Source organism: Lagopus muta, chromosome 2 (genome assembly GCF_023343835.1).
Source record: "Lagopus muta isolate bLagMut1 chromosome 2, bLagMut1 primary, whole genome shotgun sequence".
In the NCBI taxonomy this organism is placed as follows: domain Eukaryota; kingdom Metazoa; phylum Chordata; class Aves; order Galliformes; family Phasianidae; genus Lagopus; species Lagopus muta.
This window is the reverse complement of record NC_064434.1, coordinates 13,537,679-13,664,118: the sequence shown is the minus strand read 5'-3', so window position 1 is coordinate 13,664,118 and position 126,440 is coordinate 13,537,679. Positions and strand designations below refer to the sequence as shown.

The 126,440-nt window shown below is 40.1% G+C and overlaps 1 protein-coding gene across 3 annotated transcripts; it reads left to right on the top strand.

The window, feature by feature from the left end:
• Positions 1-6,665: 6,665 nt before the first annotated feature.
• On the top strand, positions 6,666-81,739 carry LPIN1 (lipin 1). 3 transcript variants are annotated; one of them, XM_048934729.1, is made up of 22 exons: positions 6,666-6,836; positions 26,324-26,380; positions 44,456-44,656; positions 45,975-46,070; positions 46,842-47,176; positions 47,562-47,681; positions 48,602-48,709; positions 53,551-53,677; positions 55,358-55,667; positions 56,656-56,749; positions 57,983-58,170; positions 59,248-59,341; positions 60,585-60,654; positions 63,472-63,564; positions 64,849-64,925; positions 67,000-67,144; positions 68,642-68,790; positions 70,032-70,118; positions 72,397-72,549; positions 74,207-74,321; positions 77,223-77,326; positions 78,142-81,739. In XM_048934729.1, exons 1-22 carry the CDS (start codon positions 6,756-6,758, stop codon positions 78,299-78,301), a joined length of 2,964 nt encoding a protein of 987 aa, XP_048790686.1. In that variant the 5' UTR covers positions 6,666-6,755; the 3' UTR covers positions 78,302-81,739. The 3 variants fall into 3 exon arrangements, with proteins under 3 accessions (XP_048790686.1, XP_048790683.1, XP_048790685.1); XM_048934726.1 differs by lacking the exons at positions 6,666-6,836; positions 26,324-26,380 and adding an exon at positions 37,167-37,349 and having other exon boundaries at positions 78,142-81,737; XM_048934728.1 differs by lacking the exons at positions 6,666-6,836; positions 26,324-26,380; positions 48,602-48,709 and adding an exon at positions 37,171-37,349 and having other exon boundaries at positions 78,142-81,729.
• The last annotated feature ends 44,701 nt before the right edge of the window (positions 81,740-126,440 follow it).

Genomic DNA, 126,440 nt, shown 5'->3' with positions numbered 1-126,440 from the left:
AAGAGAAACAGAGAGAAATAGCCAGAAATTAGAGGAGCTAGCATGATTCACAGTAAGTTTCAAGAACACCACACTGGTGAGAATATCAGTGTGCCTTTCTTACCAGTCCAGCCTCATGCATGTCCCCATAAAGTTATTGACTAGTGTGTACAATGCTTCTGTAGATAGATATCACTGTGATAAAATACAGATCCATTAATGTGGCTGTCAAGGTTCCTCAAACCTTTACAGCACTGCAAAAGTTGCTTGATTGTGCTTACGCTCTGTCTTCATGGAATTATCCAGCATTTACCCTCTGCCTTGTCCCATGCTATTCTACTTGTGTTCATTTCTACTGGCACTGGGTAAAACCTTTTGAAATGATCACAGGTTCAAAGATTTTCATTAAATATCTGCAAGATAAAAAATGCATTTAAACTTCTAGTTTGGACAGGTAGGTTTTTAGGTTTTGGTTTTGGTTTTGTTTGTTTGAAACAATTCCCTGTTAAAGTGGTTGCTGGCATTTTGGCATTCTAGGTTCTGTACTCTCATTTGAACAGACCATTTCATGTCACTGGAGATGTCTGACATCATTTATTAAGGTTACTTGTTAAGATTTAAGGTGCTGACATAAAGAAGCAGAAACATTATGAAAATGCAAAACATTGTAACTGTGTGTTTATTTAAAGGTTTTCTGTGTGGAAAAGATAGCTCTTTTTCAACTAGAACATTATTACATTTTTGAAATTTCAGCAACAAACAGCCTACTTAAAATATTCAGTAACCCAAATTCTTTCATGTACAGTCAAGTGAACGGGGAAAAGCTTAAAAGTAATTCCAGAAAGGCATGTTTACTTTATTGCTGCTGTGGCATTCTTCATGCAAAACTGTTCTTATCTGTGAAATGAAAACATCGCTAAATCTGATGGGAATCAAAAAATCACATCCTTTCTTGACATTCTCCTTTGGCTCAAAGTTACTTGCTCACTGTACCCTTTATACAGGATAGGATTCTCAGGACCAGGCCTCACCAGACGTGTTTCTGTTGTGTGACCAAGCACAGTCATTCTCCACCAAAGAGTACATATATAAACAGTCACATATATAGTGAAACTGGCTTGAACTGCCCATTTTCTGATGAGGCACATCCTGCTGTAAGAACAGATATGCACTCCTTGCGTGACCAAAATGCAGTTGCTTCCCATATAGGGAAGCTAGGCACACAATATGGCAAAAAAACACAGCATTTTCTTAATGTGGTCTGAGTAGTGGTGGTGGGTGAGGCAGGGAGTACAGCTCTCCAGAGCTCCATCCAAAAGTTTCTTCATTCTTGGTATAGTTTACCTGCTAAACTCCCTCCAGCTGTCAGCTATCAAGCATAGAGACAAGGTAGGATTTTGTGTCCAACCTGGACTCTGAGGTGACACAGTAATGCAGATAAACAATCAAGACAAATAAAATGCCATCTGATTGAGTGGGACTGGTATCTCTTGCCATACACACAGTAGCAACTTCTTTTTGCTGTGTTTTTTTTACCATGGGGTTGAGGACCCAGGTCCCAGCTCCATTCTTGTCTTACCTTTGTGAGAGGGAATTATTTGCTTTCCATCACGTTTGCCTTTGTGAGAAAAATTGGCCCATACTCATTAAGCAAACAAATCATTTATTCTTTCTGACTTGGCAAGAAGATAGAGCTCTCCATCACACGGATTGATGTGATAATGTTGTAGGAAACAAAAGGCAAAAGGGAACTGACAGCATGCTTTTACTGACTTTTATCCAGCCTCTAACTTCTTCTCAAGTGCCTCCCATGCTTGCTGTCTTAGTCAGCCACTATTATCACAGACAGTATTGTAATCATGTTCTGTACTGCGTGTCAGAGGGCGAAGCATTTTGTGATTCAGCTTTGCAACAGACAGTATCCAAATATAGAGAAGGTTACTGGGAAGGTGACATTATATTCCTTCTGACCATCCTCTCTCCGCTATCAAAGCATACTTCACAAGCACTTGAGCACTGATGTCTGGTATTTGAATACCATGGGCATTATAGATGACACGAACGCTACAGGATGTAAGGGATTTCAGCATTCTTCCCTTAATAAGCACCTCCTGTTGTGATGGGGAATGTACAGTCCTCAGCTCCCACGCTGCATCTCACAGCAGCTGCTAAATATATCAAAGGCAGATCTGTGATACTCTGTGGTGATGTGTGTCAGTCACACATAGCGAAAGAAATACAAGAGAAACAGACTCAATGTGTAAGGCTCGGGGTCACAGAGGTTCACAAGGTGGAGAAGTGGGGCTTAAAGCAGAGACAGAAGAACCTTGGTGTCTGCCCCTCAGCAGTCTGCCTTGGTAGTTCATCAGCTTCCACTGGAATAATGTTATTTGTTCCTTTTTGCTATCTCTTTAAGGATCCAGCTCTTCAGTGAAAAGGAAAATTGATTCCGCACGTTCTCTGCCTGTTGACTGCCTTCCACCCTTTATCCCTGCTCCAATTTTCACCTAAAAAATCAACAACAGTTCTGGTCAGTGCTTTTATAACATTTCCAGTCCTGCCTTGGCAGCTCCAGAGGCAGTCACGGATTGTTGTAGAGGACACAGCTCAGGGAGTTCTGAGGCATAGCCCAGCTGCTGGCATTGCTCAGTGTGTACATGCTATTCAATAAAAGAGAGAGAGGACATCAAAGATAACAGTGAGAATTCTGCTCAGTAAGAAAAAGAGCTTTGAAATTGCCTGCTATGGTTTTAAGAAAGGCTTAATAAAGTTGCCTGGGGAGGTGGTGGATTTACCATCCCTGGAGCTGTTCAGGAACCACGGAGATGTGGCACTGAGGGATGTGGTCAGTCGGCACAGTGGGGATGGGTTGGTGGCTGGATTTGATGACCTTAGTGATCTTTTCCAACCTTAATGACTCTACGACTCTATGATCTGTACGTAAATGTGGTTTTGTTTAAATCCTCGAAAAACCTGACATATTTGTTTTGCATTTTCTTAGTTATATAAGCAGAAGGACATGTCCTTCTACTTGTTGCATCACTGATGTGTTGACTGAACACTTAAACTCTGAACATATTAAGGAGGATTGTTTTGGCAAAGTGCATTCTGATGTGTTATAGAAAAACTTTAGCAGCATTGTTAACAACAGCTTAACAATTTCCTTTTTCTTTTAGAAATAACAGGGCTGATATGAAAGTGAGTTTGGACTTGTTGCTGCCTGTAGGGAGCCAGAAGGGACTTAGTAACTGTTTTGAGAGCAGGGTATTGCAGTAGCCACAGGATTCTGTACCACACTTAAGCAGCAGGTCATTTTGCAATTGCACAGAATCTGGGTTTGGTGATGATGTCATTTCTTTCCCTTTGAATTTTATTTTCACAAATGCCCATAGTCTATCAGATGTAAATCTCAGATCTGTCCTACACAAACTGGCATCTGTGCTGGGACACATCAGCAGCCTTGTGTGCCACTCTCAAGTGGGGAACACTGGGCTGTATTTGGGCCAAACACGCAGCATCTTACATCTTACCTGTGTCACGTGTCTTTCATTATTTGTTCTCCTTGGCACCTATATAATTAAAAAATTCCAAGCTCCATTGCTATGTATTGCTCAATCTCCTTTTCTCTCCCTTGCAAAAGCTCCTCCTACCATTCTTCCAGAGGACGTTTTCATTTTGTGGGGTCTGCTGACCTTATATAAACCTCCTGACATCCCTATTTGGAGAGAGGTGCTGGATCTGGTGGATCATGGTTCTGCAGAGGAGTGCACAGGACTGCAGCAGGGCTTCTTGGTGTGGTGCAACATGGTCCTGGGGCTCCTTTCCTGTGTGCGCCTAGAGGCACAAAGCAGAGGGCTTTATTCATCTCTATTTCAAGGGCTTATTAATTGTCCTTGGTGTTTAGGAGATAAAACAGAGAAAGTAGTGAAAAGCAGTTCCCTATGCTTTGTTCTCAGCAACTCCAGCACTGTGAAAAGGCTGCAGAAAGTTAGACTGTTCTAGGAAAGTGATCCTAGTGATCCTGCCCCAGAACAGCAGAGCTGTGGCTGTATTTAAAAACATCTTAAATTAATCTTAATGAAAAACTATCTTGTTAAAAATAAGAAGGCATTATCTTATCAGTTCAGAAAATAAAGCTCACACCAAGGCTTCCATGAGATAATATTACCATTTTAAATATTCTGGGATGATTACAAATGTTTTTTTGTTTTTTTTTTTTCCCCTTCTCATGACAGAGCACTTACAGATGCTATTTATAAAACGAAATTGGCTCCTGTTTACCCTGTGTCCTCATGTAATGAAATCATCAGGCAATATTTAAAATTGTCACAAGATTTTTGTATGCGTTGCATGATTATCCAATGAAGCTTTTTGCTACAGGATCTCCCAGAGGCAATGAGCTGAGTAGGAATCCAAAAGTGACTGTGAACTTTATGTGAACCTGAGTCTGAGAATATCTTCTGTGATTTTTGGGGCAGTCCCAGTGGGTCTCTGATGAGAAATGCTAACGTGGGAAAGAGCAGCAAAGTAGCAAAGTCGTGGAGAAATGGGAAGGCACTGAGAGGAAAAGGGCTGGCACCTGAGGCTGTAGGAAGGAGACTTTCAGGAGGCAAAGAGGAATTGGCCTGGCTGGGAGCACAGAAGTAGAGGCAGTGGAAATGAAAACCTTAGGGAAAGGATGGGAATCACTGTTCTAATGTATGAAAGTTAGGGGGAAAATCCTTTTCCATGTGGTTGTTCTTCCGTTTCTGGATTTCTCGATCAGAAACATCTGGTACTGGTCACCCTTGGATGCAGGACACCAGACAATCAGGAGCATCCCTCTAGGAGCAGCAGTCACCTGGTTCATGTGCTGCACAGTAGAAATGCTTGTAGCTGTCAGGACTTCCTGGGGAAAGAAAGTTCCCAGAGCTGCTCAGTGCTCAAGATGACAAAGGCTCCAGATGTGCAGTGTGCTGGGAAAGATGTCCAGCCACTTCTTGAAGGATTTTATAAATAATATTACTATTTATTATAATTATATATATTATATAGTATTATAACTGTGATTGAAACAGTTTCTGATAGACTGTTATCACAGTTTGAAAGTAAATTTAACAGAAGAGTTGGGTGGTACAGTGGAAAATTACTCTGGCAAACAGTGATTCCCACCTTTCAAATGCAGTGAATAAACATTTCAGCAGGGGCAGGAATGCCACTGAAATGCTCTAGGTGTGGCATTTCCCTGCTAAGCAGCATTCAGGAGAATTGTATTGAATTTCCTTCCCCAAATCTGTTCCAGAAAGAAAATGTGATGTGCCAGATACCTAATAAATGGGTTACTGTGCTGACAGTCTTACCATTTGCTCTTCAACAGAAGCAAGTAATTTGAGCATCCTGGTAACTTAAGTGCTGTTCTCTTATCTCTGCAAAATGTTGGCCTGCCGTATTAAAGTGACCTGACTATTTGGCCACCTTAGATTCAAAGTTTCTGATGTGTTTGTCTAAGTAGGCATTAATTTATCTGAAAATTAACTCTTCTCCTGTCTTCCAGGTGAATGCCCCATGAATGTCCATGAATGTGCCATTTATGGTGGACAGAGACCATATGCTGGCTACAGGCTGCTCCTGTGCTCAATACTACATTTCCAAAGTTTTCTTTTTTCATTGCTTATTGTTTTACCTACATAGTGAATCTACATATAGCTCAAGGTGAAATATCAAACGCAGCTGGGTGCACTTGTTGATTTGATGATCATTATCAACTCAAAGATAATGCTGGGTCTCTCCTGCAGTAGCTTACTACAAATAGCACACTTCATTCTTGAGCACAGAGGAAAGATTGAGAAGCATTTGCCTGAAGTCAGGGGTTTTTAATAATTTTATTTCACCAGCAAATGCGAGTGGATGCATCACTAGAAGAGGAATTAATAAAATCAAAGCCAAAGGTTATGAATTTGAAAGCGTAACAGAGCCGTGAATTACTGGTCAGCTCAACAGCAAAGCCTCTCTGTGTCTCATCTGGGATTCCATTCAGATCAGCTGCCAGAGGTGATTTTAGGACGCTGAGTTCTGTAGTTCTCTTATAGACAAGGGCGTCCCACCTCAGGTATCTGGGCTCATTTGTCTGAAGTTACATAGGACAACACTTATAATAATTGTCTTTGCACTTTGGCACATATCTGAAAGGAAATGTAAGACCAAAAGAAATAAATGGAAAAGAAAGTGTCCTCTTTCAAGTTCTTTATTGCACAGAAGGAGGAATCTGTGCTGCCTGCGCAGTTACGGTCTGTAACAACTGCACAACTATGCAGAAAGGCAGAATGAGATTTTGACATTAAGAACCTGCCTTGAAAACAAAATGAAACCATTAAAATCCATTCTAAATATGATTAGTGATGGTAATAAAACGTTGGCAGGGTGAGAATTCCTTATATTCTGTTCACAGATTGTAACACTCAGCAGGTTGTCTGAGCATAAAATCTCATACAGACGTACAATGGATACTGACTGTTTGGAAGTTAATTGGTTTGCCAAGCTCTAATTTTTCACTGAACCTTATGGCTTAATTAGGATACTTGAGGAGTCAGTTGCAAGGAAAATGTGCTCTGGTTTACGGAGCTCATGTTTCTTTCTCTGACTGTGCTTCCAAGAACTTCAGCAGGTAAAATTAGCAAGCAAACGCGATCACTGGGAAATTATATTCTCTGGAGCTTTGTTGTCAACAGCTAAAACCTGAAGGCAGCATTTTTGTATATGGCCGAAGCCAAGGCTAGTTTTAGTATCCTGTGCAAAGAATGGGGGAAAACGATCACCTCAAGATGTCGTCTGAGGACGAAGAACAGCCTGAGAGCCCTCCTGGCTCCCCTTGGTCTTGGGTAAGATCTTATGCCTTAAGGTTGCATAAATAACAGTTTAAAGCTGTAGGAAAAAGTAAGAGACTGTGCTGTATGAGCCTGGGTAGAACTGAATAAAACCAGCTTTCTTAATCTCCTAGCAAAGTATGCTTATGCTTCTGTTTCAGCTTTACCTGTAGATGTTTTGAAAACATTTGAATGGTGAAAACCTATTGCTTCTGTTGTGTATGTCAGGTGCTGCAAGAAAACCTGACTGATTCTGTACCATTTGCTTTGCTGTCTTACTGGCTCCGTAAAGCAGCACTGTGGAAATGTACCATTTGGTGTGATGGAGGGAAGTGATTTAAACAGTAGCATAAACCTTTGCTCTAAACATGTGTTAAGAAGAGGGTCAGTGAGACTTTTATTACAGACACAGAAATGCATTGCTGTCATTTTTTTCAGTAAGACAGAAACTGCCTTAATACAAAATATGGTGCACCAGTGCTCCACTAAGCATTGTCCTGTGGTTTAAGGTTCTGGCTTGATGCCTATTGATACCAGAGAGGCTGTGGTAAGGCTTTCTGATGGGAAGGTAAGGGATGTGTTCATCCTGATAGAACTTCAGATCAAAACAGGAACAGTTCTACTGAGTGGTTCAGGAATTCTGCGGGTTTCAGAAAAAGAGGGTTATGCAAGCAAGGCTTTCAATTACTTTTTAGAAAGCATATTTGCTAGGATTGTGATTAAAAAATAAATAGATCTTGACATTAGTATTTATGTTTTCATTTCATGATCTTAAATTTCATTATCTTTTTATAAACATACGCACGTATGATTTTTGTGGAAACATCAGCGTTTGAAATGCTTTCTGATCGTTGGTGGTGAGGCACAAGAGGCACAGTGTCTGTAAGCACTGAACTGACATTTCATGCAGGTGCTTGAGGAGTTATCAAAGAAAATTATTTTTGAAGGTAAAAAGCATAGAGTAAACTGTTTTAGCTGACGATAGGACTGTGGATTTAAAATTGGTTCATCTTTGGAGGAACATGCAGGGAGGATAAAAAAGAATATCAGTTGTTCTCGCTATCAATCCACAAGTTGCTGACGAATAACAGGATTAGTGTGTAGGTGAATATCTATTTTTGAGGTGTAGGAAAACAATTTATAGATGTTGACTTCTTAATTAAATTAAGGCTCTATTTTCAGTTAAGATCCCATGCAGACTGATCAGAATGGAGTTTGGGTGTGGATAGAGATGTGCTGAACAACTAGCAGATGGTTAGAGCTCTAAAGAACTTCTACACTGGTGGTACGGTAGTAAAGGTTGAACCTTCCTGCCATTATCCCATGACATGTTGCTGTGACAGATGACATCAGAGGGGCACTCTGACACAATGGAGTCTGACATGGAAGTGCTTATGTAGCAAAGGTGTGTCACTGAATGCCTCTGTGAGGAAAAGATGGCACCCACTGACATTCATCAACACTTGCTGAATGTAGATGGAGACCAAACAGTGGATGTGAGCAAGTGAGGGGCATTTCAGCAGTAGTAGCAGTGATAGAGGGTCACCTCCACTGGTGCAGACCATTCTGAGTGCAGCACGCAGGCTCTTGTTCATTGCTTGTGAAATGAATGGTGGTGACTGTTGAAAAATGGTGTTTTGTAGCTGAGAATGTGTTCTATCAGTGCTGCTACGCTCACTGCATCTGTAGTTTCCATGGAAATGAATAAGATGCATTACTTTCAGAGTGACTTACATTTATTCAATAAAAACTAACTCTGACTATGGCTAAAAAGCTTCAGCAGATTTCTGGCTATGAGCTTTTATTAAAAATTAAGATGTTCTGAAAAACCAAAGCAAAGCAAAGCAAAAATAAAATGAAAAAGAGAAAACAAAAAAGCCAAGACTGTGGTGTATACGTATGTACTTTAGTTTAAATTTCCCTCTGGGAATTTCCTTCACTTATAAGTCTCCCCAGTTCTGAAGAAAAACCATGGATTCCACTGAGCCATGGAACATTCTATTCTGTAACAAATGTGGAAGTTTCATTACAAATTAAATAAGCAGTGTTATTTAGCATATAAAACATATCGTATTTTAATAGAAATAGATATTCTAAATATATTTGAAAGTGTTGGTGTTGGCCTCTAGGTTTCTGCTAAGAACTTCAGAGAAGCCCATTTCTCTCCATAGATTTACTGAAGTGCTTCTGTGTGTCTGCAAATCATGCAGTAAATAAAAAATTCCCTTAGGATGATGAGGGAAGACTTGATTTGAGATTTTTAAAAGCTCATAATGAGGAGTTGTTCAAATAAAAGATTCCATAGGTATGCAAGGATAAGCATTTGAGTCCTTAGGTTAAACTTTGAAATTTAATGTGCAATTAAAAAGATTGCATGCTTCCAGAAGCAAAAGTACTCTTTTATAAGCATCTAGGCTTCAAAACTCCTTATTTACCACAGCATTTCAAGAGGATCACATAAGTATGATTACACAAGGACATTTTATTTCCATAAAGATACTGAATGAGATTATATACTTCTCCCCCTTTCATCAGATGAATAAAGGAAAATTAGGGAGGGAAGAGTTCGGTTGGATGTCAGGGGGAAGTTCTTTACAGAGAGAGTGGTGAGGTGCTGGAACAGGCTGCCCAGAGAGGTTGTGGTTGCCTCAAACCCTGGAGGTGTTCAAGGCCAGGTTGGATGGGGCCCTGGGCAGCCTGGTCTAGTATTGAATGTGGAGGTTGGTGGCCTGCATGCAGCAGGGGGGTTGGAGATTTATGATCCTTGAGGTCCCTTCCAACCCTGGCCATTCTGTGATTCTGTGAAAAAATGCATAACATGAACTTCAGACAAAGAAATTACACATCACTGAGAGAAGCCAATACATCATGGTGAGGATGGTGTAGCTATGATTCGGACTTGAAAAAGATACTTAGGAAGGCAGTTTTGTGGCAATTATATAATAGATTAGGCAGAAGGAAAAGTTTTACCTTAAAAACCTGCGCAACCAGTTCAATTTCTTTTCCTTCTTTTTTTAACCACCCACTGGCAGTGTGTCAGCAGATGAAGTTTTGATAAAAACTGTGACTAACCTGTGTGGCTGGAAATAGGACTGTTAGGAATGGAGGATGCTGCCGGAGCAGTGCGACCTGCAGCCCATATTGCAGCTGGCTGACACTGGTTGTGTTACACTTGCGTATCTGCCTTTCTAGACCTCATGTGAAGGTAAGATGATTATAAATTCTCTACAGTGTCATAGTCGATCACCACAAATTTGTATTTACAATGCAAAGATGGATTCACTTTGCTCATTCTTGCACCAGGTCTACACTGAGGAAAGGGATGAGCTGATGGGGGCTGCCATCATGGGCACACAGAGGCTGAGAGCAGATTCCCCAGAATGGGAATGCTCTGGCAGTCAAAGGTGTCCCTCAAAGGCTCTTGCCCAGGAAGCCTTCTGAGGTGGCATTGCAAGGCTGGGTGGTGACACCGAACCTAATTCCTGTGGCTTTTGCCTACAACACCAAAATGTCAGCAGGCCATACATCACCACAGGGTGCTGGGGTCATGATGGGTGTGTGCCAGCCACACAAACCTGACTGCCCATTTTGTGACCAGGAAGCACACGTGAGGGGCTGTGGCAGGAGCTAGGAGAAGGCCTTTTATTCCCCTTGATTGATTTGTTTGGATTCAATTTTTTCATGCTCTCATCAGTTCACCTGGGGGTTGTTTACTTTGTTTTGAAGGCTGTGCTTGAAATCCCCGTGCTTTGGGTTGGACAGTTGTCTTGTTAAGTGGGGGAGGTCACGAGGCTGCTCTGGGGATCCTTGGGTGTAGGGTCACCTGCTTTCCAGGGAGAGCCCACAGCGAGGTTTTGTACCTGCTAACAAATGATAGTGTGGTTTATGCAGATTTAATTACAGAAATATCTAGGAGCACTACCTTATCTGGTACTCAGCCCACCTTCATTATCTGAAACTTTAGAGCAGGGCTGAGCCTGCTAAACTACAGAGGACACAAAGATCTATGCAAATTCCTGCACGAAAATTCCCATGTAGCCTTGGGCAAACATCAGGTTTTATTTTCCATAATTGCCACTTGTTACAGAGAGCTCTGCTCTGAGATCCCAGCTGAAGACCTTCATGCTTTGAGGAACTTTTTGCTAACAAAGTACTGCCTTTTCTTCATAGCACACTGCTGGAGGTCAGCAATCACTCTGTATCTGGGGATCATGTCTCATAGAGCCTGCCCTGTCTTAATATAGACTTGCAAGTTCACAAGGACCAAAGGATGTGAGCTGGTAGGCAAACAGTATAGAAGCTACCAGCTGCCTTGCCTTCCACTCCTTCCTGTCGCCTACACTGCCACGAGGCTTCTTTTTAGCAGGATGAGTAAGCTTTAATAACAACAATTGTTTCCATAAATGCAGAGAGTGTTAATCTCCCTGTTGCCAGTGTTCCTTGTAGTGATCACTGACAGGTGATTCACTTGCAACTGGATGCTGCACCATTTCAAAGTACAAATTTCAGGAGCCGTGTTCAAATGACTGAACAAAACCTACAGCAAGCTGTCGGCTGCATTTGCAAAACACTTCTAAAAGTGTTTTGGCTCTAAAAGAGGCTGCCTCAGCATTCAGTGAGCACAGACCAGGAAAATAATCTCAGAATGTTCACGGCAAAATGGTTCAGGAAATGCAAAACTGGCTTTTACCTTGCTCAAAATGATATCTGTGTGTGTGTGAGTATGGAAATGGGAGCAAATGGTCTTGTGGATGCCATCACCTTTACAGTGCTGAAATAATTAAGAAACTGTAAATGGAGCAAAGATTGCGTGGCTTCCTTATGTGTGTGCATTCTCTTAATATGAGGAATTTCAGAAGCAGGTGGGGGCTTCCTGTGACGCCCAGTTCGAACCTGCACAGTCAGGGAAATATCCACTGCCTGGTTGTTTTTGGGGATGGCTGAAGGGTGTAGACACTCATAAAGTTTGATGATTTGCTTTATAAAATGGAGATACTGAAAGTTTTCTGTGCACCGTGTCCTTTGGGGGCGCTGAAACTCCCTCTCACGCAGGACACTTGTTAACATGCCAGTGGCTTTTGTTTAGGTTTTAGCACCTGAAGTTAAACATGAAGCAAGTCAAAAATTTTGAAATCATGTGTTTTTCATGAGGCCTTCAGGGAGGTGAGGTCTCAGTAGCTATGAGGGATCCGGTGGCACTGTCAGAGCACTCAGGAAATGAAGTCAAGATCATATTTTCCCCTCAGAAACACTGCTTCTGAGCTCTCAAAATCTTCAACATGTGGCAAGCTGTGATTTTTATCTTTACAGCTTCCTAGGAAGTCCATCATACAAACTGCAGACCACACCACAGTAGATCGATCACTTGTTGAACAGAACGGGTCTATAATACAGGCACTCTTACCAGGCAATAGAGGAATGCCCTTTCATAGTAAATCCTTCCTTCTGAAAGGCCAAGAAGAAAACTGATGGATGGATTTATTTAGTTCCTGTATTTTCTCGCCTTCTCTTCCTTTATTCTCCCTTCTGTCTTCTGAATTTCATGAGAGCCTCAGATCTTGGAGCAATGCTGATTTTACAGTCATTACTTAAATGTACTACCTGAATGTACTACTGCAACATATGAGAAATTTTTCTTTTGCCCAACAAACAAGGGGAACACAAGGGGCAATGGAAGCATATTGCTACTTCTATTTGCTTCATTTCTTCAGTGGCAGACATCCTAAACTCGGAGCCTTTCAGCTAAATGAAAGATGTGCATGTTATTTGATTCATGAATCAGGTGAATAGTTTAAAATTTTTCTTCATAAATATTGATCCACTTTCAAACAGTAACCTGTCTTCACAGCCACAAAGAAAACATGTTCTTTTTTTTCATTCTAACCCAATCCTTCCGTTGTTTTAAATTCATTTATTTAATAACATCATTGTCTTCCAGGTCTAAATAGACACAGTGCAAAACTCTATAATGTAGATTTAAAAAAAATTTTTTTAATCTTTTTTTGAATGGCTGTTTCACCATGGCTGACTGCAGCGATTTGCTAGTATCCTCTGAAGCCCTGCTGAGCCACTGAATATCATAAAACAAAATAGATATTTTCAATGAATTATTATGAACAAGTTTGCAAACTCCAGCTGTAGGAGTTGGACAGACTGTGTTGCTGCCTGAAACCTTGACAGCTGAGGATTTCTAAAACAAAAGTGACCTCCAGTGGTCACAGACATTAGTCATGGCTGAGGCCTTCTGTTTCCCTTGTTAGAAAAGAAGCAATGGGATAATTCTCAATCTGTGCCTTTTCTAGCATTGCCTCCTATGCCATCATCATTGATTAAACTGTTCCTTATTTCCAGTTGCTCTGTGTACATATGGGCTCGCTAACCAGAATGAAAGTTTTTCATTACTTTACCTTTTCATCAGCGTTGTATACCTCAGGAATGGTTTTTTTTTTTGGTTGTTTTTGTGTTATGCTTGGGTTTATCTCCCCCATAATCTTTGCTCAGCTTCTGTGTGTAGTACAGCTTTGGTGCTAATATCCCCACATAGAGTGGAGTAGAGTTTTGAGTAAACAAATAATTTGAGAATATAATGTCAAACATCTCAGGGTTCATTTTCAGGTATTATGCTAGCAATTAGGAGTTCTGCAAAGCTTTGCTAATAAAATCACTAACTTTCCTTTAAAATCTGAAAATCTGATACATTTCTCTGTGGACTCATCTTTTCTTTGGTGTTTGAAGGCAGAGAGATATAAGGCAGAGGTGTAAGTTGGGGCTTTGTTGGATGTCACAGAATCAAGAATCATAAGGGTTGGAAGGGACCTTTGGCAATCATCCAGTCCATGGGTATCCAATTTTTTGGTTTACATGGGCTGCTCTGAATGAAGAGGAATTGTCTTGGTTGACATTATACATAGGTCACTAAGAAAGTAATGCTTGGGTTGGACATGCCTCATCTAGTCCAACCTCCCTGACAAATCAGCTTCCTAAGGTAGGTTACACAGAAAAGCATCTCAGCAAACACCTCTGAGAAATCTGTAGAGATCAAGGATCATCTTTCAGCATACATACGTGAGCACCTTCCACCCCCCAGTTTTTGCTTAGAGGTTTTTGCAAGACATCTGATGGGGAGCTTTCATGCAGAGGAATGCTCAAGAAATGCAGTAGAAATGCACTACTAAAATTATTCGTGTGAAGAACTTGAAGAAGAGTTTTCCCACTGGTATTTAATTATTCTGCATCTTTACATCCTCAGACTGATTTCACTGGCCACGCCCCAACATTTTTGGCAGGTCAGTGAAAATGCAAGTCATTGCAATTTGAACTGATTTAAAGAAATACAGACGTGACCTTTGATAAAAATGTTTGGATGTTCATAAATCCCTTCCGTTGGAAATTTTATTTTGTATATGCAACAAAGGCAATGACTTCAGTGTAAGCCAATTAAGATTTCTGCCTAAGATTGAGAAACAAAGGGCAGCTCTTGGCCTAAACCCTGTGAGGCTGGCCCAACACAGGGTGACAAAGCAACTTTCCCCAGTGCTGCTGGTTCAGCAAACCACTGCAACTTTCTCAGTTACTCCATCTGCTAAAAGGGGATTATGCTAATAACATCTTTTGTAACATGCTTTGAGATTCATGGAGGCAGTTCTTTATGTAACAGAGGGATTGAATAAACAGATTGTGAATATACTAATGCTTTTATTTTCTTCCTATGTAAAAAGCTACATGACAGATGAGAGTTAAAAGGATGGAAGAAGGAGGTTTGCTTATTTTTGTTTTATTCCTCCCTTCTGCTTCCTTCTAGCAGCTTCATTATATTTGTAAAGTAGGAGTCAGTGAAGATGTTCACATCTCTGCAGCGACAAATTTGGATATAAACTGTGTCATAAAGCTTAAGTTTTGCTCAGAATTAATATTCTTTCTGTCTCTTCCCCCTTTCCATTCCAAGGTGATACTTGTGCACAGCCAGGCCTTGATGGTACAGAAGAGAATGTGAACTTTCCTGAGACACTTTTTTTATGTAACAAGCTCACTGATCTCTATCTTCTTCCTCCTCCTTATGAGCACTGCACAAATCTCAGCAGATTAGAATGATACAGAAATCTGTGTTATTCCTGAGGATCTCTGCAGCACTGACAATGAATAGCAGCAAGGAAATGGGATCTTCTCTTGGCCTAACACCACAACAACAAACAAAAAGGTGGTTTATTAATAGGTGTCTGGCAGACTATCTAATCCCAACACTTAATGACTGAAAAAACAAGATGGAGGCAAGTGTCTAATTTCTTGCTGGCAGTTTGTGCCTAATGGGTGACAGGTTAGTGCTGTCAGAGAAGCAACAGCCAAGTTTCTGACTCAGTTTTCTCAGCAGTAAGGGCATCAGGGTAAGAGGGGGAGGTTTCTGTGCCAGATGTAAAAAGTTACAAAAGAAGTGTTAACCCAGCACTAAGTTACCTTTTATACAGCCAGGCACTTTCCTTCTGAAGAAGGTGTATGTAACAGCTGGGCTGCATCCAGCCCAACAAAGCTCTCCCTCAGCCTTTGGCAGAAGCCGCCAGGGAAGAGGGCTGCCAAAGGCCAGAGCCACAAGCCTCCAGCCCTTCCTCACGTGGTGGCTGGGGCTCTGCTTCCCTGTGACCTTGCCTCTCACCTTCCCATGGACTCATTTCAACTGCACCCATGTCAGAGGGAGGCAGAGGCTGCTGCATGGCTTTTGACTACATTTGGGCTCAGTGGAAATAGAGCAGTGCTCCCCCTGAAGGGTTCATGTTCAAGATAAAGCCTTTGGAATAAATCAGTCCTTGAAAATACCTCTACTTCTCCACTGCCTATGGAGAACACTGTCAGCTAGCTCTCTTAGACTTTGGCCAAGGTTAGGGAAGGTGCTGATAGATGGGAATCTGCATTACATTGCCATGCTGGAGCGGTTCCTCACTTTCATTTCTCACTGTCAGCAGCCATTGAAGGACTGACCAGACTTTTGAATCATGATATCACAGAATCATAGAATCATTAAGATTGGAAAAGATCACTAGGATCATCTAATCGAACTTTGGACCCATCACCATGACCACAAAACCATGTTCCTAAGTTGAATACTACTTCAGGAAATCCTCCCTCTTCTGTGATTAAGGAGGACTGCACAAAAGAGAGATTCTGGCACAAGCTTTTTGTTTTGTCCTTTTACAATGTGTAACAAAATGGACCACAATGAAGCTGCTGAGCTCTGGTGAAACAAGCAAGCAATAGTAAAAAAAAGTGAGTCTTAGTGCATGTTCTCCTCCTCTGTAAACCCTGGGAGAGTTTTGACTGCTGTAGTGATTTTCAGCATGCATTTATGTCTGTTTTTCATTCTTCCATTATCCATGAGAGTTTGCTGAAGAAAAGCTGATTTCATTTCATGGCGCTGCAGCCCCTGCTGGAAGCAGTGTGCTTTAAGCACACTGTACAAAGGAAAATGTGTCATATGGGAAAAAACTGCAAAAAATGGTACAGGAGAAAGAACAGCAAGCTGCTATGGAAAGTGCCTTCCTATGACAGGCCAGAGGACTATTTACATGACATTTTAGGGTAGGCCAGGTGGATCATGCTGTAACAAAGCTATGTCTTCCTGTTGATTAGAAAAAGAATCCTGACATAACCGTCTTCATTATGAATGTCCAAGGTAAGTGGGCAGCCCTAGGTTCTGATCTCCCTGAAGAAAGGTGGCCCTGAAGTCAGGGGAAACCATTCTCTATCCTGAAAGACAGAAATGCACACCCAGGCTGAGTCCTTACGTTAAACATCTTTACACTTCTACTGTGGGAACTCTCTTAATCAAGTAAAGTTTTATTTAAACACTAAGAAACCATGAATGAAAACTCTGACCGGAGTGAAACAGTCTCTGAAAAGATGTAGACCTGTGTTGTCACCTGAAGCAGAATTCAAGTAACTGGATCTGTGTGCTTGCTCTTTGCAGAAGTCCCTTCACACAGGAATAATTAAAAATTCCATGAAGGACATCATGTAATAAATAAAAATAAAGAAAATACCCTAGACCCTGCTCCAGTGAACAGATTATCTCTTGTTTTCATTCTGTCACCTCCTGCTCACTTCCTGATCTGTGAAGTTAATTACAAAAATGGATCCTGCTAGCCTTAAGTATTACATCCTTGATCATGTAACTGGATATTGGAAGAGGTTTACAGCACAGATCTCATAGAATCATAGAATCATAGAATGGCCTGGGTTGAAAAGGACCATAATGATCACCTAGTTTCAACTCCCCTGCCAACCACTAGACCAGGCTGCCCAGAGCTACATCTCACCATGTAATTCTTAAACTGTAAATCCAGAAAAGAGAGAGCCTCAGATCATTCCTGAGGGCAGGTTCTTATTGCTGGTTTAGTCCTGCATGTCTTCACTACCACCACAGCGGCAATAGCAGCTCCACTAGTGTAGAAGAGATGATTGTAAAGAACACTGGAAGATATTGCTTTATCCCAGGGTCAGCCAGCCCCACATGGAGCATATGCTGGCAATGTAAACTGTATGCTGTGCAGCAAGGGCATCTGTGAAGCTTCACTCATAGCCTGAAGAAAAGTGATATCACTTGTAATAACAAAGGAGTGCTAGATGTCAGGCTGCTTTAAGCAAAATTCTGAGGAAAACAGGAGGAGAGGCAAAAGGAAACTGTAATGATACAATTCGGTTTCATGTTGGAATAATTTCAAAGCCAACACAATTATTTAAATGTTAAGTAAAGCTCATTAAGCTGAAAGGACTGTTAATGTGATTTAAAATATTTCTAAAGATTCTTAAAGCTTTATATATAAACAAGTATTAAACTTGCAGCACGGAAGTAAAACAGTTCTGCCCTGCTGCATTCTGCGATGTTCCTGCCCAAGAACATGAGTCAAAAGCTTCCTCTTGTTCTGCACACGCTGTTTTTCTACTACTCAGCAATTCTGATTGGCTTTTACGATCCCCTCCTTCTTCCTAGAAATAGTCCTGAACAGCATGTAGTGTTAGTGAGAAAAACAAATCTCATATAACAAAAAGCACACTTAGGCTCTCCTCCTCCCTGTTTTCTGACTCCTGGACAAAATCCAGTAGGGAACAGCTTCCAAAGTCTATTTCTGAACTTGTATTTACTTTTATGTGTACGTAGTCTTTACTACATATGAACCCTATGTTGTGATGCAAGGAACTGGGAACCTTCGTTAACCATGAGAAATACAGCTTCATGACAGGAGGCTGGGGTTAGCTGGGTTGCTCACAAAGCACAGAAGGCCTGTGACAGTGCTAGCCACAATGGAGGTGTCCAAACTTTGTGGCTCACTAAGAGATCATAGAATCATAGAAACATAGAATGGCTTGGGTTGAAAAGGACCACAATGATCATCCAGTTTCAACCCTCCTGCTATGTGCAGGATCACTAACCACCAGACCAGGCTGCCCAGAGCCACATCCAGCCTGGCCTTGCATGCCTCCAAGGATGGGGTATCCACAAGCTCCTTGGGCAACCTGTTCCAGTGCGTCACCACCCTCTGTGATATAGATATAGAATAATTGTTTTTCTTCTGCTATTGTTTCCACTCCAGAAAACTGACCTTGGGACAAAAGTCCCATCATCTCTGTACTACGAAGATACCACATTCTACAAAATGACCTAAGCTTACTCCCTAAAATGTGGCTTTTAAAAACTGAAGGTTACATATAAGACAATTACATATTTTTACAGCACTTAGCAATGTGCGTGTGAGGCTGTATGATTTGACTGCATGAAAGGTTGAAAGAATCATGACAAAGCTATCTATTCTTTTTGTTTTGCCAGGTGGACAATCAGATGAACTTTAATTCACTTGCAATTTAATACAGGCTTATTATCACTTTTTCATGAAGCCTTATCTTGAAACTTGATGGACACATTACTTCTTTGGTACACTTGCTGACTATGGGCTGTAACTTAGTATTTAGATATAATCTCTGGACTCTACGCCACAAACCAAAGTTTGTGGCAAAATTTAATCATCTTCGAATACTCAGCATTCTGATAGGAGGCTTGCTTCAAAGGGTTGGGGAAGCACCACCTGCAGTCTAGAATAACTGTGGTACCGTGTGGAAACCTTTGCCTATGAGCAGGCAAAGTGAGGCAGAATGTGCAGCAAGCCCAGCTGATTTGCAAGGTGTGACCTGATTTGCAAGGACCCAGGTGTGACCATTATGTTTGACTTGCTGCCACTTTTGTACCACACTACAGAAGAAGCTGCATTAATTAAAGGGTTCAGTTCACCACATGTAACGCTCATATGGCTTTTTAGTATGCAGCACTCAGTTTTGTCTGCCATCTTCCTGATCTCAGCCACAGTGTTAAACCTCATGCCCAGATTTACATGAAGAATAAATGGGATCAGAGAAACACTCACTTTCTTACAGCCTTTCTGAAATCCACCCCGCCTCCCCCTCAAACTTTGATAAGTTGTATGCGAACTATGGCAAAATTTACTAGCAAGAGAAAACACTGACAGACTGTGCCTGTGTTACCTGAGCAGCACATAGCAGTACTTCACTTCCAACAATTTTTATGGCTTACTTTTGGATGCTGTGGAACCTGGGGATTCAGCATGTGTCACAAACCCAGTTTCTCAAGCCTGTAAACAAGACTTATCTGGTTTGAGCTCTGCTGTTGTACCTGTTTGACCAGAATATGCCTGATCTAAGCCAATAGCTTCCTAATAGCTCCTTCCTTTTGTCTTTCTGAGGGTCCTGTGTACATGACTGAACTCCTATCTGGTGTAACAGCATGAAAGTGAATAGGGAAGACATACAGTCTGTTCTCTATTTATTGTGTTCATGGGTGTAAATCTCACTTTCTGCTGATTTTCAGATCCAGCTCTGAACCCCTTGACCTCATATTTAACAGGAAGTGCCTGGACAACCCAAAGTTCGCTACCAGGCTGAGACCAAAATGCAAGGACACACATGGAGCAAATAGCAGCACCAGGCAACTTCTCAATTTGCCAGATTTTTGCCCCTCACTGAGGATAAGGCAGTCATGCTCCACTCCTCACTGTAACCTTCCTCTGGTGAAAGGTGTTTGTGGGATTTCTGGGTGGTTTGGTGGTAAGCTGCCATTTCCAGGCATGACCACAGAGCTGCCCTGGGCACAAGAAGGCAAGGAGGCCATAGGCCCTGGAAAGGTAGTGAGGGTGTGATGATCAGGTGATGTGGAAACATCACCTCATGAAACACCTTTTGGTAGCCTGGGGTAGTGCCTAAAAGGAACACAGCCAGGTGCAGCATTAACTGCAGTGATTAGAATGTCTGTTAAAAGCAAGCAGAAGGCGTGACAGTGGGGCCACTTTGCCAGCCAATGGAGGCAGCATTCAGATGTGCTCCTTCAGCAGAATTGCGTGGTGAAGATGAGGAAATGGATTCAGTCAGTCTTCAGTAGATGCATCATAAGCTTTCAGATAAACAACTTCTCGTTTTATCTGCAGGTGACTAACATGAGATTAAAAACGGGAGGAAGCTCAGGCAAAAGAATTAAGTTAAAGCTAAAGCTGGATATTCATACAGAACAAGTGCGTTTCTAACACTGGCCCTGTGATCTCATGCTTTAACCCTGTGCTGGGATGAATTTAGTGAAGTGTCTGGCAAAATAATTTACTTGCTGTGTAGCATTCCTCCTCCAGTCCTTATTTCTACCTTTACCTCAAAGTCACTCTCAAATGTGATTAGAAAACTGCTGTGCCTGGCCTGGGCTCTGCTGCAGGTCAGAGCAATCTAATTGTCCTTTACTCCCACAGCAAGAAGACTGGAGCTCTAGGACAAAAATGCAAAACATTTTTTAGCTTAGAGACTGGACTACTACAAACATTCAGCGTAGTCTAAATTTTAAAGTGGTTTAGGAACATGAGATAGAGCAAAATGTAGCTATCGGTACTTTCAGCGGTAACGGGGGCAAGGGGGACACAGCCAGAGCTGCCCTGGCCACCGTGCTGTTCTGTCGGGGCTAGACAAGTAAGGGTGTTCCAAATCATTTGGGATCTTCCTGCCCATGGTTACAACCATGGCTATAATTCATTGTGACCTTGCAGCTACTGAAATGTTTGTGGATAATGGCTCTTTTTGCTGGGGACAGATGTTGAAGGTCAAGTGAGGCAAGAGAGCAGAAAGAGTTTCTTGTTGGGCCTCCTCAACTTCACACAATGCAGCCTGACTATGATTTTCACATTACAAAGGACATAAATGGTGCTTTAGTCCCACATGTGACCTCCTACAGACCAGCAGCTGCATTTTGTAGGCTTTTTGTACAAATATAGATAGTAATGCTTTGACTCTAGTGAACTAAGTTCAGACCTTTTAGCTAGGAACTCATGCAGGTTCTGACAGAGCTCTCTTTAAGTTATGTTTCTGACATAGTTTCTGAGAATATTAACCCATTCTTTGAATCACTTATTGATGACCTAATCTTCACCTGACTCTAGCCACACCTCTCCAGGAAAGCTTAATCTTGTCTGTCAAATTTGACTATTCCAGATACTATAAAATGGTTTTATTTCCATACCAGGAAATCATCATTTAGAAAGGAATTTGGTCATGCACTCAATCTATGATTGTCATCTTATCTTATAAGAGGTCATTCCTTCTTTGCTGTTGAAAAGAGACTCTGTAGTGGAGATAACATCACCTCATCTAAGAAACTAGCTCTGTTTATGTGGGAAAGAATAGATCCGCTGCTCAGAGCTATGCACCCACACTAGAGAAAATGTAAGTCACCTCTGGGCATCAGAGGTGGGTCTTATAATCATTTTTTTAAAATCAGATGCCCTTCAGGGGAAGAAATAGGTTGTTTCTCTCTGGTACCAGCAGGAAGGAAAAGAAGACACACTCTGTGCACTTAACTACATTAGGAGGCATTATTACCATAAGAACCAGATTTAAATGAGGTGAGTAATTCACAAATGAGTAACTTTGTTTACAACATCTGCTGCAATCAGCGTGATGAGTTAATCAGTGGTCAGGTGATGTCATGCAACCGAGTTGGAAGTTTGAGACAGAAGAACCTTGCAGATCACCTGTCCTGTTCCTGGGTTGTTCTGTCTTTGTTCCCTGCAGTTTGTGCCTGCTCTATTTTCTCAGTCAGATTCAAAGCATCTCATGTGACAGGGTTTCATTACCAGTTTCTGAATTTTTCCACTGTGAGATTTCATTATTAGGAAAGAGCTCCTGAAAATGCAGCCTCATCCTGCTGTCTCATTTTATCACACAACAACAGAATACAAGGCTGGAAGATACTTAGTGATCATCTGGTTCATTTCTATGCCTAAAGGCAAATTCAACAAGAATTACAACATTTCTGACAAATGTGTGTTTACCCTGCTCTGAAAGATCTTAGCCTCTTCCTGTAATCCATTCCAGAGCTTGCCTACCCCAATATTATAATTTTCCTAATGGCTAAATGCTTCCTGTTGCATTCTGTCCCCTCGTCTCCCTATCTCTTCCAAGGAGACAAGGATTGCAGTTATGACATTTTCATTTTCCTTGTAATTTTTTACACATGCTAGTGATGGGATGAAATACAGACTAATTTTTCTCCTGCGAATGTCATGTCATAACATGTTATCTCTAAATCTTCTCGTCTTCTATGAGCTGTAAGAATTTTTCATCCCCTGATTCTTAAACGTATCATATTTAGCTGGGAAAAGTACACCTTGGCTTTATGCTTCCAGATGGGCAAGACAGGGTTATAAAGTCTCTACTTAAAAAAAAAAAAAAAAAAAAAAAAAAAAAAAAAAAAGCAGCAGATTTGGCTTTGCACCACAAGTTACAGTTTTGTCTTGAATATTAAGTACTTTTCCCTAACAGCTGAGGATGACATTATTCCTGTTCAACAGCAGGAGAACTGACCAACAGTGCTTGTGATATACACATAGACCTACAAGAAAGCTCAGGTAGCTCTGAGACCTGAGACCTTGGCTATATGGCTGCAAGTCAGCTAAGCAGTGCTAGGGTTTTGATGCTTCGTGGCATGATGTAGTCACTTCCATATTATTTCAGACCCCCAATATTGGCTGGCCCCTTTCCAATGGCCTGTTGGAAATGCCTTGTGCTCATAGTTGAGGCTGGGCTGGGGCTACAGGCATGCCAGGTACTGGTCTGGTCTACCAGCGTCAGGGCAGAGATGAAGCTGTTCCAGCAACTCCACCTGCCTCCTGCCTCTGTTTAGTTTTCTGCTACAGGAATAGTCTTGTGTCCTATTTCACTGGCTTAAGCACAAGGTCGTCATCTCTCTGCGTTAGCTTTGTTCCCTGAGGTCAGCAGATGCTAGCATAGCTGAAGGAGGGATTTAATGCACTGTGTATCTGCATTAAAACAATTTTAAATCATGTCAGTTTGCATTTCCAAGCCTATTATATAGGAAATGCAGATAGTTGATTTGTAACAGTCAACTTGAAAAAGATGACACACTAAACATTGAACAAAAATCATTCAATTAAAAACTACTTTTTTCCCATTGATTACAGGACTAAATGAAAGCTGCTTAGGGTTGTTTTTCAAATGCAAGCAAGAACAGATACTAGGCAACTCTAAAGATCAAATACTTAACTACAACATTAACTGTTCTTCTAAACAGCTGGCAGGGATCCTGGAGAGTCCCGTGGTTGTTACACCAGCGCACAAAGAATGTTTCACAGGACTGTCTCTGATCAACGTTTTTCAGAGGGACTGAATGAGAAGGCAGCAACACTATTGTACAATTACTGACTTGTTGCAACACACTGTTGACTTCTCTGCTAATGAAATGTACTGTTTTCTTATGGCAGTTCCTAGTATTGAGTTCTTGAGATTTATTTCTTTAATCTTGGACGTGGTTTATGGGGAACTTTGTTATTAGTAAAGACAAAGTCAGCAGGAAAGGAAAAGTAGGAGAGAAGGAGGCAACGAAACAAAGAAGAGAAAGAAAAGGAAAAATCAGAAGTCAGTCTACTTTCATGAAAATAGCTCTACCTATCTGAGCTATTTTATATCTGTGTGATCTGCACATTAGACAGCAAAAGTTGGGGGAAATGGAAGAAGGAATGAATTAGTACAGAAAACCCTTCAGAGCTGATCCTTCCCATCTCCAAAGCAGATCTCCTGGACCCAGCAGTGTGCAGAAGTAGCAGACTGCTACCCCAAGGGGTTCTGCATTTCCCAGGTGATTTCCTGTGGGAAATCCTGAGGCTGCAGCCAAATTGTAGGGCAGGCATTTTCTGGGGAGTGGCACTAGTTGTAAATCCCCAGACACTGCATCTATCTACAGCTCTTTGAAAGGGTAGATAATAGCAGGACAAGGGGAAATGGTTTTAAGTTGACTGAGGGAAGATTTACGTTGGATGTCAGGGCAAAGTTCTTTACAGAGAGAGTGGTGAGGTGCTGGAACAGGCTGCCCAGAGAGGTTGTGGATGCCCCGTGCCTGGAGGTGTTCAAGGCCAGGTTGCATGGGACCCTGGGCAGCCTGGTCTAGCATTAGATAGGAGGTTGGTGGCCCTGCTGCAGGGGGGTTGGACCTTGCTGATCCTTGATGTCCCTTCCAATCCAAGCCGTTCCATGGTTCTATGATATGATTCTATGATCTGGAAAATCTGGGTTTAGTTCTAACATGGACAGGACAGAGATGGAGCTGATACCTCTCTCTGGGAGGTGGAATTGCTCCTAGAATTCAAGAAGTTACAAAAACAAAAGACATACAGGAACTAAAGACTCATAGGTCAGTCTCAGTAAAATAGAATGGAACATTGCCTAGGAAAATACAGGGCACATATAACATACGAATTTTATAAGCAGTAGATATACAAGCATCAAACACATAAACACTTAGTGTGAATTTGATCTGCTATTTCATGTTCCATATACTTTGTGTTAACACTGAGCAGTTAACTGCTGTGTTATCTTCAAGCCACCACCTTGTTATTAAAGCAACAAGATGCATCTTGAACCCAAAGAGGCATGTGCAATTGGAAAATGTTACTATATTAAATTCTACCTTTGAATACAACAGGCACCTGCATTTCAATTAATAATTTAGCTTGTGAAAATGTTTCTGTTCATTTCCTAATTGGTGCAACAATATCATCATTTTTATTCTACTTCTGAAAATAGTCTGGTTAAAATAATGGCAGATGGAAAGAGATCTGTTTCTAATTCTGTTGCTAGACTTCCTTTGTAACCCAAAATAAGTCATTTATTCAGGGTGTATCTCAGTTTCTTCATTTGGAAAATGGAATTAATAATACTTCCTGGCACATAAGGTTGTTTAAGAACTTGGTACATTGTGTTTGAATAGCATGGTGCAATCCTTAATGGAAGGTGCAAGCTATTATCATTCAAGTAGACACCAGAGACCAGTGGTGATCCTCAGAGATCGGTGTTGGGACCGGTATTATTTAACATCTTTGTAAGAGACAGTGGGATTTAGTACACCCTCAGCATCTTTGCAGATGACACCAAGCTGAGTGGTACACATCAGAGGGAAGGGACGCTATCCAGAGGGACCTAGACAGGCCTGAGAGGTGGGCTCATGTCAACCTTGTGAAGTTCAACAAGGCCAGGTGCAAGGTCCTGCACCTGGCTTGGAGCAATCCCAAGCACAAATACAGGCTGGCTGGAGAACAGCTTGAGAGCAGCCTTGAGGAGAAGGATTTGGCAATGTAGATTGATTAAAGACCTAACATGAGCCAGCAATGTGCTCTTGCAGCCCATTAGGCCAACTATATCCTGGGTTGCATGAAATGTGACCAGCAAGTTAAGGGAGGTGATCCTGCCCCTCTACTCTGGTTTTGTGAGACCCCACTTGGGGTACTGTGTCCAGTTCTGGAGCACTCACAAGAAGGACATGGAGTTGTTGGAGTGCGTCCAGCAGAGGGCCATGAAGATGGTCAGAGGGCTGGAGTGCCTCCCCTACAAGGACAAGCTGAGAGAACTGGGACTTTTCAGCCTGGAGAAGAAAAGGCTCTGGCTCCTTATAGAGGAGGAAGTTTTTCACTCAGAGGAACAAGCTGCTCAAGGAGGTTGTGGATGCCCCATCCCTGGATGCATTCAAGGATGTAGGTCTGAGCAGCCAGATCTAGTGGTTGGCGACCCTGCCCATAGCAGGGGGGTTGAAACTAGATGATCTTTGAGGTCCTTTTCAACGTAGGCCATTCTATGATTCTATGATTCCATGATAAGATTAAATCCTACTGAAAACAAACAAACAAACAAATTAAAAAAAAGCAGAAAGCAACAACAACAGTAATAGAAAAAAAATACAAAAGTTGAGATTGTAGAAAAAGAGAGAATTGAGAACATCTCTTTGTACACTAAAAAGTGAGGATTACACAAGGGCAATGTGTTTCGCAAAGGAATTGCAGAAGAGATATGCATTACAGCAGCCGTGTTTGAAGTACAGTAATTGAGGCCTGGGTACATTAAATTCTGTGCATATACATATAATTCTGTGCATTAACTGTATTGTTCATCATTATTCTTTCTTTCAGATTCTATTGATGAAAGATCCTGGTTGGATTCGAAACGTCTGGACTCGCAATCTAAATGTAAGGAATACTGTTCTCTCTGATTTTCACCTCTAGTGCCTTACAGCAGGCCTAGCTTGAAGCCAGGCAGGTCCTCAGGAAAATGGGACAGGGAGGAATTAATGCTTGGCCACCTTCCAGTACCCAGCAGAGCATGTCCCAGTGTCATCCTTCAGACACAGTTACCATATGTACCATATGCACCTTGGGGTACTATTATTGCTGTGAAACTGTGGCTCTCACATGGGATGGTACTGGCAGGATAAAAAGATGGAAACGACAAAAGAAAAGAAAGAATAAGAAAAGGAAAAAAAAAAAAAAAAAAAGGAAATTTGGCACTTTGCCTGGGCAAACAGAACTTTGCCTGGGGAACAGAATAAGAAAAGCTGTGTCACATGTTATGAGAGACACATCCAAACAGAATTCACCCAGATTATTATAATCACCCAGGCCCTGCTGCTGCCCTCCTGGAAGGCACATCTGTGAGGCAGTGATCTTGGGACACAGCCACACATTGGACAAAAGGACCTCTGAGGAGCTTGTTGCTTCTGAGAGGAAAAAAAGCCTCTTCCCACCTCAGATAGAGAGCTGCCATCACTGAGTGATTTGTGAAGAGAGAAAAGGAAGCAGAGCCAGGAAAGAACCTGCTGACCTCCTGTGTGGCTCTGGAGCTACCCCTCAGCAGTGACCTACTTGTACAGTGATCGTGGGGCAGAATAGTTAGAGGCTGATGTGTTGAAAACATGTGGGACCACAGCATTTTTACCTAGCACAAAGCAGTGCTACTCAAACACATCTGTTTCACTGAATGATTGGAGTCACTGCAGATTTCTGTGTGGTTTCACAGATGTATTAGCCTGGGTGGAGTGTCATCTAGCATAGCTATATTGCTATCTCATGTGGATCCTGCTCAGGTGCTTTCATGCTGCCTGTATTAGCGCAGCATAGGAGATATGCTATGATTTATGGAGGAACCTTCCTGATGTAGGAGTCTTTGGGTGACTCACGTGTAGCTCCTATACCGGGTAGAGCCTGCCAACTTTTCAGTTTGTGTCTGACAGATGAAGGTTAAGATTTCCATGGAGCTATGCCAACACAAATTAAGGATTTAATCCATACAATGAATTTGATATTAGCAATGTCACATAAACTAGATGGGAAGTCTGAAATGAGGGTGAGGTTGGCTGCTGTTTGCCTGGGTTAGGTTTGGGTGTCAGTTTCAGCTGCTGAGCTGCACAGACAGAAAGATTCATGGGAATTCACAACGCAAAGAAAACAAAGAGGGAAGGAGCCCCAGTTAGCAAAAGGAAGCACAAAATCCAAAAATAAAGGCAATGTGTCATGTGAACTTGTATAAAAGCTTGAAAGAAATGAAGATAGTGCCTTCTTGTAGTAAGATTATACTTCAAGAAGTATCATTTTTTACTCAGTCCAGAGCAGAGGAGGCTGAGGGGAGGCCCCATAGTAGCCTCCATGGCCTCACAGGGAGCACTGAGCTCTGCTCTCCGTGACAGCAAAAGGGCCTGAGGGAATGGAATGGAGCTGTGTCTGAGGAGAGGTAGGTGGGGGTCAGGGACAGGCTGTGCACCAGAGGGCAGTGGGCATGGAACAGGCTGCCCAGGGCGGTGGGCACAGTCCTGAGTGCTGGAGTTCAAGGAGCGTTTGGACACTGCTCTCAGACACAGCATTTGGATTTTGGATGGTCCTGTGTGGAGCTGGAGGTTGGACTCTACGATCCTGTGAATCCCTTCCAACTCAGGATACTCTGTGGTTTTATGTTGTGTTTGGGAAAAAATTTGAATTCATTTTTATAGCTCATTAGTATGCACTTTTCCCTAGACTACCCATAATGTAGCATGGAAATATCAAAAGAAGATGGGGAAACAGTTCTGTAGATGTGCAATATTTAATACATGCTACAGGGAGGGAAAGTCAAGTGAATCAGTGAACCACCAGAATTTAGAATATAGAAAGGATATTGCAGACAAGAGATACGTTTGCACTAAACTGTCTGTGAGCAATTCTGCAGCCTAAGGTATGAAACAGAAAGTGACAAAAAGACATCAAACAGAATCTGCCACAGGAAACAGAATTAGAGAGGCTAAATTACATCTGATGAGGACAAGATAGGTGATCAACAAGCATGATCCCATCGCATGCAAACAACATGCAAAACATACAGCATGACTGAGCTGGGCTGTCACCGATGGCTTCAGGGGAGGGGCATCTGATAGCAGCGGGATGACTACACAGGCAGGCTTTTTTGTTTGTGCCCAAATTGCAGGGTGTGGGTGGTCATGGGGAAAAACAGGGTGTCTGAGGAGGCCACATCAGAAGCAGGCAATGTACCTTGATGTGACTCTGAGCTACCTGTGGGTATGACTTTTTTTTTTAAATTCTGTTAAATAGAATTATTTTCTGTATTTTCTGACCGGGCTTTTTCTGACCAGGCTTCTTGCACTGCTGCAGAGCTTCATGCAAAACACCATCTGCTTGCCTAGATTAGCTTTTTTATAAAAAAAAAAAACAAAACAAAACAATTCACCTGTTACAATGAGCAGGACCCTCTGCTTGTTTAAATCTACAGAGGTCACCGGTTTGAACAGGATTATACTGCTTTGTGTGAACTGAGTGCTGGGCCTGAGTTCTCTTTGTGCATGATCTGCTGAGCACAATGCTGCTAACTTGCAAATAATAGTAAAATGAGCTTGTCTTGCTTTTGTAGGCAGAAGCTGCTAGGTTTGAGACCATTCATGGTCTGTAGATTTGTCTGCAGGCAATAAACTGTAGGGTAAGCTGTAACAAGGGTAGCAAGTCCAGGGCAAAGTCTCTGACATTCTCAGTTTGCATAACAGAATATGTAAAGCATACAGGCTGCCAGGACAAAGGTTTTCTATTCCAGAATGTGCTAGACCTAATGAAATGGATTTAACTAATTGAATTAAATGATTTTAACACTGAATTAAATGATTCCCATGGACTTATGCAAAATGCTTGTATGTAGGAAACACAAGTTTACGACAAGTTTATGGAGCAGGGAGAAATAATTTTCACAATGTGCTAATTCCTGAATACAGCTATTTTATTAAAAAAACAAAAAACAAAAAACAAAAAACTGAAATATATATATACATTTTAAGAAAAGTTCATGTTTGTAAGTGCCAGTGCTTGTAAGCTTTTTTCATATTGTGAGCAGAAAAACATGGAGATGGAGATGACCTTCACTACCTTTTATGTAAGGGTAGGCTCTAGAGAGTGGTAGTAGGGAAGAGAGTTGATTAGGGTTTCTTTTCCACTATTTTAATACTTGACCAGCTAAAATTGTTTTAGGTTTCTCAGTTCAATGTTGAATTAGATTTCCTTACAAGGGATTTTTGCCTCCTGAGAGTCATTCAAATGCATCACACTTTTTGGCCAGATTATATATCCATAATGACCTCAGGTGTTCCACTTGCAAAAATCTTGCGTGTTTTATATATAGATTCATTTATGTGTCAAAGTCTTTGTTTAAATGTTAATATTTAGATAGTGAAATTTCCCAATAGGGTAAAATTTCAGTTTTTGTTCAGTTTTCAGTAAAGCAGAAAAATCAGGAAAACACTTTAAGTATGCAGGTTGCAGTTTCTGTATTCAACACTTCCCTTTCCAAATTCAAATTGGTTGATGTATTGTTTGTCACATCAAACCTAAGTTTAGTTTTCCAAATTTTTCTTTTATACTGATAGAAATTAAGTTCTGCTTAATTACAGTTCTAATATAACATTAATTAGCACGTTTGGGGATTGCTTTGCCACAACACCTTTGGAGAGACTACATTTGTTTTGACATCAAGATATTTGAAGGGAAGCATTTACTACTGAGTTATCATGGACTCTTCTCCCATTCATAGATATTTGAACATGAAACTGGAATAAAATACTTTCATGATTTTGCAAAGCTAATCGTATATACTAACTGTTTAAGTACTCCAGATGCAGAAATCATAAGTGAATTCTATTCCTTACACAGTGACCCATAAATATCTGTATGTTCTCACCTATGTAAAGAAAGATAGCAAGTAGCAATCTGAAATAAATCACAGTATTCCTGCTTTAAAATGCTTGACTCAGCGGCACCAATGAGAGTTTTCCATATGCCCTGAGCTTAAACCAGTGAACATGCTTAAATAGGAGAAAGATTGCAGTAAACTTTATATACCGATTAACTACTTGGACTCGATGCAAGCCATTAAAGAGCATTTAATGCCCTGTGACTGCATTTAACTTTATGTCTCAACTTGTTTCTAGGACTTCGGTACAATCTCAGTTATTATCTTTATCAGTAACAATATAATTTTGAGAATAAATGATCCTAGAAACAGTATGGTTAAGTTAGCTCTGACAGCACAACCAAAAGATTGTTTAAACACCATATATTCGTTAAACATTGCTATGCTACAGGCATTCAAAGGATGACTACACTTCAAATCCAGAACAAATACATGCTTGTCATAAACTGTGATCATTAAAATCCCAAGAGGAGAAGTGCAAAGAAAATGTCACTAAGACGGGTTATCCCCACAACAGTATTTCACCTCTCCCTGCAAACCTCCTAATACTTATTCAGAGGCTAAAGATCAGAGAGATTGGAAACCTGTGCTGCTAGGTGCTGCTGCCAGGCTAAGGTCTCACAGCACATGGGAATGAACAAAAAGACAGTGAGGAAAGACCTGAGGGCCACAGCTGTTGATCAGGCTTGCACTCTCTTTCCTGACTTGCTGTTACAGAAAGCCCTGAAGAAGGAAAGCTGACATGTTTCAGCTGGAGGTGCAGGATCCAAACCTGTTGCACAGATTGAATTGGGAAAAGTGGAAAAGAGCTTTATTAAGAAATACAGATATGTTTTTTAAAAATGCTGTAACCTGGCTACATACTACCATTTCAAATATTGAAGAATCAGAAAATCACAAAATTTTAGGGGCTGGAAGGGAACTGTGGAGCTGATCAATCCAACCCCCTGCTAAAGGAGGTTCCCTACAGTAGGTTACACAGAAAGGCATCCAAGAGGGTACTGAATATCTGCAGAGAAGGAGACTCCACAACCTCTCTGGGCATCACAATGTGATGCTTTACAGACTCCAAGCAGTATCTTTCTAGACCTGTTTGCTAAGATAATTCAATATTCCTAGGCAATCTGATGTAGACATGTGTGAATAAAGCAATGATCTTCCCAACAGAAGAAATTGGTTTCTGAATATCCTTTTAGGAATGGGATATTTTAAGATAACTGTCGTAACTGTTGTAACTGTTTGCAAAAGATACAGAAACAGCAAAGAAAATATTATACTCTGAGAAATACAGCAGCTTTGTTTGGAGTTCTCAAAGCATATTTTGTAATATTTTGTTCCAAACAAACAATGCATTTTGTTTTTCATTTGCTGTGCTTTGAGAACAGTGTTCTGGGCAATAGCTCTTAGCCATGCACAGAAACATTGGATTGAAGGAAAGGTAGCTTTTGGGCTGGAAAGCATTTCAGTCCAAAAGGGGGTGGAGGGGCTTCCTGTGAAGGTGCACATGATTATTCCTTCCTTATATATATGTACATTTAAACAAAAGCATGTATTTTGCCTGAGCAGAGCGCAGTCCTTTGTTTGAACATGTCTACTTAGAAACTCTGGGCTTTGGCTAAGGAAAGAGTATGTTGATGTTATCTCTGCAATCTCATACATTCTTATTGCTTTGATTTACTGGCACTCATGATTTTCTAAGATTTCTAAGGTTATATTTAGAGAGCTTAAGCTCCAGATTTGGAGGTGAGTCACTTTGTAACAAGACCAGACTAGTACAAGTAGACCTCCATAAGAGTTGATAGATATATTTAGCCTCCCTTGTGTGTCTCTTGAATATTCCTCCCCTCTTTTGTTTTGGCCATGTTTGCATCATAGGAGTCAATGTGTGCCACTGTTCCTCGGTAGCCCAGTATTTTGACTGTGGAAAGAGCTCCTGGGATATAAAGGAAGCACTGAGATTTTCATGGTTTTGCAAGGTTTGAGGTGGATCTAAAGAGAAAAGAAAGGCTCATTTAAGTTTCATTATCAAGATGTTATATACTGAGAAGGAAAGGGGGTAGGTAGAAAACTGTGTATCACAAACCAAGTCCAAAAGTAGTTGGTACAAAACCAAATTTGGTTACACAGTACAAGCCCTGATGGCATGACAGTTGATAAGCGTGTTAGCATTAGCATTAGAGATGAACATTTTGGTAAATAATCAGTACCTCCTGCCCTGCCTCTAATTTCATTTGTATCTGTTCCTGGAAAACTGTAATCCTACATTTGACAAAATAATCCCCACAGTTTCCCTTTTCACCTGTCACTCCACCTTCTCACTGACATAGACTTTATAGTCCTTTTGAAGACCTTGTAATCTTCCTGAGGATGATGTCATTGTTCACCTCTTAACAGTGAGGACAAAGAAGGAAGATAAGAAATGATGTCAGAATGGTGTTGTGTAACACCTGAGTGACTGACCGTGTCAGCAGGCAATTACAACCATATGGAAAGCAGAATCCAAAACCTGAAGTTGGCAAAGGGCAAAGAGTTCAGGTGGGGCAAACATTGCAGCTGGTGCGGGCCAGAAGCATCAGCCTAAATACAACACACTGAACACACTGACAGAAGCAAGATGGTTTCATACGGAATAAAGAATAAAATCTATCCTGTATGGCTTTATGTTGCATAAGGACGGCATTCTTACTCTTTCTGAGGTTGTATTCTACTGAGATCTTCAAGAACCTCACACTGACAGAGTGGGAACAGACCATTCCAGAAACTGACAAAGAAAAATCAGCAGGACAGAAAAATGTTTTATAAATCACTACAACTAAGTAACTTCTACATACATCTATATGCTACAATAACCACCACCAGTGTGCCTTCAAATGAAAGGAAAAAATGAGTTGCCAGGTAATTGAAGGAAAATAAAAGGGAAAAAATATGATGGAGATGGAAGATTCAGTAGATCATCAAAGGTACTGTAGGTAAAGTATAAAAATACCTACTTACTTAAATTAGGAGAGTTACTATTTTATTAAGATGATGAAACATTTAATTAGATAATTGGAGAGCCAGAGTTTGTATGCTCATACTGGAATAAAACTAGATCAACTCTTATACTGCTTATACAGTTTATACAGCTTGAGCTACTGAGTTTATTATCAAGACAACAGCACCAGATTCCAGAGCTATATTTGCTTATGAATACATTATAAGTTAGCTAAAAGCTCAAGTTCTCTATTTATGGAATCATTTTTACATGGACATTGTGTATGCATTAACAATTGCAGTCATTCATAACCCAGGCACTATATGCCTGAAGATGTATGCCAGTTTTAGTGTGGGAATAGAGGCATTAGAGCTAATGCATTAAATCACTTTCTGGTCTGAGTGGTCATTTTCTGAATGGCCAACATGCTTGCCAGGAAGATCTAATGCCCCAAGAACTGAAGGCTTTTTTTCTTCTTTTTTCTTCTGCATAAACATATGTACTAAATTCTAGTAACCTATGCTTGAGTTTTATTAAATCTTTCTTCTTTTTGGCTTTTTTAAAGCCAGTTTTATTAACTATCAGAAGACCACACAGGTAAAATTTCTTGCAACCTGTCTTTTCATAGTAATTATGAACCTACTTCCTAGGCTAGAAGCACTGTGCCAAAACCATATGCACATAAACTGAACTGATAACCTGTAAGTTCTTTGGGACAGGAATTAAGTGTTAAATGAGTCATAATGGGTGGATACAAATCAGAGAAGGAATGGAAAGAAAAAAACTTCTGTGAGCAGGTCCTTTGAAAGTCTGTGGACAGCTGCAGAGTCAAAACTTAGGAAATAAACTTGTGTTGCCCAAACATGCCTCTAGAAAACAAAGAAGAAAATGACCTGATTCAAAACTTTTTCACTCCATGAATTATTCTCTTGCAAGGGCATAGCATGCTTCTTGATCATATAGTTCAACTCCCTCAGACATGCAGTTTTGTGCATAACTTCAGTGTGCCTCTTAGTCTGGTATGGTCTGTGGCCATACTATCCTCCTAACTATGCCCAGACATGGGACTGAGCCAAACCCACATCCATGACCATGTTAAAGCTTGAATGGTGTGATAGATTATGTACTAGTGCTTGGTTCTTTAAATAGATGTCACTGATGAGAACAGTTGAGCTGAAGCGAGTTGAGTACCAGAAGAGTAAAGATTTCAGAATCAGTCAGCAGAAGTTGTTCTGAGAAGTAATCTGAGGAACACTGTCCTCAGAGATGATGGTCACATCAGCACGAACAGCAGAACTAAACAGAAGGACTAAGATGGTGTCGTGCTTCTAGCAGAATCTTGTAGTTGCTGAGCAAGCATTTGGCACTTTCCTCAGTATCTTACTTGTATCATGGCTATATTTGCACTGCAACACAGAAAGAAAACGTAACGTAGCACATCAAACCCTTAAAAAAAATGTAGAACCTTACTTGTGGGCTGGATCAAGCAGCAGGTGGCTGGACATGGTAAATAAGTGGACACAACTTTCCAACAGTGAGGCTCTCATTTCTGGATTTCTGAGAGCAGCAGAGAAGAGTGGGTGGTGTCGAGGCTGTGGAAAGATAGTGACTTTGATTCAATGTGTTACAATTATGTTTTTATGTAAATACAGTAGTGAAAGCCTGTAGTGGAATTTTGGTGGCATTAAAGCAGTCCAGAATTGTGAGGGCTGGAGGATACCACCCACTCAGAGGGAACACAATACAGAACTGCATTCCACATGAATGCAGCAGAGCACTGGTCTGGGTCCACTGCTGGCACAGGCACAGCTTCTTGTATTCACATCAGGGATGGGATTATTCACCAGCACATCTCAGTGCTTGTAGGGACAAGGAATTATATGGGAAATGAAAGCACAGGTACTCTGGACTGAGGTGAATGGGATGAGGTTCAACAAGGCCAAGTGCTGGGTCCTGCACTTTGGCCACAACAACCCCATGTAGCATTACAGGCTTGGGGCTGAGTGGCTGGGTGACTGTAAGGAAGAAAGGGACCTGGGGGTGTTGGTTGATGCTCAGCTGAACATGAGCCGACAGTGTGCCCAGGTGGCCAAGAGGGCCAACGGCATCCTGGCCTGCATTAGAAATGGTGTGGCCAGCAGGAGCAGGGAGGTGATCATCCCCTGTACTCAGCACTGGTGAGGCTGCACCTCGAGTACTGTGTTCAGTTTTGGGCCCCTCACTACAAGAATGGCACTGAGGCCCTGGAACGTGTCCAGAGAAGGGCAACGAAACTGTTGAGGGGTCTGGAGCACAGGGCTCATGAGGAGCGGCTGAGGGAGCTGGGATTGTTCAGTCTGGAGGAGAGGAGGCTCAGGGGAGACCGCATTGCACTCTACAACTTCCTGAAGGGAGGCTGTGGTGAGGAGGGGTTTGGCCTCTTCTTCCAGGCAGCAAACAGGCCCTGAGGAAACGGCCGCAAGTTGTGCCAGAGGAGGTTTAGGTTGGACATGAGGAAGAACTTTTTCTCTCAGAGAGTGGTCAGGCACTGGAATGGCTGCCCAGGGAGGTGGTGGAGTCGCCATCCCTGGCAGTGTTCAAGAGGTGTCTGGATGAGGAGCTACGAGATATGGTTTAGTGCTTGTTGTAGCAATGGTAGTGGGAGGACGGTTGGATTAGATGACCTTGTAGGTCCCTACCAACCTTGTAATTCTATGATTCTATGAGCCTATGATTCTTGACCCAGTTGCATATTGTTTTCTTTTTGGGAATAAGCGAACACCCATATCTGTTGTGTGCCGAAACTGCCTTCACTGGATTTTTATTCTAAAGCAGAGATGAAATTGTTCATGTAGCTCTGTAACTGGAAATGGAGAACAGCAAACAGGAATTTGAGCATGTGAGAGTGCATCAGTCTCATCATCCAGCAGTTCTTGTGGTTTGCACAAGGATTACCAAACAGAGTTGGAACGGGAGAAAGAACTGCTGAAGAAAAACCTTGCAAAGAATTACAAGTAGGTGAGGGATGAGGGGAGACTGCAAGGAGATTGTTTCACAGTATGACTGGAAAGTTAACAGAAAATGGAAGACTTAACTGCTGATTGCTCAACAAGGAACTCTCCCCAGGCTTCTGCTGTGCTACATGGTGGGGACCAGAACATGTAGGCACATGAAAAACACCTTGAAAAAACTAGTTTTCAAGCCTAAATCTGGCAGGCTCTCCTCCAGCTCATTTATGAACTTTGATCCTTCCTTATGCATGTTCTACGCCCTCTTTTTTTCCTGTGTTTTACTGTTTCCTGATCATTTGTTTGACACTTAGCTCCATCCCCTCCTACTTGCTATGAGAGATCCCACTATCTGGTAGTTTTAGCAGTGCACATCCACTTCCCTATTTAGTTAGCTGCACCACAAGCTATCTCTGTTCTTGTCACTGCAAGTTTGAAACAATGACTTTAAGGGAACCAACAAGGAGACACCCCCTCACAGAAAGGGGCAGCCGTGTGACCGACCTGTCCTCATCTCCTAGTTCGGCCTTTGGTACAGAGCGTTCTGGACCCGAGGGCACAGCCGAACGGAGAGAGAACACAGCTGTAAGTGACGACGCAGAGGAGGCTCCCCCCCCGCCCGCTCACCGCGCAGCCTCCGGGGGGCCGAACGGGCACCGCCGCCCTCGGGCTGTTTGCGGCCGGCTTCCACGCCTCCTTCCATCGCTTCGATCGGCGGAACAACGGCGGTCCTCCCCCGCGTCACACCACCACCATCAGGCCGGGAGGCGGGTCCGCGCCACCGCCCGATGGGGGCAGGGCCGTCCCGGGCAGCCCTTCACACCGCCCCGCCGCGGTCCCTCCTCTGGGGCGGTACCGCCGGGCTGCGTCGCCGTGGCGGCGGCGGGCGGCGCGCACAAAGGCGGTGGCGGCTGCGGGGAACGGAGTGGAGCGGCCCGAGGCAGCCCGGGTCCAGCGGTTGCTGCCGGGTTTGCGGCGGAGGTGGGAGCCGAGAGCCGGGGCTTGGGGCCGTGCGGGTGGGAAGGGAGGCCGCGTGACCCGCAGGTGCCTCCGGCCTGGGTGGGATGCCCGGGACATCCCACGGTTCCGGCGGGCAGCTCCTTTTCCTTGCTCAGCGCTCTGATTCGCCGCCGTTTGGCAGGCGCTGCTCGGAGGTGGCACGATTTGAGCGTCACAGGCAGGGCCTGGCCGGCACGGTGCCGGCTGTGTGCGTACAGTTCAACTTGGCTGTCGGGAGTCTCTGTTCTGTGATCATCCTCTGGTTTGGTTTGCGGTCTGGGGTGTTTTGTTTGTTTTGTTTTCTCGGCGGTTTTATCTGTGTCTGTGCTGTCTCAGACAGCAACTACTGGCAAATGTTTAGTGTCTGTGGGTAAGGTTTTGCTATCATCGTCTTGTCACTTAGAAGCCAGATGCTCTTGTTACAGTGAACAGAGCCTGTTGCCATGAAAGGAACTGGAGGAGAAGTGAGGAGATGATAGGGTAGAGGTTCAATAATGTGATGGTTTTAGGTATAAAGACATAAAAATAGCTACTGATGGTTTTAGATACTTTCTGGTAGCTTGTGTCACCCGTCAGCATCTGCTTACCTGGCTCAGTGTGGTCTAGTTGTGAGGGAGCTGGGCAAGTTTCAGTTATAGCCCTTTTCCATACCTATAGATGTGCAGGTGTATGTGTTTGTTTATCTGTTGAGCACACGTATGCTCAGCAATCATTAAAAACATTTGGAATGCAGTAAGTGCTTACTTTAAGCTCTGACAGCAGGGCAGTATAGTCAGAAAGAAAACTTATTTTCGAGTCCCACTGAAAGAGAGGATGCTAGTCATGTGAGGAGTCAGCAAGGAATAGAGCTACAGCTGTGCCTCCTCTCTCATTTGTGTTCCTGCTCTGACATTGAAACAGTAGCCCAGGGCAGCACAGGACGTGATCTTCCATAATATTCACCACCTGATTCAAAAGCTCTTGGTTTCAAACATTGGTCTGTAGTTTCAATTTGTTGTGAAGTTTGATCGTATTTGTGCAGTACCAATTCAAGTGGGTGTCAATTTGTATGGCTTTAGTGGTCCCCAACAGGCAAGCTGGGAATGTGCATTTGGGAGGCTGGTGTGGGACTGCAGTTGTTGACTTTAAACTGATCATGAGATAGTTCACTTGGGCTCAGGCACGCTGGCTATGGGACAAGAAGCCAGCTGTGTCCTCCTTCTGTTTGAATGCCAGGATTCAGTACAGGCGTGTTTGTAGTCTTCAGATTGAATCTGTGATTTCAGGTGCTATCAATGAAATATGCTGTTATTTATGGGAACTTGCTCAAGTATATGGGAAATGTAGTATTGCAAATGGGAGAGATTGTGGTAGAATCTCAGCAATAACAAGTAGGACAGTCATCAGATAGTCAAAGGCTGTATCTGTGAATAAGCAGGTTCTGGGAATGACTTGCAGCTTGGGGAGTAACTTTGACACTTGATCTGTTTGACTCCTTGGACATTATAAGAAGTCACAGCTCTTGGCTAACTCCAAATGGGAGTCAAATTGTCTAATAGAATTAAGCCCAGAATAATCCCAACCTTAAAGTATTTCTGCTGGCAGGAAGCAGAATGCTCTTACTCTGGTGTCAAGCCAGCCACATGCAGCATGTTCTGTTCTAGTTTGGGATGAGCAAGTGTTTTGCACCTGTTCCCAGCTTACCAGAAGCATTGTCAAATCACCTGCAGGAATGTAGTCTGTCTCATACTGCTGTGACTGTGGTGAGATCTGGAAAAACTGTGCATAATCAGGTTTGGTCTAGAGTCTGTCATACTATTTGTGAAACAACCAGAATTGCACTGTTCAGCAGACGGCACCCCCACAACTTGTCCATATCAGAAATGTGGCTGCTCATGGCTCCTTCTAGCTTGTGTGTCCAGGTTCCCTTTCTTAGATGGTGGGGGGGGGGGGAAGGGGGAGGAAATAAGTCTTGTTTAGCAAGATTTGTCTGTATTTTGCTACCTTATGATGTAGCCACATGTAACAGACCTCACTTGACATCAGTGGGAGTTAAATCACACTCTATATCTCAACCTTAGTAACTTGGACAAGATGATATATGGATCTTGTTGCAAAATATGGACCTAAACTGAGACTTGCTACAAACCTACGTGGTGCCTGCACAGTGGGGTTCATAGCCAAGACCCTGGGTTGGATTGATGTAGAAGCCAGCAAGTAATAAAGAAAAAGGTTTTCAAAAGCTATTAATGATTTTCGGAGTCTAACCAGAAATGTGGTAGAACTTAGGAGGTTTGGATGGGGTGGTGACTCAGCATTAATGACTTTGCAAGATGTTAATCATTTACTAATAGATAGAAATACTGCTTCTAAATGAGTAGAATATTAGTTTTTATGAGCTTTAGTAGTTAGGAAGTCGCTGCTAGTGCAGTTACTCTATAGATGTGAAGGGTTTATCTTAATTTTGGGGAAAAAAAAAAAAAATCCCTCCAGAGAATCTTACTGGAATAATTTTGTTATCAATATTTTTAGAATATAAACTCTGATACAATTCTGAAGAATTCTATTAATTGCTGTAGAGGAGGTTGGTGTTCAATACTGCAAACAAAACTGAGTTGTTTCAGGGTCAAGAAAAGAAATGTTTGGCACATAATGAAATGATAGAAGTCATTACTTACCTAGGAATCTCTTAAGTGTTGCTGATTGCTCTGCTGTGTGCGATTGATTCCCTTGGAGGAGCCAAAGTTTGATCCCCAGCTGTGATCCAGTCTCTCTCAAGCTTTGCATCTTCATAACAAAAGCCAAGAGTAGATCAAGGAACCATGTAGACCAGGCTTGGGAAGTTGTCATAGTGTGGGCATGAGCTGCAGTGCTGCAGTGATTTATCTGAACTGAATGCTGGCTCGTTGCTATCTGGCTCCCTTTCACCACTTCGAAGCTATAAGGAAAATTTATTGGGAAAGTTAGGGTCTCATCATGACATAAGGTTTTAAATCCATAATGAAAAGGTGTGTCTGTAATGTGGTATGTTCCTTTGTGCTGCAGATTTTGTTTGTGTTACATTTAGCATTGCTGCACATCTTCTTTGTGCAACTGCAAAAAATTCTGCAGTTTGTGGAACTGCAGAACTCTGGAGAAAGTGTTGAAAGGGACCTAAATGTTTTACTCATGCTAACACATAAAAGGATGCCAAAGGCCATTCTTGGCAGACAGACCAGCTAGCTTAGTCTGCTTGCATCTGTGCATTAAAGCTCTCTTAACTTTTAAGGAAGGTGACTACATCTAAACTGCTCTTTGGGAGTCATCTCTTGTTCGTCTGATCTGCTGCTGCTACTGATGGGCCAGCTACCCAAGAATTGCTTGGGAGAGTGCTTGTGTGCCAAAAATGTACCAGATTTTTGTAGTTTGAATAGATTCAGTCTAAGCAATCAAACGATGAGATCTGTGATGTGATTTTGCTTACTAACTAGGACACGAGCACAGTGACGGTGTCTTTAATTGTGATAACTTTCAGTGTTTTATTGTGTAGTGTCCAGAAAAGAAAGGTGGAATGGTATGGGGGAAGAGCTGGGTTGCAAAGAAGGGGCCGGGAAGGGTGCAATTACCAGCTTTCCCAATGTGTGTGTACAGCTTGGTGTACCTGTACAAAAGAAGCAGATGATTCAGGTGGTGGTGCTTTTGAACTAGATTGGTCATCCAGTAGAGTTGGAGCTTCAGGAAGGACTGAAGATGATATTGTTAAGGCTACTCTTTGCTAAGTTACATACTTAAGTAATAATTTAGCACCCAATGCTTTATTTTTTACGTATTTTCCACAAAACAATAACATCTGAAAAATGATGGCTGTCTTAATTAAAAAAAGATTGGAGTTATTCCCTCAGCAGGGGTTGCTAGTTAGTTTGACATGAAAAATGATGCTAGAAAATACTTTTAATTTCATAATGGATTAATCATTTGGGTCTGTGGAGTGTTTCAGACCATTTGAGAATAATGGCAGAAGCATTACAGGCTGCTCTCAACTTGCTGAAAGCTTTGATCAAAAGGATTTTGAACTTTTCCAGCAGCAAAAAATAGTTTATGCTCTGTCTACTAGCTTGCTTCCACAGTATGAAAACAAGTTTTGCTAAATCCAGTGTGATTAACAACCAGGCAGTGGGTTTAACCCATGATGTAAACCTTGTGCTTATTGCTGAAGTCACTGCTGCCTGGTTAGTGTGTGAAAGATGTCTTGGAGATGCCAGAGTGAATGTTGCACCAAAACCACAGGCAGCCTCTCTGGGGTTTGAGGAATGTTGGTTTCCTGGAGTGCTGACACAGTATTGCCTGACTGTAGGTTGTCCAATCAATTTCAGCTTTGGTAGGTCTGTGCAAAAGCTAGGACAGAGGGCCCATATTTTGAGTCTGAGTCCCATTTCTGAACTATCCCCCTACTAGAACTCCCTTTTGCTCCCTATGTTGGAAATATGAAACCATTTTTGTGTGATTTCCATAGGATTAATCTGTCATCTTCTTTTAATTCTTCAGTGATTTTACAAGCATGGGCCAGGTTCAGCCCAGTCTGGACTTAATGTCTGGCACTAGTGAACCATTTGAATGTGGCTTTTTTTTAATAGGGATTAGAGGCTGCACTGTATGGAAGCAAGCTGTGCTGTTCCGCTTGGTCACAGAGCTTGAGGATAGCGTCTCACTTTTAATTCACCAGCATAAAAATAATCTGCGTCCTAAGACAGGGCAGGCAGCGTGGTTGGATTTGTCATGAATGAGAGCAGTTCCATAATTCTCGTTTGAGGAGCTGAGGAGATCTGCTGATGTAACTTGTTAAGAGGATGTGAGTTCTCTTTGTTTGGATTGGTTACCCGTAAACCTCCAAAAAAGCAGGTGTGTGTCGAGTCCCAGCAAGTACTCCTTCACCAAGGAAAAGGAAGTCACATCTGTGTTGCACCTAGAAATTTTGTTGCTTATGCAGGCCAGGCGTCACCTGGTGTCAAATAAACCATGTAATTTGGAATCTAAATGTAGCCAGCTTTAAGTTTAATGCTAGCACAACAAGAAATAAATTTCTTATTTAGGTTAGACAAATCCTTCATAGAAACTGGAAGTATTTTTCCAAAGCAAAGAGATAACTAAAAAAAAAATATCTACTAACAGTAACAGTGTGTGTGTAGTGCTGGCTTCTTGGAGAGTTCACATGGGAGCTATGAAGATAATTAGGGGGCTAAAGCTTACGACTTGCAGGGAGAGTCTTGGAAAGTTAATTCTGCTCAATCTTTAGGGCAGTCAGCAACCTGCTGGGAATACTATGGAAGCAGGATTTGTTCAGAGGTGCAGAGTGATAAAACGGGGCAAAGGGCACAAGTTGTGGGAAATTCTAGTTAGATACTGGGTAGAAAATCATCGCTATGAGGATGTGGTAACAGATGCTTGGTAAGGCTGTGAAATCTCCATCCTTGAAGGCAGTGAGAGCTCCATTGGGATTCTGGGCCGAGCTGCCCCTCCTTTAAGGAGGGCTGTGGTACATGGGACTCTAGAAGCCCTTTTCTAATCTGTTGTTCCAACAATTATGACACAGCACAAGGTGCATCATGAGTTAAAGTTCGCAGTGCAACAGCTCTCTGCTGGATATACATTTAGGAAAAGTATGTTACTAATACACTTACTGTAGGAGCCCAGGCTGCTGCTGCCAGTTGGATACTGGAGCATTGAATATTATGACCTTTTGCTATCAAGTTTTCACATTTTGACTTATCAGTGGCACTTCCTAGGTGCCTGAGTGCAGATTTACGGATTTCAGCAGTTAACATTTTGTGTAGTGCCAAATACTTTGAAATAGACAGGTCAGTTTTCATGGCATTCTTTTAATAGTTGTTTTTTGGTTTGTTTGTTTGTTCTCTTCTAAGTATAAATCACTGTTAAAAATCAGAGCTATTTTTGCATCATTTCATACTTGCATCATTTTGTTGTTACCAAGAGAGCACAGCTGAAAGAAGCCTGTGTTGGAGCTGCTGCTTAAGTGCTATGCAGCTCAATGCAGTGACTGTCTCAGACTGAGTTTGATTCTGTTCTTGTCAGCAGTGTGAGTTTTACCATTGCCTGCCCTCTCTGTTGGTATCCAGGTGATATGCAGCCCTGTAAGGGACATGTATGCCAGGCATTCTAAGTGTACATACTGAGCCCACAAGAACAGTCTTGAAATCACTATCTCAGGATCTTCAAGAGGTATTGGAAAAAACAAAGGAAATAACACAGTCCATGGAGTTTCTAGTGCTCTGGAGAGCATCTGCTTAAACTCATTCATGTTTTGTGAGCCCTTAAAGGACTTGTTGGATTTATGAGTGTCTTGTGTAGGGACTGTGTGTGATGAGAATATGTATTAAGAAGGGAGGAAACTATACTAACTGGGAGAGGAAGGGAAATAAAACCAAGCAGCCAACTACTTTAACCATCAACACGTGCCTCATTTTTGATAAACTTGCTTGTACTAAAAAGATATTCTAAAAGATTGGTAGAGTTGTATTTAGAAAGCACTCCAAAGTTCAGAAGCTCTGGAGTGCCAAAGCATATTGCATACTTTATGCACATGTGTCTTACAATATACTTCTAACAGCAGAAATCTCAGCTAAGTGGGAGAATAGTCTTTGTCTTTAATGCAGTGAAAAAGGAGATCTGCTTAGAACCATCCCTTGCCCTGCCCTTAAAAGCCTGTAGAAATACACGAGAAAAATATATTCCATTTTTAGAGCACGATAAATGATAGGAGGGGATGTTTTGTGCTGCAATAATGCTTTTCTCTTCAGTGATAAAGTAGAAACTCTTACCAGCTGCAGTCTGAAAGTCTGACTGTGGTTTTGAATGCAACTAATGTTACAAACATTTGGAAGTTGTTATAATTCTGAGAGTTAAAAGGTTCTTTTGTTTTTGTTTTTTGATAACTCTCCACACCTATGTCAGCTCTAAATAAAGTCATTGAGAAATCCTAATTTCATGTGAAGTTATTAACTAATGAAACAAGAGAATAACCCTTGCTGGAATGTAAAATGTCTCGATCTCAAATGTCTTTACAATATAAAGCAGAGCTCTAAACCTAATCTGTTTTATCTGTTGCTTTTCAGGTCCAAACCATGAACTACGTTGGACAGTTAGCAGGGCAAGTGTTTGTAACTGTGAAGGAACTCTACAAGGGACTAAACCCAGCCACGCTGTCGGGATGTATTGATGTAATTGTTGTACGTCAGCCGGATGGAAATCTTCAGTGTTCTCCTTTCCACGTCCGCTTTGGGAAAATGGGAGTTCTGCGTTCCAGGGAGAAAGTGGTAAGAATTGACACTTTGGATATATTCTGTCTGTGATTTGACTCCAGTGGTATGAAATTTACTAGATACTCTGTATGTTAGACAAGATTTTCTTTAGACGTTCTTTACAAAGTGCTCAAATTGAAGCAATTTTCACTTAATACAGTTATTACAGACTGCCACACTTCTAAGCATAATTTATAAGACGTTGACTGTAATAATAAAAAGGAACCATGAAATTTGTAGTGTTTATTTTCAATAGAGCAGAACTTTGAATGTGCTAATTTGGGCATATTCTCAGTTTCATTAGTGACTACGTTGAAAGATGACTTTTTATACTATGTGCATTGGTATTTATAAAAAAAGGGATTTACAACGAGGTAATATTTTTGAGGTAAAGAATACTAAGACAAATCAAAGCTAGAAAAAGCAGTGAGGACTTCAGATAAATGTAATCAAGCTGAACGGCCTGGCCATACAGTATAGGATCAGAAGTTGCCAGTGACTAATGCATTATTTTAGGAAATAATTCATAAGCACATACAGTTTGAGCTGAGAGTGTATCTGTAATTATTCAGCAGAAAAATTCAAATGTCATCATTCTTTAAGTCTTACCGAAATCAAAAAGGAATGCAAACAATTAAAATGGATAACAGTTGAAATTGTTCCTATGCCAAACACGTACAATTTCTGGAGATGTAAATGTAGGTTGTCCAAGTCTTCCCTCCATAAATACTGTGAAAAAGAAGTTAGTGGCAAAAATGGTTATAAGCAAAGAGAGAAGTGTTCCTGAGAAGAAATGGAAATGGTTGGTGCTGTACAGCCCTAAGATAAATGCATGGAAGAAATCAATATGTGGATCGTGTTGAGAATAAAAAAAAAAAAAAAAAACATTTTTGTTTCTGCTTCTCATAGTACTTGCTTAATTAATTTGAAAGACAGGATATTAGAAATTCGTATGTGGAAGCACTTTCTGCACTCTGAAAAATTAGGCTGTGAATTAAAAGGGAGGAAAGATTTATGTGGCAAATGAAGCATCTAGAATTTCAATTAAAAAGATTCAGGGCTTTATGTAATGGCTATAAACCTTCCTGGGGAGCTAGACAACAATGAGCTGAATAAGTTAGGGCAGCATCCTGAAAACTGATGGCCTTGTGAAGGGCAAGAAAATTTCCCTGCCCCTTCACAAGTGGAGTGGAGTGGTTTTTTTTGTTAATGAGGAGGCTTCCTGTGCTGCACTGAGAAGTATTTGTCCATTGACAAAGGTAGGATAGCTGAACATGAACTGTGTATCTAAAACAATGTTGTTTTAATTTTCAAAAATGTTACTGACTTCCAGGTTGACATAGAAATTAATGGAGAGGCTGTAGATTTGCACATGAAACTAGGAGACAATGGAGAAGCCTTTTTTGTGCAGGAGATGGATAACAATCAGGTAAGAATCAAAATTCCAGTTTGTTAAAACACAGTGCTTACTATTCAAAGTCAATTCTGAATTTAGAGATTTTGTTGAAAAATGTATTTTTATCTGTTCTGTAAGTTTGAAAGTTTCTGGATATTTTTCTGCTATTGGAACTCAGTACTGAACTTTTTCTTGATTGCTGAGGTTGGAAAGAACCTGAAGAAAATCATCACATAACTAAAAATTACGGGCTTATATGCATTTCAGTGTGTGAACAGAAATAACATGTACACAGTTCATGTGATCCAAAGATGCGTACAGCAGAGGATGGTATTTTCACAGCTTCTTTTTTCTCTCAGAAATCTTGACTTTGAACACACATACTCAGCAGACTGCCAGCATAAAGTGCATGTGCCTTGTAAACGTTTGTGTGCAGAGTAATTGTGGTACTTGCCAAAGACATGATCCTGCAACTATAATTCATGTGAATTGTATTTAAATGAAAATTTCTGCTCTTGAACTGTGGAATTAAGTACTAGCCTATGTAAGTCTGTCGGTCACACTTGTTTTGAGTAGTCCCTGTGTGAAGTAATCTATCAGTAAAGCCCTTAATTTTTGTTACTGTACAAAGTGGAATGAATTCTCAAATTCTTCTACAGAGGAATCTTGCTGAGCTTCCAGATATCAAATCATTAGTTTTCTGAGTGATGTCTTAAATTTTGTTGATTGTGTGTGGATTTTAGATCTATATTTATGACTGGCAGAAGAACTAACTTTTTTGCATGTTTTGGATTTCTTTCTCAGGAAGTAATTCCTTATCATCTCTCTACGTCCCCCATTCTGTCTGAGGGAACTGTGTTAATGGAAGCTCAGCTGAAGAGGAACTCAATTGACAGGATAAGAAACCTGGACAACAGTGTATCCTCACAAGTACCACCCCAAGCTCATGGATCCCAGCCTGGTAATGAAACATCTCCAGTCTGTAGCTCTGTGAAAAAGAGAAGAAAAAAGAGGAGGAAGTCTACCCACAAAATAGACAGTTTAAAAAGAGAAGACATTGGAGACACATCAGAAGATGAAGACATGTTTCCTATAGAGATTAGCTCAGAGGAAGAAAAGGAACCATTGGACAATTCAAGGTATCACAGTGGAATGGAGATGTATAATGGAAACCTAATGCAGGGTTAATGTTCCATTCTGTACCTCTGACAGTAATTTTGAAGTTGGTACACATGGCTGATAAACATTCTCTCTTAGAAACAGCTTTTGGCTAGAAAGCTATCAGAGTGCTACTATCAGGAATAATGAAAATGGCACTTAAAAAAAGAACAGTCTTTAGTCATGCTGTGGGCTAGGAAGGTGTGAATCAGATGACATTTCTCTGTCTTTTTACTTCAGGTTAAGTCAATTCTTCTTTGCAGTACGTGTTTTTCCCCCCTTTACTCCCACCCCAGCTGTCTGTAGTGTGTAATGGTTGAGTAATAAAATGTTTTTTTTTTTTTTTAATGTCATGTCTCTTCCTAGGATTCTTGTTCCGGATGTGTTTGTTGATGATGTATCTGATATAAAGGCACCTGCTGTGTCTACTTATTCTCAGTCCTCATCATACCCTCGTTCAGATGGGGAATGGTCACCTATTCAAAGGTAATTTTCTGATGGTACAGTCCTAGATAGTTCTCTTTTCATTAATTTCTTACATGCTAGTGCTATATGAAGTCTTATGAAAACTTTGACAACAAACATGATCACTGTCAACTGCTAGATGAAATCACATACTGTAGAACAATTTCAGGTTAACTCTGCCCTTGATTTAACAAACACGTGCATACAAATTCAGGCCCACAAATTCTAAAGAATACTTATGTGCAAGCAGTGGTATTAACAGATGTGTGTACTTCAAAGAGGTTATATGTGTTGTCAAAGCTGAATCTTTACCTGATGCACACACTTTCTAAGCATGTCAGTCAACGCAGAGATGTAAAACTTTAAGCACTTTGAGTATACTCAATAAGTATACTTTGATTATACTTATTTTTTTTTTTTTAAATGAATGTTCATGTCCATTCCTGGTATTTGGGAAATACCATCAGAAATTGATATCTTGTTGTCAGTTGCATTCATTAAAATAAGAATGAAGAGTGTGTGTGTTTATGTGGCTGTACACCACTTCAAGTGGGGCAGTATCAGTAAGACTTTATGGTATGTCTTAATGAACTGTCTCTGTGGGTGAGGAATGGAAGAAAGGAAAGCAAGGAAATGATTTTAGAGGCTTAATTTAGATGTTTTACATTGCATTCTATAATAAACTTTCTGCACTGACTGTATAGCTTAATGAGATTAGCTGGTGATAGTATGTGTCAATACCCTGCCTCCTCAGTGGCTTTTTTTTTTTACTGTATGTTCTGTTTGTTTCTGGATTGCAATATTCTGTATTTTGAAAACTCTAGATGTAAATTCATCATTTACATAGCTAATACACAAAGAGCTTATGTTAATCAGCACTAGTTGTGAATAATGACACTGTTTTATTTCTTTTTTTCTTACCAACATGTTGTGTTGTCCAGTAAACCTATAGATTGCACAGGGCAATCCTCTCTTCTCACTGTTCCAGTAGATGGTGGCCTATCTAACTCTTGTCCTCATCAGTCTTCTCATTTTTCTCCTTCAGACAGGTAGAACAGTTGTTCTCCCACTTTTCTGTGCTATTCTTTAATCCTTTTAATGCATTAATATGCTCTTGGCACATTAATTGCACGTGAACTTTGCTGTATTTATAACTGTACTCATTGCTAACCCAGACACTTTAATGAAAGTGACTTTGGAAATCACTTCCTCTCTTCTGTGTGAGCACTGGCTGGAGGTAGGTTGCCTTGAATCACACGTTGAATGAGGGTAGCTAATGTATCCATCAAATCAGGGCACTGAAGACCTAGTTTAAAGATAAGTTCATTAAGATGATACCCCCAAAAAGGAGAAGGAACTTAGTGAAGGTTTGCAGTCCTCTGAAGACTGGCATTTCCATGTGCCTTTTTACAGTTAATATATATTTAAATGACATTTCTATCCATTGTTTCTCCTGAGGAGTTTACTTCTTCACCAGTGAAAGTAAAAGCAAAACACAACCTTTAAAACTCAGAAATACAAATTCTGCTTTTTTTTTTTTAAAATGGGAGGAGCCAAATGTCAAAACAGAACCTCTTTTTTCTCTTGTTGCTTGCTTTGAAATACTCTCTGCACACTGGATTGGAATGGGGTGCATCTTAGGCGGAAAGATGGCACAACAGATAGAGCCTAAAACTTGGGAGACCCACAGTTATGCCTCTGCTGTAGTGTGGGCATCCTCTGACCTTGGACTTCTTACAAATCTGAAAGTAGATAGAGATATTTGTAGATGCCTTGTGTTCAAGGTGTCTCAAGGTTCTGCAGCCAGGCACTTTCTTTCCAGTTAGTGGAGAGATGTTATAGCAACTAAGTAAAACCTTCTAAATTATGTGTCTGAATATGGTGTCTTGGTTCTCCTTTAGTGCTGGGGAAGCTTTGAGTAGTGAATCAGACTACATTGCACGTTGCTTATCTCAACATAGATACCAAGCTAGATACCAAAGGTAGTATTAAAAACTGAAAATCTTAAGGGTTTCCCAGCTTGGAGATCTACTCTTTATAGCCTAAACAGCCATAACAACAGCTACTCTGTGTGAAATCCTGGGGTAGTCAGGGATGTTCTCCCCAGTATTTACATGGGAAGGTAGAGCGTATGCACCAGTGGGCCTTGAACAAATAATATGCCCTGTATGGCTCCATCAAATTTGATCTGGAGTTTAGCTGTCCTGCAGTTGAGACTTGCAGCTAAAGTGCTGTAGTGACTGGTCTAGATAAGGCCCTCTCTGTCTACAGCTCCTTTCCTCTGTATGAGATCAGAAATGCTACTGTGATCACTCAAAAGGAGGCTCAGAAACTCTGAACAGTTGTTCTGGAATGTAAATGAGGTACCTCCCTTTCCTTCTGCCTATCTTTTTGCAGTTTGTTTGACTTCGGTCAAGTCAGGACTTTTTTGCAGATCACACTGCTGTTTTCTTGGGCTTTCCTTGTTTTCAGTAGGAAGTATTTCTTAGATAAGCGTGGTTTCCTGCTATAGAGCTGCTAGCCACAGTCCAAGTTCCTAATTCTTTGACATCAGACTACATTCATTGCATGCACAGCTTGTATGAAGAAATCTATAGGTCTGGGACACCAGTATTTGGTGTTTATGGATTGGATATGTGGATTGGATAGATTGCCTAAATGATTGAGTTTGCCCTTATGCATTGCTGGCAGGACTGGTAGCTCTAGTTTGATCTGCAGTATCTTCAGCAATCTGTAGAAGGGGGTAGAAATTCATCTGGGCTGCGTCAGTGCCTGACTTGAGGACAGAAGAATTGTATGAAAGGCGAGGTATAGCTTGGCCTGAGTTACAAATGTCTTGATGGTGTAAGAAATAAAAATCCTTTGGAGTCTTTTATTTAGGGAATTGCTTCTAGATTAATATCACTGAACTACAAATCCTATGTGATCTTGCAGTTCAGCTTTATTGACCTTCCTAGTGCAAGTATAACACTAATCCAAGGTTTAATTTCATATAGCATTTTCAGTCTCTTCTACTGTAACTAGCAATAGGACTAGAGGGAATGGACTCAAGTTGCACGGGGGAGATTCAGGTCTGACATTAGGAAATAAATCTCTGAAAGAATGGTCAGGTGCTGCATGGGCTGCTCAGGGAGGTGGTTGAATCACTCACTCTGGAGGTGTTCAAGGAATGTTTACATGTACTGAAGAACATGGTTTAGTGGGAAATGGTGGTAGGTGGATGGTTGGACTGGATGATTCTTTTCCAACCTTGGTGATTCTATGATAGTGGAGTAAAAAAAAAAAGTGGTTGTCAGCTTTATTAGCCTCCAGTATGATGTTACTTTGGTAGCAATATTTTGAGGGAAATAGCAGCTAAAATAGTCCTTGCACAGATAAAGGAGACAAATCTGGCGTCACATACATGGAGGTAGAACTATGCAAACAGACAGTAAATAAGCAAGACTATAGTTTGCATAATTGCCTTCTGCACACATAAATTGCTGTTCCAGAAGGGTATTATGTGGGGAGAGAGTAGCTGCTGAGTGTTAAACAAGATAGTATGAAGTAAGAAGGATATTTCTCTCTAATAGAAAAACAGCTCTCACTGGAAGGTCTCTAACTCCATACTAATGTTTCTCGATGGCTTGGAAAATTCCAGTTTATATTCTAGATTATATAAAAGGTAAAAATGTTTTAGTATTCTTTTTTGTAAACAAGACCATAGTTTATTCTCTTTGCCTTATAGATGTGTTTACATTCTGATTTGATATCAAACCTTTTACACTGAGATGCCATTGCAACGGTAATTATGGTCTCCTCTGGTATTGTGTTAGTATTTATTCCATGTAAAATGGGTATTGTACTTGTGTTGAAAATTCAAGAGATGGTGTGTGCTCTGTTTTAGGAGAGTGGGTAGTAGCCTTTTTGCATCAGGAGCTTTCTCAGAGCAGAACTCAGTGTTAACGTATGCTGTTTCAAGCACCTACACATGTATGTCTGGGAATAAATGTCACGGTTCTTCTTCGCTTAGTTGTGTGTGTAAGAAAACTGTGTTTTCAGAGAAAATTCTGGGAAATGCAAGGCCCCTCTGCTCCACTCCTTGGTCTGTATTCTCACTGCAAAATGCAGTTGCTAGCCCAAGCTGAATTAATGCCTGTATTCTCTTCAGTTGTCTGGCTGAGTAAGGTGGGAGTTTGATCTGAATACACCCCAAAGCCTGGACAGAAGGCTTTTTTGAAGTAGAATAGGTGTTTTGAAAGTTAAAATGTTTATAATGCACTGATTAGTGTGGTGATAATGCTTCCTTGAAGTTAGATTTTTGGAGCTTGAAGTTGCAATAGGATCATTGTTGGCAAAGACTTTCTTAAGTGTCCAGATTCCTAACATGCAAATTTTCAGTGGGCCCTAGATGCGTATTGCCAGTTCTAGAAATTTGCTAGTGGGCTAGTGAAAGATATTGAAAATGCCACCAGGCATTTCTTAAATCCTCGGAGCTTGAAATTGCCTTTTACAATGTATTTCATTAATTCCTTCATGTGTCAGATGGTACTTTATGGACTAATGAGTATTTGGTCCTTTTATAAACTCTATAATTTAATCATTTGTAGCTGAAGAGTGTTCATGTTTCCATATTCAAGATATGTCCCAGTGCAGCAGAGTTAAAAACAAGCAATAATGCAGATAAAGTTGATAATATTCAGGACTGAAGTTCACAGGTCTTTCAAAGCTGTTTTATGTAAGTGCATAGTAGTTATTTGCCTGTAACCATTGAGTTCCCCACCATACTCTACAAAACTGTCCTGTTTTGGAAGAGCAAAGCTATTTTGGATATTCATGTGGATTCAGTTTATTTAGAAGAAAGTTTAAAAAAAAAAAAAAAAAACAAAACAAAAAAAAACAAACAAACATGAAGAACTTGGACCAATGTAGAAAGCTTTTTAACAGTGAAGATAACTCAGCTTTGAACCCTTGATCTATGAATGTTGTGGATTATTATTATTATTTTTTTTTCTTGTGGTTTGTGAATCAAGATGGAATGAATATACCAATGACTTCTCAAACAGCCATAAATTCTGTGGCTCAAAAAATAATGGGCTTTCTTCAGAGATTTTTGGGGTGAAATTCTAGGAGTTGCATCACGCAGAAAGGCAGAGTAGATAATTATGATTTTTCCTTTTACCCTTGAAATCAGTGCATCATTTATTAAGGACTAAATTGACTTCACTTTGTTGACTTCAGATTAAAAATATGTTGCAAAACTGATAATATCCTGATAAATAAATGATTTTATATTCCAGTACAGCAAAACAAAAAGTTAAATATTTTTCTGTTGGGATCACTCAACTTCTTTGTGTACTACTCCTGCTGTTTTCCCTATAAACATGTATATGGGGATGGAATTGAACAAGTCAGTAAAAAGAAGTAATAAACTGAATACCTTTAGGTTAATTACTTAGTCAGGGTAAGGTGTCTTGTTGATCCGAGTGAATCACTTCTATACTTCATGTCCATTGTAACAATACTAACATCTTTTCATCTACTGCTTCTGGTGCCATCCCCATTCCAAATTCTTTTTTTTCCACATAGGAAAAAGAATCTTCTGAAACATTCAGGTCCTGTGCTCATCTCATCTTTTTCATCTTCTTGAAGTCTGCTTCTGTGATGGCAGTTACTAAAAGATGGCAGATGATGAGACCACTGTGTGCTAGTATTAAGAAGATCCTGAACTGTTTGAAATGTTTTTCCTTGCTTTCATACTGTCTCATTTGGCTGATAATAATCATAAAACTTCCAACACTTTGGACTGGTGCATGTCAATTTGTAATGTGCTTACTGTGTCAAGGTTATTTTTGGTTTTGTAGTATTTCTGTAGTAAGTACTACTTCTTTTCTTGTTTATTTTTCTTCAGTCCATCAGGCTCACGTCCTCCTACTCCTCAAAGTGATTCAGAATTAGTCAGTAAATCTACAGACAGGAGTGGACTAAAGAATCCACACATGCACTGGGCCTGGGGAGAGCTACCACAGGCTACGAAGGTATGTGGTGTAATCAGTTTAATTCCTTGCTGGCATCTGTTGTGCTTTGATTGGGAAAATGTGCTTACTTTATTGCAGGCTCCTGAAGGGAGAAGAGATCCCATTTTCACATGAAATTGTAAGGTTTCATGTAGGAAAATTGCATTTTGTTCCTAAAGAGCCTTAGATGCAAAGTAGGTGTTTGGTGTTAGCAGTTTGATTCACCAAAAATGAAAGTGGCTGTTTGAGTGTATATATATCCAGAAACACCTGCAATTGTCAACAAATCTTCACATGCCCAGATGTGCAGCTTTCTTGGATGTCCTGACTTGACTGGCTTGATGCCTGTGTCCAGCCTGAGGCCATCTGGCTTTTCTGAGAGCTCTGCTAGATGGCAGAATCTGTGGTGTGCCAGCAGCATTGTCTGCCAAGCCATATGCAGCTGAGTGCGCTGCTGGTCAGGTGTGTCTGTCTCCTTATGGGAGCTGCTGAGTCAGAGCATTCATTCAGGACAAGAGATTGAGGACTTGTACCTGCCTGTGGGTGAGAGAAACAATGATGATAGAATCGTTAAGATTGGAGCAGATCTTAAGGTCATCTAGTCCTGTTGTAGTACTTAGGGACAGGTTTGGTGGACATCTACCCTTTCCTTAAATGCTTCCAGAGATGGTGACTCCACAACTTCCCTGAGCAGCCTGTTCTAATACCTCATGACTCTTTCTGGGAAGAAATTATTCCTAATATCAGTCTGAACCTCCCCTTATGCAACTTGAGGCCTTTCTCTCTTGTCCTATTGCTAGTTACAAGGACATGTTGCAGCTACGGGGGCACAGAGTATGCAGCTTTTGCTTCTTTCTGCTGAAGGCTGGCTTTTCTGCAGGAAGGACTGTAGGGAGCAATGGGACAGGAGCAGAATAAAGGGACAACCCACGCTATGCAGGCCAGCAAAGTAGGCCTTGCAGATCTTATTCTCGGAGACTCTTCCCTTTGCAATCCCTATCTGTGTCGATAACCAAGCTATTGTGAATTTATCTGGCCATGTCTGAAGTGGGAGTTAAGCTTTGGATGCTCTTCATCACCTTGTAAATGTTTGCTTGCTCTGACATGAAGGTTACAGTAGCCGTACAGCTGCTGTTGTAGTGCAGTTCCCTCTGTAAGAAGGCCTCATGTCTTGCACTCCAGGGAGATCTAGAATTGTGCCTATAGAGAGCTGAAAAAACTTAACCTGGAGTATTGATAAGTTACAGCAAGCCACATCTTTTTCCCTGGGAGCATTCTGATTGTATGAGAACTCTAGTCAACAATGTTTGTCAGGGTTACTTTCTAAGGCAAAGCTGCACTTTGTGCTGAAAGAGAGGAGGTCAGGTGGGAGCTGTGATGTGCTCTCACACAGGTGTGTGGGAAATGAGGACTGCAGAACCCACTGTAGAACAAAATTTTCCTGGACCCAGGATGCAGCTGCATTATATTATATTTGTGTGTGTGTGTGTGTGTATATATATAAACATTATATATAAAACATACTTACAAGCAAGTAGTGCAGTAAAAGGCTATTGTATTTTGAAGCATCAAACTCAGTTATTTGTGGCTTGCTCACCTTGAGAATCTGATCTTGTATTGTACAGGTGAAACTATTGCATTTTTTTAAGAGCTTTTCTGTATAGCAGTCTTTTTTTTTTTTTTTTTTTTTTTTCCTTACAGGCGAGTTCTTTGATCAAAGCTAAGGAACCCAACACAATCGATGTAAATCCTTCTGAAAGCACTCACTTTCGGGTCATCCAGAGTGCTCCTATAGAGGAGTTTAATGGTGTGTCTCCTCTACCTGTCCTTGGACAGACTGATGCAGCAACTGCTGATGAAACTGAGCCCTTGCCAGCTGAGACAAATAAGCCAGAGACAGAATCTGCAGGAGCAGCTGTACTATCGTTGCCTGCCAATGAGGATATAAAACAAGCTGCGGCTTGCTCAGCTCAGGCAGTTGGCAAGATGGATTCTCCTTCCAGAAAGAAAGGTAAAACTTGATTCTTCATATTTACATGTATGATTTTGTTTTTTAAAGTTCATGGTGATAAAGCACTCCATTGCCATATAAATTAATCTGTGCCCTTAGGACACTTTCAGACTTGGAAAGGAATACACTTTACAAAGAACATTCAAAACCTGAGTTGCTCACAGTATAGAAGGACAGAAGTTTTCATTTGTTGGGTATTTTTGGCAAGGCTGCAAAATTTGCTCCAAATTCCTCAAATATGGTTGAATTCAGAGATCTTGTTTTTGGCACATTCCCACTCTAGATCTGTTGATTCACTTGCTCTGACCACTTTCAGAGTTATTGTGCATGGCTGGTACTTGAGTCTCTGTTCTTGTACAGTGATGTAGCATGGATTTTTACACAAACAATAGATATACTCTAAATTGAGCAATTTTAGTTATATATTCTTGGTATGCATCTTGTCTTGAATTTGTGAGATGTCTGCATTTGTTTCCTAACTTTTGGGATCTGTATCTACTGTATTTTATTGCAAATGTTAGTCTTCATGTAAAATATACTTGCTTACAAAATGTTAAATTTTAGAGCTCTGATTATTTTATAATTACGAGAATTCTACATAAGCCTGCTTTGTGCAGGTATGTTTTATCAGTAAGCATACAAGCTTATAGCAATTTTCACAAACTTTTTGATGTCTTTGAAGTCAAAAAAGCCCAAGTTAGTGACCAACAGTTTGCAATTCCCAGTCAATCCTCTGAATGAGGAAAGCTGCAGCATATCTCACAATTCTCCTCTGTTTTTCCATTTGTGTGTTCCAAGTGTGAGCAATGTATACAAGCAACTTGTTTTGAAACTTTAGGCAGTACTATTTTATGCAACTGCAGTTCACAGACTGTTACGACTTGTCTTCTTTCTCAATCCTAAAATGAATAGCTAAATAGCAGTACCAATTCAGACTTCTTACACAGAAGAGACTTGTTAATAGACTTATTTCTACCATCCCTTACAGACAAACGAAGCCGGCATCTTGGTGCTGACGGTGTCTATTTAGATGACCTTACTGACATGGATCCAGAAGTTGCTGCGCTTTACTTCCCCAAAAAGTATAAGTTGTTTGCTTACACTTCTGCTGCTTGTGTAGTTTTCTTCCTTTTCCACTGAGATCAAACGGTTTGTGCCACCCAGATGAGGCCTCTTCTTCAAAAGAAAGTTTTATTTTCTTTCAGTCTTCACCACAGTTTGTAGAAATGTTGGGGCCTTTAGGTGGCTTGGTATTTGGGCCTAAGAGCTGTGCTCAAAATTGATGTTACATGTTGGTAAACCAAGCGTCACATATTGATTGTGGATCGTGACATAATGTACATTGATGTTTGTGGGTGTTACTCACATGCCCTGGGAGAACAGTTGGCCATGGGATATATATATATATCCCCATGTCCTTGCTCATTACTGGTACCTTACTGTTACCAGCATAAAACTATTGTTCTTATATTGTTCTACTGTGGGTAATGACCTATAAACAATATGTTAGAAAATCATTTTTTAATGATGCATGGTAGACTTTCTTGTAAAAGTATTTCATCCCAAACAAATTGGAACTTTTTTCAATCTTTATCGGAATCTCTTCACGTTTCACATCTTCTTTGTCCATCACATTCTAGTCATTTCACTAAAGTAGGTGAGCAACAATTAAAGTGGCTTCCATTTCTCTTTTCTTGTTTGCTTAAAATCAGCTGTTGTTACATTGGTGTTTCAACAGAACAGAGAAAGATCAGTAACACGAAGGAGGAGGTTGGATTGCAAATTCCATTCTCAAATGCATTCATATAAATCTGGAACGAAAAAGCAACTTGATGAGCCTGCGTTTCTTCATAATGATCTCGCCTATATACATTTGATTTTAAGAAATAATAAATAACAGTATCCTCTTAAAATTTTCAATTTCTAATAGCTTGTATATGCTTATATGCATATTCAATATTCAAAACATTTATATACATATCTGACAAATGTACAAACTTTGTTTGGGAACAATTCTCCTAGTATAAATTTTGATTATAGCCATCTTAGTTTATCCACTAAGCTTTTACTGTATATTATTTTTTCTTCTTGTAAATAAACTGTAATTATACATGGGTAGTTTAGGAAATTTAGAGGTGATCTAATTCTTAAGGACAAGTGAGATCTGTGCTACTTTGTTTAAATTTGTGGCAAAAGCCAGCAAATTTATTTCTTTTTATTCTTCAGCATGCATCTGATCTAAACAGTATGATGTTGAAGAGAGAGAATTTAGGAATGGATAGGGGAAGAATGAATGTCTGATTTTTCTTTTTCAGTGGAGATAACATACAAAACAGAAACGCAAATGACACAGGGCCACGGTCTGCCACCCATTCTCCACAGTCTTTTGGGAGCTCAGGTGCTGACAGTGGCGTTGAAAGCACCTCAGATGGAACCAGAGATTTGCCCTCCATTGCCATTTCTCTCTGTGGAGGCCTCACGGACAACAAAGAGATAACCAAAGGTATAGATTGACCTGCGATACAGGTGTGTGCGCTCAACCAAGTCTGAGCGTCCTTTATCAGGGGAGCAGTGCCCTCCTGTGGCTGTATGTAGGAATATGTTTAGAAAACGCTTCCTGAAATGACAAATTTCTTAGATTCTTTTCATAATTAGAAGGTCTTTATCATTTCACTGTTTTTAACAGCTTTTAGTAATCTAATGTATGCTATGTTTTTGAAAAATGTGTGTGTGTTTCCTGATAATACCGATTTTATATCATAGTAGTGTGCATGGTGCTTTTGTTACCTGGTATAATGTATAGCCAGGAAGTACTCTGCTGTCCATGCCAGGAATTAAAAAGATGGTCTGGTCTGTAGATGGCAACAGCTGCTGTGCCTTCCATTTCTTGTGTGACTCTTGAGAGAAATCATTTGAGAGTGTTTGGTTCTTTAAACTTTCAGCTGCATACGATGAAGATAAATGGTTTAAAAAATGCAAATTCTGCAATAACATGGAGTCATAAACCCATGAGCCTGATGTTATGCTGATTACTGTTCAGAAGCTAGTTATTATGCATTTTGATTATATTGTAATTTGAGTTATGCTTGTTATTCAGATCACCTGTAAACTGTGGGGATTTTGTTGAAGGAGCTGCAGTAGTGGAAAAGGTGTTTATTCATAGGTGATTATTATTTTACTGTAAGCTGTACAAATGGTCATGTTTTTGCTTATGGGTTTATGCATGTTTAAGCCCACCAGGTTCTATTCCTAATTTGGACAAAGGGTCAGTAAAAGGCATGAGGAAATACTCCCTACTTTTCTTAGAAGCCTAATTTTCCTCCTCACAGTTCTATCCCTAGACTTTCTCTTAGCTTGTATTTTGAAGGGGAAAATGCCCAGCAGTACACAAAGAAACCTTCAGAATCTTCTGAGATTGAAATTTCTGAATGTCTTGCTTCAGTATTTCTACTGATCTCAGTACCCCAGTAATCAAGGGCAAGCACTGAGTGTGAAAGCAATATGTTTTCTTTTAGACTGGCCCATCCCAGGGGGAATCTATAAAAGCATGACTTGTTTGCTTTTTTCTTTTCCCCAACAGAAGAATTCTTAGAACATGCAGTAACATATCAGCAGTTTGTGGACAATCCTGCTATCATTGATGACCCCAACCTTGTGGTTAAGATTGGAAATAAGTAAGTATATTTCCATGGAGTAAGTAAGGAGAAATGATTCTTACTGTTGCAACTAAAGCTCTGCTGTGGTACTTTGTTGTGTTAGACCAACATCACTATAGCTGAAAAATAGGTTTTGAACTTTTGTAGCATAGATTCATTTAGAAAGACTCAGCTTTCAAGTGAATTCAAGCTTTTACTTACAGTTCTCCTTGAGGCTGAAGAGGAGCTTCAGATCACCTGCCACAGCTAACTGACACAATCTGAATTTCAAGAAACTAGTACTAAAAACTAATTGCATTCATTCTTAATTGGTAGAGTAAAAATGAAGTAGGATGTGAACTTGCTAAGGCTTGCCTTGATCCAATTTGAATAATTAATATTTCCAGGATTGTGATGTTCTACTTGTAAACCCTCCATATGCAATAAGTTGTGTTTATAAAGCTGAATATTTTTGCTAATATGCCTCTAGAGAAGCATAATTCTTTCCGAATTTGTCAGAATTCACCCACTGGGTATGAGACTTCTGTTTCTGGAGGGCTAAAGATATTATTTCATATATTTGTGTTGCTGAGCAGTGCAATGCTATGGTCTATGCCAGATGCAGTTGTTTGGAGGGTATTTTAACTTTGCAGCCACTTCCAGCTAGCATTTTCTGTTTAGAGTATAAGAGAGATGATGGCTTTGTGTTGCAGTTAGATTTTAAACTACCCTTAGTTATAGAAATTGCTCATATAAATCTGATACTTAGTGCATCCTTATGCAATAGTTTTAATTGCATATGGGATTGAGTACGTGATGACCTTGTCTCCTCCATCAGAGAGGAAAGTCATTTATTTCTCCTCTGCCATATATCTAATTTTTTTTTTTTTTTTTAGTAACGTTTACCTGCCTACTGGTGATTTGGAAAGAGAGGACGATACTTCTCTAATCATAATACAGTCTATAACAATAGTTGAGCTGTGTTCAGCACATCATAGTAAAAGTTTAACATCCTACAGACTCAGGTTCCTAACATTTGTGTAGTGACTTGATGCAAAACCAGTGAAAGCTGCCTGTTTAAAACAAACAAACAAACAAAAAAAAAAAAAAAAAAAAAAAAAAACCAAAAACAAAACCAGAAACGAAGCTCATTTGCTAATGAGGCATTAAGGACCTGTACTAAAGAATCTTCACAGGTTTAACCTACTATATGATAAATACTAAATTGTGTATTGGAACTTTGGGATTACAAAATAAAGCAATTGTCTTTCTTAAATGCTAGGTACTACAACTGGACAACAGCTGGTCCCCTTCTGCTGGCAATGCAGGCATTCCAGAAACCTTTGCCAAAGGTGAGATTGAATATGAAGGTTGGTCAGAGCGGAAGCTTTGACGTTTTGCTATTTATTAAGGCATATCATTAACTAAGGCAGGTGAAAGGGGTTGTGTTATAAAGGCATGTGTTTTCACACTAAACCATTCCCTTAGTCTTACTTATTTAGCTCGTAGTATAAGCTGGATTTGGTCTGTGAATAGTTTTTACTTTCTAAGCTAAGATAATTACAAGTATTTTGAACTTGATCTCTTTATCTTCTCCTGTTTTCCTGCATTAATACAGATTGTAAACATAAGTTAGATTGACTCACCTTAATGTTTACTGTATCTGAATGCTGATGACCTGCTTCATTTTATCTATGTACAGCATATATTAGCAAATAAAAATTGAAGTCCAGGATTTTGACCTTACTTGAATGCAACTTAAGTACTGGATGGGGAAGGTCTACAGCTTGTTAGTTCTCAATTTCTCAGTTGGTTGGTCATAACCATCCCAGGTAGACAGAGACAGATAGCTATGACTGTGACAGCTGTATGGTTGTTTATATTAAACACACTGATGTACTTAGTCTGATTACATGTGACCTAGTGCCAGAGAGATGATCAGGACAGAAATACATGTTACTGTGACTATTTATAAAGGAGTAAGTATCAACATTGGCACTAATTTGTAACCTAGTTGGCCATGGATTTGGCATGCTTTGTAAACTAAACTTTACTTCTGTCCCTTGCACCTCTTTGTGTATCTTTGTATTTAATCTATGTGAATTCTTTTGCCAAAACTTGAAGTAATACTCTACTACTATGTTCTTTCTGTCTTAGTGCCACATCACCTATGGATACAGACAGACAATATAAAATCATAGAATATTGCTAAAAGGGAGGGATGCATAAGGATCATTGAGTCCAGCTCCAGATTCAATACATTAAACTGATCCTAATAGTCCTAAACATTTGATAAATCAGGCTTGAATTTCAGAGCATCACAGAACTAGCTATTTTTGTGTGTTACTGGAAATATTCCAGTTGTCATCAAAGCCATGATTCATCCCATTAGCACATACTGGTCTCCAGTGGCAGTACGCAGGTAGTTACCCTGAATCCTCCAGTGCAGGGTAACTACCTTTGTAATTCAATACTTAGATGCCTGATCCAAATGTTTTGTCTTTGGCTGAGGAAGAATAAGCAGAAGCAATAGGTATGAAATACTTTTTCCATTAAGGGGAAATAGCAATTCCTTCAATGATTTTATGGTTGCACCATTATTCATATAGGTTATGTGAAATTCACTGTTGTCTTTTCTGTACACTGGTATCTTTCTAGACAATTTTCATAGGGTGAAGAAGCTAATACTTATAGTTGGCACAGTCTGTGTGATTGGAAAGGCTTAGTAGTTCAAACTGTACTGCTGAAATCACAATTACTCGTTTATGCTACCAGTCATTCTACTGGTTTTCTTAATTACTTACTTATAAGAATTTTGATTTGCTGTAATAATGCAACTAAGGTGTAATATTAAGATACTTCATCAAAACAGGCTTTATGAAGTGATTGAAAGCTCAAGCTATTATTAAAAAAAAACCCGACAATCTGCAAAATACACTTAAGTGCTTAACTGTAAGCAAATACATTATCTAATTAAAAATCAATAGTACATCTGCTTGAGGTTGTCCATATGTTTGATAACATCTTTAAACTGTAGCCATTGTTCTCAACAACTGTTATTTTCTCAGTAGCTCCATCTGCAGTTTTCGTTTTGCGTCTAAAAAAACTTCAACTTCTTTGCTCAACTTCATTCCTCTGTCACATCTTTTTTTTTTTTTTTTTTTCTCTTATACTTTAGATAGGATAGTGAAGGAAAACCTGTGGGGAAAAAAAAACTGAGAAAAAGTGTATTTTTGCATAACCTGAACTCAGGCCTCTTTCTTAACTGCTAGCTTTTCTTGGAATCAGTTCTGGATTTTTTCTTTTTTTTTTTTTTTCTTTTCACTAATCAACAATGCAATTTTGTTTTGATATTTCATTTACAGTAGAGGCTGTCACAAAACCTGTGGCTAAGCTATTCTAGGACATACTGAACATCGTAGCCACCTTTATTGTGGTGTTTCCCCTTCTGCTTTTTTTGCTCACTCTCATGATTGGATGAATTCAAGTCTTGTTATAAATCTCTCTGATCATAGTTACTGGAAGAAACTTTCTTCTACTAGGAATACAGTATATACAGAATATTGAAATTAGCAAAGGTTTAAAAGAAAAAGTACGAAACTTAACGCTGTCAGTCAAGTTCATAGTATCATGCTAACCTCATTTAAAACTACTAACTTCCTTGATTTTATCCTAGCTTATTATGAGTTATGTACTTCATAGTTATTCATAAATGAAAATGACCATCTTGCATGCTGTTTTTTTTAATTTTTTAATACTATTTTCCATGACAGCTCTTTCAGGAAGTGATCTTTTTTACTCATTTGTTTGTTGTGCTTTTTTAAAATATAATTTGCACTAAGTAATGTAAAACACAAACAAACAAACCAGTAGCTTCTCCATTATTAGCATTATACTAATACCTACTTATGCTTTTTTTTCCTCCTTTGATTTTTGTCCTTTTCATTTTTTCTTTTAAAAATTCCATAAGTATTCATGTTTAAGTTACTTCAGAGCAGTGCTGGATACCATTAGATTTTGCTTTAGTAGAATTTATGGTCCGCAGACAGTATGTTTACTTTTATTCTGTTTATTATCAGTTAAAATTGTGCATTTGCACTCTTTCATTTACATATATCAGGTTGTCCTTTGTTTTGGTTTCTTTTTATGTTACCATCCATTTATCACAGGCCACTGTGGAATCTATAATGAGAGACAAGATGCCCAAAAAAGGTGGAAGATGGTGGTTTTCCTGGAGAGGGAGGAACAGCACTATTAAAGAGGTAAGTTGGAAAGGCCAGCTGCCTTCAAGTTCATCCCTCAGAACTTTGCTTCATACCCACTTTGGCTGAGGATTTGCACGCTGAAAGTGTTTAAACAGCATCTGAAGTCTGACTTCAGAATGCCTTCAGAATGCCTCAGAATCAGACCCTATCTAAAATGTTTGCTTGCAGTATTTTGGTTCTGCTTTTTTTTTTTTTTTTTTTTTTTTCCATTATATAAATGGGAGACAGTATTATCTAACAAAATTTGCGTCTGGGAGCCTAGATTTGAAGAGGTGTGCCACATGTTTTGCCTACCTTTCTACAGTTTTTGCTCACAGCTGAAGAACAGAGATTTTTATGATGAGAGTGCACAGTAAAGTTCAGTAAAACTTAAGGTGGAAAACTTGCATTACTTTTAAAGTCATCTTAAATTTCTTTTCTGAATATTAGAAGTTTGTGGTAACAGCCTTAAAGCCATGAATGAACATTAAAGCACAGTGAAAAAGGCAAAATTTTATATGAAATATTGATCTCCTGTCTAGACATGTTTAATCTTTAAAGTTGGCTAATAAAACCACTTCATATTCATTTATACTATTGAAGCATTAGTACTTGGGGGAGATATGTTTTATGGTTGTACCTCAGTAGATGAACTCTTAGCTTTGCTTGAAATAACCACTGTACTGGTCTGTGGATATGAGCTTTAGAGACTGAGATTTTAGTTTCTGCAGCTTGGAATAGTTAGAATTTCTTCCTCAGTGGAAGCATTTGCTTATCTATAAAGCTGTAAATGGGCAAGGGGAAGTTTTATTCTTCCTTGTTTCTCACCAGTCATTCACTACTCAAAAATCTTTCTTCTTCTGGGAAGGAATTGATAGAACTTAGCATCGACTCAGAGTAAAAATAATGTGGAATGTTTTATTGGATTAAAGATTTTAATAATTCAGTGGAAGGTAACTCTATTTTTCCAGATGGTTTTGGTTTTCAAGTGAAATCTGGCTATTTGTGATTAACTGAGTAGTTTGATTCTGGAACTTCAAGAGTGCCAGCTATGTGAAATCTGAGTTTTGTATCTGTGCAAAACTAAATCTTAATTCTTCTTCTGAGTTTTATATTTACATTGCTTAATTATTTTGCACAGCCTTTATTCTTTAAGAAATCCATGCAATTTTCCCTCTTTAATCGTGGATAAAGTAAAAGGGAATGCATGGGGAAAAAAAACTGTACTTGCTCTTTGCATGTAACTTTTTTCTTCTTTAATCAGATTTCCATGAATTTGTATACTTTCTTGTATTTTTATAGGAAACAAAGGCAGAACAAGGTATGAGTGGGAGTAGACTTAAAGGAGAAGACTCTTCACAGATGAGCATGGCAAACAGGTACCCAAGAAGTTTCCTCTACCTGAAATGAGCAAGAATTATAATTTAAAAGTGAAATCAAGCTGTTTCTATATTTGAACCAAGAAGTACTGCACAAAGTAAATATTTAATGCAATGAAAAATAAGTACTGTGTGAAGTAAATATTTGATGCAGTGAATTATGAATTGTGTGTAAGTGCAGCTATCAAGGCTATAAGCCATGGGAAGGTTGCAGACCTTGCAAGTGTGCTTTGGCATTTTTAGCTTATGGTTTGGCTGGTAATTTTATGACACATATTCCAGCCCTTTGACAAAAAAAAAAAAAGCAAACAATAATTGAAGCAGTACTGCAAAACTATTTACATCTCTGGAGTTTTCAAGGCAGCATCGTAGGTTATCCCAGGTTGTTTTCAGTTCACATGTGCTAAAATCCTGATTTATGGCTTGACACTTTAATTTCTTCCTGCGTATTTTAGGAAGTTCAGGAGCCTAACACTTGCCAGGCTTCTTTTCACATGCAATAGGTAGGAAAGATTCCTGGATTTTTTTTTTTTTTTATTAGTTCTTTTAAGGATTGCAGAAATCTGTTCATTCTCATGTTCCAAATTAATCATACTGTATAGCTAGAATCTCTGCCTCATAAAGGCTCTGTATGATGAGTCTTAGTTTTCCCCAGAAACTGCTGAGGGGATGAGATAGCCAGGGGCAGCTCTCCTATCTTGTATCATTGCTGTGCATTCAGTTTGGACTGTAAAGACAGCTCATACACGTTGTGCTTAGAGCTGAAGAGGGCCATATCATACAGATTTAAATATGCTTTATACTCACTATGTGAAACTCAAGGGTCACCATGGTTGGAAAAAAAATGGAGTAGCTGTAGTTCTATAAGCAGTTTCATTCCAGGAGAATGGGATGTAGTTCTTGGTTTGCTTGTCTCTGTTCTCTGAGTTTGAGATCTAACAAAGGAATCAAAAAGACTGAGTTCCCTTTTTTGATAAGTAACGTTTAGGTCTGATATCTTTTACATGGTTGTTGAAAGATAGGCTTTAAAGTGGGGTTAGGATTTCAAGCAGACAGAATTCTGTAGTCAGTGCTCTTTAAGTTTTAACTGATCTTAAAAATCTGTCATTAAGAATTTATTGCTTACAAACAGAGCACAAGTGGGATGTTGAATAAAGCTTTTGAGATGTGATGTTACAAAGGATAATAAGATGGATTTTATAATGTTGTTAGTCATGACATATACCATCTTGATGATAGGTCAAGACTTCCTGACATCAAAGAACGTCCAGCTGTGATGGAAACAGACCCAGTAGCTTTAGTAGTTTCAGAGATTATATTTGCAGGATCTGAAGGGATATGTTATCTTCTCTAAGTGATAGTTTTGTGTATTGTAGAAAAACTTTGCCTCTGTCTAAATGAGCTCAATCAAGTGGGTCTTTTTTGTTTTTACTTTATCCTGAATGAGATAATCCTGCAGATCGTGGAAAAGAATAACCTGATAATTGCTTTTAGAAAAAGGAGTTTTTTGATGATAAAATTGTAATCACTTGGTGTCGTATCCCACCCATAATAGAGGGGAGAAGGGATGACCAGATTGCCAAATTCTTTTATTAACTGCTAAGTTAGGGAAAACAAACAAAAAAGCACAGCAAAATACCAGCACAGCAAACTTCTTTTTCTTGCACTGAGAAATGAGAATTTTCTGTAGCTTCAGTATTTTTTAATATATTAAAGAAACAATGTATATAAAAATGAATACTTACCACTGAGGTTTTTTTGAGTCAACATAACAAATTAATTGTTATCTGTTAAATTTAAGTGATGAAAACTAGCATATAGACAAGTGAATCACAGAATCATGAGGGTTGGAAGGGACCCCATGGGAATCCAAGTATTAATAATGGGGAGCAAGCATGAATGAAAATTCAGCACTCCATTGATATATTTAAAAGCCCTGCTGTGAATGACCTCTTGTGAAACAGGATCAGAGAATCAATAACTTATTTGGTGACTCACTGTTAATGCATTTTTAATGGATACTGAGATGCATTTACGGACATGATAGCATCATTTTCTGTGTGCACTGTTCCAGAATAAAAGATGAATCTTCTTCGAGCGATGAAGACCCTAGAGCTGCCAAACAAAACCTTGGGTCATTACAAGCCAACTCGAGTCATCTCTCATTATTGTCTGGAATCAGTTACAAAAAAACACTTCGACTAACTTCTGACCAGCTTGTGAGTTGGTTTTACATCTTTGTACTGAAATGTCATTTCTAATGCAACGAGAACAATATTGTTATCCAGACTTGTAAGGTTTAATTATTTCTTTACTTACATTTAATTCCATCTTTTTACAGTAACTTTAAAGCTATCTTTTCCTTTTTCTTCTCAGTATTATACATGAATGTTCCTTCAGCAAGTGCTGGGGTTCAGAGATTTGGAGCCCATTTAGACAAATACCAAAACTATTTCTGAAGTGTTTTGCATCTGAGTATACTGGAACAACATCCTTTCTGTGTTGTGTAAAGTTTGTGTCAACCCAGAGGTCTCTTTTCTGCCACCACCCTCCCGGTAATAAACAGACAGGCATTCTTATGTAAATACAGTTCTTTGTTAGTAACTTTTGAAAGAGCTACTTGTGCACTCACTATGAAGCCTGACTATTAATTTCTTGTCTTCCTCTGTGACAGAACACATTCTGACTAATGGTGACAAAACTGTTGCTGCTCTATATTTTGCACGTGCCAATTGGATATTGGAAAAATGGGCTACTTTAGTGAAATATTTTTTGTCATCTTTCCTACAGCCAATTAATTTTCTAAAGGAAATTCATATGAGAAGTACAGCATTCTGCAGCCTATTGCTTACTCCTAAATAGTTTGAAAGGAATTTTGAATTTTTCCCAAGAGATGAATGAAATGTGGTTGTAACTTCCTAAATCAGGCAGAAAACAAGGGTTACACAAATATATTACTTGCTTACAAATATATATGTCTTTTTAAAATACATAAACCTTACAGTAATTAGCAGAAGTCAGCACTACTCTTAGATAGGATTCTTGATGGCACAGTAGATGGGATTCATCAGTTTTTGCATTCACACCTTCATTTTGCATATTAACTCACTGAACAATTCAGTGGAATATAACTAAGAACACTCAAAGCAAGAAACTCCTACAGGTTTTGTGAAAATGAATGATTAAGCCTACAAAAAGAGATCAAATCAGTAGTCTCATGCCAAATTAATTCCTAAGTGAAAGAGAAGGGCAGCGGGGTGGGAAAGTTAAGGAACTTTGGAAACTGAAGGATAATAGGTGGGTTATTATAGACTAGAAATGTGCCAGTGTGGATCCATAGAACATAAATCCACATAAAAGCACTCTGTCATTTTCACTGTTCATGGCACTACTTGTTACCTGTGCTTCTCTCTCCATATGTATATCTTTATCATGGTATGAGAAACCTTCCATATTCATTATTCCATGTGAACCTTTCAGGATGCTCCTTCATATTGCTTACCATGAATCAGATTTTTTTTTTTCATTCTGTTCCATAAATTAATGCTTCATATTCAAAATATGTGACGAATCTCTTCTGACCTTACTTAGAAAATGGCTCTGCTGAAAGCAGTAAGGTTGTGTCCAAAGCAACGGCCATCTGTAGCTTTCTGTTCTGCATGATGTCTGTTTCACACGCTCAAATTCTTGATAATTCTGCTGATAATGTCTTGCAGAAAAGCTTAAAGCTGAAGAATGGTCCCAATGATGTGACCTTTAGTGTTACAACACAATATCAAGGTACTTGCCGCTGTGAAGGCACCATTTACCTATGGAATTGGGATGACAAGGTTATAATTTCTGACATAGATGGAACCATTACACGGTGAGTTCATGAAAAGGGGACTATTTATTTGCCTCTGTCCATTGGACTGAAAACCAGGGAATTTTGAGGAAAGGAATTGTATTTCAGTATTTTGTGGAGTCTGTTTTTTCTCTGCTTCAGTTTTGTTTGTTTTCAAACACTGCAAGATTCACTGGCTAGAATAATTACTTCATAAAGAAACATGCCAAGCACTCACTTCTCAGTGTTTCCCTTTTTGGTGTTTTGTGATAGCATTTACAGCAGTGTTGCGGGGCGTTCAGCAGAATCATAGGCTTCTTGCTCTATCAGACTTATGAGGTACAATAGATGCAAAAAAAAAAAACCAGACAAACAAACAAACAATGAACAAAAGGATTTTCAAAACTAATCTGGGCTAAATTAAAATATTTGATTTGAACTGACACTTGAACTTTTTTTTCCCATTGCAATTAATCAGTTGAAGGGCAAACTGTTTTTTGGTTGCCAACATGAATTAATTCCTCTGCCTTTCCTATTTTCTTAAGTTTCAGCAAAGTAAATAAGACCTACTCTTCTCTTTGTCTGGACAGTAATTGAATTCTTTCACCTTACAATACTACTGTGAATCCTAATCCATTGCCAAATCTTTTCTCTGTAAGATTCAAGATAATTAGAGTAGTTGGATTTCTTGCTGTGTATCCTTATAACGATTGATCTAGTGAGGTGCTCAGTTCTTTGTACTTTTAAATATTACTGTATTGTAAATAATTTTCTTTTATGTAGAGTGGGAAATATGTTGAAACTAGTATAACTGTATATGACCAACTGACAGCTTGGTTATTTGAAGAGGTTAGAATGTTGTTGCATTCTTGGAGGTTTACAATCTTACCTACCTTATAGTTAGACTTGGTTTATTTAGGAAATGTAAACCTCAAAAAGTATACTTAATACTAACTGGTCTACTCCATAGGTCTAACTGGTAGTTTGTATGCTATAACTTCCTCCTTAACTTATGGCTCACTAGCTTATCTGAGAAAACAGGTCTTGGAGCACTAGGCTGATTAAAACAGCATAGATATGTCAAGGCTATCTTGAAGGAAAAGGGAATAATCTCGCCCTCTTCTGATTGTAATCAGTACTTTGTAGAAAATCTAATCTTCTTGTGCAGCTAGGTTATTTAATTAGGGGAATTTATATTAGTCTCATCTGTTACTAGTTAAAAGCAGTAAGTTTGTTTTTTGTTTTGTTCTTCATTTCAAATACATTGTTTTTCTTTTATTCAGGTCAGATACTTTAGGTCATATTTTACCTACTCTTGGCAAAGATTGGACACACCAAGGGATTGCAAAATTGTACCATAAAGTGAGCCAGTGAGTATTCAGTAAATCTGTTCATATATCTGTGATTTGTGTGTGTTTATTCTTTTGCATGTGAAAGTTGAAATCTTTATAGACTGTTATGCTTACAGGTTAAGAGAAATCTCATCACTATCTCTGCTTACACAGTGTAACTATCTGCTGTGTGATAGCTAGACCAATACCTTCTTTGTGATACCAAGAACAGAAGTCTCCTGTCATTTAATGAGTAGCAGTTATTCTCTTAACCATCTCAAACAGATACAGTTCAGTTTAGAAAAAATATAGTAATCTAAATGAGTTGTATAGCTTCAATAAGTGGAAGCTTTTGCAACCTGGGAGTTGCAACCTTACCATATGAGACTTTTTCCTGTCTATCCTTGAGGATAGACATTGCAAAACATCTAAGGATTGTTTAGCTGAGGGTGGTCATTGCAGGTGGATTTCTTGCCAAAGCTTACTTGCCTGGAAGTTAGGTGTCTAATCTAAACTAATTGCTTAGATCTGTTTCTTTTGAAGAGGTTAGTAGAGAGACATGAGTTTCTTTATCTGTTGTGCATGGATGAGGTCTAAAATACCTGAAATGAGTCAGTTTAGGAGAATTTCTGTTGTTTCCAGCAAGCAGAAAGGGAGTTGAGCGAACAAGTGTGGACTCCAGCTGTCTAATATTAAATTTCTATACCATAGTATCTATCTTGATTAGGAATGGACCATTTAAGGTTCTCATTGTGTTTATATACAGTGATGGTGGTCTTTGTTACTGATTGTTATACAATTTATTTCATTTCTTACCTATATGAATATTTGCTGTTAATTAAAGTGGCAAATTTACAGATGTTAAAATATTTTAAAGGTTTTGAAAGTTATTGAGCTACATGTTGCACAGAGCCTGAGGAACTAGAAAAACTTGATGTTTCCTCTGAGTGAGAATAGGAGAACTGTTCTGAGAGAATAGTGAGCTTTGTCAGTAGTAGTTGAGGGGAAAAAAAGAAGCTAGGAGGAAAGTTAATCGATATCTGAATGGGATCAGATGAAGTGTCAGAAGTTGTATTCTGATATTCATATATCCAGACTTTTAGCATCAACAAGTTTTAGTGGTTGTTTTCTGTTCATGTTGAACAGACATTGGGGAAAAAAGAATGTATTTTCTTAGATCACATTCAGCTGCTCTTGTATATTGAGCTTACCACAGCTGTTTGAAGAGCCTCTGGAACATATCTTAACTGTTGTTTTATAATCTGACTAGTTCTGTGCACTGTGGTTATGTTAGGACTTGTTTATTGCTTTTTATTTTACGTAAATGATAAATTATAAACCATGGTTGGTGGAATCTAAATTATACCAGAGACGCTGGTCCATCCTCTAGTTCTTGTAAAGACATACAAGATAAGAGAAAAAACAGGACAGCATGTGAATTCAGATACTGGAACACTGTTTAGTTCCTGTGTGCGGCCTCTGCACTGTCTTTGGTGAAAATGTTAATTTCTTTTTAATTGCGGTAGTTATTTCTGTGCCTGTCAGTACTTAGGGCTTTGCTGATCGAAAACACAAAAATGGGAAAATAGATTTGAGTCATGTCATTTTTTAAATTACTGAGTTAATTATGTAGCAGCTAGACGTTACAGCTGAACGCTACAGAAATATAGAATAGCTATATTTAATGGCCTGCGTGTGCTGAATACGCATTTGTTTATTTCACATTCCCCAGTAGGACTTGCAAAAGGAAATTCTATGAAGTTGAACTAATGCCTTTTGACTCTGTTCTGTTCTGACAGATCCTGTAACTTCTGCTGAAACTTTTGTTTCAGTGTCAGTACAAACATTACTTCTCATACAATGTTTTGCAGTTTTACTTTGCTCAGAGTTGAAAGGAGCATGTTGCTGCTGCACATAGACCAGTTTTCCCCACCCAGAGGCTCAGAAGGCTGGACTATGACGTTGTTAATACAAAGAAGGTTAATCTGCCATTGTCTGTTTTATGCTAAGTGCTTCCTCTTAGCAGATATTGTTTTAGCTAATTCAAATGTCTTTGGTTTTAGTATGCAGGGGTAAGTAGAAAGTCATGCGAAGTTATGAGAAGACGAGATAAGCCCCTTGTAAGTGTAAATCATTTACTGTAGTGGAACCAGGCAGATTTTTATTGTCCAGCATTGTTACATAAATGTTGTTCCTTTTAAATATAGCTGTTAACCACCGTGATTGATTCATGTGAGAGCAAACTCGCAACATTATTTATTTCAAAACGCCTGCTTTGTTTTTTAACAGCATTATCATCTTTTGTTCCTGTTTACAGAAATGGATATAAATTTTTGTATTGCTCAGCACGTGCTATTGGAATGGCAGACATGACCAGAGGATACTTGCACTGGGTCAATGAACGTGGAACTGTGCTGCCACAGGGGCCAGTGTTGCTGAGTCCGAGCAGCTTATTCTCAGCTTTGCACAGGTACTGCAGTATCACTTTTGTGTAGAAAGAAATTTGGAGGTTGGTGAAAGCTGAATTGTCAGCGTTTTAATGGGACCTACTGAAATGATTCATAATCATTTTACTTACATAGTGGTCCAAAGTTGAATTTAAAAGAAATTATGCTGAAGAAAAGACCACAATAAAATAGATAAGCATATTGCTTTGTTTCTCTCTTAAACACACCCCAACATATGTCTGCAATCACTGTTTAGGTAGAAATATTGCCTGTTTTTTTTTTTTTTTTTTTTTTTCATTTGTTTCTGTGTGTGTGTGGATGATAAATATTTATTTCTTGGGGGCTACAAAGAAGTTCACCTGTAAATAAAATGAACTCTTTACAGTCCTGACTGTATTGTGCTTTTCTACCCGGACAGTAATGTTTTTTGTAGGTGTTGTTGTGTAACAAATCATAACAGCACAGATATGAATATTGTACCTTTTTCCTAGTTCAGTAAAGTATGTCAAGTGATTACTGAAAATATTTTAGGCTGTAAAAATGCTGCTGTGACAGGATTTCATTAGAATTTTTAATGGAAAGTTGTTCAGATGTTCTCCTGATTGAATGACATGCTACAGGCTGTCTTACCAGTCATGTTCTAAATATAAGGCAGTGTGGAGGTACTCAGTGTTCTTCTTAGACTGATTAAATGATAGTCATGGTAAAAGGAGAGCTGCTGTCATCTTACGTTCTTATATCTAGAAATATATTTCAAGTGATACTCTTGGGTATCATCTTTAAACTAAAAAATGCCCATTTATTTCTCAGCTTTTTTGGTGTGTGGACAACATATGACTAAATTGTTACCTGTGGGTTTATTCACTGTGGTTTTAAGGGAAAGATGGTTTTATTCCTCCTTTGCACATGCTCAAACTTTAATTTATATGTGAAACTACTCTTCCAAAGGGCTGTAATATTCCTATGAAGTGTCTGTGCTACTTGCATTTTCCTCAGCATATATGATACTAGGATGTAGGATTCTGAGCATCTTCAGTACTTTTGTGTCATGCTGGTGTCTTTCTCTGTTGTGGGAACTCCAGACTTCGCCACCTGTTCAGCATCCTTGCCAAGAGAAGCTGTTATGAAAGGGCTTTTACCCAGAGATGAGGCAGCTCCTCTGTTCATTAATGAATTCTGTATTCTGTAAGAAGTAACTGAAAAGAAATGGAAGATTTCTTTATTACTTCTGCTAGTTAGTGATGGATGACCCTAACTGTAGAAGCGCCTTAACAGTCTGAGGTCCTTTTAGCACATATGTTAATTACAATCCTTTAATTTAAAAAAAAAATGTGATTAGAAAACCGTATGTAGTGGTGGCTAATATAATCTATGTGAATCATATTGCAGTTCTCAGGAAGCAGTTTACTTAATTTATGCTTAAGCTTCAGTAGAAGTCCTCTTGTTTTGGAGGATTTATTTACTGTGGCCATCACATAAGCTTAGGAATGATATTTTTGTCTTGGTGGCCATTGTGACTTCCAAATGCAGATTTATTGGAGAAAAAGTTTTGCAGAAGTCCTGAGTAAAGGGGGGGGGAACAGGAAGAAGATGAAATAAAGTTAAACTGGTTTATGGTGTATTTCATGTGTGCTTATTCATTTGGTGCTTCCCTCACTTTTTTCTTCTATGTCATTTCAGGGAAGTGATAGAGAAAAAGCCAGAAAAATTCAAAGTTCAGTGTTTGACAGACATAAAAAACTTGTTTTATCCCAACACAGAACCCTTTTATGCTGCTTTTGGAAACAGACCCGCTGTGAGTAATAGCTGAAATTATTTTATTGCAGAGAACAGAAATGTTGCTGTTATTTCACAATTCTGTTGCATTAAAACTGAAAAGGTTTAAATGGAACTAGAGAATATTTTATTAGGCCTTGTACAAAGGATAAAAAAAAGTTCTTCCTCCAAAATATCACAGTGCAGAGGTGGTGCAACCAACTACATTATATCTACATAACTTAGTATAACACTAAGTACTGATTTAAACCCTAACTATGTAATAAATAAATCCTTAAGCATTTGTGAAAATACTGGTACCATTTCACTGCAGCTGATACAGTACCAGTGAGTTACCTGTGGACAAACACCAAATCCTTTTATATGAGCATCAGTGGGACTTAGACTTCAAAACACAATATTTAGAAGGATTTGGATGTCCCATTTGATCAAGCATTCTGCTTTGTGGAGAGACCTATGTGCTTCTTGATACAGAGAGAGGAAGTCAGGTTTCTCACACATTTGAAGACTAAAATTGTGCTGTATGCTTTTCTTACTCCTGTCCTGGCCCAAAGGATGCTTACATGTATCTGCAGAAGGCAGCAGCCTTAGGGAGGATGCTGAGACTTCATATAAGCTAAGCAAAACTGGGACAGAGGCACCTTGGCATGTGATCATCCTTTCTTTTATACTGAAACCATGATCTGAAAAATGGTTTTGGCTCAGGAAATAGCACTCTGTAAGTTTTTGCAGTGTCAGTGAGCACCTAAGTTAAGCAGATGGAACTGTTATTTGTGCCCATGAGCCCCGCAGAGCATTTGCTGCTTCCTCCAGCAGTGTATTGGTGAGTGGTATTTTCAGTGGAAACTAATGTGTAGTATAGGGCAGCCTGTAACATGGCCTTGAGAGAACGGTCCTTGACCCTTCCTGTTCCCTGTTATAACTAACCAGTTAGCTCCTTCCTCCTTTAGTTGCTGGAGAGAAATGGAATGCTTCTCGAGGGTGATTCAGGTGCTCTCCACTGACTTTACAAGATCTAAAAGCTCTAGTTAAACTTGAGGAGCATGGAATAGATTTTAGCCTCCAAGACCTCAAATGCGTCTACTGGCTAAAACATTGATAGCTCGAGGAAATCACCAGCATAAATATGGACACCAGCCATAGTCAGTGTGAATGAGAACATTTAGAGACTGAGTATTTTAGATGCTTAGATGTTTGGATGAAGGTGCCTGGCAAGATATTTTGGCACTGAAGCCATGCACGTTGTAGCTACATTTGAGAGAGTTCAGCATGCCTTTCTGCTGGAATTCGTTCTTAAAGTTAAATCACATTTTTCCTGGGGTTGCTGGTATTTATGAGCAGTAACAATTTTTTTTCAGCTTCATCTTCTAACGAGTTACATAATTCAAAAGTATTGTCAGTGAGGATAGGAAGGGGGTCCCTGTTGACTGACCAGTGTTTTATTTGTTTGTTCCATCAAACACAGTTTAATTTCCCCTATCAAGGTAACTTTAGCTGTATGGTTTCAAAATTAATATTTTGTCTACTTTGTGGCTTTGTATTATAGATGAATCTCAGAGTAAAACAAAATCATTATTTTCGTGCATGCATCAATAACAACTTCAAGTAAAGCAGAAAATTAGAGTTTCTAAAGAGATTACTGATATCTCTTTGATTGCTGTTTCAGATGTTAAATACAATTAGGCTAGTTGCTTTGTGAACATCAGGATCATAGCTTTCTCATTTTCCTACTTTTGCCACTTTTTTGTTCTTTCCCCAAATAAACTCAGTGAAATTTCAGTACTTGCAAGCATTACAGGTGCACGTAGCATACTGCGTAGTATAGAAATTAAAATTGTTTGCATCTCTTCATTAAACTTCCAATCTTTCACCACCTGAACTTTAAAACTATATCCATGGCAGCTAGGCCTGATCTTTTTAATCTTAATTTTGTCAGTGGCTGTTTTTTTTTTTTTTTTTTTTTTTTTGTTTTTAGATCAGAACTTTTTCATGCTTGCTGTAATAATTTGAATTTCTTAGAAGATATTCTTAACCCTTACTTCTGATTGCACTCAATAGCATAGAATCATAGAATGGTTTGGGTTGGAAGTGACCTTTAAGATCATGCAGTTCCAACCCCTTGCTACAGGCAGGCACACCTCCCACCAGACCAGGTTGCTCACAGCCCCGTACAGCCTGGCCTTGGATGCTTCCAGGGAGGGGGCATTCGCAACTTCTCCAGGCAACCTGTTTCAGTGCCTCACTACCTTCACAATAAAGAATTTCTTCCCAGTATCTAGTCTAAATCTCCCTCTCCCAGTTTAATTGATTCCCACAGTTGTATCTGTGTTACCTCCTGGGAATCAGAACTGCAGTTATAGTGTTTATACCTTGTTTTCCCTTTCTCTGATACAAAGTCAATTTATGGATATTGCACCAAGCACAAGAACATGGAGATGTTTCCAGGGGTTTAAATAAACAGTTGTTATAACTTTCTTTTATGACCTTGTCCTTACAAACTAATCACTATTTTATGTCAGTTATGTTTTAGCATTGTTGTGAGATATTCAGTACAACACACTTGGGGAATGGAATATTCTCTGAAAGAAAAATGGAAGTGCAAATATTTTTTACCTCCAAATAACATTAGGTTTTTATTGAATGTTATTTTTGTGTCAAGGGAATTAACTGAGAAACAACATGATTTTGATCAATAGTTGAAATTAAAGTGGCAAACTCCATACTTCACTGCAAATTGTCTGTTTCATGAGCTCATCATTACGCTGAGTTCAAGTTTGCAAACTTTTAGAGAATTTCAGATCCACAGTTGATAGATACAGTAACAATACTATGCAGATATATTCTATGTAATATATTTCAGGATGAACACTACTATACAGAGACAGAATCATAATCCTCTTTAATTTTGCCTTCTATTTAGGATGTTTACTCATACAAACAAGTGGGTGTTTCTTTAAACCGAATATTTACAGTCAACCCCAAAGGAGAACTTATACAAGAACATGCAAAGACAAACATCTCATCGTAAGTAATCTAATCCCTACACCTTATAGTCTAAATTAATTTCCTTTTATAACCTATGACTCAACTTGCCCAAAGATGGATTTAATTTTAGTAATGAAAAAATATTTAGGATGTGCCAAACAAAATATTAAGTAAAATAAAGTGCAGACTTTCCACACTTTTCAGGTTAAACTGATACAGAAATTGTTTCACATTTAGTGTAACGTATTCTATCTAGTCTACTCCTGAAAAGGAATAACAAGTGTACAATTTAATCTGCATAGAAAATATATTAACCAGTTTTGTGAAGCCTTTTTGTGACCTTGTCAAAATTTCCTTTTCCTGAAACTTCTGTGTAGAAGAGCTAGGGAAAAAAAGTGAAGGAAATACTGAAGGCTTCCATCAAGATGCTTAGGCATCTCAGTTGAAAAGAAAAGGCCTTGTGTAAAGTTGAGACTGCACTTAATGGACAGGGAACCAAAGTGAGCATATATGTGTATGACCAGTTGAGTAGGGAGCTGTTTGAGCAAAGCTGGACAGCAATGAAGAAACAGCATGTGGGGCCTGAATATCTCGACAGGTGATCTGGGCTGAAAATGGCACCTTGTTCTTTCTAGAAAAGCATTCATTCAAAGCAAAGGTGGATTCTGTATCTGAACTGTGAATCCTATTTGGAAGCTAGACACCAAAATTAAACTCAATTTTATTCATTTAAGGAGTATAACCTGTTCATATAGATACAGCCACGCCATGTCTTGACTGGGGGCTTAAATAAATCGAACTATTATGATCTGAGATGGTTTGGTATTGCATTTATTTATTTAATTGTTTTTCAGCTATGTCAGACTGTGTGAAGTAGTAGACCATATTTTCCCTTTGCTGAAAAGAAGCCATTCTTCAGATTTCCCTTGTTCTGATACCTACAGTCAGTTTACCTACTGGAGGGAACCTCTGCCACCTTTTGAAACTCAGGATGTACATCCAGACTCATCTTAACTGCATCTCCAAACTGTCAGCCTCAGAGCAAAGAAAGTGCTAGCTCACGTTGCAAGAACATCATTTGGCTTTTACTGTTGACAGTTCAGCTGGAATCTGTGATGTTGTTTTCATTTGCCATAAGCAAACTTAGAAATGCTTCCTCATACTCAGTCACACTTCCAGATGACAAGAGTGAGCTGTACCAGGAATGGGAGTTACATTCCTCACTCTTCACTCAGCAACTCAAATCATGCCGTGCAGTTTCATTACTTAAATAAAAGTGCAGTGATGATAGAGTTGCGGTTAGATCTGTCATAAGATCATTAAGTGGTTCTGTATCCTTTGTGTATCACTGAAGTTGTCTTTCATCTCATCAGACACCACTGTCAGCTGGGGAGTTGGAGGCACTTGCCAGTCCTGACATCATTTTGTGATACGTGTTGCAGTCTGTATGCCAGATTCCACCCTCTGAAAGGGCAAATGATTGAGCAGGGGGATTGGACCAGATGGCTTCCAGAGGAACCTGAACTAGTTACTGAACTAGGTCCTCAGCTGTTGTGAACTGGTGTAGCCATCAGTGCCAGTGGAGCTGTGTTCATTTATTCCATCCTACTGTTTTGATCTGATAACACTTTTCTGTGTGGAAATAAATCATGTGCAATATAAATGGAAAGTAAAATAAATAAGATGACCTGATCCTGCTAGTCATCTTACTGAGAAGTAGTGCACTTCAGGAAAAGCTATTTGGATTAAGATAAGTGTGACGGTGTAAGATGCAGGCTGCTGTGTGTAGTGCCCATCTTACTGGAGTCTGTGGTTTGGCTTCAGTGATTTTGTTTTTTCCTCAGTGAAGACGTCTTGCTCAGCATATGTGCTGAGTTTCAAGACATTGCTGAGCCAAGAGAACTGAGGATTTTGTCAAAATGGAATAGTTGTATTTGAAACATTATTTTTGGTTAAAATGTGAACTTTGATGCTGGTGAGTGATGCATCTCAGGTTTTTACTGTATGGATCTTTTTGTTGTTTTTGTATCATAAAGAATGGATACTGTAGTGCCATTTACTTTCTCCAAGAGACTGAAATCTCCTCTTCCATATTTTTTTCCACTCATTTGTTCAGACACAATCTGTATGTACTGTTTTTGCTACTTGCTCTTAACTGCCTTAAGATTTAACTATGTGTGATAGAAGCAATACTGCAGATCAGTTGATAGTGTTTTCCAAATGATCTGCCTTTATACAATGTGGTACTTTGCTTTAAAATGTATGCATCAAATAATGACCATATGCCAAATACTTCTTAAATTGAACTTGTAGCTAAGAAAGTGATGTTTTTCTCCTCTTTTTAAAGTACACTTAAAAATCTAATTGTTCTCTGAAACACTAAAAATGACATCATGGGATTCTGTGTATGTAGGATTTCAGTATGGCTGAAACAGTGGTTTGCAAGCTGTGGTCTCTGCCGGCTTGTGATCTGTGAGGCTGTGGTGCACGTTTTGCAGCTATTTTGCAGTGTTTTCAATTAAGAGTTTAGGCAGAATGGTCCAGGAGAAATTTTAAGATGTGTTTGTGGTTGGTTAGCACCCAAAGGTTTGGGAACAGCTGTTATGTATCACATTTGTTCTCTTTCAACAAATTCTGCTTTTGCATGTCAAAAGAATGATAACAACATAGTTAGGATGGTAATTCTATAAATGGGGCTTTCTGACTTTTAGTGCTGCAGACTTTATCTGAGATGTCAGGGGGCCAATTTACGATTTTCCTGTGCCTTCAATAGTAATTACTAAGCACAGCCCTTTGCACAGCTGCAGTGTGCACAGCTGCAGTTGTGCAGTGGTGAGCCCTCCGTCTTCCTTTTTGCATGAACGTTGCTGATTCGGAGTACATCCACTTTGGAGATACTGGAATTAATAGACAAACACAAAGAGGAAGAAATGTGTGTTCAGTAACCCAGACTGATTATGCTCTCCTTGCAAATTTAATGAAAATGCAAATTGACTGTCAGAAAGCCTGTATCACATTTCTCAAACCTTTAAGACAATCAGTGAGGATCTCAGGTTACCAAGCTGAAATGGTTGCATCTCTAAATATAGCCACAGTTTCTTTCAAGTATCTGTTTATAGTTGTCACTAATGATTGAATTAATGGATGAATACACTGATTCCTATTTAATTCAGTTTTGGCAATGGTCTGTTTCAACCCATTTGTGACGCAAAATTAAACCAACCCTTCTTTTCGGTCAGAAGCTGTCAGTTTTTTATTCTTCATTTGCACACAGCAACTTCTGCCATAAGAAAAATTTCAAGAGATATCTGCAACTGAAGCCTATGTGGTTTTTATTTATGACTTAAACAATCCCAGATAACAATCCCTATTTTTCTATTTCATCGGAGTGTATTTCAACCCAAATAGTGTGAACAGGGGGTTGTTTTAATTCTGTCACTTTCATAGGCATAGAGCCACGCTGGTACAGGTAGGCCTGAGATGCTGTGAAATCCCCACCTGGGTTTTTTTTTTTTTTTTTTTTTTTTTTTGGACTTGGTTAAGAGGGCTGGGTCTGACTTGATCTCATATTGCCAAACATCTGCTGCAAACATGAAGTTGGGCTACATGACCTCCAGGGGTCCCTTCTGACCAACATTTCTATGGTTCTGTGACATTAACGCCTTATGTATGACATACGGTATATCCCCCTTTGTATCTGAAAGTTTAAATATAGCTGAAGAGGAACACAAATGTGTTCATATTATAACTTGTGCTTACCAAAATTGGTGACTAAAAAGATAGTTAAGAAAATCCAAGTTTTGGCCTGTTAGAAACATTGTTAAACTTTTGAAGAGAGAATAAGATATCTTGGTTTGGTAGCCGAGCAATTTTATGCATAATATTTGAACTGCTTTGTTAATTCATACAGAAGAAAAAAAAAAAAAAGCATGGTTTAATAAATTCCTACTCTTTCTGTGAAAGAAAAAATCAACTTTCAGTGTAGTGTTGGTTTCTGTTACAGAAAGAATATTTGGTGAACGTAAATATGCAGGCACGTGAATTCGCTGCATGTTCTATTTATACAATACACACAAACCAGAATGTGCAGCAGTGAGGAGTGACTGATGTTTATTTTTCATGGAGCTGATGACCATACTGCTCCAGCTGTGTCATTTGAGTGACAGAATACCACGCTTGATGTATTAGTTGTGTTAAGGTTAAAATGTTACTGCTGTAATATAGGGTGAGAGGAAGAGGGTACTGGGTATTTTTATTTGTAGATATGGGTTATTATTTCACAGCCTATTTATATACAGTATTTACTCTGTATATGTATGTGCTACTGCAATGATGAAAATCGTTTTAACGCCTCATTTTGATCTGCTGAATGCAACATATATTACAACATATATTGTAATAAAGGCAAATACAAAAATTCTGACTTCTGTTCTTCTTTTTCTGTATGCTTTGATGTTGCAGGAGTGCTTTTGCAGACCTGTTAAAACTGTGAAGCCCAGGGTTTGTATATCTGCTCTCAGCTGCCTGTCTCATACTGGGGCTGTCCAGTGAAACTTCTGGCACTTACAAAATTTTTGCTGTTACAGAGTTTGATCCAGAGCTTTTTCAACTGGAAGGAGTCTGAGAAAGACAAGGCCTGGTTCTGGGCTCTCACTGTTCTGGGATCTGAGAATGCACCTGGGAGCCAGGAGTAAACCAGACAGGAACTGGAGTGAACTGGGCAGTCAGGAATCTTACCTCGCCTGGGATTTTTCTTTATCTTTTTGCCTAATTCTTAGCATGATCTGGAAGACCAACAGTCTGATTGAATGGGATCATTGTGATGAATAGTACTGACCTGATAGCCTCCCTCTTCCCCTCCCTGCCTCGCTTTTTCTCTTTGTCATTGGCTATTCTGTTGGAGATGAACCATTTCCTCAAGTGTGTGAGAATGCAAAGCTGCTTTTTGCTCCCTCTGCTGGGTTTGCTGAACAAGCTAAGCACAGCCTTAGTGTCAGGCTGGTGTTGATATGAAAACAAAGATGTTTGGGGTTGATAAGGCTCTGCAACAGCTAAAGTTCCCTGTTAAAAATAGAAAAGCAGCCGTATTTGGGCAGCCTGCACTCATTGCTTCTTCAGTCTTCTCTATTTTCTGTATGTCTCCGGCTTGAATAAACATTTACACTAGAGCTCTGGAGACGGGCTTTGAAATGAAGGTGCTTTTTTAATTAAAAGTCAGAGGAATTATGCTTTTGTCTCAGCAAACCAAACTTTATAAGGACATATTCATTGCTCCTGCAATATCTAATTAACACTAGAGATAGAAAAGTCGGGGGAGCAAATCTCCTGAGGAGCAAAGACCATTATTTTCTGATGCCATGGAAGGTAGGGAATATTCCCAGACAGAATGCTATGTTAATTGGTTTCTTTTTAAATAAGTGTCTTAATTTGTGTTGCAGATACCACCAAGTACATCAGAATAGATTATTACAAGTGGCAGAAGACTACTGATGCCTAAAAATACGGCTTTCAACTAATTTCTGAATACGCAGAAAGATGAAACCTGGTTGTATTAATTGTTACTGATTTATTTTTATTATATAAATGCTGCTGAAGGGCCTATACTCACAGTGCTGTAACCCTATGATAGTCCTAATTCTTGTGCTTGATGTGAAAACTGTCTCCTCCTTTATTCCTCTACTGTGACTGAGTGACGTGTGGAGGAGGTTAGTTGCAAATAAGAGACACAAAGTTGGCTCTAAAGAAAACCCAGCAGTGATACAGAGAGATGCTTTTGGGAAGAGGTCCTCATCAAGATTTTCCCAGCCATTGGGATGTGATGGAGGAAAACAAAGGCAAAAGGAGAAATAAATTTTCTTCCAGGGAGAACTAGAGAATGGGAACAAAAGCCAAGTAAATGGCTAAAAGCAGCTTATTTCCAAGTCAGTGTTGAGCCTTGGTTTGTAGTTAGCCAGATGTTGAGATGCATCCTAAGCAGTTCTGACCCAAATCTCATGTCTCTGCATTGAGCAGAGTAGGAGAGCAGGCCCTTTTGTCTTCATTTGCCCAGCAGGAGAGAAGCAGATTAACCAAAAAGCAATCCCTACTGACATGTTTGAGTGCTACTGCTAACAGCAAAATGAAGTTGCAACTACAGATGCACTTAAAATTTAGATAGATAGGATTAGAGCTTGTTTATGTATTTTTTCTTCTTCGTAAAATCAAGGAAGAAAGCATCCATATGCTCTGCAGCACCTATAGCTCTGCAGTACCATACATGCACCCTTGAAAATAACCGCAGTCTATTTAAGTGTACACTCAGCGACCTGCACTCAAACTTATGCATATTCTGAAGCACTTTGCTTGAGTCAGCTAATGCCAAGAAACCCAACTGGTACTGGGGAGGTACAGTTTTCAAGCTAAAGAATTGATCTATTTTCTATTGGCTACTCTTGGACTGGTTTTTACCCTCTAGCACTGTCAGGTGTTCTGCTGACTGCCAGCAATCTATTTATTGATACAGGAAATCCATTTTGCCTTGCCTTGCTTTTAATGAGTTTTGCAAGCGAGTGGCCCCTTCCTGTGACTCAGTCTGCGTTCTCTGAGCAGGAGATTGTGGTTTTAAGTTTCACATTGGAGAATAACCGCTGTGTCTGCTTTCCTTGTCTGCTGGAATCTCAACAAGAGGAATACGTTTTGGAACAAAGGAATGTAAATGTAGCAGGAGAGTTCACATTTCTTTGCAAAATTGTATAAACATTCTCCTTTTCAGAACAGTTAAAAAGACTGATGCAAAATGAAAATAGGTCATGTTTTCAAATAATAACTTTGTCTCAGAACAGTGCTGCTAACACAGACCAAAAAGATGCTTTCACAGATTTCTCAATAGGTGTTGGTTCTTTGATTTATAACCAGTAAATATCCAAGAGCTAAACAGTGGAAGCCTTTTGTCTGATGGTGCTGACATAGGACTAGCTCCATGAGCCTCTGCATGAGCGTTCAGACACGTGCAGCTGTGGCTGCGACTTGGTGTGAACAGTGAGTTACACACTTGCACCCACCAATTCGTTTTGGACACTAGAAGCCAAGAGAAGGTAGAAGTGGATCTATTTGCTTCTGGCTTTTGTAGAGGATAGGGTAGAGGAAGAAGAGAATTATCTGCAGGCTTGGACCGTTAGCTCTGAAAATGTAGATTTACGTTAAAAGCAGCCATAAATACATCAAAACCAATGACCAGGACAGTTTCCATTCCCCATTACTAGATATAACTATTTATATTTCATGCTTAGTGAATATGCCTGTGCAAGTAAACAGCTGCCCAACAAGGGCAGGGACTGTTCCTTTTCACCACACCCAACTGGGTTGGTGCGTGTCCAAATAACATCCTGCCAAGTGGTGGCCATTTGCTGACCCTCTGCCTGTGTCTAGGCACTGCTTGAATGAGCGTTGTGTGGGTGATGGAGCCCTGGCACAGATTGTCCAGAAGCTGTGGGCTCTCTCCTTGGGGAGCTCCTAAGGCCATCTGGACATGGTGCTGAGTGCCCTGCTCTGGGTGTCCCTGCTGGATACAAGCATCAAAGCTGTTACGTTCTCCACGTAAATCCTAGCTGGAGTGATAGTAGCAATGAGATATCAGGGCCTCCTCCTCCAGAGGGTTTAGGCTGGAGCTGAGCAATTTGTGTGGGCTTGGAAAGGAACTTCAGTTCTTCTGTAGCCTAGTTTGATCCCAAGAAGAGGCACTGTCTGCACCTAAACTGCTTCTGCCTCTTTTTAATATTGCATGGGCTTACATTAGAGTGTGATACGGAAGCTGAGGCCATCTCTGGAGTTCTCCAAAATGCCCGTAAAGTCAAAAAGCTCTGTTAATGCAGACTTCTTAGAGAGACAGTGTGTAGGGGGAGGTACAGAAAATCATACTTGAGTGCAAATAAACACACTGGGAAAGCAGGAATTCAACAGGTCATGTTAAAAATGTGACCTTTCAGTTACCCAACTCAGCTGTCAAGTTCAAGGTAACAGAGACAAAGACTGGAAGAAAAAATTGCAGTTCTCAGAAACTGAAAAAAAGCTTTATTGGGAAAGTACTGAGAGGAAAGAAACAGGGAGTGCTGAAAGTTATCATAGTCACTTTCATTTAAGAATACAGATATCAAATAAAAATTCAATGCTCTGTACTGTGGACTTAATTTCTAGTCCAGCTGCAGTGTGAAGGGAAATAACATGAGAAATATTCTTATTTCTCAAATTAATGTGGGATGTGATTTTTGTTGGCTTTGTGTCAGTGCCAGTTTGCACTAGGATAGAATGACTTAGGAAGCTGTTCCATTGTGCGCACCCGCATTTTCTGCAACACTCATTTCTTCTCTTGCCCTGGGCTGCTACTCTCCACCTGCTTTTGGTATGGAATCACTTCAGTTTTCTTTTGTCTAATGAATTCTTGTTAAAAAAAAAAAAAAAAAAAAAAAAAGGCTGTGGTTTCAAGAGCTAATGATCTGATCCACTGGTTTGTCACTGCCTAAAGGTAAAAGTCACTTTCCATGTCTCCTCCCTTGTTCCTCCTGATTCTTCACTCCACTGCCACTCTGTACTTCTGGGACAGACTTATTCTGCACTAGTAGAGTTAACTAGACTCAGGGAGGGATCCAGTGCATGCCAGAATCAGAAAGTATATGTAGGGGAGCGCAGGGATAGGAGGAAGAGGAGAGCTGGACTTCATATTTTTGTCTAAATATGTCTAACGAAACTGTAACATAATTTTCCCATGTCTATTTCCATACAGTGCCTTACTTCATCATTGTTTATATTAATCCTCCTATGACTGAGCATAGACCTTATAAAGTAACTTGCCTGTTATCCACCCATGAACTTGAGAACGTGGATGTATCCACATCCAGTTGGACCATGAATGCTGATGTACAACAAGTAAAGAAGTTCCAGGATCAAGACTACCTGCCCAAGACAAAAGGGCTGATGAGAAAGCAAAAAGTTGGTTCCAAGTCAGGATCCAGCCCACACCCTGACCCACGTCTATGTTAGTTGGGATGAATCCTTCGGTATACTTTGTGCCTTGGCTCTCTATGTTCAAGGTGAGGCTGGTGGCAGCTGCCTCTGTACCAGGAATGCTAAGAGGACAAGGCCTTGCTGCCAATGAGATGCCAAGATACGAAACTGAGCGGTGGGAGGTGTACAAGGGAGGTGTGTGAGTCACTATCAGCAGCTCAGCTTCTGAACACCCAACTATCATAAGAAGTACTGTCCTCACTGTTTTCTGAGAGGAGAAAGAATTACTGTCTCCACACACTAACAGGAAACAAAAGGTCTTGGTAGCCTCAGCAACTTCAGCTAGTTTATGAGCCTGGTGCCAGGGTTCCAGGCACCATGTCAGCCTTTGGTGTGATTGGCACAAGGACTGAGAGGAAGCAGGTAACTCAGAGCAGACCCTGATTTGTCGAGTAAAAAGCTTCTGACATTCCAAGTGATTAAGTGGCACTGCTTTGCTAATTGTCTCTGGTACTGTGATAACCTCTGGGATGCGATCATGATCTCTGGACCCAGCCAGAAGAACCGTGAGCACTGAAACTGCGATAATTAAGGCTATCTGGATGCACCTAGAAAGTGGTAGAGAGTCTGAGTGATGCATAGAAATGTCACATCAGCATTCATCATTGTAACAGAACATGATAGGACAAGGGGGAATGGCTTTAAACTAAAAGAGGGGAAATTTAGGTTAGATGTTAGGAAGAAATTCTTTACTTAGAGAGCAGTGAGGCCCTGGCACAGCTGCCCAGAGAAGATGTGGGTATCCCAACCCTGCAGTGCTCAATGCCGGGTTGGGTGGGCCTTAAGCAGTCTGAGCTGGTGGGGGGCAGCTGGTACATGGCATGGGGGTTGGAGCTCGATGATCTTTAAGATTCCTTCCAACCTTAGCCGTTATGTCATTCTGGGGTTCTATGGTATGTGCCACAGCAGCCTGGCTTCTGTGGGCTAAGTCCAACCAATTTGCTCTGGGGTTACCGCATGTTTGTTTGCTTGCAGGTTATGTCCCAGCTAATTTTGCAATATGAGTCTAAATCCTTCAACCACACATCCACTTTGTAATTTAAGCCTGCATAATTTTATCTCTGCTTGCTTACACCCACTGTCTCCTGGTTTACACGAGCCATTGCTGGTTTCTGTAAGAACTGCTGCATTGATTGATATGCAAAACAGGAAGATAGGATGTTTTAATGTGGAACGGTATTTAGAGATGCATCATCTGTGTCTAAAGTGAGAGATAGTTACTGAGTTAGACAAGTAGGCCATCAATTACAGGAGACTGAGGTTACGACCATCTGTCTGTTTGAAACAACACCAGGTGTTTGTAGAAGCAAATTTCCTGTGTTGCAACATAGGAGGAGAGTGGTAGGCAAGAAAACAGCCCTTCGGAGAGAATCTCAGTCATGAAGGAAGCTGCTTCTCATTTCCTTTTTTAGTACTGTCTTGTGGGAAAAAATTTACTTGAAGAGCCTAACACACCTGTGTTGCCTGCTTGGTGCCACTGAGGGAAGAGCTCTCAGAGTAGCATCAAGGACCCTCTCTTGCTGACGGACTGAGCAGGACTCGTGCCCTACTGATAGGTCTCATCCTGGTGGGCTCTGTCCTGATGGAGCACGGCGTGCCATGTCCTAGTAAGCCCCAACCTGGTGGGTCCTACCCTGGTGGGCCATGCACTAATGAGCTCCAATCTAGTGGGCTCCATCCTGGTGGGCCATTTTGGAGGCTCTATTAGGAGGTGATAACCACGACCTTCCAGGTGAGCCCTAGCTCAGCAATATCCTTTCACAACAAGCAGACAAGTGGTTAAAAATTAGGTAAATGCAACATCAGTAACTAGCAGCAGGACTGTAGATCAGTTTTTCCTAGTTTCTATTTCTATCAGTGAGAAATAGCCTTCATGGGCTTATTTTAAAGTTTAATTATTATACTTTAATTATCTGGTGGCACAGGGAAAAGGCTTTGGTTTGGTTATAAATTCCCAACTTAGATGAATTTCTCTATAAAACACTTCATTTAAGAAACAGAGCAAAGGTTGATAAGTTACAACAATACACTTAGGCATCAGAGCCATTCCAAACCGAAAGTGTCAAAGAGAAAATGAATATCTAGGAGCAGTGATGTGTGAGCAGGATGGGCAGATCCCAGTGCCAAAGCTAGAAAGCAAGGCTGTCCCAGTGTATCTCCACCCATCTATTCAATGCAAGCTAATTTTCAAAAGTTCTGAGCACAGATGGCACTCAGTGAATGATGGAACTCAGCACTGAAAGTGCTCAGAGCTTTAGGTAGTTTTGTGCAAGGAGATAACGGGGTGTCGACTAGTTTTGAAGTCACTGACCAATATACAGATTGGAAGAGGGGCTCACACTGCTTATTAAAATGCAGTGATGTGATGGATTACATTCAAAAAATCAGAGAATTAGAGAATCAGCAAGGTTGAAAAAGACCTTCAAGACCAAGTAGTCCAATCATCCACCTACCACCACTATTTCCCAGTAAACCATGTCCCCACAGTACAGCACCTAAATGTTTCTTGGGCATGAACACGGAGGAACAGTTCTGGCTAATCTGAACTTCTGTCTGTTCCCTTTCAACATAAAAATGTTTGGTGGCTTTTATTACCACCGATAAACATGAAAAAAACATTTTTATTCCGGAAAATAAAGCCGTGATTGTAATTCTTAATAAAAATAAAAAGGAAAAATGTAGATGTCTGGTCAAATTAACTACCTACCGATTTACCTGTGAAACTGATTGATAGTAATAACCAAATGCATGACCTTCCACAGTGGTAAACAAATACTTATTATATTCAGGCGGTGTCAGCACATCAGCTAAACAAAACCACTACCTATTTTAAGAAGTAGGCTAATCATTTTTATGTTCCTTTTAAGTGAAATGTTTTGCTATATGAAAATTTCACATTTTCTGGTTAGAGATGAAAAACTAATATTTATCATAATGATGGGCTGTATAAATATATTGTATTCCTTAACACTTCTAAATTATTTTTAAAGGATTTATGTGACAATTTGTCAGGTGTAGGCTTGGATTTTTTCATCTGGAATCATTTTACATCAAAAGAAAGGCTCATTTGCAAAGCAAACGGATCTCCAGGTTCTAAAATGATGTAAAAACGAGATAGAGAGTTGGTTTGACTATTAAACGAATGCATAAAACTGATGCATAATCACATAGTTCTGAGATTGGGCTAGGAAGAAATATTCAGAAAACTGTACTGACTACTTCTATCCAGAACTCTTGCTTTGTTGCTTTGCATAGATTACTGACTATTACCCATTACCCATTTTTCGCTTCTTTTGATTCCACCCCTCCTTCCTTTTTTTTGGTAGGGAATTGTGCTTGCCTTACAAATTGTGCTCTTTTCCTAGGGATTATTCTTAACTTCCTTATGAGCTGTTTGGTGTGTCACTCTCAGGATCATTTCCTATTTCAGACAGACCCTGAGATGAGGTTTCCTTTGGTCTCATCCTGCCCATGTCTTCACCTGCCTCTGTTCAGCAGGCTGCAAAGCTGTGGCAGGAACAAAATAGCAGCTGCTCATTGCACCAAGGCTTTCTGCAAGAATTTCACAAGAACTGTATTTATCCATTAAAACTGCAGACTTTGCCACACCTAAATCAACCTTTTGCCTACCTAGTCCAGTCACTGGTTTTAGCTAGAAGCAAAGTGCGATAGGTTTGTGCAGAAAAACTGCAAAGCATCACTTTCTCAAATGCTGTAAGAGACCTTTGCAAGGCAACAGATGAGTGGCTCCATGGGCAGCTCTAGCCTGGCTTTGCGCATACTTTCAGCCCCTTGTAAGAGCATTCTTCTCGTCACCAGACAGCAAAAAAATTTCATGGTGAAACAAGAGAAACTCAGCTAGCATATATGAAGTTTGAGCTGCAGGGTGATGGATCTGGCACTGACCTGCTGTGCTGGATGAAACATGGGCCTTCTCAAGCCGCCACCACAGCTTTGGTTTTCTCTTTGGAGTCCAGCTTCCTGGCTCGCTGGCCATACAAGGCTGAAACTTTTGAACCTGAAAATGCCAGACTTACCTGCCAAATGGCTATTCTACTTGATCAGGTCTGCACACATATGCAATGGCTTAGCTGGCAATGGAGAGCTCTGTGGTACAACAGCACTGGCCAGGTGGAATGTAATGCTCTCATATCACACAGCTGCAGAATCACTGGTGGGCCGGGACTTTTGGGTCCATCGGGCCCAGCCCTGCTCCAGCAGGGACACCCAGAGCAGAAGGCCCAGCACGATGTCCAGGCAGTGTTTGGAGAGCTCTAAGGAGGAGGCTGCACAGCCTCTTTGGGAGTTCTGCCATCCATATCCTGAATGAGGCTGCTCCTGCAGCCAGCTATTGGCCACCCAGGATGTTTAAGTATCCCAGACAAAGTGCTGCTGAGAATAACTTAGGACCCATGAGTTGGTCCCTGCATCTGTTGGGCCAGGTAACAATTTCACATACAGCCATGGGCAGATGGCCAGGCAGCTGCTCTGCAAACCACCTTAGTGGACACAGTCCAACCAAATGCTTCCTCCTGTCTGTTTGCTCTGAAGGACAGGATAGAAAACCTGATGCTGGGATTTGCAACTCAACTGCCATGCCTTTGGCTTGGCAGGAAAAACCAAAAGAAACAGAGAAAGAAATAGCAACAAAACCATCTTTGATCTGACTGCAAAATACACTCCGAATATGTGAGAAAGGCATGAGAATTTTTGCCTGCTTGAAACTTCCCATTGTTTTCTAAGGAGCAAATACTTTGGTGTATATTTTGTTTAGCTGGATTCTTTTGCTATGATGATCTGTCTACACTAACTAAATTATTGTACTAATGGCTCCATGATGCTGCATTTAAAGATTATAGTACATTTATAGCCCACTGATAAAAAGAAAACAAAACCAAAAATGCAAAAACTGTATAAAAGCCAGGTATTAGCTATTATTAAATAAAAATAATTTACAGCTTACCACAGCCACAATGAATGAGATTGACTCACTCATGGGCTTTAGGACATTTTTTCTAGTTTTTATTTTACGAGACTGTACATGAAGGATGTTAGCTCAGTTGGAGATTTTCTCTTTTACTTTATGCCAAGGTTTTCAGAAGTGACTAATGACTTTGGGTGCCTAACTGGAAACACTGTAATAAGGCCTGAATTTCAGAATGGCTGAGCACCCATCATCTGAAATTTAAGTCCTTTTATGGTCTTTTAAATTCAGCTCTCAGGACTGCGGTCCTCTAATTCATCAGTAACTCTTGAAAAGCTTGGAAGTTATGGAAATACATTAAAATCTTTAAGATGCAATTTCCTCCTTAAAAGCCTCCTCATACCCAATTTTCCATGTCCCAACATGTGTGGAATTAGAAAAAAAGAAACTGGCAATTACTGAATGCAACGTGCTTTGATTTTATGATAAAGAAAACATGGTGCTCATTTCTCTACTATGGTGGAGTTTCCCTGCTTTTCTGATAAACTGTAATATTCACAACCACCTTTTTAAAGAGCCTTGCATCAGTTTTTTACATCTTCAAAATAAATCAGTGAAGTGGTTGCTGCTGGGAATTCAGCCTTTGTTTTGGAAAGATTGATACAATCAGTTGTCTTTATATAGGGAGGAATGATTCTCGGGATGCAGCAAGCACAAAAGGCTCGGGATACCTAGGGATGAAAGTTTCTATAATAGTCTTTATTTAATAGACTTCCTGGTGCCGTGCTGCCACAACCCACAGTTATGTAGTGGATGAGTATTGCATTTCACTTCCATTGCCTTTGCAGGTTCTGAGTAACGCCTTTGATATCTACTGGTATGCACTGCCACCAGTTAAACTGCTCAATTTGACATCAGGTGGGCTTCATATTTCATTGCTCACCGGGAGGTAAAATCTTCCCTTACATAACTGGAGAGCTCTGCCTTATTATCTCATAAAACCTCTATTGTATCAGGGGCAGAATAAGAGGAAGTTAGTCTCTTAAATGGATTGTAACTGGAGGGTTTCACTCTGTCTATCTGAGCTGTTACCCACAGTTTAGATTAGAACTGATCTTTTTATGCTTCCCTACAGGTTTGCTTTGGTTGTGTCCCTATTTTCCAATAAGCACTTGAAAATACCACTGGGCAATAACTGAGGCAGTGCCTGGTAATGATTCCAGCTGGTCTGATAGGAGGCATTGGCCCAGGATTGCTCCCAGGTGCACAGGACACACGGCTGGCCATTCTCAGAAGAGGCTGCCAAGAAGCATCTAGCGAGGGGCATGGGAGCAGCCTTGCTGCTGCTGTGGGCTGCAGTGGTGGGAGACTGAATGCTGCAGCTGGGCCGTGAGAAACTGAATACATGTGGCCCTGTGAGAGGTGAAGTGAGAAACCCAAGTGCTTGTTAAAACTAATGGACATCAGTGAGCACCCGGTTTTACAGTGACAGTATCACACAGAGGTGCTGCGAGTCCTTTTTCTCCTCCTGATTGACCACTTTATCATCTGGATGGCCCTGAAAAGTTTAGCTCTAGGCAAGAACAGAAGAGGAAGTGTATTTTTGGATCTTCTACTCTCTTTTTGCTGAAGGGTTTTAGTGTCTATTATTTTCTCTGACTGTTGCCTCATGTCCTACCTCTGAACCCAAACAGCAGTGTTGCATTTATCACAGAATCATAGAACGACTTGGATCAGAAGAGACCTCAGGGATCAACCTGCCTCAGGAAGGGTTGCCAACCACTAGATCAAGTGCTAGATCAGTCACCCAGGGCACCATCCAACCTGGCCTTGAACACCTCAAGGGATGGGGCATCCACCACCTCTCCGGGCAGCTGTGCCAGGTCCTTACTGCCCTCTCAGTGATAAACTTCCCCCTACATCTAATCTAAATCTAAACCTCCCCTCCTTTAGTTTAAAACCATTCCCCCTTGTCCCATCACTATCTACTCATGTAAAAGGTTGAATTCCCTATTATTTATAATTTCCCTTTAAATAATGGAAGGTTGCAATAATGTCTCCCTGCAGCTTTCTCTTCTCCTGACTGAACAAGCCCAGCTCCTTCAGCCTGTCTTCATAGGAGATGTGTTCCAGCCCTCTGAGCATCCTCTGGACTGATCCCATAAGCCTGATATCTTTTCTGTGTGTTGGGGGCCCCAGAAATGGACACAATATTCCACATAGGGCCTCAAGCAGGTGGAGTAAAGAGGGACAATCACCTCCCTCACCCTGCTGTCCACCACTCTTATTCTATCAACTGTGGTTGGTATTTTCTGTGCCTTTATCTTCTCAGTCTCTGCCTTCATGTGACAAAGAGTGCTCTCTCCTTGGCTTTGGCCAGTTGATACACCAACTATGTGGAGGACACGGTGAAGTCAAGCAGCTCCTTATGCTCTTTATTTTACCAGTTTATTTTGCTTCTTCTTGTCAGATGAGCCCATCCAGACTGCACTACTAAAATCCAGCCATACATGAAGCTATTTATCATTGTGCAACCTCATTCATGGTCAAGATCTCCAAGACCTCAGTACACACATCCATCCACCCTCTTGGCCAGGTTCCACTCCTGTCCTCCTGTGTGGGCTGCAGAGTTCCAGGCCCACTCAGACAACAAAGTCTGTCCAAGACCAGCCAGACCACTTGTGCAGTGAGACAGCTTCTTTTCTGCTTCCTGAATTGCCAGCCAGTCAGTAGGAGTACTCATCAAGGCACGCACTATGGCACTCAGTGCAGACTAATGCCATGCATCCCAGCACTACCCCCTCTTCTTCCTTTGCACAATGTGTTGTGCTGGAAGGGTTTCAGGAAAGACAAATGAGTAGGAGGGTGGGGGAAACCTGTCTGCCTTTAGCTTCTGCTGCTGATAAGCAGCAATCTGTCTGACTTGAACTCTCAGATGTACTCAACTGCCTAAAGACTTCTGTTCATGGTACCTATGGCATTGCCTTTCAGCTAACCTGTGTGACTTCAGCTTTTCAAAGAGAAAGATAGCAAGACACACACCTCAACTGTCAAAGGGCTTGGGAACTGTGGGTTTGTAGATGTAAAATGGAGCAGGTACTTGTTTTAGGTGAGTCTATGAGTTTGGACAAAAGCGTGGCACAGGAAAGTAAAATTCATGCTACTTCGTACTCAGGTGTCTGTGCTGAGTTTGTGCCTGGAGTGGGTAAAAGGTGGGCAATGAACTCTGAAGAGAATCTGAGGGTCAGCACTGGAGGCATAACCAGTTTTAGAGGAATGCCTACATCCCTCAACACATTGTACAGTGCTGATTGTGTCTTCATGGTATGCAGGGCCATACTGGTGTCATCTCTAGTTTTCTGCAATGAAAACTCATAGAAATTTCAATTGCCTAATCTGTGTCTTCCTTGGCTTGTGCCTTCAGTAGACAGAGTGCAAGAAGTGTGCACAGGCTTGAGGGGTCAGGGATTCTCCCAGAGGGGCCTTAGCTGCTGGAACACTACACTGTACAGCTCTGAAAGCAGAAGTAAAATATGTTGTATCCAAAGCAGCCTAAAGAAGCTAATGACTATGGCAGTGGGAAATGGTGTCCTTGTGCTTCTGATAAATTTAAGCGTAAGATAACAGATGTGCCTGCATCCAGTATATAAACCACATTTCTTTCACGTGAATTGCATCTAAAATTAAAACATGTTTTACTCTGAAATTACCTAGGAAGATGTAACTGATGTCAGGATCAGGTGTTGTATTGAGATACCAGCTTACAGCTCTCTGTATCACAACCACCAGCAAGCTCAGAGGTGTTGGATCAAATCAATCCTCTTTGGACCAAGAAATACAAAACACAGTATAATCTATGAAAAGCCAGAAATGTATCTGTAATGCACACTATGTATCTGTAATGCACACTTTTTTTCTCCCTCTCTTTCCAGAGATTGGTGAATGCCAATTTTGCCTCAGTCTTTATCACCAAGACTGCCTTTCAGGAATCTCAGGTCCCAGAGGCCAATCTGAAAGGTTGGAGCAAAAAAAGATGTACCTTTGGTAGAAGAAGATCAGGTCAGAAACTACTTGAGCAAACAAGACATTTGGTGGGATTTGGGTGCATCCCATTTGGGTGGGATGCACCCATGAGTGCTGAGGAGGCTGGCAGGTGTGGTTGCGAGGCCATTCTCTATAATCTTAGATAGTGGCCACTGGGAAAAGTGCCAGAAGAGTAGAGAAAAGCAAATGTCACTCCTTTCTTTGGGAAGAGAAAAAGGGAGGACTTAGTGACTGCTCCTTGGAAGCTGTTGGAACAGCTCATCCTGGAAACAGACAGAGGAGAAAAAAAATCATCATCAGGAGTAGTCATTGTGGATTCTGCAAGGGAAAGTCATACCTGACCAACCTGATAAGATTCTGTAGTGAAATGAGTAACCTGATGGATGAGAGGGGAGCAGTGGGAATTGTTTTCTTGGACTTCAGTGAGGTTTTTGACACTGACCACATAAGATCTTCATGGAGAAACTACTGGTGATGCAGTGCAGTGGCTTGTAAACCGGCTGAATGTCTAGGCCCAGAGGGCAGTGGTCAAAAGTGCAAAGCCTGACTGGAGGCCAGCAAGAAGAGTGTCCTATGGGTCAGTACTGGGTCCAGTCCTGCTTAACATATTCATTAAAAATCTGGATGATGAGGTACAGTGCACTCTGAGTAAATTTGCAGGTGACACAAAACTGAGGGCAGTGGCTCATGAGAGGGCTGCAGTCATCCAGGGGGACCTGGACAGGCTTGCAGTAATCTCATGAAGTTCAGTCAAGGAGAAGTGCAGTGTCTGTCTGTCTGTCCATTTCTGTCTGTCCAGCTGTGGCTCTTCCTGTGAGCACATTCTATGAGGATGTTCTTAAGATTTTCCCCCAAGCTCCATCCTACTCAGCACAGCACCACCACCCCTTCCTTTACACACCCCTCTCTGCCACTCAGGCACTTGCATCTAATTGACACAGCGTCTGGATTTAATAGGAGGCCTGAATAGTAGATATTTTTAGTCCCTAAATTGCTTTCAAAAGGCTGGTGCATCATTCTCACCCCTCTTCAGCCCTTCCAGACCTGCTCAAGGAGCAGCCGGGACAGGACAGTCTTTGCAGCCTCCAGAAGATGGTGCCCTGCTGTTAGGAAACAACGCTGTGAGCAGCAGTCATTCCAGTTCACTGGCACAATGTCACACAAAACGCTTTGTGTCTGTCAGCACATTCCTGGAAGGTCACAGTGAATGATGAATGCTCCTGTGTAGGAGCTGAAGAGGTTTTGTTTTGTTTTGTTTTGTTTCTTTCTTTCTTTCTTTCTTTTTTTTTTTTTCCATGAATTGCATCACTTGGCTGCCTCTTGGCTTCATTCATTTGACTCCTGTGGTTACAAACCTTTCCCAATTGTTGTGAGCCTGCTTCCTCCACAGCTCCTCTGTGGCCAAAGCAGGATATTCATGACTGACTGGCCTGGAGAAGCTGGATAACTTCCAGCTACTTTCCACAGCAGAGTTGCTCACTTCCCTCCCCCCAAGGTCTGAAATATCCTGTGGTTCTGGTTAGCTTTCTCTCCGGATGCACATCAGCTAAAGCATATGTATCATCATGTGATACTCAAGGTTGTTTCAGCACAGCTAATTATGACAGAAGCTTTATTTAGATGCCATGTATAAAAAAGATGAGTAAAGCACTCCAATGTGAAGCCAGGAGGATATTAGACTTGATCCTGAATGAAAGGCTGATTTTCACTGGCATGTAGCACTGGAGTTCTCCACTGAGCTTTGCACATATGTCTAAGATGTTTAAATAATTCCAATAAACTATGATGTCATCTTTGCAGCTCCATTGCCATTTCCTATGATTTGGTTCATGATTTTTTCCCCTCTGAGTTACTAATTGCTCCTGAAGCTTGTGCAACTGAATGGGGCGCTTCTATTTTTCACACTCCCTTCCCCCTACACCATTCACAAAACACACTCCTGCTAGTTTTAATTGGGGAAAAACACCTACAGCCAAATTCAGCATTACTTCTCAATGGGAATTTAGCAACATCTGAGCAGCACAAGCTAGCCAGCCACACTGCTCTGTGTTTTGTTGGTGTGGGAAGTGTCTGAGTGCAGAGGAGAGCTCAGAAAAACACATGGCAGAGTGAAATCAAAAGAGGAACACCGAGCAAACAGTGTTCATGGGCTTGTTCTTGTGGGCAAAAACCATCTGTCAGGAGGATGAAGGTGTGTTCAGTGGCCAGGACAGATTTACAACCTTCAGTATATGTATATATGTATTACTGTTCCTTGTTTTTGGTTGCACAAATGCAGCAGGGCAGAGGTTCTGGGAAAGGAGTACTGGGAACCTGACTGTGTGTTTGCTTTGAACAATGCCAGGCCTTGTTCTCTGTGCCTGAAGACATCTGGGAATATCTATATTATTAAAGTCTCTTTGTCCTCAAGACATGACAGCTGCTTATAACCTGGCTAGTTAATAGGTCCTCATCAAGTCTAATCCCTGCACAACTAGATCATTCTAGCTGTGCACAGAAACTGATTGGAGGATGCTATCTTTGACAGTTCCCAGTCAGAAATGGTTCTTGCCTTGCTAGAAGCATCTACCAATTCAGATGATGGGGATCTGTAGCTGTGTCCTGGCTCTACTCAATCTGCTGCTATGGATCGGGCTGGACAGACTTCCACAGGCCACACGGGGTTCACCTGTAGGACCCTAATCTTCATTTTGAATAGAAGAAAAATATCATTGGTATGGTGATTTAATCTTGATGGGGAGATAAACTCCAGCACACTGCTTTCTTATCACCCATCTGGAAAGGAAGATGAAGAGAAAATATGATGGAAAAGGTTCAAAGGTTGATAAATTAATAAGGTTGCTCACCAGTTACCATCACTAGCAAAGCAGACTCAGTTTAAGGAGTTTAATATAATTTATTGCCAACAACAAACAGACCAGAACCATAAGAACTCAAAGCAAACTAAAACCACCTTCACCCATTCCTACCTGCTTCTACCTCTTCCCACCAAGCAGTGCAGGGGGATGGTGAATAAGGACTGTACTCAGTCCATTATGCTTTATCTCTATCACTCTTCCATGGTCACTCTATGCCTCTGCTCCATGTAGGGCAGGGCCAGATGCCACAAGATGCCATCCCTCCTGAACTGATCCTATATGGTCTTCCCCCAGGCTGCAGCTCTCCAAGCTCTGCTCCGACATGGCTGCATATCACAGGGCCCATCCTTCAGGAGCAGCAGTAGAGGGTTCCATGTAGAGCAGCTGGAGCTGGCTTTAATCTGACACGGGGAAGTGCTGGACTCTGCTTGCAGAGCCCATCCCTGCAGCAACTCCCTGCTACCAAAACCTTGTCACAGAAATCCAGCACATGTGGGGAGAAGAAACTGGGCTGGGAACTGGTGGGAGGGAGAAGATGGAAGGTAAATCTGGGGGTGGCAAAGGGAAAAGAGTCTGGATAGGACTGATAGGAGACTAAATAGAGCCAGAGAGAAATAAATTCAGAAACCAAATGAGTCCTTGCAAGTCAAAGTCTGTGAGGTTAACAAAGTGGGTGGTATTTTTTGGCCAGGTTGGATGGGGCCCTGGGCAGTCTGATCTAGTGGCTGGCAACCCTGTCTATAGCAGGAGGTTGGGATTGGGTGGTCTTTAAGGTTCTCCCTATCCATCCATTCTCTGACTCTGTGATTCTATGATTTCCCAGAAAGTTGCAAGGATGCACATTTTGCTGCCAGTTTGTTGGCATATAGGGAGAAACAGTTTAAGCTTCAAGACATTTTTTTCCATCAGCAACAAACAAGGACATTTTACAAAAGCTTGAGTGTAGACAAGTGAAATTGCAAACTGCTATCCAATAATGGCTACATGTTGCAAGATGTGAGATGAAAGGAAAATATCTGTGAAATTTGAAGACGTTTCATGCTGTATACATTTCCACAGATTGCATCAGATCTTTCAAGTTGTCAAAGAAATGTCAGGAAATGGAGAACCAGTGGTTTTGTGCAACTTATGGGAAACTTATAAAAAAATCACTTGATTCAGAGAAAGTAACTAGAACTTGTTTGGTTTTATTTCAATTTCAAGAAATCCCTGGGTGCAATTATTTCCCTTAGATCAAAATATGCGTTTCCCTGCTCAGATTTTGTGGTCTGTGTTTACAGGCTCAGATTTCTTTGACACTCCCTCCGTACTGTCCAAAGCTGCTCTATGGACAGGCACACAAATAACATCAAAACATGACTTTAAACAAAAATCACTTCAGATCAAGTAAACTCTTTGTTGGCATCACTTGATAACAATGTGTGGAAGCAGGTTTGCGAGGAGATCTAACAGAACTGAAGTCACCTTTTTCTTTCCACTGTAGCACTGCTTGGTGTAGCTCAGTGGAGTATGGTCATGCTAGCTTCACTACATGCTCACACAGGATGCTAGGTTTGTAGTTGGTGCCATGCTTTTCAAATCATCTATAGCTCTGTTGTGTCTAACTGAGGACAGAAAATCCTCAGACCTTCTAATCATATGGGCACCATCCTCACAGTACCACTCCAGAAGTAGATGCCACTATAGTGCTATCTGCAGTTTGTCTCTTTTGGGTGGTTCCTGTCTCCAAGGGCACTCATAAAGACACCTGTATACTTACTGATAAGGACTGTAGCTTGTGTGACAGTACAGCAGAGGAAAGCTTCCCAAACTTTCCTTTTATGTCTACTCAAGAGCAAACCTCATTGTGCCCCTATGCAGCCTGAGGAGCCTGCAATGGAGAAGATAAGGAAAAACAGCCTCCTATCATTCTGAGTGCAATGCAGTTTGAACACCTGCAAGTTATAGTTTGCTCTGAGCCCTAACACAAGGAAAAATGCTGCTGACGTGTCACTGGAACCTGGGAAAAATTACTAAGGACTCGAAGGCTCTTCTCGATATTGTGAAAAGCACAGTGCATCTTTTGAATATTAGGAGCAATAGAACTTTTACCCAATATCAGTAAAGGGACTCCAACATGTGGTCATGATGAGGATGGAGGGAAGGGAGAAGTTTAGCACTGTCCTCAGTTACCAGTTCCATCAGTCTAAGCAAATTCAGCATTGAAAACTGTGGGTTTTTTTTTAATGGCTTCGAGTGGACTTGAATTTTTACTCAAATTGTGTACCTATACAGGGTTTGAAGAGTTGGATCCATCAACCTAAATGTAGGCATCTGATTAAGATTTCAAGGGTAGACCAGTACAAAGAAACAGGTGGTGGAGCAGACTGTCTGAGTGAGACCACACCATGCAGTTAATGTTAAGAGTTGTTAGAGAAATTCATCTTCTAATCCGGTGTCTTGAATAGCCATCAAAGTCAGTGGTCTGAGCAGGTAGAAGCATCTAAGCACTCAGATGAAACAATGGGAATGTTATTGCATAATTTGCCTCTGCAATACTTACAGGGGTTAGGGTGGAAATGTGCACATGTTGCTTTGTCTGTTGGTGAGGGTGAAGAAAGAAGATAAAAAATTAGAAAAATAAAAATGAAAATAAACTTTTATTTTTATGCTTTATACTAATGTATCTAGAATGTTAAGAATTTATCACCTGAGATAAAAGACTTAATTATTACTAAACTCTTTGGCAATTATTTTAATAACATTAATCAAGATGAGCTCATTTAGTGCTAATGGGGGTGTTTTAAGTACTTTTATAGGATTTTCACTGAAATTCAGAATTAAATAATTGGGCCATTATTCTAAAGTGTTTTCGTCATCCCTCAGGGAAGTCCCAGTTTCTTGGTTTTCATCTGCTCAGTTTTATTTCCTCTTAAGCATTAATTCTGATTGCCCTTGACAGTTTGGGAGCACCCCCTCCCAGTTATTAATCTGACCCTCTTTGGGGCAGTCTGAGGTTGGTTGCCCTGATAATCTATTTTGTAAATGCAGTCATGGACTTAAAATAGCACTAACTGAGCATGGTGATGGATGATGAGACAAGAAGGATGGTGTCTGTCATTGGCTAAAGGCTCCAGTGAGTTGAGTTTTCCCAAAACCCAGACTGGATGAGCAGCTGGTTAATTAATTGCCCAGTTCTGCCTACAATATTACTTTAAGCATGCTTACCTCTTATTAAGAACTGTGGTGTCTGCAGTCTGGAATGCAGAAGCATTTGCTGAAGGCATTATGGAGGAATTATGAACTCTAGTTCAGTTGCCTGAATTTATCCTCTTTGTGCTGGCTGATACAGAAAAATAGAATGACGGAATCATAGAATCATTTTAGTTGGAAGGAACCTTTAAAAATCATCTAGTCCAACTCTCCTGCAATGAACAGGAACATGCACAGCTACATCAGGTTGCCCAGCGCCCGATTCAACCTCACCTTGAAACTCTTCAGGGTTAGGGCATCCACCACATCTCTAGGCAACCTGTTCCAGTAGCTCACCATCCTCACTGTAAAAGACTTTTTCCTTATGTCTAACATAAATTTACCCTCTTTCAGTTTAAAGCTATTTCCCCTTGTCCTATCACCACAGACCCTGCTAAAGGGTCACTTATTTCCTGTAGCTCCCTTTTAGATACTAAAAAGCCTCTATCAGGTCACCTTGCATCTGAGAGAAGCTTTCCCAAGCTGAACAGCCCCAGCTTTCTCAGCTGTCCTCATAGGAGAAGTATTCCATCCTTTGGATCATTTCTGTGGCCCTACTCCGGATGTGCTCCAACAGGTCCATGTCTCTCCTGTACCAAGGACTTCACATCTGAATGCAGCATGTTACCATAGCATGTTACCATTGGGTTGCAAGATCATCAGGTTTCAACACCCCCCTCCTATAGCAGGGACACCTCCCTCTAGACCAGGTTGCTCACAGCCCCATCCAGCCTGGCCTTGAATGCTTCCAGGGAGGTGGCATTCACAACCTCACTGGGCAACCTGTTCCAGTTTCTCACCACTCTCACAGTAAAGAATTTCTTCCTGTTATCTAGTATAAATCTACCCTCTTTCAGTTTAAAACCATTTCCCCTCATCCTGTCACTATCTGCCCTTCTAAAAAGTCCCTCCCCAGCTTTCCCATGGGCCCCCTTCAGGTACTAGAAGGCTGCTATAAGGTCTCTTTGGAATCTTCTCCAGGCTGAAGAGCCTCAGCTTTCTCAGTCTGTCCTCGTAGGGTAGGTGTTCCAGACCTATCATCATCTTTGTGACTCTCCTCTGGACTTGCTCCATGTCCTTATTGTACTGGGGGCTCCAAAACTGGACACAGTAGTCCAGGTGGGGTCTCACGAGAACAGAGTATGCTCAAATGTATCTGAAACATCACTGTAACAATTTGAATTGTAATGCAGAATATACACTAGACCTTTGCTTTCCTTGAAAGCAGTTAGATGCCCTGATTATTTGAAATAACTCTAAATGTTTGGACAGCTGTATCGACCCCTACACTTTGAATCTGTGGGTACACTCCATGTATCAATGTGTACCCATCTACATGCAAGCTAGGTATTCAGACTTCCTTCAGAGTCAGTGGAGATCTAGTTAATGCACACACAGAAACCCAGAGAGCAACTTGGCTGCTTAGCCACTAGCTGCCTACATTAAGGCAAGTTGAGTCACCCTACAGACTCTGGTGACTGTATCGAGTAGATCTGTGCTAATACAGTGAGAACTTGGATGCCTCAGGCTTCATTCAGCTGACTAACCACTGATGCCTCGTGCGATGGTAGCTGCTCCTCAGGATCCTGGCTGATCTCCAGCTGCATCTTCAGAGGAGGCAGGTCATATCTGCCAGTGCAGTGTAGAAGTCTCAGACATCCTATGACACCTGAAAAAATTGCAAGAAGGCTACGTGTAGGCACCATAGCATTGCCATTTGTCCTGGATGATAGGATGCAATTCATAAAATCACTTCAACACAAATGCTAAATTCTTCTGAGTCATTCATATATCGATATACTCATTAAGATCACAGCTGTATTCAAGTATAGTAAGAAAAAAGCCAGTAGAAAACCTTGTATGAATCATTCCTAGTGTCGGTAATCAGAGGAGACACTGCCATTTCAAGCTCACTCCCCTTTTGGAAATTCATATGCCCCCTAAACTCAAAGAATTACAGAAGAATGTAGTACATTTAAACATGAAATAATGCACAACTATTTTTTTTTTCATATTCAATCAAGTTTATGTATTGCTATTTTCTATTTTTTTTCCTCAGAGTAACTGAAAGTTTCTTGTCCCTTATTCCATTATTATAATACAGGCTGGTAGATGGCCAAAAGAAGAGGTAGAATATGTTTCCATTTATATTTTATCCGGAAAATTATATCTGAAAAGTTTTTTGTTTTAAAAGGTTATTCTCAGTGCAGAGTTTTTTACCCAAATCATTGTATCAAGCATAATAAACAATGCACATTACATAACAGCAAAACTTCACCTTCATAAATCCCATTTTTGAAGGCATGCTATAATAATGCAAGTCATATTTTGTAACCACTCTGCACATACGGTAATGCAGCCTGTACATTTTGTTTGATTTTGACTATTGGTAAATTACTTAACATTTCACATAAATTTGACAATTCATATATTTTATTCACAGGAAGAAGACAAACAATTACACTGAACAATTAATGTGACTGAGAACAGTTATTTTCAGGATAGCTTAATCATTGGGTAGGTTGGTTAGGTTGTCAACTTTTTATTGTGTGAAGGAGGCATCTCTAATTTTGTCCTCTTCATGTTACCCCAGATGGATCTCAGGTTTTGCAGCATGCACTGGTCATAGTTTATGGCTGTGGCAAATACATAATGAGCGTGGGATCCAAGTAAAAATATACACCATGTATCCTGTTTACACTTAGACTTAGACGATTATAATAATTCAATTCTCTACTCACGGGTGATGCAACAGGGTTTCCATTCTAGGACATTAAACTCTGCCCACGCGTGATGTATGCCATTTGTTATTATGTTGTGTCTCAGTGCTTCAGGCTGCAGCTGGCAGACACTTCCATGTCTCCTCTACAGCTGGATGCTACCGTCCTAACTCCTACTGAATCTTTTTATTGATGGGGATACCTATTCGTGCATTCTGAAGGTCTAATATAATTTGAGTTTCAGCAGGCAACCAATGTGAAAAAAAATGAAATGGAAAGATTGACACTTGTGGTGTGGTTAATTCATGGCGGTATTGCACCAAACACCAGTCAAAATGGCCATAAAGAACTGTGTCTTGAGAGGCCAATTTTTCATGACTAACACTGTGGGTTAGAGCAGGGGAAAAGCAGTTTGATTAATTGTAACATTTGTTTTCATTTAATAGATTCATAGATTTCAAGGCCAAAAGGGAGCACTCTGATTATCTAGTCTGACCTCATGCAGAAGAGAGGCCACCGAGTTTCACTCAGTGATTCCTGCACAGACTGAGCAGTTCTTCCATGGTCCATAAGGAAACACTCCAGGCAGCTATGGGAGTAAGCATTACCTCATGCAGTACACAGGGCTGTATCCTGAGCTCATTCTACCACCTTGTAAATCCTGAGGAGTTTCCTTTGCCAGATCAGGCCTTACATGGATGGAAGTGAAATCAGAATTTGGCTCACTATTCCTCACAGTGTGGTAAATGGTGAAAAGACTTTTTTAGTCCACTGAATAAAAAAGTATGAGATATGTATTTTTGGTACTTATTTATCCTGAAATGTAATATTTAGACCAAATATTGATTCAATTGAGGTAGCTGGCCTCTGATTCCATCATGAATTTTGGCTCTTTCTAGCTGACAAGAAAGAATCTTGAATACTTTTATTGATAATTATAGATATGACTGTCTTTCTGCTTTGTATACATCATATTCATTCCTAATCCTGCACTGAATCCAGCACTTCTCATGGTATCACAGGAAATCATCCCAAAGATTTCATTTAAGAATCCACCATGTCCTTAAGCAGCTCTTTTCAAGCACATTTAGAAGCTATGTTCTTAACTCCAGAGAGGAAAAAAGTAAAAAGAATGACATTATAGACTGAGAATCCCCGAGTGTAGTAAAATTACATATTTATCCTTACTGTTAAAAGCAAAACCAGCATATTTTAAACACAGCTCAATCTAATGTGACAAGAAGTGAAACAACTCAAGCACAGTCATTATTCAAGGTAATACTGTGCAGCTCAGAAGTATTCTGCATCTGTGCATCTGATTATAGCTAAATAGCAGACAAATACAGTTATACTATAGTCAGTGGAGAAAAATGAGTCTAGAACAGCTGTGCTTGTCAACTAGATTATTGGGTAGCTAAAGGTGGGTTTCTGCCAGCCACACTTTTTGAGGTCTGTGCTTGGCTGAAACCACTCAATTTCTTTGCAATGTATAAATGTATGCCCCTGTTCTCTGTGTTGTGCATTGTATCACAGCCTTTTTCACAAGAAAAGGACACCGTGCCTTTAAGTCATAAGGCTAAAGTGAATGTATGAAAATGATCCTTGATGCTATTGCACTAACCGTACTTCCCAAGTGATGCTCTCTAATATCAGAAAAAATGTTGCCATGGTGACTGGCCTGACTTGAAACTGTTCAACTGATGCTGAGATTCCTTTTCCATTCCCAAAAAAGGAACTAAACACAATCTTCCAGAAAGGAAATTCTTTTACGAAGGTAAGAGCAATCCCTTATAACCTGTTGTTGATACCGTATTGGTTGATTAACACTATGAGAAGAAATGGTCAGTTTTACAAAAGTGGGCTTGAAAGCAGGCTCTAACTTTAACTGAAAATTATAACACGAAACGCTGCCCACCTGCCTCAGCACACTGTCTAACCTAATGTCTGCTGGGTGGAAGTGGAGAATTCAAATGTCCATTAAAAATGCTGTAAAGCTCATAGTGGGTGAGTTTAGCATTAGCTGCCCATAGAGAAGGTGTACAGTGACATGTTAAGGCTTGCTTTGATCCTTTAGGAGCATAGTTATTTGGTCTCCCCATTAATGGACATTTCACTTTAATCCTCTATTGGATTAAAAGGTGATCTTCTCATGATCCCGAAGAGATGAACATTTTTGTTGATAATTTTCTGTTCTTTGAATGGGATGCTGATAAGAAGGGAATATCAGAAGGACGTTCCTCATGCTGCTCCATCTGCCTGCTGGAGCACAGGGCACTAATAGCTAAACAAGGACTGAAGTCCACAAAAGGTCACAGGCTCCAAACAAAGGACTCAGATGACTTATCAGTATTTGAAAGTCAAGAAAGCAAATTGCAAGGCCCACATTCAGCTTTGCTTTTGCTGGTTAAGTCTACTAGGCATTTGGGGAAAGACTCCAACAGTGATCTAACTGCCTAAAGGAGTGTGCCTGGATTTCTGAAGAGATGTAAAGTGAAGATGTTTATGCACGTAACCTGGAAATGAGGGCAATCTATATGGAAGAAATAGGCCCTATTTATTGCTAGGTACTTCAGACGTCTTGTATTTTTCACAGATAAATATATTTAATAGCCTCAGTTCAGGGACACAGGCTGTAAGTCTGGGAGTAGAGTTGGAGGGAAGGAGGTCAGGATTCTTCTTGTCATCCCCTCCAGAGTAAAACACCACTGTCTGCTGTAAATTGTCAAGGATAATTGTTTCTTTTTCCTTAGCCCTCCAGTTATACCATCCTTCCTGTGCCTGCATCCTCCACCTTCTGGCTGTCTTCTGTCATCACTATGCTCCAGAATTACACTTCCTATTGCTACTTTTTCTTCTGGCCTCAGGGTCTTTTGCACTTCTTTTGCACTTATGGTTCAAATGAAGTTCTTCCTTTCTGACAAGGTTTCAAGCTGTTAATCTTGGTCTTGCACAGGGCCTGTTGCTTTGGCAACAAACAAATGAGCATTAACTGCTGTGCATTGTAGGCACCAATTCATCCATTTTGGATGTAGGTTTTAGGCTCTGAAGCACAGAAAGCATAAAGGAGGCATGTGTGGCCCGGGCAGATAGTGAAAGGACAAGGGGGAATGGTTTTAAACTAAAAAATGGGAGATTTATATTATATTTAAATAAATAAATAATATATATATTTTAACTCAGAGATTAAATGCCTCATTTCAGGTGAGGCACTGAAACAGGTTGCTCAGAGAAGTTTCCCATCTCTGGATGAGGCCCTGGGCAAACTGATGTAGTGGATGGCAACCCTGTCTACAGCAGGGGGTTGGGACTGTTTAGGCTTTAAGGTCCCTTCCAACCCAAGCCGTTCTGTGATTCTCTGACTATGATTCTATGACTCTGTGTCTCTTTGCAGGATATGAGGTATGATAATGAAAGGAGAAACAACTATCTCTGTATTCTTGGCAAGTTATCCTGTTTCCTAGGGTCTGTAGAGCAACAATGAGAGGAAGGATTCATTATAGGTTGCTCAGAATTTTTCCACTGAAACAATGGTTGAATAGAAAATCAGTTTCTTGGCTAGCTGACCAAATAAACTGAAGAACTTCTGCATTCCTTTTTAGTCTGCTCTTTTTGGTTGGAAAAAAAATAAAATAAAATGCTATGGCTTTCAGCTATGTTTAGTTTACAACACCTTTGCTTTGCTAGACCATTTCTTCTGGAAAAGATCGTTATGAGCAACAATATTTATATAAACATTTCAGAAACTGGAGACTAAAGACGACCTTGAAATGCAACAAGTTGTAGTGTTAGAACTGAGGATACCAGCAAAGCAAGAGCTATAGGTAAAGTCTTTCAGTATATCAACTGTATCACTGAGGGTAAAAAAAAAAAAAAAAAAAAAAAAAAAGAAAAAAGTATAGAAGCCCTTCCTCAGTTTTCACTAGTTTGTGGAAAGACCCTTTCCTTTCCTAAAAGGCAAAGAAGTATATCTTCAACTTCCATGGAATTGCTCTCCTGAGTCTGTAATTGCTCTCTTCACACACACACCCATACACAAACAAGTTTAAAAACCACTTATCTTGCACTGGTCTGCATCTGCCAAACACTGTGTTCTCTGAAAGGTTAGAAAGAAACATGGGATTCCTCTTGCTTCAACACACTAACTGACTTTGACAACTAAATTTCCCCATAAATATGTTTAGAACTTCCTTTATATAGAAGTGTGAGTCATTCTGGCAGGCTTAATTTGTACTGAAAAATGTATGTGTTAAACTTATTAGCCATTCAGGCTAGAGAGACTGTAAACAGTAGATTGATGACATTTGTACTTCATGTACTATACACTGTGTGCTTACAAAGTGAGAATAGAAGAGCTTGTGAAAGGCATGCTGAAGATTGGATAGAAATTGTATCCTAATCCCTTCCTTCTCTTGAGTTGAAGTTTCGTTGTTCTTTCACTTTTTTAAGTGAGAACATGTATGAGAAGATGGCCTGTTTTTAACTGCATCATATTATAGCAAATATATGCATATTTCCAGCAGAACTAAACAGCTACTAAGAGTAAATGTAATATTTCAGTAGAATTAATAAAGCACTGCATCATAGACAAAATAAATAAATGGCGGAGTTTGAAGACCCATCAGCTAAGTCTAAGGAAATGTTAAGGAGACACAAGTTCAAGCCTTTGTTCCGTAATCTTGAGGATATCTGGGTTTGAACATCTCTGGCTTGCTTTCTATGTTAAAGCACGCCTGACTTGTAAATAAAAGTGAGAGTGGAAGGGAAAGGGCAATCACAAAGTCAAGTGTGATTTAGTTGGGAAATCTCCCAACCTTTCTCACTTCTTGGTGTTAAAATAAAAGCTTTCTAGAAGGTAGTTCTAGACTCAGGTCTTCATAAGACACCTATGTGTGCACAGATGAGCTCAGCCAGCTTCAGCTGACTCCTGGACCTAACCTGTACATGCTCTGTGGCAACCTGTCTAGGAGAACTGGCAGTTTCCCCAGGCAGGGAAAAGCAGGCAGGAGAATTCATGAGCGAACTCCAGGATTTGAGACTACTGACCAAATTGTTGGATCAGCTACTTGGGTCTCAAGCACTGCTACCAAGGGAGGTACAGGTCCCATCTCAAAAGAAAAGAAAATCAGCTTTTTTGCTTTGAATGGTCTTCTAGATGAATATGTTTACCTCTCTTTTATTGGGAAGACGTAAAACAGTTAAGTTAATTTAACTTTGTTAGAATGAATAACGGCAGAACTAACTCCTCTTATAATCAAACAGTAGAAAAAATCATGCAGTTTGAGAAGACTCACTTGCTTATTGCACTGTGATGTTGGCTCTCTGGATGTCGGATCTGGATAATCAGACTTAGGATTCAAATCATCCTGCCTTGGTAGATGGAGCTCGGAGTGCAAGGCCATAGCTAAAGCTGAGGCTGATCTGATCAGTATAATGCTTTCCTCGTCTCCAATTCTTTAGTAAACAGCTGTTCAAGAAGCTTCAAGAAGCCTAGCCATACTATGTAGGACACATTATGTCAGTGTCCTTCTTATTTATTCTACTGAGAATTTTCTGTAGCCAAATATTTAAAATTCAACTGTAATATGGAGAGGCAGTCTCCACCTTAAAGACTCTAAGGATTTGCTTATAAATCATAGCCTTGTCATTGATACTTGAAAAATCTTTGTAGGTTATCAAATCCAATAATTACACCTGTAGCCAAGAAGATGTCTGTTGAAGTTATTTTCTATTGCTCTCCATATCTTCTTCCTCTCTTTGGAATGTATTGTGAGCATGGAAGAGTGGATAATGTGAAAGCACAATCCCCAGTCAAATAATAACCCGCAAAAACAAAAGCAGATTAGAGGTGTATGATACTAAACACTCATCTGATCTGCAGGTTCCAATTCTATGAACTCATGCATAACTAACAGCTTTGGTGTGATGTCCTTTTGTTTCTTTTCCCTTTTCCAGAAAGCTTTTCTGCTGGGAATCTACTGCACTGTTATCTTCCACAGCAAATGTTGGCAGCCCGGTGGAATAGTTAATGAACACGTGACTCATCTGGGGCACTGTAACTTCTGTGTGTGTTTGCTTTGCGTAACAAACCTATCACAAACTGAACATGCACAGTGGCAGATCACTTGTGCTGTGCACTACATATGTGGGCTGGACTGCAAATCTCCAAAGTCCTAAAAGATTAGGATTCCAAACATACATCAAGAAAGGATAGGATTGTATATCTGATCGTGATGTGATTGTACATACAGAATAAGTACACATAAAAGTACAGATTGAAATCAATGTGGGTCTTTTGGGTGTTTTCTTGATAGGACTTCAGTAAGTTTGTTGTTTCACGTTTTTGACTATAGTGAATCAGAAAAGAGAAACCCAAGTGTTTGTCTTTGTGCTCTTGTTGCTCTGGGATTATAAAGCTGATTCTATGTTGTAGTCAAAGTTAGACCATGGCAGAAAACAAAACAAAGAAACTCACTCAACAGTTAACATCTTTAAAAAAATTTCTACACTCACAGATGTTAATTTATAAATTAATAAATACCTGAATTATTGTTGTTTGCAAATTTTCATTCAGTTCCTTAAGTTACAATCTTGAATTAAATAATCACACACGATTTCTTCTACTCTGCCAGGGTTATGATTCAGAATTATGCTGTGAAGGCATCTGTTGTCTGTTAAGTCCCCTGACTCATATGTTTGTACAAGTTGGAAGATGTGAAATGAATGAGGCGGGGGACAGAAGGGAGAAAGCGGGTTGTCTTATGGCTGAGGTAGATGAATGTCACTCAGGAGAGCTGGATTTCATCCCTGTCTCTGACACAAGGATCATGCGAGGAGCTGTGTAAATCATTGAAACCAGGATCGTTATTTCGAGTTATGAAAAATTGGAAATTTGTCCCTTGTTCGGGTATTGATTTCAATTCCTTCATGGATCTTGTTATAGCCAAATGGTTTTCTGCCCTCCTGCTTTGCCTCTTCTCTGCTGAGCCCATGAGAGAGCTGAGTCTCCCTGTCCTGGAGGAACCATTTCAGGACCTTGGCAATTATCTTCCAGGCTTTGTGGCTCCTCCAGAGTTCTTGAATGAAGGCTGGGGTTTGAAGATAACTCAGGAATGGGAAGAAAACTGTCCTAGGATGCAAGGTGGCATGGTCTGTGCACTGCAAACACTGTAGTACTAATGTCCCAGTACCCTCTGTAGTAGAAATGCTAAATCATGGCCTGAAGCAGGGGTTGAGCACCTGGTGGGAAGACAGGGCCAACCCAGGGAAGCTCAGGTGCAAGCAAAGCACCAGAGTGACTGGAAGGGGTGGATCCTGGCTCCACCCCTTTCCAGACCTCATTTAAGGGTTGACAGTAGAGGCAAGGGTATTTCTTGCTAGAGATCCTTGTCTACCTGAGGCCAATCTAAAGGTAAGTAGCTCTTTTCCTTTATTTCTGTGTCTGTAGCTGTTGAGTTTGGGCTCATTCTCACTTGCTGTAGCCACCCTGTGGTTATCATCCAATGATAGCATTACACACTTCTAACATTTTTCTATGGCCAAGTATGAGGACAAAACAATGTCAGACTTTGTTCATATTAAAGTTTTTGGGGTTGTCCTTCTCCTTCTGGGCATTCCCATGTGCTGTCCTACATAGATACAACACTGTTCATCAGCAGTGCTGCCACTGCCAGAAGTTGGCTTCTTGATCTTGGGACAGATTCTTTAGTAGGGCCTGTTGTGACAGGAGGAGGGGAAATGATTTAAAACTAAAAGAGGGGAGATTTAAACTAGATATGGGTAAAGAGTTTTCTTATGATGAGTGTAGTGAAGCACTGGAACAAGAAGTAGTAGATGCTCTATCCCTGGAGACATTCAAGATCAGGCTGGAGCAGACCCTGAGCAACTTTATCTAGTTGTAAATGTCTCATTGAAGGGATTTGGACTAGATGGTCTTTAAAGGTCCCTTCTAACTCAATGAATTCTTTCATTCTGTGACCTAATGAGAATGTTGTAGACCTCACAGAGGGACACAAGCAGAGCACAGGACGTGTAGTCAGGCATAGAGGTGAGCTGAAAAATTTGGGACTTAATTTGAAGTTCTGATGATTGTGGTCCACTTCTTTGTCCTTAGCAAGTAACTCTTGAGCTGGATGTACTTGTTCCAGTACCATTCCAGTCCTATGCCTAGCACTTCACTAACCATCTCTCAAATGAGACTCGAAAGTGTCTTGTTTAGAGATTCTTAACCTCATTGCTTTTTCCTCAATCTCTTTTTCCCTCATGAAATCTTATGTTAGTCTTTATCAATTCTCATTTTTTTGGTGTTATTCCTCTACACAATCAATCAGCCTCACCCCATTCCTCATGCAGTTCTGAGAATGGTTTCTCTGCACATGTAAAGCTCCACTCTTCCCTCAGTGTGGCCATGCCACCTGCTTGGACTTATACCTCACCTCTCCACGCCTAGTATTATTCCTTTGTGAGATTTACCAAATTGCTGGGTCTTTGTCCTGTTTCAGTACAACTTTCTATTCCTTTATTGACATATAGACCTAGTTTTCTCTTTCAGAAATTCCACATCTTCCTACACACTTTTTCCTCACAGCTTTTGATCTAACTTTTGTTCTTCCCTGGTGGAGGCAAGCAGCTCCCTCCTCTCTGTGATGCTTGGCTTTAGCAGTGAGTGAACTGGGACTACTGTTGCTCCCTGGAGCAAAATCCAGTGTGCTTGAAGCCTAAGGTATATAGGAACAATCACTGCAAAGGAAAACTAGATTTCTTTCTTTTTAGCCCTATGCTGCAGAATAATTTTAAATTATTATTTTATTTTTTCATTGACTGTAAGCATGTACAGTTCAGTCATGTATAGAGCTTGCAAGGAGGTGGGACATACTTAGTGAAGAGACACTGCCTGGGGAGCTTAGCTATTAAACTCCGGCAAGTCTTTATGAGGTACGTGTAAACTACTACTTGTCAGAAACTTGTGCATTTTTGGGATCTGGATGTATTTCACAGGAAAAAGTGAATAAACAAAGTTTATTTTTAACTAAAGTTCAGCTCTTCCTCCACGGTTCCTGGAAAACACAGAATACCTCAGCTTTGCAGCTAATCTTTTAAAGTGCTACTTAGCTGTAGTTTCTCTATTTTTCATCCACTTTGTTTGTGAAAAGTTCTTGGCTACTTTTAGAAGTAAGGTATCATGGGGCGGATGACAAGTGTGAAATCTCAGCCCTCAACACTTAAAGTTTCTTGAAGCTGTAAATGAAAATGTGATCGCATGAAAAGAAATGTCAGAAAGCCTTAGCTGGGATGAAAATGAAGTATTTCCAAGATGAAGTACAAATGGAGCTGCTTTGTGTCTACATTTTATTTAGCCAAATATTTTCTTTGTTGTCAATTAGATCATCTCTAGCCTTTGTACTCGAGGATCGTATAGGCACATAGACACAAAGCAAATGCCTTATCTTTCCATGTCTCCTTTTTTTTAGGAGTTAGATGTAGATACCCTTTTTCTCTTCTCCTTTCTGAGGAGTAACTACCTTGAAAGGAATGGAGAAAGTGAATCATGTCATAGAATCATAAAATCACTGAATTTAGGTTGGAAGGGACCTCAAAAATCACTTAGTTCCAACTCCTCTGTTGGGGCAGAGACATCTGCTAAGCCAGGTTGCCCAAAGCCTCATCCAACCTGGCCTTGAACACCTCCATGGATGGGCTACTTGTTCCGATACCTCACCACCCTCATCATGAAAACTTTCTGCCTTATATCCAATATGTTGGAACACACTGGATTCACCAGGCTGTAGCAGTGGATCATAGCCTCTAAAAGGCAAGTCCTGGCCTTGTGCATTCCTGCAGAGGAGTGGGACTGCCTCTCCAGCACGTGTGGCTGAGTGCTGGGAAGCCACAAAGCAGGGCCATTTGTATTCACTTTGGATGTGAAGTTTGTCTGGAGGGAGGGGTGTGGAAGATCTCGCAGCTCTACTGCTGAGTAATTTTGTTATGGAAACTTGTTTTTAATGCGTTCCATACGAATCCTCAGAAAAGGAACCACTTGAGAAGTATATCATAATTCTAAGTCTAGATAAACAACCCAATAAAGAATGGAAAATATGTATTTTGTCAGAAGGCACCACTAAAAAATGTTCACATATGGCAATGATTTCCTCAGTATTTGACAAAGAATTGGCCCAGGAGTCGTCCTCTGTAGATACAGATCAGATTTATCACTGTGGTAATGTCACCTGACTCGTAGAATGGTTAGGCTGTGAGTCAGCACAGCAATGGAGTTTTCCAGCATGTACAGTATTTATCTTGTCCTTTTCTACTATCTGGCTCTGATTTTGTTTTTAACATTATTGAGGAGTGATTCTTCCTAGTTAAGGTTACAAATGAGTTTGTCTTAGAAGTTTGCTTTGGCTTCTGTGAGCTGCCCCACCTTGCGTCTGCCTCAGGATCTCAGAGCTGGTAACCCGAGCTGAGAACAAGGGGAATGCTGCATCTTTCCACAATGTGAGGTTAGCAGGAGGAAGGCTTGTGGAATTATGGTGATGAAAGGACTCCCATAGCAAAAAAAGGAATCCTCCCTACTTTGCTGCTTTGTTAACCATCTTCACAAAATGAGCAGAGAAATGCTTCATTTCTGAGTGATATTTTAGGTATTTCCTCATCATTCTGGAGAAATAAGCCCTGTTTTATTCATCACAATTTGAGGACAGACAGTGGCTAGAATAAAGACGAAAACAAGAAAAACACGTCAGCGTTAGCTCTTTGTGATGAGCTGAACGGACTCTGGATTTGAGTGCTCTGTGTTTTTGAGGCAAAGATGTAGATGAAAAATTTTAAGATCTTAATGAAGATTGTGTGCCTTATAATATTTGACCCAGATAAATAAGAAGTGAGCCTGGGGCCACTGAAGCTGAGGACCACTCTGTTGTGCTGATGTCCCTCTCTATGCCCATCCAAGCCCCTGCTTAGAGAAGCACCCAGATCCCACAGAGAAAAGCCACTTCTGTCTGAAGTCCTGGGATGCCTCAGTGCTGAGGAAGGTCTGGATTTTAAAAGATCTTAAATGTCTCTTGATTATTTTGTTTTGGTTTGTACTTCTTTTCAATTAGCACTGTCACTAGGAGGAAATTTGGGAAGGCAGTTCTTTTGTGAAGTACCTGTTCTTAAACTTTATAGGAATTGTGGGAGTCTAATAGAAGGATGTATATTACGCTCTCTGTGCCATGCACTGAGTGTTGTGGCACATAGATATCTTTTTACTAGATTTATCCCTGAACTCTTCTCCATGAGAAACAATGCAGAGCATCAAAACTCGGTTCAGTGCTCAAATACTTTGGATTTAGTTCAGGATTTCGTCTGGAGTTGCGAAGATGGCTCTTGTGTCCTGGGATCACTCTATCAGTGCAGCCCTCACATATACCCGCAGCACTTCCTCTGTTAATCTATTGAATATGAGACATATCTTACTTACCAGGCATGCAGTCCACATGCATGAAACTGTGCGTGAAACTGCAGAGAAGTAGGGATGAAAGAACCTCAGAAAATCATATGTTGCATCTCCCAGGCCAGAGTAGGTCAGCAATGTATTTGACTCTTGTGACTTGTCAGGAAAGCCCTGGAGGCATTCAAGGCCAGGCTGGATGTGGTCCTGGCAGCCTGGTCTAGTGGTTGTTGACCCTGCACATAGCAGGGGGATTGAAACTGGATTACCAGGGTTCTTTTCAGCCCAGGCCTCACAGCATCTATAATTCTATGCCTCACAGCATTTCCAGGTGATCCATTACACCAGGCTCATTGTGTATTTGTTGTTTCTTCCTTGTACTGTCATTTAAGCTCATTATGCTTTTTCCTTATCTGTTTCCAGAAACAGAGAACGGAATATTCTTTTGCTCTGTAGCTTTTTTTTTAATTTGAAATTATTTGAGCACTGTTCTGAAGCTCCTCACTATTTTCTAATCTATATTTCTCTCATTCTTACTGGTAACCCATGTGGATTGGGCACATCCAGTACTGGTGAGGTCTGAAGTAAGTCTGATGAGAAAATCTGGTTAGAAAGAAAATAACAGGGCAACAACATTATGACAGAAACAGTTGCATGCTACCGAACCAGAAGAATGCATTTCTGTATGTAGTTGACTGACTCATCCCAAGTGTAGATTTGGGAAGAAATGGTAGGTTCTAAGTACCCAGATCTTATCTGGAAAGGAAAAAGGTGGGGTGGTGTAAATCTTAGATTTGTATCGTTAGCTGATTGGATCTAGATGGTTACCCATACTCTATTTTGAAGAAAAACTAGGGTATCCTGTAGGTACTTTTCAGAAGTGGATATATAGGTCAACTTTAGAGCTAAAGCCAGTATAACTGAAACTGTACAATGAAACATGTCACCTGAAGGCATGTAACTGGCTTAAAATAGTAAGCTCTAGAAATGAGGAAGCATTATGAACTATTTTTACTTGCATTTGGTTTATTAGCCTGTAGAGGGTAACATGTTAGAATGTTTCCAAGCGTTCTCCTGGAAGCTTCTGTGAAAGACTGAAAACTGAGATACTTGGCTAATCACTTGGCTCTAGAAATAGAGACTTTAGAAAAGCATCAAATGTTGTAATTACATTACTAAAATAGGTGTCATAACATTTTGCTTCTTTTTTGTGTGAAAATGAAAGAGCTGCAGTTGTTGATGAGTTCTTGGATAAGAAAAAGGTGACTCACGTTGGAGCTCATACAGCCATCTCAAACATCAAGTTTGATTCATTCCCTTCTTGTCACTGTGAGAGATTTCAGAGTGTTGTCACAACAGTTTGACGAGAATTCAGATATGGTCACATTGCAACTCCCTATGCTATCCATAGAGGGCCTAGGGGCACCTTAAAGATTTAAGACATCTGGGCAGGAGAATACGACCTTAGCTGACATATCAGATGGAAATAGACCATCTGAGGTAAGTTCAAGCTTATCATTCACTTCTACCAAGTTCATTGTGAGATGTGGGAACCATCAATACTTATTATGCGAAACAGTCAATAATGCTTAGGGAGAATTTGTGGGCATATGCACTGACATAAGAGATTGCTGTAGTTCTCACAGTAAAAGATGTTTTGCTTTCTATTGATTAGAATTTTGAGGAGGGAGAAATATTTAAACTCAAGATAGAGCTACAATTATGTGTGATGGATCTCAATGTAATTCAAATATTTACTTAATGCATGGTAATTTAAATGAATTAGACATTAGTCTACAATTGCAATCAAAATGTGTTTTCCCTAAGACTTTAGCTGTTTTAATGATTCTTTAAGTGTAAAGAAAAGCCTGCTGCTTGATTGAAATATGTCCAAAAGGCATCACAGCTGACAGGAACTTGAATTGATCTTCAGCATTCATTTCTGAGAGCAGAGGCAATGTAATCTGACAGCAGATGTTAAGCAGGCAGCATTTTTCTTTTGCTCCTAAGAGCAGCTGACAAGGATCTGTAGCTCAATTTAAAGCAAACAAATAAACAAAACTGCCACCAACAAAGTTGTTCAATTAAAACTGTGTCGCCTCCTTGGACAGAAGCACCATTTAAATAACAGCAGGGGTAATTAACAGGTTCTAATTATCTGAAGAGAGTAGTTCATGTTTTTTTTTTTTTGTGTGTGTGTGTGTGTGTGTGTGCGCGCGCGCCTGGTTCTAATATTGCCAAACTCTCTGTTCTGATTTTCTTGATTTAATATTCTCTTTTACTGTAGCAAACTGATCTACATTTCCTTAAGCTAAGGAACTCTGACAATGTTTTTGCCTCTTAGGGAGGAATATGTGATCCTTATTTACTTCCAGAGCCTCCTGAACTTTTCTTGGAGCTTGAATATAAATCTTACTTATCTCTTAGTTGTCCAGTGACTTCTTATTTATCCTCTGTAAAACATCTCATCTTTTAGAAGAGGGATTAAAACCTTTTACCCCCATACTGACTTTCCTTAATAACCAGAGCACCCTATGGCTTAGTGGTTAGAGCTTTCAAATCTTAGCAGAGAATACATTTTCGCCTTAAGGCATATAAGCATCTCCACCAAGGTGTCTACTTGTTCTGGAAGAGTCTAAACTCCGGTGATAGCCACTGGCAAGAGGAGCTTAAAGAGCAATTTAGATAACAAGCTACTATCTCTTATAATGCAAGTTAAATAATTCTGCTTGCTGTACTAAAAAGCCCTCCACTGACTGCTAAGGGAGGTTAGATACCCCAAGCATTCATCATCTAGCACTTAACTTGCCTTTCTTGGTGTGTCCTACCTTTGAGTAGAATCTCATTTGGAAGGTTCCAGTCTGTCTGTCAGCCCACTGGGGATGCTGTAGCAGAAACATCCACATGGTTTTGGCAGATATGATACAGAACCTATGAGAAAACCACACTTCTGAAGGAGCAGTGGCAGAAGACCAGGTGGATAGCACTATATATCTTTGAGCAGATGCATTGAGCGTGCAGGATGGGATTTAGTTGCCAACGCTCATTGTTTTTTAAGGCATTACTTGCCATTTTAGGAATTCTTAGGGATCACAGATGTGATGAAGAATTTCTGGTATGCCTGTGTTTTCTGGAGCAGCAGCTATATGTTTATGTTACACTCAGATTCCTAAAGCATTACCAGATTTATGTTCAGGAAATAGATTCCTAGCTTGAGAGACAGTTGAGTTCCAGTGTTATCCCCACACGGAGAAGAGATAATTGTATTCAAGTGTCCCAGGTGAATGTAGTTGCAGAAATAATCAGTAAAAGGGTATTGGCTGAAGCTCTTTGGCTGTTGCTTTGCTTTCTAACATAAAGATGGCATAAGTATTTAACAACCTGACATGAACCCAGAGCATAGAAACTCTTCCTTAGGAGGAAGATCATAATATATGTCCTCAGCATATCCTACAGAAATAGTTGAGGTGGCTTCTGTCAAGAGAGAACTTTCAGTAGGTCCTTTTCTTAAATGTGATCTCTTCACTGCAGTTGTGAAGAACACAGAGGAATTTGAACACTGGGCCTCCAATGCTGAGGGTTATGTAAAGTGAAAGTTTTGTTTGTTCATTCACTGCTTTGGATGTATCTTGATCTTTCTGGTGTCCCAAGCACAGGCACAGAATCTGCCCTAATCCAGGAGATCCTGCATAGGAAATGGCTGTTAGGCCCTTTGCTGTAGGACAGACAAAACATAAAATGTGAACCATGCTGAACTTGCGTATGAAATGCAATATACTTCTAGGAATAGAAAAGATTTCAAAACCAGTTTCTGAGTCTGTAATCAACAGTGATGCTGATTTCATTTATAGTACATTAAATGTCTCATTCTGGTTAACGTTTCATTATTATTAAGATGGGACCCTCAGTATCTTTTGATCTTCTGTAGAGACTTCATTAGCAATAAGCTCGTTAGTCAAGAACCGATTAAGTAACAATGATTAGAGGGAATAGGAAGCTTTCCTTATGCTTCTCTTAACTGTGAAGTCACTGAGCCTTTGACTCTGTACTTCTGATGTAGCCTCTTTATTCTTGGGCCTGGTTTAATACTTCTGGAAACTAATTTTCTCTTGCAGCAGAAAATAAATCAATCCTTTCCTCACCTAAAGGTAGTTGAGAAGCTTTTTTAATTGTAATTGAAATTTTTCTTAAGAAAAATCCGACATTGGAAGTGATTTATACAGATTTCTCCCAGACTCTTGGATAGCTTTAAATTAAGAAACAGTTAAACTAGTTTATGTTTTAAAATCGTGAAATCACTTACACTCTTTCTCCTGTTTCTAGGGAAAAGAACAGTGCTTTGTTGTAGCTCTCCCTACAGCTTCTGAAGATGTCTGCACTTCCTTGTCCCTTCTGCTGCTATAAATGACTGCCCAAGTCTCTGAGCGGTACTGAATCATGGCCAGGGTACTTAATGACTCTCAGTGCTAGAAACCTTCCTTTGTGCATTGGATGCAGTAATGACAGAGCACAGAGTAGCCAGGGGGAGTACATGCTGTGGTCTGCAAAATCCTTCAGTTATGGGTTTATGTTTCTGTCCTCAGTGATGCCTTTAGGCTCAGCTCCCATACGGGTTCCTGCTGGAGCACGAGAACATTACTTTTCCTCTTAGCCAAGTCTGTGCCTTAGAGCCACAATTTACAGTCCATAATGCCTGTACTTTGGTAATGGAATAACCCAGATGTGTTAAATATTATCATTTTTACTGTAGAGTACATGACCATATGTATGAACTCTAAAAATCATCTCAATTTTATAGTGACACATCGTGCATTTGTTGGCGATTTCTACATGCTAAAATAATTGTCTGTATAAAAATGTTGATGTATGTAATGATCAATAGCCTTCCAGTGAGCTATTCATTAAAATGTCTTGCTTCATTACTCTATTACATGTCTTCAGGAAGCATCACTTACATACAAACAAATAACCTCCTAAACAAGGGTTACACCCAAGCCAGCCAAAGCCTGTTTAAAATATATGGCTTGGAGTACATCTTCAGTGCAATTTATGGATGGTATTCATGGTTCATTTAGTTCTATTTCTTGTTTTCCAGCAGCTTCTAATGAACATATTAAGGATTTAACTGTTTCCTTTCCAAAAAAGAATGATTACAAGATAAGAAAATATTATCATAAAATAAACAACAGGCTGGCCTTCTTCATTTTAAGGACAAAGTAAGTGTCAAACTGCTTTCTTGACAGTATTAATGTTGTCAAAGTAAAGAGATAAATCTGTAGCATTTAGACTTTGACTGTAATGTAGAGGAAAATCTTTTGTTTACCAAATTTGCTTGGCAGTAGGGTATCAGCAATTATTATCGTGATTGCAAGTTGCAATTATGAAATTCTAACTCAAATTTTGATCTGAAAAAGCGGGGTTTTTCCATCTACATCCTTTTGTTTGACTGGAGAGACAGTACTGACAAATGGTTTAGTCCATTGTTAGTAATGACACAGTTGCATAAGCTTGAGTTTAGTGTATGGTGCACATACGAAGAATGTGCACCTATCAATAATAACCAGCTTTACTCATCAAATGAGCAGCGAATGTTTTCAGTCCTGATTCACTTGGCAAGTCCACACAAACCAGACAGAAATGTATCTATCTTAAGTGTATTCATGTATGGAAATGAATAGTCTTCTCCTTTTGATATTATCTACCTAAAGAAAATATTCAGCACCATCAGCAATAACAAAATACACTTCTCCTCTAACGATCATAATGGACATTTGATGGAGAAGCCTAATTCAGTACTTTCAAGAATACACTCACATCTGCTAAATGACTAATAACCCCTGTCCTCAGTCTTTTATTCTTCAAATGTACATCTAGAAATATCTGTGGTTAGATCTTCAAATGAAATTAAGAAAATGCCCAAAGTATCTGTGAAAGCTACCAGTAGCTCTTCAATGTCTTTATTCAGATTAACTGACTGGTGACAATTTGGTTTAGGGCACATCAGGCCACTGTAAGGATATGTTAAAGATGTGGGGGGAAAAAGAAAGAAACAACAAAAGCCTCCACTAATTAAAGCTCATTTTAAGCAATATTCCTAAATAAAATGTCAATAGTAATGTTTCTGAGCCTAAGGTTACACATGAGTTCACGTGTCTGTTTGAATCAGAACTTTGAGTTTATGTTCACAGGACTGAACATTTTTCCCCACAGAGATTCTGTACTGGAGTAAATAACCAGTCAAACTGATATTCTCTGTGGTTTCCTTATGAATGCCAAACTTTGGGGTATTAAGAAGTCGCCCAACTCCTAAATGATATGCAAAGCAAATGCCATTGAAACTACTAGTGGTAAGGCACCTAATTGTATTTGTTGTTATGCAATCTGCCTTTGTGGCTTGCATGCATGGTTTTCTAAGAACTAATCTCCGTGTACCCAGAATAAGATGACCATCTGATACTAATTATTGTTCAGCTTAGGTAAATGGATCTTACAAGCTCAGATTCCATTGCTGTGCAAGCACAGATGCTACTACTCAAAAACAGTGCAGACAGTGACAGAGAATAATTTTCAGAATGTTCTTCCTTGGCAAGGAAAATGCTTTTTTTTGTTGTTTTTATTCTGTTCACATCTATCATCACAGTAAAAATGATGTGGCAAAAGAAATATACCTACCCATTTGACTTCTGTGGTCTAACATTTGACCAAGACTACTACTTGGCTAATTCTGATAGTAAGGGATTCCCATCTTGTCTCTCAGGAAAGAACTATTTATTTAGTTGTTGTGATGAGATGGGGCTAGATGCACATTATCTGGCATAGACATAGGAAAATTAATATGAAGAGCAAGAGAATTACAACTCAAATCTGGAAACTGAAAAACCACACAAGCACTTGGAGAGGCAAAACAGTCAGAATCCCATGATTTAGCACATTTCAAATCATACTCAGACCTTCTTGCTACTGGAGAACACTTTCCGTACCATAAATTCCACTTGAATATGTTTCTAACCTAAGCCTGCAGTTCATAATCATATGGATGAAATATGCTCCTAGTTTTCTCACTGGTTCAATCATTTGGAATTTTTTCCTTTTGGAAAATCTCACCTGCATAAAATCATTGACTTCAACTTGAATTTCATACAATTTCCCACTTTCAGTTCTCCAGCCAAATTATTTTTTCATCACTACACATGAAAGACATAATGGATTTATGCCCTTGTTCAAGTCCACATTACTATTGACCAAAGTCACAAAATTAATTTTCCCCAGGAATCTGGCTTCCTGCAGTGGCTCCTTCATTGAGGAGATGGGAATGACAAAACCACAATAAACTCCTAACTTAATTCTACTTATTGGATCCAGTCTCCTGGAGGCTTTTAGGACTTTTAAGAACAGTTCAACAGCAGCCCGTTAATAAGAACAGAATTAGGTATGAAGGAGGCAAAGACTGTAGGAGAAGAGGTAGTGGTAGTAGAAGAGAGATTCTGCCTGAAGTTCTGATATGCTCTATGAAATTAGAGACATAACCTCACTCTTTAGGAATAGACTATAAAGCACATAGTTCAGCAGATGATCAGAAATATTCTATACATGAGAGATGGTAAGGAGAAATGTACTGATCAAGGTGCATCTTTTGTTTGGAAAGAAGTTGGCTATTGGTACTAGGCAGAAATGTCTGAATAAATGGTTAGCACCAGCATATTTCACTAGCATTAAGTTGGCAAATCATTACATGGAGTTATTTGTATATTTCTGTCTCTACTATTATGGATAGGTCTTCCTGGAAAAAGTTTCTGTTTTTCTCAGTGCTACTTTTTAAAGAAGGGGAAAGGCGAGTCATTTGGCACCTTAACCTTTTCCAAATACATGGACAGCTCAGCCTTCCCAATCAACCAGGGAGATGATAGAGGAGGAGCAGAAGAAGGGAAAGTTATGAGGCAGAAAGTGGAAAGTTGGTAAGGGGTGGAAAAAATGACTTAGCTTAGCTGAAGGAGGGAAGAGAAAGACAAGCATTTCTCTGAAAAAGAGAGAAAGCAAAAGGTTTTAAATAATCTGATGTTAAAGTATTTTGTTATAACTTTTGTAAGGTATTCGGATTCCATGCTGATGAGTGTGTAGCTGAAATATCCAGGCACTCTTGGATAGAATGTATTTGAACAAAAAGGATAATTAAAATAGTACTTAGATGAGGGATAATGTCTCAGTTCCTATGCAAATGAGCTTAGTTAAAGGATCAGATCACTTGCCTTTTTATGAAAATGAATATTGAAAGTTTGATGAGAAACTCGGGAGAGCAACATTCTGGAAGTCAAAGCAAATGCAATCTCTATATGCAAATGAAATCAATTAATTTTAGCAGCCATGTATGAGTGCAAATGAGAAAATCAATGATTTTCAAAATCTAGTAATTTGATAGCCATTAGTCTCATTAGACTTTCTTTTTAAAGCTTAATTATTCAAAAATACAACCCTGCTGAAGTGTGGTTAGAGAGGACACATTCTGAAATTAATTACAGCACTGATAGAATGAAGATGCAGTGCCAGTACATAGCTTTGTAGATAGAAAGGTGTCTTTCTGGATTTGGGATTTTATTTTGGTAAAAAGCCCACTAAACCTCTGCAGATCACCTAAATTAATACATAGAAGCATATGAGTAGTCCCATGAAAGACAATAGAGGATGTCTTGTTTGTGTCTCATATGGATCTAGCTCTTGATTTTTAGAGATATGCATAGATCTAGGGATATGCATCCCCTTGTCATTTTCCATAGTTCATGCCTGGATGAAGAGTCCAAGCTGAGCAGAGAGGAGAACTGCCCACAGAGAGCCTGACAAACAGCATGCCACCCAGGGTTGTGAGCCCTTAGCACTGGTTTGCAGCAGGCTTGCCCTTCCCGAACTGTCTCTGGGAGAGGAGTTTCTGCCCATCATCTTTAAAACAGCCTCCTGGCTGCAGCACTTACTCAGAAAATGGTGCGCTGAAGTTTGAGTTCTTTGCCAATATGGAGGATACTTAATTGGATCATGAATATAAGAATAGCTTTGTGAGCTATAAAGGCACCTCTTGACCTGAAAAGAACAGATAGGGCTCACAAGATAGGACTCACAAATTACATAGATTACATCTATAGGAAAAAAACGGCATAATATTCTCTTCTCTGAGCATCGGGACTTTGTGTGACTTAGCTGAACTCCTGGTTTTGAACTCAGTTATTGTCTGACACAGTCAACAGGCTTCATGCAGAATACTTGCTGGGAGTGGGTGCTGGCCTTTGTTCACCCCAAAACTGTGCAGCTCCCCCCCCAGCTGGGTCTTGTTTGGAAGAATTCTAACTCAGTTCAAGCCAAAACTTTACCAAGGGCCATTCTCAAACTTTATCAGCATACACAGCACTTTCATACCCTTGGGACACATCATAGCACAGTTTCATTTACTAGTGTTAAATATCTTTACAAAAAAAGTTATTTCAAAACATTTTCCCTTCCCTTCTCTTCCAGTCCTTGGAGGAGGTCTGTTCCTCATGCCTCTCCTTCTCTCCTCACCTCACACCTCCTGTTCAACATAATCAAGGTGTAAGGAAGATGTTCTTTTGGAGGGCCAATTAAACACAGCAGGGCACCTGCTGAGATGAGGAGCTGCAGTGAGTGAATTTAAATCAAGCTGCAGATTCTGAGAGGTGATCTCTATACTGTCACTGGAATATTTGTTTACAGTGGTAAGGGATTCAGGCACAAGGGAAGACAATGCTTGCTCTGCAGCGTTGCTTGAGCCAGAAATGAGGGGGGGGGAGGAAAAAAAAGTTAAATCATTGCTTGCAAGTCATAAATGTGGCTGAAAAATTTATACTAAGGCCTCCTAGGTGACCAGCAAATGAAGAGCAAAAGAAAGAGGCACAACCAGGTAAATGACAATATTAGCATACACTTATGTCATACATTATTTTAATGGCTTTGGATTGAAGCGGATTTAAAGAATAATTCTCCTTTAGGAAAGGTGGCTACTTCTTACTAGTGGTTTTACCACCTCATCACTGTACTCTGCTTGGCAGAGAGGTTCTTCAGGCACCAGTTCACAGAAGGAGAACCATTTAAGAAAGGGAGGAATCAGCACAACTCAGTGGATTGCAGACTGATCCTCATTTCAAACATAGCCCAAAGCTTAAGTCTGAGCCATGAGCATCCCTTTGGCAGGTGGTAAGCACTGAGTGATCCTATATGTCTCTTGGTGCTATCACAATGCCCCATGCCTCGCTGCCCATGAGACCCATGGCCAAAGATCCCACTGTAACCTGCCCATGGCATTAGGGTGGAAGCTGAAGCCACGTGACAGTGCTGGATGGGTTAAGGATAGATAACTTGCCCAGATGTTTCTGCAGCTTGCAGCAAGGTAAAAATGTTCTTATCTTTCCCAATAACATGAGGTTATGTTGCCAGGTGAGCTAGCCATGTGTGACCTCATGATTGAGTTAGCATCTCAATTCAAACTCATTTGACTCTTCCTCATTGCAAATAGTTGCTGGATATCATATGTCCTGGATCATCCATTTCTCCGTGATGCAACTGAGATGCTGGCTTTCTTAGACAAGAGCAAACAAAATTGGAGTGAAATCCCTTTTCCTGTTTTCTATGATGCTTGAAGAGTTAGCAGCACTGGAATGTATTTTCAGAGAAAGAGACAACCCAGAGTTCCACATCTAGGAGTTGTAGCAGGACATCTTTGATGAGGCACAACAGAGCTTTGCAAAGATCCTAAAGATTGAACATGTGCCCCTGTTAGTGTCCTACCTGACAGAAGTCAGTGATCTTCCTGTTTCCATAGCTCTGCCCTTAATGAATGATTAAACTTTGTGCTTCATGGTAAGTGCTGGTAGAATTTATATGGGTTCAAGTGCCCAAGTTTGACTTCTCT

Excerpts from the sequence above, each read along its gene's own strand:
- LPIN1 (XM_048934729.1), top strand. The coding sequence starts at position 6,756 with ATGGGGGAAAACGATCACCTCAAGATGTCGTCTGAGGACGAAGAACAG. Across the intron at positions 48,710-53,550 it reads CATTTTTCTCCTTCAGACAG|TCCATCAGGCTCACGTCCTC; the intron begins GTAGAACAGTTG and ends ATTTTTCTTCAG. Across the intron at positions 64,926-66,999 it reads CAGATGAGCATGGCAAACAG|AATAAAAGATGAATCTTCTT; the intron begins GTACCCAAGAAG and ends GCACTGTTCCAG.